The 144,179-nt window shown below is 40.6% G+C and overlaps 1 protein-coding gene across 3 annotated transcripts; it reads left to right on the top strand.

The window, feature by feature from the left end:
• The first annotated feature begins 36,670 nt into the window (after positions 1-36,670).
• Positions 36,671-142,249, top strand: ppp1r12a (protein phosphatase 1, regulatory subunit 12A). Of its 3 annotated transcripts, XM_069904370.1 has the most exons (26): positions 36,671-36,744; positions 37,190-37,320; positions 48,093-48,211; positions 59,233-59,392; positions 60,141-60,285; positions 61,636-61,710; positions 63,437-63,522; positions 64,257-64,417; positions 65,670-65,797; positions 73,232-73,468; positions 75,003-75,100; positions 75,208-75,363; positions 77,917-78,063; positions 81,221-81,358; positions 82,848-82,964; positions 95,920-96,010; positions 100,343-100,519; positions 102,268-102,430; positions 111,288-111,424; positions 115,612-115,674; positions 120,918-120,934; positions 121,662-121,797; positions 124,211-124,315; positions 127,919-127,966; positions 130,070-130,120; positions 140,687-142,249. In XM_069904370.1, the coding sequence occupies exons 2-26, from the start codon at positions 37,214-37,216 to the stop codon at positions 140,771-140,773; spliced, it is 2,949 nt and encodes a 982-aa protein (XP_069760471.1). In that variant the 5' UTR covers positions 36,671-36,744; positions 37,190-37,213; the 3' UTR covers positions 140,774-142,249. The 3 variants fall into 3 exon arrangements, with proteins under 3 accessions (XP_069760471.1, XP_069760473.1, XP_069760472.1); XM_069904372.1 differs by lacking the exon at positions 77,917-78,063; XM_069904371.1 differs by lacking the exon at positions 82,848-82,964.
• The last annotated feature ends 1,930 nt before the right edge of the window (positions 142,250-144,179 follow it).

Genomic DNA, 144,179 nt, shown 5'->3' with positions numbered 1-144,179 from the left:
TTAAAAGGCACAATGTGCTTAAGGGCTAAATGGGCCTCTAATCCAAAATGCATCTGGTTAATTTTATGAAGGAGAGGAAATCTGTTGGCCTTATCTGATCTGGCCTGTGTGCAACTCCAGGACCATTGGAGTGTTATTTCCTACCAACAGTTCTCTGTAGTGGCCTAGTAAACAACTGTATGAAATTACAACTACAAAGTACAGTATGGATAAGAGGATAAGGAACTGGCTTCTACCTCAGAATTTCAAATTGAATTTCTGGACAACATCATTGCCAGCCAGGGAATCGGTATGATACCAGTGCATTGAGAACTGCTTTTTTTTCCCCCACCCCTTCCCTAATGATTAACTTTGTACCCAAACTAATTTAAGAGGCAGTTTGGTAAAGCTTTACCATCTGAAGACTTTGGGTGTTTTTGAGATAACTTTCTGTTTTTAGACAACTTCAAATAACTGAATAGTAACGTAATGAAAATCCAGTTCATTGTTAATGGGAATTCTAATCTAATGAGTGGAGAAGAGATACAGGAGGATCAGAGCCAGCGGCCCCCAGGCTGAGGAATAGCTTCTTCCCACAGGCAGTGAGAATGCTGAATGACCAAAGGAACTGCTCACACTAGCAATCTAAGAGACTCATTTGTACAAAAACAATATTTATAGATTTAATACTTGTCCTGCATATGTATTATTTATCTCTGTGTGTTTGATTGTATGTCTGCATGTTTTTGTACCGAGGACTGGAGAATGCTGTTTCATTGGGTTGTACTTGTACCATCAGATGATAATAAACTTGACTAAAGCAATCAGGAATAACACTTTTATTTTAAGATTTCCCATGTTTCTAATGTGAGATAATATTTGAAGGGCAAAAAAAGAATTATGGCTGACCTACGCAGGATTTCATTTTCTCTGATTGCAGAGTATAGGTATTTGGATTTTGTTGAGCTCATTTTTAATCTGATACTTGGATCATTTTATAACTTTGTACCTCAACTAAGTGATTCCATTCTCTCAAAATTTCACCTGGAATTAGGTTTTGCTTTCATATAACAGTACTATAACATTTTTGAATGTTACTACTTTTACACAGCCTGTAAAACTGCAAACCAAGTACAGGTTACAGTAGAGCCTTTCCAAAAGAGCACGAACATGGATGGATACAGGTTGTACCTTTTTAATCTGGCCATGTTGGGAGCTGGCCATTGCTGGACCATAGAAAATACTGCAAAACAGAAATTGACCCTGAAGGGAACCCCCTATGTAGACATATACAAAGGTAGAACAAAGCTTAAAACAGGAAATAATACTGTGGGGTGGCATGGTTAGAGTAGCAGTTAGCGCAATGCCTTTACAGCGCTGGGGTTTGAGTCTGCGCTATCTGTAAGGAGTTTTGTAATAATGGCGGCAGATTCAAACATGTTGGAGAAGAGGTACAATCTGTACTATAATTTGGTGATGGGCAAGAACTTCCTGTTTGTTGCAAGTGTATTTTGCAGTTTCAAAAAGTAATTGTGTGATTTCCTGTGTCAGTCTCAGTGCAACAATTAACTCAAATTTGCTGCTGGATCAATGCTTTGTCCTTTTTGGACAAATAAATTTTATGAAGTGGGTGAATTTCTTTTGGTGCAACGTGTTCCTCTGCAAGCAGATGTAATGTTGGAATAAATTATAATGAAGGATTTTCTTAAAAGCTCCAAGAAAATTGCAATCTCCAAATTTCTTATTTTCAAAGGAACACAAAAAAACTTTAGAGACAACACAAAACATTGAGGACAACCCAAAGGCATTTGCAGAAAATACTTTGTTGCACTTTGTACGCAGTATAGTGAGCAGGGTTCTTCTGCAAACGGTCTAAGGCTCGCTCTAACATTCAAACAACAAAATAAATATATGGAATATCAAGTTACAATGAAAATAAAGATGAATTAGAATGTTGCGTCTCTTCTGGTTCGCTGCTCCTGTTTACAAGCCTTCCATCCACTCAGTTCTTTATTCTACAACTAAAGTGCTCCATATTATTTGCCTGCCTTTCTTCTACTTATGCTCACCTTGAAATAGCTACAAGAAGTAAATTTGGGAAGGAGTCATGTGATGGAGTAGTGGCCGGTTGGGAAAACCAGCCCTCTCCAGAAAAATAGGAAAAAAGTTAGGGAAAAGCAAAGCATAACAAAAATAGAATATAAGAAATAGAAGATAAAGATACAGAGAAGAGAAAGAAGATGGCTTCCAAGAAGGAGAAAGTAAGAACAACTGGGAAAAAAGTCCTGCACGAAGGAACAGGACACTGTGGTGACGAGGAGCGTGATATAAGATGCGTAGGTCAGTGCCTGCTCTGTGGAGTCACGACCCACCAGCCGGTGCACTACAAAAATGCGCAATCAAAGGAGAAAGAGGACACCGGCGGGAAGGGGCTCAGCAGAGGAGTGGGCTGTCACAGAGCGAGCAGCTGAGGGATGCCCGACACCAAGGCTCTCAGCTGGAGGGCAAGGAACAACAGACGAGCGGCACAGGAGGAGAGGCCCGACAAAGAGATACAAGTAGCTCATCAGGAAAAACAGAAGGAGCACAGACACAAAGAGAAGAAGATGACACAAACACAGATACAGACACAAGAAGAGGAAGAAGACCAAGATCTTCACAGAGAAATAGAAGGTAAAACTGATGAACAGAATATAAAGTCTGTTTTGAAGAACAAATGAGATCACTAAAAGAATGGTGATCATTAGAATTTAATGCAATTAAAAGGAAAATGAAAAGAACAGAAGATAAAATGCAAAGGTTAGAACTGGTAATGACAGAAATAGGGAAAAGATTGGAGAATGTGGAAGAGCAGGAAACAGCTGTAGAAATGGAAGTGAATGTCTTGAGAAAAATTGGAAGAAAGTGATAAAAAAATTAGAGACTCAAGAGTTGTTATCTCAGAAAATTGATGTGTTGGAAAATTATAGTAGGTGAAACAACAAAAATAGTGGACCTGAAGGAGGGTGAAGAAATATGAAGGAATTTATAAAAGGATTTATAAAAGGATGGATCCCGAAGGTCCTGGGAATGACAGAAATGCAAGAAGAAAAGGAAATAGAAAGGGAACACAGAGCATTAGCTCCGAAGCCACAGACACATCAAAAACCAAGATCTATTTTAGTAAATTTTTTGAGATATATGACAAGAGAAAATATACTGGAGCGGGCAAGGAATAAAATTAGAGAAGATAAGAAACCATTGGAATACAAGGGTCAAAAAATATTTTTTTTACCCAGACATAAGTTTTGAACTCTTAAAGAGGAGGAAGGAATCTAATACAGCGAAATCAACTTTATGGAAAAAAAGGTTACAAATTCATATTAAGACATCCAGCAGTGCTTAAAATATTTATACCTGGGGAGCAAAACAGATCGTTCTCGGATCCAGAGAAAGCGCAAGAATTCACAGAACGTTTGCAGGACAGGAGAAGAGACGAAGAAATGTAACAAGAATGAAGAATGGCAATAAAGTATATATAAAGATGTAAAAACAACGTATATGTAAAGAACTAAAGAGGGAAAAGAGTAAGGGGGGGGAGAAAAAGAGAACTTTGTTATCTGTGTTTATTTTAAAAAAAAGTGTTTTCTGGAGAGGGCTGGGTAGAGGGCGAATAACCATCACTGCAAAATCAGTTGACGCTGCGAACAAGATCGCAATCCAAATGAAAAGGGGAGTTGTGGTTGCCCAGCAAGGGATATGGGGCGACTTAGAGAGGGGCAGAACTTTTGGGGTTAAGGAATCAGTGGATGTGGGAACTGCGGGGGTACTTTATGTCTTAAAGTGTTGTCGTACATTAAGTGAAATGAAAATGGGGTAAAGGTGGATAGAGGTGGCGAAGAGGTGGAAAAGAGGTGTATGCAAGATATGAGATGGCCATGTTGAACTATATGACTATAAACATTAATGGAATACATAACCAAATTAAAAGGAAGAGGCTACTAAATTTATCGAAGAGAGGAAAAATAGATAAACATTTGTGCAGGAAACGCATCTAACTGAAGTGGAACATAACAAACTAAAGAGAGACTGGATAGGACACGTAACGGCAGCATCATATAATTCAAAAGCTCGAGGTGTAGCCATACTAGTTAACAAAAATGTACCAAACAAAATAGAGGAGGAAATAATAGATCCAGCAGGGAGGTATGCAATGATAAGGTGTCAAATATACTCAGAATTTTGGAATTTGCTCAATATGCCTAATGAGGAGGATCAAAAGTTTATGCAGGATATTTTTATTTTGAAGATTGCAGACACACAAGGAAATATTTTGATAGGTGCGGATTTAAACCTTAATTTTGACCCAATGTTGGATAAAACTGGACAAAAGACAAGTAAAAAGAATAAAGTAGCCAAATTTATGGTTAAATCAATGGAGGAAATGAAAATGAATAAATGTATTCTATTGAAAAAAATAACATGTAATTTAAAAAATAAAGTCACATTATTTGAGCAAGTTTGGGAACCGTACATGGAACATATCAGAGAGGGCTTGCCTACGACCTCCATCCCCTAAAATGAGAATGAAAATGATAAGACAAAGCTACTAGATTCAGTGTGTAATAAAAAGATGATGCGGGTAGGAGCAGACAGCAGAATTTGCGTATCCTGGGATTGGCTGAATCTTTAGAAAGTGGGCATCTTACAAAATTCCTCATAGAGTTGCTTTACGAAGTCTTTGGGAAGGAGCTTCTTTCATCTCGTCCAGTGATTAATAGAGCTCATCACTCTATTACCTCAGCTGGCTCCCGAGCAGAGACTGTGTTCTGTCATTCTTCGACTACATAATTATCAAATAAAGAAGTCTTTGATTTACGAAGCCCATTGAAGAGAGACACTGGACTATTGTAATTAGCGTATCAGAATTACTGTCCTGAAATCATGAAGCAATGCAGTGAAAACCAAGAAGTTATGTCGGAGCTCTATAAACGTGGTTTAAAACCTTCTCTGCTATATCCTGTACATCTCTGCACTACACTTTCTAATGGTCAGAAGATGTTCTGTTCTGCTGAAGAGGTTCAGAGCTACCTAGAAAATCTTACGACTACATCATGCCCAGCAGGAACTTCCACTTAAGGATTGAAGATGATGGTCTATTATTAATTTTCTAACATTTATTACATAATATTTGTTAATTGAGTATTGGTTTTTTCTTTTTGCCTGGGCAATTTTTCTCTTTCAATTTTTTGTGGGGAAGAGATATTAAACTTATTTGGGTTGTATTTATGCATGTATTTCTTTTTCTTTTATTAAAGTAATTGAAGTATTACGAGAAGAATACGACAAAATACATTAATTTCTCTTTCAGTAATATTTAATCTTTATGCGTAAAAATACATGAGACATTTTAAAATCTTTTTGATGGTAGTCATAGTAGAATTAATAATTGGTTGGAGGAGCTGCTTGCATTTACATTTGCAGCAATGGAGCTAATATCAACAGATCCAGCAGGGAGAGTTAATTGGATGTTAAATGTTTTGCTTTGCTAAGGTTTTTGCTGAATATTTAGCAGCTGTCCATCACAAAGTTTTATCAGATATAAAAGGTCGATATATTATTGTTTCATGAAAATTAAATGGTAGTTTTTGCTAATATTTAGGCCCCATATGCAGATGATGTGGGTTTTTTTTGGACAGTTTTTTTCTTTACTGGATTTGAGTTTATACTCTCTACTTGGTGGAGATTTTAATTGTTGATTTTATCCTGCTTTGGATCGTTTGTCTCTTAAAATCTACCATAATGAGTAAATCAGCCTCATTAATTCATTTTTTGATTATGGAATTTCTGATGTTTGGCATTTTATTTATCCAAATAGTAGAGAGTGTTCTTTCTTTTCACATGTTCATTGAACTTGATCGCAAGTTGATTTTTTCTTATTGATAATCAACTTGTGCCACTGACTTGTTCCTGTGTATCAAACTACAGTAATATCATATCATGCCCTATTGAGTTATCTATGACTTTTCCTGGCTTTCCTCAAATTAAAAGATATTGGCGCTTCAAGTTTGCTTCAGATAATGACTTTGTGAAATTTATGGAGAAGCAGATACAAACAATTCATCAGAAACCTCTAGTCTGATTGTTTGGGATGCTATGAAAGCTTTTATGAGGGGGAAAAATTATTTCTTAAACCATGAATATAAAAAGGAAGACCAATAAAGATTATAATTAGTTAATCAAATTTATCAACAATATGTTCAAACTAAAAATCTTGAGTTATTAAAAAAACTTTAAACTAAATTTGATCTTCTTTCAACATATTTGATTGAAAACTAATTGATAGAGTAGGAGTCAGTTTTGTATTCATGGTGATAAATCAAGCAAGCTTTTAGCTAGCCAACTGAGAGGTTTTGCAGCTAAGAGGCAAGTTACAAAGATTTGAAAGAATGATGGGAACATTACTATAGACTAATGAACAGAATAAAATCCCCCACCCCCCCCTACCCCCCCTCCCCCCCCCTCCCCCCCCCCCCCCCCCCTCCCCCCCCCCCCTCCACTCCCCCCCTCCCCCCTCCCTACCTTCTCCCCCCCCCCCCTCCCCCCCCCCCCCCACACCCCCACACCACCCCCCCACACGCCATCCACCTCACCCCACACCTGCCCCAACCAACTCCTCCCCTCCCCCCCCCTCCCCACCACCTCCCCCCTCCCCCCCCCTCCTCCACCCCCCTCCCCCCCCCCTCCCTCCACCCCCCCCTCCCCCTCCTCCTCACCCTATTCTGGAATACACATTCAGAAAAATTTTCTGGCTTTAACCCCTGAATTGACAAATGATAGTAATTTGATGGAAAAATTCCTGGATTGTTTAAATATTCCCACGCTTTTTTTGGTTGAACAAGTGAAACTAGATGAGTGTATATCGTATGAGGAAATGGTTGCTGCTGTTTCTTCACTACCTTCAGAAAGAGCTCTGGGACACGATGGGTTTCCTGTGGAGTTTTTCAAATCTTTCTCTCAACTACTTTCACCTCAGTTAAGTTTAGTGTTATGAAACTCGTTTAGGCAAGGTAATCTCCTGGCAACATTTAACGAAGCATGTATATCTCTTATTGCAAAGAAAGGTAAAGATCTGAGTGTGCCTCTTGCAGGCCAATTTCTTTATTAAATGTTGATGTAAACTTTTGGCTAAAGTTTGGGCCCATGGATCAGAGAATATCTCAACATCTATCATCTCTGACGACCAGACTGGTTTTATTATTTTAACAAAGATTGCTTATTGGATATTTTGTATTTGCCTTCTAGTGCAGTTCCTGAATGTATTCTCTCCCTTGATGCAGAGAAAGTGCTGGATTGAGTTGAATGGAAATATTTATTGACAATTTTAGAAAAATTCAAGTTATTGTATTCCTATCCAATGGCTTAATTTCTCAGTAATTTCCAGTAATCACAACCTTTCAATCTCCAACAGGGAACCTGTCAAGGGTGTCCTCTAGTCCATTCTTGTTTGATTTGGTCGTAAAGTCATTAGCCAATTGCAGTTCGAGAGTGTGGGGACATTTCAGGGATTTGTAAAAAAGGAATTGAACATCGTTTCTTTTTATGCAGATGATCTTCTGCTCTACTTATCAGACCTTGACAGTTCTTTACCGTCCACCCTGTCAATACTTTCCCAATTTAGTACATTTTCAGGGTATAGATTATATCTGCATAAAAGTGATCTTTCCCCTTTGTAGACCAATTTCCTTTTTAAGAATGTGAATAACCAATTTAAATATCTCGGTATTACAGTTACAAAGAATCCCAAGTACCTTTTAAAGAAAACATTCTTAAATTATTAAAGTAATGTGAAACAGTCTTTAACACAATGGTCACCCCTCTCTTTATCCCTGGTTGTTTGTGAAAATCAATAAATGGCTGTTGGGAAGAAACTATTGTGTGTTGGTCTGCAATTTCCCACTCTTGAGCCTTCTCTAGAGAGAATGATGGATTCTGATCTTCAGGATATTTCCCAGGCTGTAGATGGAGTCCATAGAGAAGATGGAAGTTGTGATCAGTACATTCTGCAGCTTCCAGTCTTGAACAGATCAGCTTCTTTACCATGATTTGATGCACCATACAAGTATGCTTTCAATGTAGAAGTTAAGGGCCAAAAAGGACATGCTGAGCTTTCCTCCTCTTCCAAGTCGAGGCTACTGGACAAAAGTGACTATTTATTACTTCTCTTTTTGTATTTATTATCGTTTTGTTTTTGTGTTGTCTTGTGCTTTATATGACGGGGAAGATGAAGCAAGTTTGAGTTTGTCATGTACATTTAGTTGAAGTGTAGTCACTGTTGTATACCGTCATTAGCTTTTGCAGGAATTTTTTTTCACTTTTATTAAGCTTTATTGTTGTAATAGAAGAACTGACGCTCCTGAGTTCACTGCTTTCTGTTGATTATTTAAAAATGTACAATTTAAACTAAGTTTATTGAACAAGTAGGATCTATTTTTCACACTATAAACCATATTGACCAAAATACACACAAACATTTCCCTCTTGAATGTACACAGTGTCATTTTCTCCCCTTTTCCCCCCTCCCTTCCCTCCCTCCTTCCTACGTTCAAAATATACAATACATTAAACGCATTAAACAATGTCTTCACACAATGAAAATAAACAAGAAAATTGTGTTCATTTCGTTGTCTTCTCAGCTTTTGCAGGATTGATGAAAAGTATTAGTGAACACTTGGAGACAACTCATTCTCTCTCCACATGCCCTCCCCCCCCCCCCCCACAAGATCCAAATCTAAACTTAATGTCACTTCTTTTACCCATTGAAGTAAGTATGAAGTAAGTATGTTCCTCCATCGAAGATCTCATAGGCTGGATTTTCTTCACATAATCCACCCCATCTTTTACCTTTCAAAAATGTTATTAAAACGTGCCCTGACAGTTGGTGCCAACTCTTAATTCCTCTTTCTTTACTGCATTTGAGTTCTCTTGAAATTAAGTAGCTTGAAATGTTACAACTAATGCATAAAATGATGCCCATGGTGTTTGGTTGTCAGCAGACTTGACTGGAATGAGAACTTCAATGTACCGAGGATTGCATCTTTAAATGAACTTTATTTCTGGTTTCATCTGCAACTTCGTGGTGGAACCAAGATGTACTACTAAAAGCCACATTGCCTTGTTTCTCATGCCCTTCCTTTTCCTGTTATGTTAATTGTATAATAAATAGGAAAAAACATTAAGAATTTTTAATATTTCTTTTGTTCTAGTACTAGTTAATGGAATGAAATGATGTGAGGTATTCTGCACTTCATGTGAGTAGATGGAGATGAACTGATGAGCATGCAGAATTAGCAAAAGTGGACTCTCCATTTGGATTTTTAGCCAACTGGAATGATGCCCACATATTTCCACTTAAACTGTTCAATACCCTCAGCAGGAGAAGAGATTTTGCTTGGCTTGTCTGGCTGCAGTACCTTTTGAATGGGGCAGTGAGAGAGTAATTTATTGGTGATGGAATAATTTGAGGTTGTCAATTAAAAATGTTGTTCAGGAAGTGCATTGTTGGTGAAAAGCTAATCAAATTCAAAATAGTAATTTTTTTTATTTTTAACTTTTTTTATTTTTCACACCATAAACCACATTGACCATGATACATACATTTTCCTTTTCAAATATATTGATGTCCCTTAAAATAGTCTGCAAAATGCAAAATGCTGGGCATCCCTCACTTTTATTCGTGGAATTCTGGGTCAGGCAGCATCCATGAGGAGAAACAGTCAGTCACTGTTGCAGTTCAGGACCCTTCAGAAGTCATTACCTCTTTAACAAAATTCACCCCTGATTGTGCTTGCATTTGACAAAACAGCAGTGGATTATTTCAAGGAGTAAATTTGGTAGAAACAAAATCCCACTATAAAGAACTGTAGTTACACTAATTCATTGAGGGGAAAGGTTCTGGGACCAAGCTTGTGCCTGCATTTAGCTTCCACGGAGGTCAAAAGATTCATTTGGGATTTTAAAATGAAATTTCTAACAACCATGTAATTGAAACAAGACAAACCAACATGCACAAAAAAGCACCTCTTGATATGTCTAGACATAAAGCTTATTTTCCATGACACGACACTGAACATGACCTTTGCTTGAGATCTTGTGATGTAGCAAAACTGCTTTGCAGAAGTTCAAATGACAACTAGCAGACAGACTTCAGTGAGCAAAGGGTCACGAAGAATTTTCAAAGTTGTGCATGTTTTCTTGGCAGGAATCGTATGACAGCAGCTAATTTTCGTTTATTCATTTTATTATTGATCTACAGATTTCATTCTGCTAATTCACAAATTGGGAAAACCTTTGATAGTGGAAAATCTTTTCCTCTGCATCAAAATGAGAGTGAGTTCAGATTGAAAGAACATGCAGTGTTCCCCCTGAATCTTGCACTCTTTTATTCTCCCTACAAATGATAAATATCTCTGTAAAACCTGGTACTGTTGGAAGGTGATCTTACGGTGGAAGGAGTCACAGGGTAGTTGTAGAGGAATGGAGAACAGAGAATAGCATTGGAGGGTTGCTTTTCTGATTGGAGTCCTGAGGACAGGAATGGGTCTGCTGTTGTTTGTCATTCAAAATTATTAATACAGACAGCATTGTCGTTAACATAGCCAGTAAATTTGCACATGACTCAAATTGCTGTGGAATTGGGCAGTGAGGAAGGTTACCAAAATTATTAATACAGACAGCATTGTCGTTAACATATCCAGTAAATTTGCACATGACTCAAATTGCTGTGGAATTGGGCAGTGAAGAAGGTTACCAAAATTATTAATACAGACAGCATTGTCGTTAACATATCCAGTAAATTTGCACATGACTCAAATGGCTGTGGAATTGGGCAGTGAGGAAGGTTATTGCTGTGGAATTGGGCAGTGAGGAAGGTTATTGCTGTTAAATTGGGCAGTGAGGAAGGTTATTGCCGTGGAATTGGGCAGTGAGGAAGGTTATTGCCGTGGAATTGGGCAGTGAGGAAGGTTATTGCCGTGGAATTGGGCAGTGAGGAAGGTTATTGCCGTGGAATTGGGCAGTGAGGAAGGTTATTGCCGTGGAATTGGGCAGTGAGGAAGGTTATTGCCGTGGAATTGGGCAGTGAGGAAGGTTATTGCTGTGGAATTGGGCAGTGAGGAAGGTTATTGCTGTGGAATTGGGCAGTGAGGAAGGTTATTGCTGTGGAATTGGGCAGTGAGGAAGGTTATTGCTGTGGAATTGGGCAGTGAGGAAGGTTATTGCTGTGGAATTGGGCAGTGAGGAAGGTTATTGCTGTGGAATTGGGCAGTGAGGAAGGTTCTTGCCGTGGAATTGGGCAGTGAGGAAGGTTCTTGCCGTGGAATTGGGCAGTGAGGAAGGTTCTTGCCGTGGAATTGGGCAGTGAGGAAGGTTATTGCCGTGGAATTGGGCAGTGAGGAAGGTTATTGCCGTGGAATTGGGCAGTGAGGAAGGTTATTGCCGTGGAATTGGGCAGTGAGGAAGGTTATTGCCGTGGAATTGGGCAGTGAGGAAGGTTATTGCCGTGGAATTGGGCAGTAGGAAGGTTATTGCCGTGGAATTGGGCAGTGAGGAAGGTTATTGCCGTGGAATTGGGCAGTGAGGAAGGTTATTGCCGTGGAATTGGGCAGTGAGGAAGGTTATTGCCGTGGAATTGGGCAGTGAGGAAGGTTATTGCCGTGGAATTGGGCAGCGGAGGATATGGGTCATTTGGGAATGTGGGCCAAGGAGAGGCAAATTAATTTTAACTTGGATAAGAGGGGTGTTGACTTGGACAGTGGAGTGTTGGAGAAGAAGGACCCGAGTCCATAGTTCAAGGTAACAAAACTACAGTGGTATGCATTGAGAAAATAAAAACAAATTATAGATATTACTCTAAAGTGAAGAAAAAATGTCCTGACAAGAGTGCAGACAGTAATTTTTGTAGTATTGGAGTATTTTGTGATGAGTGTAAACAAGGGGAGTATCAAGAAACTTGTGGCTCTTGAAAAGTGTTCTCGTACACAGAGGTTTTGGTCTTCAGGCATCTGTACCTTATCCTGAAGGTAGTAGTGAGAAGAGGTTGTGTCCATGGTGATGGGGATCCTTTGTAATGATGGCTGCCTTCTTGAGGGCAGACGTCTTCAATGGACGGGAGGTGACAGCCCATGATGGACTTGGCTTCTGTTTGCTATCTTTGCAGTCTTCTGCATTCCTCAATCTCAGAACCCTGTCCCTCCAACAGAACTGATGGGTTTTGGCATTTCTTTTTTAAAAATTTCTGATTTCAGTTGTTTTTAGGTTATCAATATTTTATGCACCTTCTCTTGGAGCAATTGTATCTTCCTGAAATGCTGCGACAGGACATATGCAATCAATACTATGATTGTACAATAAGGTTGGAAGGTAATCTCTTTGTTCTTTAATTTTGTGACTCAGGAAATGATGGATGGCATTCCATGTGTGTTTTATTTTTGGCCACTATAACCTATCCTGCTTCCATCAAGGATCTAGGAATGAAGGAGGGCACGAAGAATTCAATGCTGACCACCTGGTTCTGTGTCTATTGAAGTTGCACGTTTTCCCTGTGACTGCGTGGTTTTGCTCCCAGGTTCTTAATGTTTGGCACAAATAATGTGGGCCACAGGGCCTGTTGTCGAGTTCTACATTCTATTGTTTGTTGATCAGTGTTCTTCCTTTTGTTATTTCTTATGGCTCCTCTCTAAATAGGTTACTTGCTCAGGATTGCCCCTCCATTGCAACAGCAAAAATCTCCCAGTGGCCAGTTCCACATTCCATTCCCACACTGACGTGACTGTCCACAACCCAATGAACTGGCAGGGTTGAGGGCACCATGTAAATTGGAGGAACAGTACCTTTTATTCTGTCTTAGCAGTCTCCATCCAGATGACATCAATATTGTCCTCTCCAATTTCTGGTTGTCCCCTCCCACATCTCTCTCTCCCCCTCCTTGTTTTCTGTCCCCATTCCTACTTTTTTCTTTCCATCCCATACTAATCTACTCACCTCCAGCCCCCAACTCCTTCCTTCCTTTCATCCTTACATAGTGAACCTTTCTCAGCCCTCTGCCCTTCACCCTGAAGGTAGCAGTGAGAGTGCTCTTTACCCCTCTCATCTGCATTCACATATAACCTGCCAGTCTGAACTCTTTTCTCTCCCCCCCCCCCCCCCCCCCCATCCCAAACACACATTTTACTTGAGTGTCCATTTGGTTCTTGCTTTTCCTCATGAAGTGTTTTAGCCAGATTGACTGTGGCTCTCCACGAATGCTTTCTGACCTGCTGAGTTCTCTCACTTTGTATGTTCTTTCAATTTTCTTGCAGCTACAGACTTCTTGGTTACCATTGAGTTCTACGTAACTTCCAGCAAAATCATCTATCATTCTACAAATCAAAGCTTTCCTTCTCACTTTCACTTGTGCTATCATTTGCAAACTTCATCAATCTATATATTAAAGTCTGAATGATATCACAAAACAAGTTATTAGGAACTGCATTGGTAAAAGCCTTTCAGATATAAACCCTTCCCATCAGCTATTACCTTTTGCATACTATCACTTAGTTTGGTGCATTTTCTCTTGGGTCTTGCGGATATTTTTGGTCAAGCTTTCACATGGAACTTTACCAAAAACCTTGCCAAAATTCACACAGAATATATCATGCAATGACATAATCAAATCTCTCCATTACCACATTGAAGAATTGAATCAAAGTTGTTGGGTCTGAACAAATCCATTCTAACTGTCCTTGATTACTCTGAAGCTTTCTGAATCAAGGTTTAGATTGAATCTTAAAATGGTTTCTAGTAATTTCCCAGATGCCAGCAGTCCTCTTACCTACTGACACCTGTTCTGTGGCCAGAAAAGATTTAAAGAATTGTAGTTTCCTCCCTTGCTTATTTAAACATACTTGGATATATTTAATCTTGGCCAACAGTTCATCCTTTATCAAAGTGCCAAGTTGAAGTTTTCCCAGGACCATATCAGCACCCTCTTTCCAACCTAAAATATTAAATGCACAAGTCTTACTGCTTCCTTGTTTCTCTTCATGCTCTTTGTTTGGAAAACCGATGGCAAGTAAAATTGAAGAAAATCCATTAAAAAAAATCCTTTTGTTGTTTTTCTGACTTCCCTTTTAATCTCAGTCCCACACATCCTGTACTTTCTATGAATACAAGAGCGGACCAGAAGCTTAGTATCCTGTTGAGAGTGACTCAGCTGTTCACATCAATATATCAGGTGTATGATTAACTATTTAATATTTTCTTAGTTGAAGTATAGCTCCAATAGCACCTGTGAAACATGATGGTGCACATCGTATCGCAATCTGCTTCAGTGGAATTCCTTCCAGTTGAAAATATTCACCCTTCACTGGGACCCTAACCTGTGACCTGTCACCTTGAAGGATCTGGGCTGCACATGAACTGCCTTTTACAAGTTCAAGTGTAATGTGGTTCTGAGTTGGTTCTGTTCTACTGCATAAAAACATTGTAATAGCGATGGGGGATTTTCGAGAAGGCTCACTCCCATCTCCTTGAGTAGAAGTAGGGGCAGGCTGGTCTTGACAAATGACAAACCTAAACATCTTTCCAAATTCACGCATGCAGCTGGGATTTTGATGTCTGAGGAGCTTTAAATTGAATTGATTGTCAGTAAACATCCTTTGAAGAGAAAATTATTGATCCCATGTCTGAATTGAAAGAGAACATTACTTCACTAAAACATTAAAAAGATGCATCTTGTTCTTATTTCTACTCATCCCATTTTGCCCTGGTAGCCTTCTGAGCTTTGATTACTGATCATCGTGGTGAGCTTGCCATGAATTTGTTTAATCAGCTACTCCTCCACTCCAAACAAAACAAACCCAGGCTATCCACTTTCTCCTCAGAAGTGACAATTTTCTGATGAATCTCTTCTGCACCATCTCCATCACAGTCTGTGTCCATTCTGCAGCATGGTGCCCAGAATGCTCAATGTGCTCCAGCATTAATGCTGTTATATTTTGGACCTCCATTAATGGAGGCAAGTATCTTTTCTACTGATACATTCAGGGCCCTTTTTCCTTGATGTTTTCTTGGTGATTTATGGAGTATGGCCTCAGTCTTATTAATCCTTCTGAAATACTTGCACATCTCAATCAATTTTTAAAACATTTAGACCTACAGCTTGGTAACAGGCTATTTCAGCCCTTGAGTCTGTTCCACCCAATTTACACCAAATTAACTGACACCCCTGGTACATTTTGAAAGGTGGGAAGAAACCAGGGCCGCCCCAGGGAAAACCATGCAGTCAAGGTGAGAAAGTACAAACTCCTTACAGACAGTGTAGGATTCAAATCTTGATTCCTGGTGGTGCTGTGAAGGCATTGTGCTAAACGCTTCACCAACTGTGCTGCTCCTTTTATTCGAACATTGAAGGGCATGGACAGAGTAGATGTAGAAAGGTTGTTTCCCACGGTGGGAGAATCTTGGACAAAAGGGCACAACTTCAAGATTGAAGGGCGTCCGCTTAAAACAGAGATGTGAAGGAATTTCAGGTGACTAGTTGTTAGTTTTAATTTTTTTTCCGTTCTATATGTGTATTGTATTGTAACTTTTTGTTCTCTAATCTATATTTTTCTTGTTCCTCATATCCAATATTCCTTGTATCCTTCTCTAGATTTTCTAAATCTCTTCATATTCTCTCAAGATTTTTAGTATAAGAAATCATTTGTCACCTCAAATATGCTTTCAGTGTATCCCACATTCGAAAACTTGTCAGTGGAAGGAAGAATATTTTCACAAAATTTTTTTGTCTCTTAATAAATTGACAAAAATTGATTCTCTAATAATGTAGCATTAAGGCGCCATCTCTACATACTTTCTTGCTTTTCCATGATCATAATAATTAACTGCGAGTGGTCTGATAAAAGGCTTGCCAAATACTCTTGTTTTTACCACTCTACTTTGTAACTGGGCAGACATTAAAAATAGATAATTCCTTGTTTGTGAATCATGTATCCTTGAGTAGAATGAGTAGTCTCTTTTTAAGGGGTTGAGCTGCCTCCATATATCAATTAAATTTAAATCCTTCATAAATGATGATGTTTTTGCTGCTTTTGCCCTTGTTATTGTTCTTGCAGATTTGTCCAGTATTGGATCTAAACAAAAATTGAAATCTCCAATCAATATATTTTGTCTTCCCCCTGCATTTTGGTAATATATATCCTTCATAAAGACTTTGTCATAATTTGGGACATATATGTTGATAAATGTCCATGATTCTACATAAATATTTCAGTATGCCATTACAAATCTTCAAGCTTGATCAATTAATGTCTCTTCTATTATTATTGATATATTTTTATTAATTAAAATTGCTACACCTCTTGCTTTTGTTCCAAATTTTAATTTTGCATGTTCCAATTTGGTAAGATGTGTTTCTTTTAAAAAGACTATATCTGCCTTTGATTTTTTTTTAAGTTAAGCCAAGACCTGTTTTCTCTTCACCGTCCCGTTAATTATATTAACATTAAAACTAATAAATTTTAATGTTCTATCCATATTCTTCTTTAACAGTAACATTTCTGACTCTTTGAATAATAAAATGACCTTCCCCTTGAAGAAAAAGACTGTGCCCCTATACGTTGAGGCCTGAAACACTGCAAAACATATCCACGGAATCTCTTGAGGAAGACGAACACCTCCCTTTAGTGCCATCATTTTTTTACTCCTTTCTAGGTGCCATTCTCCCTCTTAGACTAGAGTTTCTATGCTGCTACCACTTTTTTCTTTTTACTGAGCTCTCTGAGCATTTCTATACACTTTTAAACAAAAAGTACAAGATGGTTTAACAAAAATTAAAAAAATATAACTTTTACTTAGTTCCATTATAAACATTTTCACAATCTTTTCTCTCAGCATGCTTAATCTCTTTCTTACAAACTTTTCAGAAAGTCTTTCACCTCATTCTTGGTCTTGAAAAATTGCCAGTTCTCTTCCACTACTTCAATCCACAAAGTCGTGGGATATATCATTGAGTATTTCAAGTTTTTAACACATCGTTGTCTTTTCAAATCTTCAAATTCTTCTTTGTTTGATCAAGGTCAGGCTAAATTCTTTAAAAAAAAAACTTTTCACCATCAACCTCGAGTGGACCATTATTCTGCTTAGCGCAACCATATGCTGCTCCCAGAATTACCTCCTGTTCTCGGTAGCGTAAAAGTTTCACCAGAACTGGTCTTGGTCTGATTGCCAGCTCTTCTGGGTCCAAGTGTTCAGTGAGCTCTCTCAATATGCAGTTTTTCTTCAAATCTGTCTTCTCCCAACCCTTGTGGGATCCATTTTTGAAAAGGTTCACTGGGTCACTTTCTTCGATTCCTTCCTTTAGTCCAATAATTCAGACATTATTTGTCAAGCAGTCCTTGTTTGTCCAACTCCCATTCTTTTAGCTTTTTTCAAAGCCTTGAGTTTTTCATGAGTTTTCGTCAGTTCAATCTCTGCTTGATTCATTCTCTCCATCAGGTCTTCAACAATCTTTTATTTCAATCATTTTCTCTGTCATATCTCATCACTGTTTCAACACTTATGAATTGTTTACTCAAATTTTCCATTTTTTTCCCAAGATGGTGCTCAATTCTTGACCTGGCTTCCCAGTTTTACCTGGTTCTGCCAGTCCCATCGGTATTTTTCCACCACTCCCTTTTGGACTTTCACCCAATGTTCCCGGTTGAATAGGAGTTTCATCAATCTTTGTTCTTGGCTTCTTCGTGCTAGCTTTATCTATTTTTGATGAAGAAATTCTTGATTTTCAAGTTTTGACCCCCTATTTAGTACTCTTCACAGAGAACTCCACCAAAACATGTCCGTCTTTTGCATGGTCACACCTCCTAAAACATTTCTTCTCACCCACCAATTTAAAGGTGTAATTTATAGCATTGGGTGCATCTAGTGCAACCTCCTCTGCATCGGAAAGATCAGGCATGGTGTGGAATCGTGGGTACCTTTGCTTCATCCATTGTAACCTTCCTATTGCTAGCCATTTCAATTCCATTTCTCATTCCCATTCTGACATGTCTGCATATTTGCATCCCAAATGTTTGTTTGCAATAACAGCTAGGGTCCCTGCACTAATCCCTGAGGTGCTAATTGTTGGAGGTGAATCCACAGACATTTAGATATTCTGAAGGGACTCTCTTGTTTCTTTGATTGTTCAGAGCACCAGACAATGCTGATGGCTGCTCTTTGTTTGCCTTCCAGCAGACAAACATTACAGTGCATCATGTATGTTATAATAAAAAGAACATTGAACCTTGACATTGCTGGCAATGGGCTTCCAACTACTAAAATGCACTTCACTCCCATCCTCTGCCTCCCATTGTCAAGACAGTATTGGATCCAATTTGCCCTGGATCATATTGTGATGGAATATTTGGGAGATAAAGTGGTAAAATTAGAGTAGGTTACATACACACACTTTAAAACAGATCTTATTTGAAATACTGAAGAATTCATATTCAGTGACTTTACAGAAGTTATGGAGAATGCTATGGAGGTTTCACAAGTGGCTGTTAATTGAAGGAGAGAGAGAGAGTGGAGAGAGAGAGAGACTGATAGAAAAAGATTATCATCTGGACAATCGTGATGGGGCAAGTTTCATCAGCAAGACATTGAGGAGACTAGTGGTGGTAGCTCAGTTGTAGAAATCCTGGAACAAAACATCTCTCTCTGTAAACCTACAAGAACCTTCCTGAGCAGTTGCCATTTACCTTTGGAGCACCAAAGCCTGGTGAACTTTATTTGTGTTAAATTCTGTCCACAGTATAAGAATTGCCTGCAACCTGTGAACTTGGAAGAGTGAGAAGTGAGACTGAACTGTGAACCAAAGAACTTTTCTTAAATTTACACACACATTACATACACTTGCCCTTAGAATTAGAAGGGGGTTAAGTTGGGTTAGTTAAGTTGATCGTGATAAGTTAAAGTTTGATTCTGCTTTTATGTTTAAAGATAAATTAAAAAGCAACTTTTGTTTAAATAACTATTTGTCGTGTTGAATATCTATTGCTGCTGAGTTTTGGGGTCCTTTGGGCTTGTAACAATATACGTTCTTTTAACCTTAAGGATCAGACTCCTGAGTGACCTGATTAGAAGCCATCCTGAAGTCCATGTTGATAACAGAAACCTTACTGTCTCATCAATCCAGTTGTTTATCTCTGAAAAATTAATTCAAATTGAACAGACAGGATCTCCCCCTAACAAAGCCCCGCTATCTTTGATTAATTCTTGCCATGTCAAGCATAAATTAATCCTGACCATAGCAATGTTTTTCCAATAAGTTCTCTAACACTGACACTAGACTCAATGACCTCTAAACCTTTTTTTCCCCATTTGCACTTGATTTATAAAATACTTTTCATGTTTTTCTTCATTTTTGTCTGCCAGTTGTATCGGGCCCTATCTTGGGCATGTTTTTAAATGTTCCCCCCACCCTTGCAACTCCTTAAACTTTATGCGTAGTGGTGAGTTTCCTAGATTCCCATTGGATTCAGTGCTATTTGAACTGCATTTTTTGGGGCACTAAATACTTATGGGTTTGATTGTGACTTCATGTATTATCATTAATGTACAAAATGGTAATAAATATATTGTATTTGGTTCTTTAGGAGCCTATTACATAAATATTTTTGATTAAACAATAAAAAAAATTCTTGAATAAGAACTGCTTGAAGACTTCACACTTTAATGAAGGGCTCCAGCCTGAAACATTGGTTATGTATCTTTATCTTTGCTATATGAAGAATAGTGACTGGCTGTGTTTTTACAGTTTGTTAAATGATGCCTTAATGTAAGAGTTACTCAAATTTCACCATAACTTGGCATACACATATTTGGACCAAGTCTTCATGAACTCTGGAGTTGTGTGGTTTTGCAGGTTGAATAGGCCTCCAATTGCAATAATATTGGCAGAGTTTAGTGCTAAAATGATGCCAGAGTTTTCATCTCTGGCTGCTTATTCCATTTCTTGATAGCTGTCCTAAATATGTCATCTTTCGATGAGTCCAACACAAGAGCTATTTTTTTGGATGCCAACCAGTCTCTTGAACTAACTATGTGAGGTAATCAGTCTTGCATGGTAGATTTATTTCATTGGTAACACGGAGGAAGCATATATTGTATTTGTCCTTGGACATTGCTGGTTTTCACATTGGATTCATTTATAATTAACCCTTAGTAAGAACTGATCTGCTGATGTATTAAATTATGAAGAGGCAAGGTGAGTTTTGAAAGTGCAATATTTTATTTAGCTCATGGCACTGATTTGAATGAATCTGAGTGGGTGAAGGGGCAAATTACTCGTTCACGTGGACTGCATTTTTGGGATGCACTGAATTCTCTATATATAATCTTCCAGCAGCTTTCCATTTCAAAACTGAAATTACATTGTGAGGATAATGCATTGACTGGCCTAGTTAATTGATTACAGTCTTGTTGAAATAGGTGAGAATGTGAAGATAAGAAGTGGAACTGAATTTTCTTATATAAATATGAAGCTTGCTATTTATTTAAATTTCTTGTAACATATTAATATGCTACATGGGGGGAAAAGATCAGTCACAATCTTTTAGAATGGAAGGGCATGCATGGCATATAATTAAGGGGAGGTTTTGGGCACCTATTAGTTTTTCCTTTGAGTTGGTCAAAATTAAAATTCAATGAGCATTTGTTCCAGGTTGATCTCTGCATGTCTCAAAAGAAAATCGTGCCTCTGGAACAATATATTGCACTGTTTTAACTGTTTCTAGTTCTCTGCAAATATTGTACCAGCTGAGCTGGTATCTTTCTTCCCCCCCCCCCACCGCCCCACAAATTCTAGGTGGGGAGTTAATTTTTTTGAATCGCTGAATCCTTCAACCCATGCAGAACAGAAATACTTAATTCTGTTAGTAGTTGATTGTATTTTATTGAAATGCCTTGATTTTTATGATCACTTTCAAAGTTTTGTGTAATACAGATGAAATCAAAACTAGATCTCTTCTGATAGTGGATCCTGTATCTGTAGATTGTACGTAACCGTTGGAGGAAAGTGACTATCTTGTTTCTTGCCTGTCAAGATCTACCTTGAATTTTTACCTTGGCATATAGTTTCCCTGATCCAAGTTCTTGCTTGATACCAGATAAAAATTTTGTTCTTTGCCTGCGACGACAGCCTTTTTCTGATTCTAACCTTTTGAATCCAAATGAACTGGTTTAAGAAAACATTGGCTACTTCATGGAGCCATCAGTGGTTTGGTTGATTGCCTAATCCTGCTTTTTTAAAATCCCAGCTGCAATATTTTGGGGCAACAATGGTGCAGTTGTATTTTTAAGAGCATCCTTAGATGGATTTGTACTGTTTTTTTTTAAGCATACCTTTTCTTTTGAAGTGGGGTTTCAGATAATGATACTTTTATTGCAATCCACAGTTCATAGAGAGTTTGCTCTCTCAGCAACATCAAATGGATGGTGCAGACATAGAAGCAGGAATAGTGGAAGGGTATGTGGACTATTATAGCCATAAATGGCATTTAGGAATAGGAATGTTAATGGAGTCTATCAGGAGGAAGGACACAGGCCCAAAACATCGGTAATACATCTTTACCTCCTATGGACACTGTGAAACCTGAGTTCCTCCAACAATTCTGTGTTTTTATGTAAATTTGAGCCAGTCATGATTTTTTTTAAAAAAAAGGCCACTACTTTCCTGTTTTAGGAAGTGTAAATTAAGTGTTTGGTATTTTTCTTTGAGGTGTAATTGAGGCTATACCTCCTCTTCAGTTGTAGTATCTGTGAATGGTGGTATTTCTGTGCAGCACTGTTGGATCCTTTTTTTTTTGGAGTGTTTCGTTTTCTTCCTCGACATTGGCTTCTGTACTGATTTCTGACCAAAATTCCCCTTTTAATGTCCTTGGCCTTTTTGCAGGTCCTGTGGCATCTGAAGAGGAAAACAATAAACAGTTTGTGCATGAATTTTGCACCTCCTGAGTCTTTGAGGCTATTTCTGTTTCTCTCTACAGAAAGATGTAGCCTGACTTGATATTACCTTGCTTTATTTCTGATCTGCCGCTGCAGCTTTTGCCTGTTGTACCTTCGCCTCTCCCTTAAGATGCTGCTTAAACTCTATTTCTTTGACCAGCCTCTGTGATCATTTACTTCAAAGAAAAGCAAGTGGATCTTGCAAAACCAGTTTTCATTTTCCTGCTCCACTTCATCTGGTATTCAGGTCAGACCTGGAGTCTGAATATCAAACAACTCATTCAAGAATATGCAATTTTTCAACATCACCAAAGTACAAGTAAACCCAAGATGTTGGAAGATGTTTATTTGCTAATGTATTTTGTTGCATGGGAGGCTGTCGTCGCTGAAAATGACAAGTTTCGATGTAGGCCCTTCTAGTACAATGAGGGTCGAGATCATTTAGAGCAAGAAGGGTTAACTGCTTTTACAGATCTCTCATTGTGTTTGATTATAACTCCATTATGCATTTTCAGACTTGTTGGCCATGAGAAGCTCTATTTTTATTAATCATGATTAATAAATGAATGATACTTATCATTCAAATTGCAGATTTGAGGTTAATTTTCTATGAAAAGCAGATAAACTACAGTATTTTGTAATTGTGATGTTTGCCCATAGTGTTGTTTATACTTTCTGCCTTAAGTTTCTTTGGTTCATTGCACTTTATAATTGTATCAATACAGGTACACGATCCTATATCCAGACATCTAAAATCCGGAAAGCTCCAAAATCTGGCAAGTGGGGACCGGCGGTCGGGGGAGACGGCCGAGGGACCGCATATGGGGGGAGGCGGCCGAGGAACCGGTGGTCAGGGGAGGCGGCCGAGGAACCGGTGGTCAGGGGAGACGGCCGAGGGACTGCGGTCGGGGGAGATGGCCAATATGGCAGCACAATTTGGGTAGGCTTTCCGAAGTCCGTAAAAATCTGAAATTCGGAACACATTGTCCCCCAAGAGTTCCGGATAAAGGATTGTGTACCTGTATGGCAAAAAGATATCAAGCACATTTAACAATCTTGAATTGCTGATTATGCTCCAAAATTTATTTTCAATCCATTGGATCAATAATTGCCTGTCATTTTTGAGCTAGAAATAAAAATTTCCATGATTTCACTTTGTTTATGTTTGAAATTGATTTGCCACATCAATTCTTTTCCCACCTATACGATTTAATTTTGTCACCATCTTATTCCACGTGTCCATCATGGTTTATGAAACATTCTTGTATCATTTTCATTTTCAGAGGCCTGAAATGAAATTAGCTTGAAAAATGTCTGTGACCTCGTTGACCCACCCAAAATGTAAAGTGTATGTACATTATTGAGTTGTCAGCCAGTTCACTTTTGTAATTGAAGCTGTGATGAACCTCCTCAAAGCTATGACTCAATTTTAGGTTGTCATTTAGGTTGTCGTTGTCTTAAGCTAGTATTTTTTATCCACTGAGATGTCATCATTTCCAATTCCTTAAAATTTTGTTTTAACTAGCACTCAGCTGGGTACACCGATGTTGTAAAAACTGATTAAAAGAAAATTGTAGTCAAAATTGAAATTTGTATTTGGTTACATGTATGAATGTAATGAGCTATTGTTTTCATTTGAGACAGTTACTGGAATCCAGAATGTATTCAGAATCAGAATTTATTGTCGTGAACATGTCACAAAATTCGTTGTTTTGCTGCAGCATCAGAGGTGCAAATATCGCTGTAAATTATATTTTTAAATTGGTGTAAAAAGAAGAGAAAGTGAGGTGGTGCCTGTGGTTTATTGTGTATTCGGAAATCTGATGGCAGAGGGGAAGAAGCTGTCGTACTGTTGGATGTTCATCATCAGGCTCCTGTGCCTCCTTCCTGATGGTAGCAGAGAGAAGAGGGCCTGGCCTATATGTGAGGGTCCTTGATGGTATAACCTGCTGTCTTGTGGTACCGCCCTTGTAAATGTCCATGATGGAGTGAAGAGTGATGCCCATGTCAGTGCTGGCAGAGTTCACAACACTGAAGCCTTTTCCTGTCCTGTGCATTGGCACCTCCATATCAGACAGTGATGCAACAAGTCAAAATGCTCTCCAAGGTCCACTTTAGAAATTTGCAAGGCTTTGGTGACATACCAAATCTCCTTCAACTCCTCGTGACATAGAACCTCTAGCGAGCTGCCTTCAATCACTCAAATCCAGAATCTGTTGGTCACTGTTTCACTAGTTCTGAAGATGTTTTTTATTTTAACCCACTGGGTTAGTGTTTGAGACTGCTCCTGCAGTGATGAGGTAAAGAATGTGGAATTCACCCAAAGAATAGTGTGGCTTTTGATTATTCATTGATAAGGTATGGGTGTAGCTGACAAGGTCAGCATTTGTCACCCATAATTATTTAGATTCTTGAAATGCAGTGTAGGTGCAGGAGAATTATTATTTTGTTGCAACAGTAAGACTTGTTTATGCAATGCAAGGCCTTTAAGAGCCAAAAACGTTGGTCTGGGCTACACCCAGGTTTGAATGATGAATTTCCTTCCTCAATGGTTAATCGTGCATCAAGGGGCTGCTGGTTTCTCAGTTTAGTACTGATGTTGACTATTTCTTTGTATTTAATTAATTTTGAGTTCCCAGAGGTTTCACTCAATGTGGACATTGTATTCAGCACACACCGTGGGCCGAAGGGCTTCCTGTTCTCTTTTTGTTCCCAGCTGCATTTGTTGGATGCTCTGGGCTTGTGTCTGGGTATTCGTAGGCTGGTCTGTGGATTATTGATCCATTTATATGAACACATTGTATATTTGATTCTATTTTTTGAGGATCTTGAATTTGTATCCATGAATAGTTGTACAGCATCACCAGTAACTGAGCTGACCAAGTCCTGAAGATGATAGCTGCCATAGAGGATTTTTAACATAAATGAACCAATGGAAAGAACATATTGATCTGATCATTGCCAATTTAGAACCATAGAACATTACAACATAGAAACAGGCTGCTTGGCCCTTCTAGCCTTTCCTAAAGTATTATTCTGTAATCCCACTGTCCTACACCCAGCCCATACCCCTACCATCTATGTACCTGTCCAAATTTTTCTTAAATGTTAAAATTGAGCCCGTATTCACCCCTTCAGCTGGCAGCTCGTTCCACACTCCCACCACTCTGTGAAGTAATTCCTCCTAACTCTCTTTTCACCTTTAACCCATGTCCTCTGGCATATATCTCACCTGCCCTCAGTGGGAAAAAAAACAATCTACATTTAGTCTGTCAATCCCTCTCATAATTTTAAATACCTCTGTCCCCTCATCTACGCTTGAGGGAATAAAGTCCTAACCTGTTTAACCTTTCCCTGTAACGGAGTTCCTGAAGTCTGGGCAACATCCTCGTAAATCTTCTCTGCACCCTTTCTATCTTATTGATCTATTTCCTGTAGTTCTGTGTCCAAAACTGCACACAATACTCCATATTTGGCCTCACCAATGTCTCATACAACTTTATTATAACATCCCAATTCCTACACTCAATACTTTGATTTATGAAGGCCAAGACGGCAAAAGCTCTTTATGCAAGTTATTTATCCAGCACTATTGGTAGGCATTACTGCTTCCTGGAGGAGTTGGAGTCCTTGATTTAATGGAATATACTTCCCCTTGTGTTGTTGCACTGCCAGTATGCTAGTCTCTGAATCCTTTGGAAGCTGAACTGGAGAGCCATGAGGTACTGAGACCCATTAGCACAATCCATGATTCCATAGCTGGTGAATCCAAGTTGGCTCCATGTGTGTGCAGTTGCATGCGACAGAGGAGCAGAGCTATCTCTATATTTGACAGGCATGATTAAGGCTGTACAGTCCTGCTCTTATATCTCATCATCTCTGCTTGCTTCTGAAATCTTGGACATTGCAAGCCATTTGTCAGCCCAATTCTGTTTGTGGTGACGAGAAATAACTGAGACAAAGTCTTTGGGATCCAACCACTTACGTGCAGTACTTGAGATGTGCTCTAGAACTGGGCGAACGTGGGAGCAGGTACCCACAAATTATTTTCGATATACAGCATGGTAAAAGGTTATTTCAGCCCAGAGCCCAATTACACCCAGTTAACCTACATTTTGAAGGGTGGGATGAAACCGAAGCTTCCAGAGGAAATAACGCGACATGTGGAGAACATACCAACTCCTTACAGACAGTGTGGGATTCGAAGCAAGGTCCCGATTGCTGCTGCCATCATGGTATTGTGGTAACCGCTATACCAACTATGCTGCCCAAGCATGGGAAATTCTAGTGTATGTTCTGCTCCGAAAGCAGACACGCCCAGTCTTGTAAATTATGACGCAATTCGTCTCTGCGCAATTATTATCAGTGATAACTCTTATTAAGAATTTTGCTGTCATGCAGGGTTTACTCATAAATAACTAATGTGTGATTCTCAGTTTGGGTTTCACCCTGATGACTTGCTTCTGGAGCTCACCATGGCCTTGGTTCAAAGGTGATTGAAGAACTGAATTCCGGAGCTTAGGGTGGGTGTGACAGCCCTTGACATTAAACCAGCATTTAACTGAAGTACAAAGGAACCTTGGTAAACTTGTTAGTGGGGAACAAAATGCTGAAGTAGTCAGTGATACCCATCACAAAGGCCAATGTATTTAGCAGTTGAAAGCAGGCATTAAAATTGATTTTTCCAATTTCTCCTTTTCCCCCTCCCTTCCCTTTCCCTCAGCTCTCCACCCCCTTCCCTCTCTTTTCATCCTCCCCATAACTTTTGACTCGGATGCCTGCTGCCATTTTATTTTTCCATAACTTGATGAAGTGCTCAAGCCCGAAATGTTGGTTATGGATCTTTATCTTCGTGATTTTAAAAAAAGACACTGTTTGACCTGCTGAGTTTCTCCGGTTTCTTGGTTGTGTTTTTACTTTAACGATAATGTCTGCAGACTTGCATGTTTCACTTCTTTCTTAGCCTTGGCACCACTAAAGGAATTCCTCCGGGCAGTGCACAGGCCTAATTATCATCTACCCTGAATCACCTTCCGTCGATCACAAGGTCAAAAGTGGAATGCTTGCTGATGGAACAATGTGCTACTCAATTTTCAACCCCATGGCGAATGAAGCAGCTGTTGCTTCATCGAACAAGGGGACCGAATCAAAATGCAGTACAGGTTCAGAAATGACAAACAACATACCAGGCAACAATCATGTCCAACTGGACAGAATCCATTCACTTACTGGTTATACATTCACATTGCAGTCACCGTCTCCTAACCCTTGACTAGAAACAACAGGGCTAGTCATATAAATATTATTACTCCAAGAGCTGATGAGAAACCAGGTTTTGTGGAGGTTCCAACATCTTACTTCACCTGCAAGGCATAGGTCAGCAAAATCTGCTCCTTTTGCCGATGTGAGTGCTGCATGAACGAAACAAGAAGCTTGACACAGACCAGCACAAAGTAGCATGATTGGCACTCAATCTTTCTCTGTAAATGTTCGCCACCTTCAGTACAGATGCATTGTGACTACATGAATAAAATAAACTTCAAATACTTGTTGAGGCACTGCTGGTAACGCTTCCCAAAGCCTGGAACCTCTCACCATGAAGGGCAAGCAGAGCGGATGCTTGTCTTGGAAATATATATTAATGAAGTTTCAGGATCTAAATTCTGGAATTGTAGAACTTTTGTCAGGGCTGCAGAGGTTTAAGAAAGCAACTATATACTTCTCACAGAGCCACATTTGCTGACTTTGCAAAAGCACTCTTCCTATAAAATGGATTAAATGGAAATTATGTTAAAATATTTGATCAAATTTGCTTGATAATTAGATCCCAATGTATGTTTTTTTGCATTTTGTGGAGCTGAGATTATTTAAGCCCAAGAGCCACAGCTGTCTTCTGTGTGAGGTTTTGACTGTTGCTCGTTGAGAAGTTACCCCTGAATTCCATTTCATTTCAGTTTTTCTGTGCTCTTTGTTACATTGAGCCAAATATTTAATTGATATTAAAGGCAGGCATTTGCCCTTTTTGTCTGTTGATGAATTAACAAGAAAAAGACTTTAGTGCAATGAGACAATTTTTGAAAATAAGATTTTGTGAATTGAAATGTACTTCATGAAAGACTGCTGGAATAAAATGTAATAGTAATTTTCAAATGGAATTTATGCAAAAGAAATGTATTGGGGTATGAGAAAGAACATGGTTGGTGTGTATGTTGGATTAAATGAATTGCCATTCCAACTAAAATTATTTAAAATTCCTTACAGTGATATGGCTTCCTGTCTTTGTCACCTTTGGGTGAATAAGCACAAAGGACGTGTCGAGAAAGGGTATAAAAGATCAGCGTAAAACTTAAATAGGCAAATTCCTCCCTGCAAGTGTCAGAAGTTTTATTTTGTGTGCAGTGAGCATGTTAGAGCAGCTCCAGAGTTGGTCAGCAACTCTATTTAGCAACTTTGGCAGAGTATTCAATGCGAGAATGCATGCATCATTTTGCTTTCGAAATGAGTGAACTCAGAAAACTGGTGGACTTGGAATGGCTTATGGCTCTAAATCATGACTGTGGACTTATTCTTTTGAATAGCAAGAACATTGATTTACTGAAATGATGAGTAGTTTATTTTTTAACAATGGAGCAGTCATTTTTTGTAGGAATACCAATAATGTCTGAAACACTTGGTTCATTCAAAAATGTCATCATCTTGGGGAGTAAATTGAGCAAAGAAGAAAGAATTAAGCCTACATTTTAATGTTTGATAAATGTCATTGTAGACTGGTCAAATATCTGATGGAAGAGAAAGAAAATGGAAGCTTATTTTTCTTTCATGCCCAACCATTTAAAATGGACTACCAAGTTGTGATCTTGTGCACAATATAGTTACTCAATTTAGATAAAGTTTTCATTATTTCTATCAGAGGTTTAAAATACTCCATCCACCTCCCTGAGCATTGATTTTTCTGCCACCCACCACAATATGGACTATTTGCTAAATGGACTGTAATTATACACCCAATCTACTAAGACTGCGCCTTGCAACTACTAAATTTTTACCACCATTTAGGACCAAATACATTTTCACATCCTGGTTTTAAGATTCCTTTCATTATTACGTAATCTAACATATATATTTGTGCATGTATGTCCATCTGTTCTCCATGCAAATCAATATGGAGCACTTCTAATGTCCAACGAGGTTCAGTCAGGGTAATGTCATGACCACATTGAATTTCATGACCTTTAAGCTCTTATGAAGTTCAAAAGTGTTTTTTGACCAGCTTGCACTGACTTGCATTACTGTTTACTATAATTGTGGTAACATTTGATGCTGAATCACCTTGAATTTATCCTTTAAGGTCATATGAAGTTCAAAAAAAATTGAACTTGTACCAGGGACACCTCAATTAGATAGAGTACTGTGCCTCAGTATACATTCAGAATAAAGACAAGTGGCCAAACTCAGTTCAATATGGGCCCAAATTGGCAGAAGCTCTTCACAAGCCCAGAGAGTTAGATGAAGGAGAAAATGAGACAGTAAAGGAACATCATTCTTGCCTCACTGCTGCTGCTTCCAGACATGAAAGCAGCAGGAAACAGACAGCAGCGATTCACCTGTCTCAGTGGTCAGGCCTCCAGACTGGCAAGGGGCAAGCAGTGAGAAACAGTACAGCAATACCAGGCATGCCTCAGTGGTCAAGCCTCCAGTCAAACAAGGAGCAGGCAGCAGGAAACTGCGGAACAACGCCAAGCCCGCCTCTGTGTTGATGCCGCCAGGCATTACAAGAACAGACAACAAGTTTACTGAGGAAGAACAAGCAAGACTCCAAGCAATGCAAACAAAATCCACCAGCCGAAGGGCAGCACCATTTTTTATAACAAAGAATATAATTGTTGTTTGGGGAAAAAAATATATTTATGCAGAATTATCATGAAGTTTTTTGGCATCTTGTTTTCAACCATGTAGTCAACAACTGAGTGTTTCATTTCCCGGGCAATGCCAGGTATCCTGCTAGTAATACATTAAAAAATAATGTGAATAATGTACTTTAACTTTTGCTTGTCACAAGGCAAATAAAAAGGCACTATGAGTGTTGCCAGGTGCCCCAATAATAAGAGCTCCTGCAGCTGCACAGACCCTTGTTCAAACCATTAGCAGCCCGAGCTCCAGGCCCAAACCTCTGATATGATCAGGATGCCTCAAAAACCCTTCTTGCCATCAGCACCTTCTTGAATCCTGGATTCATATAGTCAATGTCACCATTCCTTTTTATCCTGGAACTTACTCCTAATGATTCCCCACTGTTTAAAGTGCAATTCCGGATGGGGAATTGCCAATCTTGAAAAGTTAACAAACCTTCATTATAGCACTAACACCAACTAACATACTTAGTGGACATTTTGAGTCTCAATTCAAACACTGACTTTTTTTATTCTTGTTAAATTTCTTGCAGTTAAATATTAGTATCTAGTTGGCCAAGTTTACATTGTGATTACAAACAAGCCCAATTTATCACTTCTGCCGTTAGTGAGATTGAAGTTTCTCCATCTATGGATGAATACTTCTGTACTTGTCAGGATGGCAACTCAAAACAAATCAGCCATATTTCAAATCCCTCGGCAACCCTTAAGTTTTGTTTCCTTTATTTGCTGTTGAGCCATGAGAAATAATTGAAACGTGAAGAAGTCAAATATGTGGTTGTGGTGTTGCATTAAAAAATGTAATGACCCTTTCGTTTGGTATTCTGGTTAAACCTCATTCCCACATGCACTCATACAGGCAATGAGGCTTTAAGTTGCCTCAGAAGTTTCAATCATCTTAAAGTATATATTCTGGAACAAAGCTCAGAAAAATCTTGTTGCTTCTTTGGTGTGAAATTAAAATTAATTCAAGAATCTTGGTAGCAAAATTAAGTATAAAATTATGGGGAGAACGTACAAACTCCTGGCAGACAGTGCCAGATTCGAACCTAGATTGCTGGCGCTGTAACAGCATGGTGCTAACGTCTACACTAACTGTGGCATGTATTCCCTCTTTCATCCAATTCTGTTATGATGAATATTTGTTGTTGCAGCATGTAGTTTATTCTTTTTTAGTCATCAGTTTATTTTTCAATTTTACATGACTAAAGGTTCAAATGTTCCTGTTCAAAAGTCACATTTTGTTAACCTGAACATTATTTGTGTGGGAGGTTTTGAATCAGTGCCAGGCATTTATGCAATAGTATTGAGAGAATTTTGACAATTGAGTTTACATTTTAAAGTTAATGTTTGTATATGATACCATCTCTCTGCACAAGCAAATCCTGCATCAGGTGTGTATTTCTGGTACTCAGGGAGTCATGTCTTGAAATAGCTGAATTGCTTATGAGCTGTCATTCCATTAAAAAAATAAAAGGTAGCCAGTTAAAAATGACATAGGAATGCACAAAAACTTTCCAGAAAGTCTCTTTCAGGAAAGGAGTTTGATTAAATGCAATATTTTCACAGGAGTATTAATTTTAACTCTATTGATAAAAATTGCACTTTAGTGTATTTTCACAGTGCACTTTATCTAATGGAAGACACATGTCACCCAGCTCCTTATCACTAACCCGTGGTGCCCACTTGACCCTTGTGTGTGGATATATTCCATCATGATAAAACTATCATCTAGAAGATGCTTTGCTTGTGTTTTAAGCATTGGATTTTACCACATTTGACACTTTTCACAGTGCATGATCCATTTATGACCCGGAGAATTTTGTCTCACCACATTAAAACTTGCAGATACTTCTGGAGAGATTTATTTTTGCTTTGGATGGGTTCATGAGGGGAAGCAGCTGATTATGCTGAGAATCTGTCGAACAAATTCCATCAGGTGCAGGAACTAGATTTCAGAAGTATTTTTTACACTGCGCATCTTTTCAAAGCTTGTTAATTTTCTGATTCCACACGTTGTAAGGAGTGCACCAAGATGAAACAGAATTGTTTCAATTAATTGGTTTGCATTCATCCCAAGTCCTACTTCAAAACCTTAATGTGGCCAGACTACAGCTCAACCTCTACAACCTCAGTTTATCCAGGAAAACCTTTTTGTTCCATTATCTCTGGGCTTAAATATTCTTGCACACTGCTGACTGGCCTTGTGAGTTAAACATTAGGTAAATTTGAGATAATCTTTTTAAGTACAGTAAATGGATCCCTGAAATGGATAGAGTGAAACATGAAAGGCTGCAGACTCTGTGATTGTAGTAAACACACCAAAATGCTGGAGGAACACAGCCAGTCTTTTCAGCGTCTATTTGACAGATATATTGCCGGTTTCAAGCCTGAGATGGGTAGGTACATAGTAACACGAGTTGTGGTTGACTCATCAAGTTTTAAATCTCTGGAGTTTGGAGAATGAGAGGGGATAAGAAGATAAAAGATCCTGAAGTAAAACATGAAAGTGGTTGAAGTAAAAACAAATGCTGGAGAAACTCAATGTACTTTATAGAGCAAAGATAAAGATGCATAGCCCGCGTTTCAGGCTTGAGCCCTTCATCAAGGTATGAACAAAATGTCAGTGGGAGCCCAAACAAAATGGGGAGCGGCAGGGGGAGGAACACATTCCCACTGACAGGAGGAAATGGGTGGGTAAGGGAGGGAGGTAACACCAGTAATCAAGGAGGGGGGGGGGGTAGAATGCCTGAATGGAAAAGGTTGGATAGCTGGAGGAAAGAGAGGAGGGAGTATAACACCTCATTTTCTGTATCACCACTCCAGTCAGATGGCATTAACATTGTCTTCTCCTCCATGTCTCTTTTATTTCTTCAGCTCTCCACTCCCTTCACTGACCCCCACCTCCTCCTATTTGCTGGTGTGCCCTCCCTTATCCACCAATTATTTCTTGCCTGTGAGACAGTGCCTTTCCTCCTGCCCCTTCCCAACACCATTTTGTTCAGGCATATGCCCACATTTTGCTCATACCTTGATGAAGGGCGCAAGCGTGAAACATTTGTGTCTTTATCTTTGCTATATGAAGTGCACTGACTGCTGGGTTTCACCAGCATTGTGTTTTTAATAAAAGAGCCTGAATGTTCTTTACAAGATGGATGTTAAGATCTTGGAGAATCTCATAGCTTTGTGTGATTGCTTTAAAAAAAAAGGTTTACAACAAGATGAAAATGGAAAATGATTGAAGCAGGCAGCAGATGAGACAGCTTCTGAGGAAAGAGAAACAGTAAATTTTTTTGTTGTTGAAGATTCTTGATCAGAACTTGTTGCAAGGAAAGAATGGAATGGAGAAGGTAAAGGAATAATCTTTGGTAGGATGTCACAGTTTCCCCAGGTGGAAGATGAGGTGCTGTTCATTGAATTAACTTTTTGGCAACATTGCAACAAATGTACAATTTTTGCACATGAAATGCACAATAAAGTTGTTGCAGAGCCATGAATTTTGTGATGCATGTTCACGACAAGAAATTCTATTTCTTTGGATTTTGTTGAAATAGTGCAGGGAAGCACCAGTTTTGAGTGGGGTGGAGAATTGAAGTAATTGAGTTGCCTTCATCGAGTCAAAGGGTAATTTGCAGCATGGAAAAGCTCCTTCAGCCCAACTCGTCCAGGCCCAACCAAGGTGTCTTGCTGAGCTCATTTTATTTGCCTGCATTTGGCCTTCGTTAAACCTCCCACCTACGTCCCTGTCCAAATGTCATCTAAACCTCGTGATTTTGCCCATTTTTTTGGCAGGTTGTTCCATAAAGTCACCACCCTCTGTTTATAAGCAAGGTGCTGCTCAGGATGTTTTAAATCTTTCACCACTCATCTAAATTGAATGCCCTCTAACTTTTGAAACTCCTTTTCTGTGAATTGACTGTAACCATTCAGATTGTCCATGCTGCTCATTATAACACTGTATTTCAGCCAAGGAAAATTGCCTAAGCCTATCCAATTTCCTTGTAATTCAGTTTGTTCAGTTCCAGCAACATCCTTGTGAATCTTTTCTGCATCTTTTTGAGCTTGAGAACCTCCTTCCTATGGAAGTGAAGCACGAAATCTGCAGATACTACAGTCAAAACACAAAAATGCTGGAGGAACTCAGCAAGTATTGTAGCGTCTATGGGAGGCAAAGCTATATAACTGACATTTTGGGCCCGAAAAGTTGGAAATATATATTTATTTCCCACGGGACTGGCTAACATCCTTCCTATTGTCAAGTTCACTTGGGTCTTGTGCAGCTGTAACACCAAGTCCCAGCTCTTGTACTGTGCTGACTGATAAAGGGAAGCATGCCAAATGCTGCCTTCACTGGAATATGAAGCCAAATGCAATCTGTTGGAGGAACTCAGCTGGTCATCAGCATTACTGGGATAAAATAAATGGTCATCGTTTTGGGCCAGAGCCTTTCAGTCTTGATGAATTTGCCCATTATCACTCTGTTAATTTGCAATGGCTCCTGATTTTTAAATATAAAATTTTGTTTCCAAATTTCTTTTGTGATCACATGTGCAATCTTTGGCTGTGGCATCTTCAGAGTAATGTCTCCCCAACTCTTCTCTACCTTTCAACTCTGCATCTTCCGGAGGTTCCTTAAAATCCACTTTGACTAATATTTTGGGCCAATTTCCCTTTTATTGAAGGTAATTTTGTGGCTAATTGTGAAATGCATTGTAGATTCGAGGTAACTAACCTCAAGACTCATCCAATGCCAGGTTCAATCGACAATGTCTTCTTAAAGGTATAATGCTTAAAACTAATTACTTCCAATTGTATCTGCAAGGTTGATTACAGATAAATGACTTGGATTTACTGCCCAATATTTGGGTAGTGCTGTTGACAGCCAGTCATTCCAAAGAGGTTTGTTGCTTATGTTTCATACTTCGTTGGATACTTCTGCAAAGCACCTATTTCAACCATCTAATTTCAATACACATTTCCTTGTAAAGCATCGAGTCCACACTGCTGAAGATCCAGCTGCGCTGGATGGGTCACGTCTCCAGAATGGAGGACCATCGCCTTCCCAAGATCGTGTTATATGGCGAGCTCTCCACTGGCCACCGTGACAGAGGTGCACCAAAGAAAAGGTACAAGGACTGCCTAAAGAAATCTCTTGGTGCCTGCCACATTGACCACCGCCAGTGGGCTGATATCGCCTCAAACCGTGCATCTTGGCGCCTCACAGTTTGGCGGGCAGCAACCTCCTTTGAAGAAGACCGCAGAGCCCACCTCACTGACAAAAGGCAAAGGAGGAAAAACCCAACCCCAACCAACCAACTTTCCCCTGCAGCCGCTGCAACCGTGTCTGCCTGTCCCGCATCGGACTTGTCAGCCACAAATGAGCCTGCAGCTGACGTGGACTTTTACCCCCTCCATAAATCTTCGTCCGCGAAGCCAAGCCAAAGAAGAAGAGACTATGTATTCTGGCTCTCTTGGTTGTAATCAATCTCTTCAGACTTTTCATATTTTTAGCTTCAGAATCATTTTGAGGGTTTTTCTGCATTTTCTTCACTGAGCAAATGAGAGCGATAAAAGCACAGAAATGCTGGAGGAACCCAGCACGTCTCGCAGTCTCCATAAGAGGTAAAGAGATATAACCGACGATTCCGGCCTGAGCCTTGCTTGGAGGTATGAGTAAAAATTAGGCAGGCTCATCCAACAAATCCATGCAAATTATTTGGGAAGTGATTTAAATTTAGATGTTTATCTTTAAAGACTTTTGCAGTTTGACAAAGCCAAGTAGTTTGGTACATTTCCTTCAATTCAGATTTATTGTTAAAGTACATGCATGCCCACAAGAAAAAGGATCTCAGCATTGTGTGTGAGGCAGAATGACCACTTATTGATAGTGCAAAAAAATAAAGAAATGTAAACAAACTGTGCAAAAGAGAGAGAGAGAGAAAAAGTGCCAAAGTAAGAATCCTTAAACAAATCTGAGTTTGTTGTTGAGGAGTCTGATGGTGGAGGGGGAGCAGCTGTTCCTGAACCTGGGGGTGGGTGCAAGTCTCATTGTACTGATACCTCTTTCCTGATGTTAGCAATGAGAACAGAGTGTGTGCTGCTGCTCTCTGATGGCAGCGTTCCTGTAGATGTTCTCGATAGTGGGGAAAGTTTTTCCTGAGCTGTGTCCACTACCTTTTTCAGGACTTTACAATCAGGGATATTGGTGTCCCCATAACAGATTCTAATTCAACCAGTCAGCACAGTTTTCACTGCACATCTGTAGAAATTTGCTAGGGTTTCCGATGCCATAACCAAACTCCTGAGGAGGTAGAGACGCTGACATGCTTTCTTCACGATGCCATTAGTGTGTTGGGTCCACTTTTTGCGCTTGCACCCTTTTATGTGTTGGGTTTCATGCCCCAAATAAGAGGTTTACAAAACCTCCAATAAATCTCATGAAAAAGTATTGTTTTTGTGTTTTCTGGCCTGCCACTGCTTTTGGCAAGTGATTTTCTGTGAAGAATTTGTGCAAATTTGATGATCATGAACATTTCAAAATCCTGACTGAACTGTTTCATGAGGAATGTTTGTATTGCGTGACTGCATGAAATCAAATGGAATGTGAATTGACGAATTTAACAAATCCTTTAGTTAATCCACCAAATTTAATATTTGTGCTTCATTAGGTTTGAAAATGCTCAGTTTCAAATATCAGTTGTCATTATAGCAGTTATTTTATGCCATTTATAACAGGGAATCTATAAATATTTTCTTTTGTTTTGAATGAATTGTATAGTTCCAGTAATGAACACGAAGGATAAAGCAAAAATAATGACCTATAAGGAATTCTGAAGACGGAATTTAAAATGTGAGCCCGTTTTCCTTCCATAGTTGAGAAGTCACTTGCGAATTTGAAATATTTTATCCTACTTTTTCAGCATGTAAAAAAAAGTCCACTAGTTTTTGATCATTTGTTCGTTTCGGTTCCGACTTCACTCGTGAATTAGGGCTTGTGGAAATCTGAGGGCAAACAATTAGAGCTGCAAATCTGGGATTATCTTGATTATTTAAGTTAACGTGTATGATCTGACTCCTAGATTTGAAATATTGGTGACTCAATTAAAAACATGGCAAGGGAATGGGAGAGAAACTGATCTAGTTTTGGAATGCAGTTTCTGTAATCAGGTCACAGTAATCCAACAATTATCGTGCTTACTTTGTTAACATTTAATGGTGCTTCTATAAGGTGGTGAATGTTTTGATTCTGGCATTTGTAGTTAATATTGAGACAGTATTTTTCATATCTTTTGTAGGCATGTATAGATGATAATTTGGATATGGTGAAATTCCTAGTGGAACATTCTGCAAATATTAACCAGCCAGATAACGAGGGTTGGATACCACTACACGCAGCTGCCTCTTGTGGATATGCAGATATAGCAATGTAAGTACTGGCCATTCCTGTTTTTAAAAACACTTTGCATTTTCTTGAGTTAACAATTGGTCATAAAGTCTGACGAAGAGGCAAGCCTAGAATCGGATGTGGAATTGGCTGTAAGTTCACATCTCCATTTGATTATAGAAAATTGGCTTTGGTTTTGGGAACCAAGTTTCAATCTATTTAGTAGGTTCAAAGTTTTATTTAAATGAATTATATTTGATCTATCATATGTTAATTAACTTTTTCTATTGCATGGGATGTAATGTTATAGGTGGGACTGAGAGGAAAACATAAATTCACTCTCCTAATCAAAACAACCTGAAGCATACAACACATTTGCCACAGCATTGTATGCAGTGGCCTGTTTCTGGAAATCAAAGCATAAAAAGCCAGTGCCGGTGCCGCATTTGATTTGTGATTGTCATGGTCCAAGCTTTTTGACAAGATGCCGCCCCAACAACTAGAAAAGGCAGTCCTTTCTAGCTGTTGAGAAATTTCTGTTCTTTGTCTAGTGCAACATTAAATATTTATTTCAGGCAAAAAATGGCATTTGTCTAGTTTATACCTTTGTATCTTGACATTTAACAAGTTAGGTGATCTTTTTGTGTTCTACCTCAATTTTGACTGAACATTTAATTTCCTTTGCTTTAACTTGGGAAATAAAGCTGATCTTGGTTTTGTATTTAGCGTGTAGGAGTATCACTACTCTAAAGTAGACAGTGTTTATTGGACAACATCTGTTATAAGTGTTGGAATTGTAATACTGGACAACCCCTTTCAATAGTACTGAGATATTAATATTAGCTTCTGAGATATTGTTGACCCAATTACAATATTTAATTGGAACAATCTTGTGCTTGAATAGTTTTTTTTTAATCTGATTTCAGTACTTTTGTTTTCTCATTCATGTACAGTGGTTTCATTTGGTTTGGTTATTTGGTTGAAGGGTATGCAGATATGTTGTAGAACAGGAAATATCTGCAGGGGACATTTGACCCTTGAACCTGCTTTTCTGTTTATTAAGACCATGGCTACTCTGACTTCACTGTGGCATTTGTATTTCTGGTAACCTTCTCCCCACCCCTCCAATTACATATCAAATGTCTAATTCTGTCTTGGTCTTCAAAGACTCTGGTGTCATCATCCTTGGAAAAAGAGTTTTTCCCAATGTCTGCCCCCAAGAGAAATCTCAATTTGCTGTTTCTTCAATGGGAGACATTTTTAAACTGTGATCCCACAAGCCCCCTCTTTACCTTCTTACCTCCAGCAGATAAAAATCTATCCAATTAACCATTGTTCATGACCATCTTTACACAAGCAACCAGCATTAGACCAAAATCAGCAAATGAATTTATTTCCAGCACAAATTGGATAATTCTTCAAATAAAGAATCAACTGCACTGTTCACTTGATGAATTGATAAAGGTACCCACGAGTAGGTGGGGGGGGGGGGGGGTGAAATTCAGATATTTTTGAGGGATTTGTAACTTGAGCCATGTTAGTTACTTGGTTTATTTCCCCAATTGCAGAAAGGATGTAGCTCCAAGTAGTACTAATTTTTTTGTTCAGCAGCTGTTGCATTTATAAAATAGGTGGCCAGATGCATTAGCCACTGAGGGGGTTTTACAATTCTGATCCAGTAGCAATGAAGGAACAGTGATGCATATCCAGACCGGCATGACTTAGAACTTTAATGGGATCTGCAAGCATTGGTCTTACCATGTGGTTGAAATTCTTTTATTCGGTGATTGTAGGTTTTTTTAAGGGGGTAGACAAAGTGAGTAACAACGGTGGATTTTTTTTAGATGATAGACTCTGAAGCAACAATGCTCTGGTGGTGAAGGGAATGGATGTTTTAGAGCAGTGGATGGCGCACTGGGTGGTGTTCAGCTGCTTGAGTTGTTGGGGTAGCACTCATCCAGGGAAAGTGGAGGGTTCAGTGACATTGCTGACCTGTGGCTTGGAAGATGGTGATGAAGGAGAGGAGTCACTCACTGCAGGTTACACAGCCTTCATTTTTCCCTCAAAGTCACAGGATTGGTGGGGCTAGTCTAGTTGTGTTTCTAGTTAATGGTCAACCCAAGGCATTGGGTCCTTCATGGTGAAATTTGTGCAGATTATCATAATTCTTTCCAAGCAGTGAGAGAATATCACTGATATATTTGGATTTTACTGGCACTGTTTGAAGAAGTTCAACTTTATTACTGAAACTGACTGTGGGTGAAATTATTGAAAGGCGACTATTGTATTTCCCCTTGGATACCTCAAAATCAAGCCTTTAGTTAGGATTTCAATGATGTTTGATTTGAGAAGTGCCTTGGAAGCAAAATCCTGTCAACTTAAATATTGATTGCATTTTGCAACTCCTGTAGGATTCATGTGACTTCATTTCTTTTTATTTTTTGGCTGGTAAGTGTGGTTACACAGGGGCTTAATGCTTGCACTTCAGGGAAATTGTTTTAAATATCCTTTTCTTAAATTTGATGGGAGTTCCTTGTAGCTGAAAAATGTTGTAATTGTTACTGTGTTGCCTCAATTTTTTTTGAGTCGTGGAACAAATTCTTTCCAATTTAAGTTGTTTGTGATGCATTTAATTTATCCGTCACCTTAAGATTATGGTAATTTGAAGTTGGATGGAAATCTTATTTCAAGGACTGAATGCGCAATTTGGACTGATTTTTAAAAAAAAAAAAAAATCAGTCTTCACTTGCATCCGAACCAATGATTCACATTGAGGTAGCTGAGGGAAATATCGACTCTGCATGTTGTTTCCAAAGATAAACAACTTAATTTTGGTCGATGATCAATACTTTAGCATGCGCAAGCCAAGAGAATAAGATACCAGTTCTGCAAGATTTTTAAGAAGAAGAGGTAACCAAAGTGGTGAAGTAAGTGGATAACCCTAAATACACTTTACCTGAGGCATTGGACTGAGAAAGACCAGCGAATATATGGGTGTGGTGTGTAGGACTTGTTTAGGGTAATGGCTACTAGAACATTCAGTAGAGCAGAATGGAATGCAAAGGTATTCTGAGCAGCACGCAAGATATTTGAGTGCTGTGCATTGAAGGAAGAATGTTGCGTAGGATGGACAAAAGTTTGCCCTCCCTTTACGGCTATCTTCACAGCTGCTGTCCGACCTGATTATTTTCAGCATTTTCTATTTTTATTTTAGGTTTACACTGTCTGCAGTTCCTTTTTGAATAACACTTCAATATCCTGTAATTTTTCTTGGCTCTGTTTTGAAAGAGAACGCTTTAAATGAGGTTATATTTGAATGGCCATATGAGTGGTCAGGATGGGTCCCACAAATCAGATGCATAGTGTGTTTTGGTTATGATTGAATAGTGCCATGGAATCATTTATATCTTCATCTATGAGATGCAAGTTGATGTGAAGGATTGCACCCTAGATAACAATATTTCCTTTGCACTGCATGAGAATATGTAAGTCGTGAATGTTATTGCTGGTTTTGAGCATTAAACCGTTTGACCAATTTGGACAAGTAACGTCATTATTGTGTGAAGCCTCATCAGGCTACTTAAAAAATACATTGGTATCGACAGTTTTCTAGTTGCTCTGTAAACAAAATGAACTTGAGATTCATTTTATTGCATTTTACAGAACAGAACCTGTAATATTACACATAAGGCAGACAAAGAGTTACCAATAATGTTGTCTGGCGACCCTTACAGTATGAGAGAAAGAGAACTAAAAGCAAGTCCCTTCAGAGTCACTGAGTGTCCGTGGATTCACCTCCAGCATTCCCGCAGTCCTTGGAGCCACACAGACTGCTGCTCAATTCATTGACAAATGGAGTTTCAGATCCAAACCACCGACATGATCAAGAAGTCTTCAGCACCTGAGATCCTTCGGGACCTCTTCTTGCCCTCAGCACCCTCTTTAATCCCGGCTCTGATTCCTGATTGTCATGAGCCAGTGGCCAGCAGCCTGCAGCCCATACTAGGAAGAGTGTTAGTCATTAAGGCAGAAAATCTGTAGCCAGACTATTATTGGAGAAATACTGTATGTTACAATTGTACAGGATACAGGTGGGGCAATGCCTGGAGTATTATGCACAGATTTGATCCCCTATTTAAGAAAGTGTATTACTGGGATTTGAAGTAGTCCAAATGAGATTGAGGGTTAATTTTTGGGATGAAAGGGTTGTTGAAAGAAGTTGGTTCTACTGCAAAATTTTGAGCAATGAGTGGTGATTTTATTGAAACATGAAAGATTCCTATTGTGCATGACATAGTTGATATCAAGATGTTTCTTCAAGTGGAAGAATTTCAAGCAAGATAGTCAAGTTATAAGATCAACTTTGGGTGGCACGGTTAACATAGCAGTTAGCACAATGTCATTACAGCGCTGGCAAACCTGGTTCTAAACTAGAGCTGTCTGTAAGGAGTTTGCATGTTCTCCCCGTGTGTGCATGGGTTTCCTCTGGGTACTCCGGTTTCCTCCCACGCTGCAAAGCGTATGGGGATTGTTGGTTACCTGGAATATTTCGGCTGCACTGTTACCATGCTGTATGTCTAAATTAATAACTATTTAAAACTGAAGTGTTTAAGAACTTAGCAGAAGTTGATGAATCTCGATTTCTCCCTACCAGAGGTTACAAAAGCAGGATCATTGGGCGTATTTAAAGAGAAAGTGGATTAATGTGTGAAAGTTTGGGTAACTGGCAGAGAAGAGGAATCAAGGGTTGGGGCAGATCAGCCATATTAAATGGTAGGGCCGGCTTGAGAGGCTCAGTGGCTATTCCTGAATTTTCACCTAACTCATCTGGTACTGCATAATTTGAATACCTGTACAGTAAAATCACCGGTATCCAGCACCTCTGGGGATCGTGTCTGCATGGGTTTCCCCAGGGGCTCCGGTTTCCTCCCATTGTTGGAAACTTACCAGGGTGTAGGCTAATTGGGTGGAAATTGGGCAACATGGACTCATGGGGTGTGAGAGGGCCTGTAACCATGCCGTATGTCTAAATTTAATTTATATTTATATTTATTCCAATGTATTTCTGTTTATTTCCTCAATTTTTTTTGCTGGTTGATTGGGTTGCCGGTTGCTTGAATTTTGAATACCTGTACCAGGCATTTGACTGTATATTGAAAATATTAAACAACTGTATTTCAGATTGAAACCTTTTGGAGCAAAAATAAACTTTTGGAGGAACTCACAAGCCAAGGAGCATCCATGTTTCTAATTTTACCAAATGAACCATGCATTTATTAAAAACACGCCTTGTGCGTAAAGGAGATCTATTGACATTTGATTCCCAAAATCTCATTAAATACAGCACCAGGTTACAAACTTGATGTTTTTTCACTTTGCATTTTGAGCATGCAAACTATGACTTTATATTGAAAAGGGGGACGCGGTTTAACAACCTGTCATTAGCAAGGAAAACTTGAATTTGCATTCTACTCAAAGAAATCCTTTGCTGGTATGTGCGTTGTGTAGCTATGTTCAGAGTCATGATTGACAGGTATTTGAAGGACAAGGAAGTTGAGTGGTAAGAGGAGAGAACTGGAAAGTAGTATTGAGACTGGATAAGCCATGATTTTATTGAACTGCAGAGCAGGGGTCAGGGGGCTAACAGGTCAACAGCTTTTTCCTCATGAACCATTTGTATATACTGGTACAGGGACTCGCCAGGTTCCAGATGACCTGACATAGAAATCTGAGTTTGTGCTAATTTACCCATGCATTTCTTGAAATGTTTCATGGTATTTATCAATGACTTGATGCAGTACATACATATTCCATTAATTATAGGGTGACTATTCAGTAAAATGAAAGAATTTTATTGAACTGCAGAGCGGGGGTCAAGCAACTTACAATGGGGCTATGTTCCGACAAACCCATTGTAAGTTGGAAAAAAAATTAAGTCAAAAAGAATACCGCACTTACATTTTTTTATAATTAATTTTTGAATACCTTTATTCCACACTGGGGAAAAAAACATTGACGTACACAGCTGAAAACACATTGGGCATGAAGAATGCTTGAAGCATTGAACTAAAATGAATTGCCTGAGGGTGGGGATGCGAGAGAGTAGCGTACCGCATATCGCAAACACGGGAACGGAATTTGAAATTGAAGGTATGGATTTGACCCATCATAACTTTGAAAAATCGCAAGTAGGGGAGCACCTGTAATTACTTCAGGATTACCATTTGCAGTTGTGGTTTCTTCCCAAATTGTTTCTGAATGCTGTATTTCAAAACACAGTGATTCATATTTATGACTGGGTTCCTCAGAGTTAACAACATAAACCCTACTGTGATCGGCATTTGGGATAAACTAGATTTCTCATTGTGGCTGTCATGTGCCCTATATTCATTCTGCCTGTGAAATCTTGATGAAGAATGGACTCTACTCTGAAAATGACGACCATAATTGGTCGTTTGGCTGTTGTAACTTGGAATGAAGCCAGCTGAAAGCCTTTGCGCATTAACAGAAGTTTTTATCCAGGAAATTTGATTCAGGGCAGGTGTTTACAGCACCCACAGTAATTTGGCCCACAAAAGGACATTACTTCTGTTAACATCTTTCAAATTTCACTTGTTAAGCAAATGACGTTTAGTGGTATTGAGATTGTGAGATCATTGAGCAGCATTGATTTGGGTGAATGCATACATGAAAGGCAGTGCCAGAAACTGGCTTTATTTGTATACACTGGTACAAGGACTTCCCAGGTTGACAGATGACCTGACATAGAAATCTGAGTTTGTGCTAATTTTCCCATGCATTTCTTGTGCTGGTAATGTTTCAAACAAAATGTTTCATGGTATTTATCAATGACTGGATGCAGTACATATTTCATTAATTATAGGGTGGTTATTCAGTAAAATGAAAGATTTTAGCAAGTCTCTATGGAGCAATACAATAGAAAGGACTATAGAAAATGGATGTTCCTGGCTTGTGGAGATATCAGCTGGCAGTTCTCAGGAGTGGAACTTGTGTAACGTGAGGACTGTCTGTAGTGATAGTCCTGTCCTTGTATTACATTTACAGAATTTTCCTGAAATTACTCAGAGTGGATGAAATCTGCAATCAAATATTTAGCAGCAGCAAATTTTCATGTGCACAGTGGATTCAACCAGTACCTTCCTTCGACTTTGCCTCACTGGCACCCAAACAGGTTACAGGCCAACCGAGTTGTGTCATTGATTCAAAGGTCCCCGAATGGATAGAAATTGTCCAGGATGCAACTTGAAGGGCTGATTTCTGGCTCTCACTGTTTTGCTAGAAGTTTGTCGCTTTGAGTGTTCACTGGCTTTTTAAAAATAATTGTCTCTCTAATTTTTCTTAGTTGGGAAATTAAGGGGAAGGTACCATTTAGGGACAAATTTTGGATGTGTGAATCGGAGCAGCTGATAAATAGTGAATCATTTGGTGGTTGATCTTGTCATTATTAGCTGTTAACCTCTGTTGTACAAGCTGAAACAGAAAAATGACCAAAACAGGTTAGACACTAATTTCGTTCACTCTCATCTGTTTGTTGAATCAATCTAGGGTAAGATGGAAATGAAGATGATGACTTTCAGTAGCTTCTGTTCTTCTCCCAGAACTGAGTGGTTCTTGAGGATGTGTGTTTTCTGCAGGGGCTATTACCATGGTGCTTCCTTCAATTCAAATAGTGAGATCAAGTGACAGCACAAAGACCTTTGCTCTTCAGAGTTCTGTTTGTCTTTGCAGAATGTAGTCAGGATCCCGCTGCAATTGTGATATTTTAAAAATGGTGTAAATGACTGAAGCCCCACATTATAGCAAAATTTTAACATACTTTGAACATACTTTAAATCCATTGAGTAGGGCAATTAATGCCAGAATTTCATTCTTCACAAAGTGGAAGTACAGATGTGGTTCCTGTAGTTCAGATTTTCTCCTTAAACCTTATTGCAAAGTCAAGTGTTGTCTGTCTGGTTCTGTAACTGAGCTTTGGGTAGTATAGGTCCAAAGATGGAACGTCTCGATTCAAGAAGATGGAACACGCACTTTGGCCCAACTGTGCATTCCAAGCAAGTTGGCATTCTGGGCTTTTGTCTGCATTTGGTCCTTCGAAACTCTCCTATTCTTCTCATCCAATTTGGAGCTTTAGAATAATTTGGAATGTTGTGCCAGATTCTGTTATATTGAAAATATGTTTCAATAGGAACTGCTGGAGGAACTCGAATTGGTTCGGCAGCATCCATGGGGTAGAAATAGCCAGTTAACACTTTGGGTTTAACCTTTTATCGAGATAAAAGTGCAAAGGCGAGATGACCACTATTTCATAGATGGAACAAGCAGGGGTGTATTCTTATAATGTTATCTGATGTTGTGGTAATGTTTTAGTTTCACATCAAGGCACTTGTTATTGACAATTCCACTCTTGCAATTCTAAGATTATTGCTGAATATTAGTTGCTAAGAATGAATTTAATAACCTTCTATCAATTTTGTTTGCCATTTATTTAAACAATGTGTACTATTGTGTAGTTGCAAACTGTTAGTTGAGTGGAGTGTGACCTAGTGCAGTGAGTCTAGCTACGTGATTAAAAAGAATGGATATTCCAAACCATTAGTAAAATTACTTTGGAAAGTAGTCGTTGTGGACGGTAGGAAATATGGGCAGTTGGAGTGCAATAATTTTCCACAGTTGTATGACTGATAAGATAATTTGTTGATCATAATGTTGTTAGAAGTATAAAAAATTAGCTAAATGATAACTTCTGCTATTTATTAAATAGTGTTTAGAGGATTTTTCACATCCCACCGTGAAGAGAGGTCCTTAATTTAAAGTCTCATTCCAAGGTGGCAGACCTAATGGTGTAGCAAGAACATGGTATGTTCTTCTCGATTAGCCATTCTCAAAAGGAGCAGTATGCACCCCCCCCCCCCCAACCCGGGGCCACAGCACATTTAAGGGGGTACCTCAGCACATTTAAGGGGGTACCTCAGCACATTTAGGGGGGTACCACAGCACATTTAGGGGGGTACCGCAGCACATTTAGGGGGGTACCGCAGCACATTTAGGGGGGTACCACAGCACATTTAGGGGGGTACCGCAGCACATTTAGGGGGGTACCGCAGCACATTTAGGGGGGTACCGCAGCACATTTAGGGGGGTACCGCAGCACATTTAGGGGGGTACCGCAGCACATTTAGGGGGGTACCGCAGCACATTTAGGGGGGTACCGCAGCACATTTAGGGGGGTACCGCAGCACATTTAGGGGGGGACCGCAGCACATTTAGGGGGGGACCGCAGCACATTTAGGGGGGGACCGCAGCACATTTAGGGGGGGACCGCAGCACATTTAGGGGGGGACCGCAGCACATTTAGGGGGGTACCGCAGCACATTTAGGGGGGTACCGCAGCACATTTAGGGGGCTACCACAGCACATTTAGGGGGGTACCACAGCACATTTAGGGGGGTACCACAGCACATTTAGGGGGGTACCACAGCACATTTAGGGGGGTACCACAGCACATTCAGGGGGGTACCACAGCACATTCAGGGGGGTACCACAGCACATTCAGGGGGGTACCACAGCACATTCAGGGGGGTACCACAGCACATTCAGGGGGGTACCACAGCACATTCAGGGGGGTACCACAGCACATTCAGGGGGGTACCACAGCACATTTAGGGGGGTACCATGGACTGAAATCATAATTTTTAAAAACGTGGTCAGTAGGAGAGAAGTATGGAAAAAACTAACAAAACTTTGCTACTTCACAGGGAAGGGGCCCATAAACTCTGAGCAGAGTCCTAAGGAGGCCATGGACAAAAAAAGGTTAAAAATGACCTTTCCATATTTTAGTGTCCATCATTTGGAGACCGTGCTGGCACCTGAGCCACACCTGCAACAGAATCATGATGCCAGGTTATAAACTTTGAAAGCCTTTATTTTTCCCAAAATGTGATCAGCGTTGGGTATAATTTGCGAGAGGCTCAAGCTCCTCTTCATGTGAAGAATGTTGAAAGATACGAAACAGGAGAGAATTTGAGATGAATATATCCATGAAGAAAACCAAGGTGTGCAGATCACCTGCACAGTTTAGATTTCTCAGAAATGGTCTGAGGAGGTTTGGGCCAAGTGCTGACAATACAACTTTGGTAGTTTAATGTATATTATGAATGGATGCAGGGGCCAGCCTGAAAAATATGGAGCAAATACCAATATTTTCTTGTGTGAAAGTCATCTGAATAACCTAAAACTCCATTCATACCTGTGTGTGTTCAAAAGATTGTGCAGCAAATAAGGACCAAGGGATTAATAAGTAAGAGTGATTGAGAAAGATTTTCAAACAAATTGTTTCAAATTGTCAAAGCGAAGATTGGGTCGGTGTGCACTCTACCTTCCCTGCAATACATTTTCTTCCTTATTTTTCTTATCCTGGCTGAACAGGCAAAAAAAACCTGGGAACAGGTGTATAAGTGGGAAAGAAGCCATTATTGTGTGACTTGAGATAATGTTGGCTCAAGTGCCAGAGGATCGAAAATTTGTCGCGGAATCTTGAATATGAAATGATTAGGTATTGAATGTATTCAAGCAAATTGATTCATAATTTCATTTTTAGTCTCCATTATAATGAAACTTGGATTACATTTGTGTGCGAATGATGCATCTCTTCTATACTTTTCATTAATTAAGGTAATTTTCAGCGATCTCACTTTAAGATAAACTTGGAATTGGATTAAAGCTTTAAAAACACAGGTTTGACTTTAATGGAATTGGATGAAATTTACTAAAGACTTTTAAACATTATTTTTCAGATATTTAATTGGTCGTGGAGCAAATGTAGCTGCAGTCAATAGTGAAGGAGAAACTCCTTTGGATATAGCTGAAGAAGAAGCCATGGAAGAACTCTTGCAGGAAGAGATTAGTAGGCAAGGTGAGAAAATGCACTACATTAAGAAGCGCCTTAGTATTTCTGTGTGTTGTCGACTGTAGAATTCAATCAGTGATGACTCACTTGCCTATGCTCCAATAACCAATCTACGACTGAGTTTCAAGATTTTTTCCCCACTGGAGATCTTTCCTGTTGAGGAATCTTCATCAGATTGGTCCATCAAACATATTCTCCAATTTATATTAAAACTCTAGTGCCAAGTTCATGGGGCCTGAGGATATGTATTGGCACTTGTCTTCCACCTGAACAGTACCCTTCAGTGCTGTTACCCTGATACTATTATCTCCTTAAACCATCCACCTAATTTGACTGTGTACCCCTTGACTCAGGAACTCTCCCAAATGAGCTTTGTATCTCTACAAAAAATGTTTCTGCCAGAACACAAAACAAAATTTCTCGTTGTTGACTTAGTCAACAGCTTTTCTTCTCAATCCCCGCACTGCCCAATCCTGTTCACAGTATATTTCTATCAGTCTGTAATAATTCATTCAACTTTCTTCTTTACCAATGTTCTAATGAGAACAATCCTAGTTACCGGGGCCTTTCTTGTATTTCTGCACCAAACAACATTAAGGTGACTCTTTAATCTTTTTCCTTCTATTACCACAAAATTTTACCTTGGCAAAATTCAATCCAGATTTTACCATTCAATTTTGAATTTTCCTTCATTAATTCTTGTCATAAAATACACAATTACCCCATGTGTTGTTTGTGTCTTTACCCATTTAACATCACACTTCTCAGATCTTGTGAGCCTGAGCTTCAAGTCCCTCTGCCCTTTCACACTGTCAGACTTCTGACGAGGAAATCATTTTTATTTCATTTCTCGCTGGGGTGGTGCCTAGTATTTTCTCGGATTGGGTAACACTTCTACTATCTGTAATATTTCTGTCTTGTATCAAATGGTATGAGTGACACTTCCTAATATCTACACACAGATCCTATTGGTCACATCATTATCTAGCTCTTGTCATCTTCCACCTGCTATGCTCTCTTGTTTCACTCTGATTGCTGAAAAATGCATTTCTGCAGCATGTTTGGTTTTGTTGCACTAGGAACCTGCTTACAGTAAGAAGGAGGACCTATTAATCTTGAAAAAACAAAAACTACATATGTTGGAATCTCCAGCAAAATAAAATGCAGGAGGAACTCAGCAGATCAGGCAACATCTCTGTGTAGAAATGGCCAGTGAATCATTTGGAAGTACACAGGAAGGTCTGAAAGACACTGTGGTTGAAGTTGCAACATGATGCTGAGGAAACTCAGCAGGTCAAACAGTGTACTTGATATAATAAAGATAAAGATACAAAACCAGCATTTAGGGCTAGAGCCCTTTGAGATATGGACAAAATGTAGGCAGGTGCTTGAACAAATTGGTGGGGGGAAGGGGCAGGAGGTAATAGATAGATGAGGGAGGGCATACCAGCAAACAAGTGGAGGACTTTCTAACAATGGATGAGGCAGAGACAGATGTGTCCATGTGGGCTTATTAAACTTTGTGACTGGGGCACTTGGAAAAGTTACATCTTGATTTGTTGCATGCTAACAGCTGAACAGTTGTTCACATTATTATGCTTCTATGAGGGCTAAACAGCATATTTATCATGCACAAGGTTGCCTATTTAACATCGAATCTAAAGAACAGGATTCCATGGGACACTACAAATTTATGATGTGTATCCCTGGAGTGGAGCTGGGATCCTTGATTGATTGGGTCGTGGAAGTGCATCAGCTGAGATAAGCTGGTCTGTCTCTTTTCCCAGAGCCAAAATCAATTCTCACCTTTTCTCTTGTATCTAATTAACACTGTTTGTCTGTCCTCCCCCTCCCATTCTTTTCCCTCTCTCTCCAGTTGTTGTAGATAGACTGCAACTTACGATGGGATCCGGTTCTGGGACCTGCATCATAAGTTGAAATTATTGTAAGTCAGGTTTATGTGTACAGATTTTAAAAAAATACTATGACAGTCTTATCATGCATTCTTGGATTAAGCCACAAAAAAAAATTGAAAACAAAGTTCAGTCACAGGTAGGCCAGGGTTTCAGGAGTTCGGATGTGCGAGTGGCCAGGGTGAGGCCCCATAGTCGGGAACTTGGATGAGCAGTCGGTCGGGGAGAGGATGTTGCAGTTTGATCCCCGTGCCCATGGTATCACGGCAAGCAAGAACTCCACAGCACCTAGAAGGCTGTGAGCAACTTGCTGGAGGGAGACACGCTCAACATCCCTCTCCCTCCTGCCACCTGATCTGCCCTCCATTTTTTGGCAGGACGGTGAGCAAGATGACCCTGCTCTCGGCATCCCTTCTCCCTCACTCACCATCTTCTTTTCATGGCGTTGGGTAACTAGGGGCAGCGGTGTCACCTCGCAACCTATGTTCTGATTTGGAACACATGCACAAATTGCCACTGCTCTATCTCCCTCTTCAATCTCTCCCTCCCCAATGACGGCAACCTGTGCATGTGTTCCAAATCACCTTTTTTTTAAAAAAAAAAGTTTTGAGTCCACAAAGCATGTCACGACGAGAGGAGCACTGAAATGATGACTTGGGGCAGGGGGGTGGGGTTGGTGGCGGGGAAGCAATCTGTCTGGCTGGATTGGATGGAAGCATTTCCTACAGAGATGTAGGTAGATCCCGGTTTGCCTTTATTCAAAATGGATTCTGATCCATTGTAACTTCAAAATATTATCAATCAGAATATCGTAAGTCAGGGTTTATCAGTAATTAAGATGCATCCTTGAATTTTGCTTATACCTTGAAGAACAACTCAGAACTGATACCTTAGTAGGTATCTTTACCTCTTGTAGATGGAGTGATATTGGCTGAGTTCCTCCCACGTTTGTGTTTTTACTGGTATGAATTGCCTCGGAAGGCAGTATTCTTTGCGGTATTATTTAAATCACGGATGAAAAGCTGAGTGGTTTTCAGAAGAATAGATGATGCTTGTGTTTTTCTGTCTTCGAGGTTGTGACGGGTACAATAATTACGAAAAAGAATTTTTCCAAATAGTCACGTCATGTTTCATTGAGGGTCTATGAACAAATGAAATGGGGATTTGTGGAATGATCCATCCCAGGGCTGGCCCTTATGGCTCACCTCATCCATTCCAAATGTGATGCCAATCGACATTAAACCAATTAAACTGCATTAGGCCTGTATCCATCTCTAACCATTCCTATCCAAGTACAGTGAAACCTCGTTAGAATGCGATTCGTTAATCCACAGAATTGCTTATTGTGAGGGTGTCTGTGGACCCCAAACATTGATTTTAGGAGGCCAGGCTAACAGTGGTGAACAGCCACAAACTCTAAAATGGGCTCTTATAACTCATTTACAAGAAGTATGTTAATATGTGGAGTTTAAAGATCTTAAAGGTCTTGTTCTAGGGTTTGAGTCACAGTATTCTGTTTTCCTGCTTCCTGAATCATGACGTATATACATCTGTTCTGCGACTCGGCTGTTACGTGGTATGAAATCTTGGACCCCCAACTACCACGTTCTAACGAGGTTTTACTGTATTTAGTTTAAATGTAAATTTGGATATGCAGCACGGTTACGGGCTCTTTCCGCCCATGAGCCAGTGCTGCCCAATTGACCTCCAACCTCCAGATTATTTACACTTGCATCCCACTAAATCGGTGTTCATTGTCCTGGGATAGGAATGGCGTTTTTGCTGTTGACATTTCACCACACCTAACTGGGATATCTGTAAGGAGCCATCCCCGGGGTTAGAACTGTTCTACTTTCTACCAGTGACGTCATGACACATCGAGTGATGGTGGACCTGCCTTAAATTATTTTGATCTTGTATTTGAACAAGATTAATCATGCCTAAATTATAACATAATTAAGCTTTATGTACAGCACAGTATGAGCCCTTCAGCCCCAGTTGTTTTGCTGACCAAAATAAATCTTTATAAGGAACCGTGGGAAAGTGCACACAATAAATAGCAATAGCAGACAATTTTTAAACAGCGTGGGAAAGTTGGTAGTGCTATGGCACAAATTTATAAGTACTATGGGAAAAAGCAATGGTGGACCTGCCCTTCCACAATTCCTTGCGGCAGCGGAAGGGCTGTATGAAAGGAGCAGTTCATGGAGTTCTAGGAAGTTGGGTCCACCATCATTTTTCCCCCCCATGTTCTTTATAAATTGTGTGCTATAGCACCTCTCTTCTGCTGCAATTTTTTTTACCCCACAGCAAAGTTTATACCTTCATTTTAATCTTTTCTTCCTTCACGTTCCTGTAGTCACGCAGGGGATTGTACTAGGGGTCGAGGCAGTCTATCCCGGCTTGAGATGATTTTCATTCTACATTTGACCATTTTTAGGCCGATTGCCCATTAATTCCTGGGGCCACTTGCAACTGTGAAAGAGGCGAGTGAATATTACCTTTTTGGAGTCAGGATGTCACATATTCCCAAATCTCTCACTGGGACCTCAGCCTGTAATTTAGCTAAATGCTTTTCTGCAGAACTGGTTTCAGTGCTGCATAAAGTTGCAATGATTTGGGAGATAATGAGCATTGAAGGTGATGCAAAAGTCTACAGAGGCTGTGATTGTAATGAAAACACAGAGCTGGAGGGACTCAGTCGGTCTCGTCCTGGTGTCCCTCGGAGATAACGATCTATTACTGACTGGTTTTGGGCTGGTGTCGGCCTTCAAGGTATCAGCGAAAAACAGATAGGCTGAAAAGTGAAGAATGTCAGGATGAGGAGTACAAACCAACAGACAAAAGGTGTTCATTGGATATGATAAAAAGGACAGGAGAGAAGAAAGCTGAGAATTGATTGGGGAAGGGGAATAGCTTTGACTCTGAAAGGAAAAAGGAAGAGAATAGCGACAGAGTTCAAATCCCACACTGCCTGTAAGGAGTGTATCTTCTTCCCAAATCGTATTGGGGGGCAGTTGTAGGCCACTTGGGTGCATTTGGGCAGCATGGGGACAAACACACATGTTCTCGATGTGAACCGTGAATGTTGCTGCTCTATTCTATGGTCAGTGGTCAAGGAGTTCCATAACTTACTGGACAGTTTGTTCACAGGTTTTGCGAACATAGTATGACAGAGCTCAAAATCACTACTCTGATTTAGGTTTCAGGTATGTGAACAGAATTCTCTCTCCATCAGAAATCAACGAGTAGTTGGAGAGTTGATGATGGTTATGTGGCCTAACTTTGATCATGTATTATCTCTGCTATATAATGTTTGGCCTGGAAGTCAGCCTGAAGAAAACTGAGGTCCTCCATCAGCCAGCTCCCCACCATGACTACCAGCCCCCCCACATCTCCATCGGGCACACAAAACTCAAAACGGTCAACCAGTTTACCTATCTCGGCTGCACCATTTCATCAGATGCAAGGATCGACAATGAGATAGACAACAGACTCGCCAAGGCAAATAGCGCCTTTGGAAGACTACACAAAAGAGTCTGGAAAAGCAACCAACTGAAAAACCTCACAAAGATAAGCGTATACAGAGCCGTTGTCATACCCACACTCCTGTTCGGCTCCGAATCATGGGTCCTCTACCGGCATCACCTACGGCTCCTAGAACGCTTCCACCAGCGTTGTCTCCGCTCCATCCTCAACATCCATTGGAGCGCTTTCATCCCTAACGTCGAAGTACTCGAGATGGCAGAGGTCGACAGCATCGAGTCCACGCTGCTGAAGATCCAGCTGCGCTGGGTGGGTCACGTCTCCAGAATGGAGGACCATCGCCTTCCCAAGATCGTGTTATATGGCGAGCTCTCCACTGGCCACCTTGACAGAGGTGCACCAAAGAAAAGGTACAAGGACTGCCTAAAGAAATCTCTTGGTGCCTGCCACATTGACCACCGCCAGTGGGCTGATCTCGCCTCAAACCGTGCATCTTGGCGCCTCACAGTTTGGCGGGCAGCAACCTCCTTTGAAGAAGACCTCAGAGCCCACCTCACTGACAAAAGGCAAAGGAGGAAAAACCCAACACCCAACCCCAACCAACCAATTTTCCCCTGCAACCTCTGCAACCGTGTCTGCCTGTCCCGCATCGGACTTGTCAGCCACAAACGAGCCTGCAGCTGACGTGGACTTTTATCCCCTCCATAAATCTTCGTCTGCGAAGCCAAGCCAAAGATAGTCCATTGTTTGAACTCCTGAGCTTATCCAAGTGTCTTTACCTCTGATCATGTACATTGTTTGTTTTGGAGAATTTGCAGAAGAAGCATTTGCCATATCTCTTGCACTGTGAGGTGCCTGCGCTGCGAGGTGCCTGCGCTGCGAGGTGCCTGCGCTGCGAGGTGCCTGCGCTGCGAGGTGCCTGCGCTGCGAGGTGCCTGCGCTGCGAGGTGCCTGCGCTGCGAGGTGCCTGCGCTGCGAGGTGCCTGCGCTGCGAGGTGCCTGCGCTGCGAGGTGCCTGCGCTGCGAGGTGCCTGCGCTGCGAGGTGCCTGCGCTGCGAGGTGCCTGCGCTGCGAGGTGCCTGCGCTGCGAGGTGCCTGCGCTGCGAGGTGCCTGCGCTGCGAGGTGCCTGCGCTGCGAGGTGCCTGCGCTGCGAGGTGCCTGCGCTGCGAGGTGCCTGCGCTGCGAGGTGCCTGCGCTGCGAGGTGCCTGCGCTGCGAGGTGCCTGCGCTGCGAGGTGCCTGCGCTGCGAGGTGCCTGCGCTGCGAGGTGCCTGCGCTGCGAGGTGCCTGCGCTGCGAGGTGCCTGCGCTGCGAGGTAGATGACAAATCAGAAACATGAATGATTCTGGCCAGCTCTGCTGTTTCAGATAATTTTTGAAATGAGTGTAAGTAAAGTAAGTGTGTGTGTGTGTACACGCTGGTATTTAAAAAAAAAATAGATATACAGCATGGTAACAGGCCAATTCGGCCCACAAGTCTGTGCTGCCCAATATATACCTAATTAATCTTAACCCCTGATATGTTCCATCAACTGACATCTTTAGAGCAGTAGGCATAGAACACTGTAGCATAGTACAGGCCCTTCAGCTCGTGATGTTGTGCCAACCCATATATTCCTTGCTTTGTTGGATTTATATTTATGATTTTTTTTAGGTTATTAAGCAGTATAACTCCTGAACCTGAAGCTACTGTTTTGTGTCAAGAATCAGGAAATGTGCTTTGAAACTCTGGCTTTTCAGCACTGATGGAAAATTGTGTCTGCAACTTGCACAGAGGCATGAAATTATTGAGACCCTAATAGTGTACAATATTGCCCTCTGCTGGCAATTCTTCCTTTTTAAAACTCCTGGTTAGCATGGCTTTTAAAATAAAAATAAACTCAACATAATAAATTCTGCATAATTGTCAGGAATGATGCACTTAACTGTATCCTAAGGATACTGTTGTTTCTGATAATCTCTTGCCTTACTCCAAACTTATTCAGGCAAATTTGCACTAAATACTGCATGCAGTTAATTACTATTTGCAATCTAGATTTGGAGGAGGAGGTAGAAGGAATAGAAGAAATAGGGGAAATTGAGGTTGACCCCTTACACTATTGTAATTTGTTATAGACATTGTATTAATCAATATTGCAAAAATGTGCAAAAACAAGTAGAATTGTCGTTTTAGAATTGGAAGCATAGAACTAAAAAGTAATCCTTTGTACCGCATTGTTTTGCAGTTTAATTTTTCAATTTTTGGAATTTGATTAGACAGAGAGTAGTAATGGTGCAGAAAACAAAATGGATGGAATGGTTCACCCAGTTAGTATGAACCATAACCTGGAATATCCAGGATGAATTTCACAGCCCAAATGGAGATTTAATTGAGCTTTAGGATGTGTGTTTTTCAAGTCTCTTTCCCCTCATTGTATACATGAAAGAAAGAAAACATGTAAAGTCTGCAGGCCCCATGGTTGAAGTCAAAACAATGCTGGAGAATCTCAGCAGGTCAAACAGAGCCTTTATAAAGCAACGATTTGGGCTAGAGCCCTTCCTCAAGGTCCGTGCAAAATGTTGGTAGGTGCCTGGTCGCCTGCCTACATTTTGCTTGTACCTTGACGAAGGGCTCAAATCTGAATCGTTGGTTTTGTATCTTTATTCTATATTATCTTCTCATTCTATATTGTGGGTTACAACTGGTTGGGTGTGGATTCTTTGCCACAAGATATGGTTGAAGTTAAGATTTTTTTAAAATTTAAATTTAAGTATACAGCATGGTAACAGGCTATTTTGGCCCACAAGCCTGTGCCACCCATTTACATCCACCCCCGGTACGTTTAGAATGGTGGGAGGAAACTGCCCCTGTAGAAAACCCACACAGACACAGGGAGGACATACAAACTCCTTACAGACAGCACAGGATTTGATCCCTGGTGCTGTAAAGACGTAGCACTAACCGCTAACTGTTCTGTCCATTGGCGCATTGTTGATGGCACCGTCTCTTGAATATTTTCAATGTTATTGCATAATTTTTAAAGTTAATATTTTTGTAATAGGGTACATGCAGGTTTAAGTGATCTGCTTCCTGCATGATGCTGTTTCTTTGTGAAATTACCCTCTTTGATGACACTGTTTAAATCTATTGTGTGCTTAAGGTATGTGAATTTCTCCTCGTCCCCCCCCATTTTTTTTAGTTTGTTCCCAAAGTTAAGATGACTGATCAGAACTATGTTTCTTAAATAACTAGTGAGCTGTAGCCTTTGAGTGGAGGACTCCCTGCAGTTTTCACAGTGAGTCATGATGCCTTTCTTGCAGAAGATTAAACAAAAAGATTTGTCTTTTCTGAGTGTGGTTCCAGCTGGAGAACTTGAAAGGCAATGTAATCGGAGTTACAACAGGGGTGGGTTTGGGGTGAGAATTAGTAACTGCAGCCGGAAAATAACTGTTAAGCATTGTTAGTGATATTGCTGGATAGCGTCTAGCCTGCTTGGAAAATTCCATTGAGTAGGGATCCTTAACATTCACTGTAGCAAGTAACAGCTTCTGTGGTGTACTTTTAAGTCCCTCGTGTGACCATGGATTTACAACTTTCAGTTGTTGCCGAAAGTCATCTCACCCACCCAAGGGTGATACAAGGAGAATGGCTTTGTGACAAATAATGGTGGTATCTCTGCATGAGCTGCTACCCATGGCAGATTTTCTCTGAATCATAGTTTTGGATGTATTGATACCTTTTACTCTATGAATGAAAAAGCTCAATGACTGTAAAATCATTCTAATTTTGCCCATTCAAAATGGAGTTCTGCATTTCTGTAACAAATGGGGTCAGGCCTGGTCACTTCTTAGAATTCTGTTTCATTAGACTTGCAGAAGAATTACAGGAGAATTTCTGACTTACTTTCGTCAATTTCATTATTGTCCAAATTAGATGGACAGCTTTTCAAATTAGGCATACAACACTGTAACAGGCCTTTCTGGCTCATGAGCCCAGACCGCACAAAAATACCAATCAACTTTCAACCCCTGCAGGTTTTGAAGGGAGGGAGGAAACTGGAGCCCGGGGAAACCCATGCAGACATGGGGAGAACGAACAAACTCCTTACAGACAACACATTGCCTGGAGAGGGATGGAGGTGGGGAAGGCTGCAGGGATAGGGAAACGTGAAGCCATGGTGTGGATTTAGCAAGAAGATATTAGACAGTGTAATTCATTTCAGTAGTCATGGGTTCAGAATTGTATTGATCAGTTGGTGTAGCGGGAAGAGCAATGACGGATTGTATTTAATCCTGCCCAAGTGTGAGTAACATATTTTAGGGAAGATTGATTAACTATGACAAGGGCACTGGTGGGCATTGAGTGAGCATTGAGGAATAAAATACTTTGGTGAACAGGCCCAAAATCCATGAAGGTGGCAGTGTGGATAGATGAGGTACCAAAGGCAGCATTTGGAATATTTGCTTTCATTAGCCAAGGTATATGAAAAAGACCAGGAGAGTAGGTCATCCGTGCAAGTTAATTTAAAAAAAATATTTGTAGACCACAGCTAGAATATTTGGTACAGCATTGGTCACCAAACTCTAAGGAGAGTGTGACAGAACTGTGGAGAAGGTGCAGAGATGATTCATCTGGATGTTGTCTGGAACAAAGTGTTTTGATTGTGATAAGACATTGGATAGGCTTGGAGCAGAGGAGGCTATAGGGGTATCTGATGAAGGTATACAACATTCTGAGCAGTATAGAATGGGTAAAGTGGTTTGGGGAACTGGAGAATATTTATTACCCAGAGGATGGTTGGAATTGCCTGAGTAGATGGTTGAGGCACAGATATTTTCACAATCTGCAATACTTGAATTGTCTCTGTTGTGAACTTGAGTTTGCTAGTTTGCTTGGACACAGTGGGCCAAGGGGTCTGCGTTATTAAAGTGTGAGAGAACTTCACAGAACTCCCTGAGATGGATGAGTAAAGAATTTACAGTGGAGCAATCAACTAAAGAAACATGAGAATTGTAGATGCTGCAATTTTGTGTAAACAATGAGGGAGGGGCTGGAGGTACTTGGAGGGTCAGGCAGCACCCATGGAGAAAAAGAGTCAGTCTTTCAGGTCTATGACAACATTCTCACCAAGACCTGCCAACTCTCTCACTTACATTTGTCCAATATCTTCCCACTCCCTCCCCTGCCCTTCTCACAATCCCTTTGTATCCTTCCAAGTGTACCCTTGAAAATGGTTTCTTACTTCAAACATTGATTATTTCTACCTGTTGGTGCAGCCTGTAAAATAAATACAGTAAAACCCTTAGTATTTGTCACCTATGGGGATTGGCAGGTGAATTTTCCAGTTGCTTGTAATTGAAATTGCCTAATTAGTGAACTAACAGTGAGGTGCGCCAATTTTAAATGTCCCTATTTTTTACCTATTTATTTTCCACGGTTTTTTTTGATGGTTACTTGAATTCTGGATTCAGGATGTACTGCTTATTTTGAAATCAAGGTTCTTTTTCTTTCCACAGATGCGGTTTGACTAGCTAAGTTTTTTCCAGCATTTATGTTATTGCTAAAAATGTACTAATGTTTCTGATGGGATTGAAATATGTGGAAAGCGCGACCTGTCTTTTTTTAAATCTTTGAACCACTTTTGTTTAGGTGTGGATATAGAGGCAGCTCGGAAAGAGGAAGAACGAATTATGCTTCGGGATGCTAGACAGTGGTTGAATAGTGGGGAAATTAATGACACCAGGCATCCAAAATCTGGAGGCACAGCTCTTCACGTGGCTGCAGCTAAAGGTTACTCCGAAGTCTTAAAGTATGTATATAAAACTGATTGTTTTATTTAATTGATTGGAATGGTAAAAGGTGTCTTTAATGCCTGTTGCAGTTTTTAAGAGGGTAACTTGATTGTATCAATATTCAATTATTTTACAATAACTTTCATTCAACTTCTGATGGTTGTTTTTTAAATTTGATTTTCTGTACATTATTTGGTGGTGTTGGGGATATTTTGTAATCTGTGTAACTACAAACAGGAACCTAATAATTCAGCTGTGCATTACAATCTCCCCAAAAATGTCAGAATCTGGTTTATTGTCATGAACATGGTTGTTTTGTGGCAGCAGTATTGCACAGAACAAGTTGCAAAATTGCTATAAATTTCAATTCTGTGAATACAAGATGTTAAAAAAAATAATTAGTGCAAACAGGAGAAAAAAGTGAGGTAGTGTCCATGGGTTCATTGTCCGTTCAGAAATTTGATGGCAGAGGTGAAGATGATGCTTTTGTAACGTTGGGTGTGTGACTTCAGGCTCCTGTACCTTCTCCCTGATGGTAGCATCAAGAAAAGGGTATGGTCTGGATGGTGGGGGTCCTTGAGGATAGAGGGTGCTTATAGAAATGTTTTCCTATCTTGTTCCTTGACCCATGTAAAGATGATATGCCTTTGTGTTGCAGAAAATACCAATGTTGACTTTTCTCAGAATGCAACAAATGTTGTACTAAATTTCCAAGTGATAGTCGTTATTTGCACCTTGAGTTTTTTTATTTTTCCCTATCCATAGGCTTCTAATCCAAGCAGGATATGATGTAAACATCAAGGACTATGATGGTTGGACCCCTCTTCATGCTGCAGCACATTGGGGTAAAGCGGAAACCTGCAGAATCCTCGTGGAAAACTTCTGTGACATGGAAACGATGAACAAAGTGGTTTGTTACCTGTTAAATCTTTGTTTTGGTTAGCTTTTTAATCATAAAAATGAAGAGAATGGAATGATTTCAATGTTTTAAGTTAAATAGTTGAATTTTTTAAAAAACCTCTATCCAGATAACTCAACGTTAGCAGAGGGGGACACATTTGACAGGGACGGGACCGATGAATGGGTTATTTTAAACCAAGTTTGAGCTTTGCTGTCTTGGTTCGATAGTTATGCTTCTGAACCTTTACATTAACATACAAAGCCCAGAGATTGCACAGAATCTTCTTTGGGTTCAGCCAACTGCAGATTGGGCTAAAAGAAATAATGGCCATATCAAGTTTTGTGTCCTCCACATTTCTGAAGGATGTGGCGCATTCAGTTACAAGACTACTTTTGCCTCCACATTATCTTGATGCGAGACAGTGTTGTGGAAGACAAGACTTGTTCTTCTCTGGTAGCTCAGCCGATGAAGAAATGAAGTAACTGTTCATACAAACTCACGGTGCATTAACTCCAGTAATCATTCCATTGGGATTGGTTTCTTTCATGTTTAATATTTCAAATGGTCAGGATCTGAAGAAAATTTTTAAAAACTGGTTGTTAAGTCCATTGTAATCTCATTGATTTTGATCTTTCCTTAATGTTTACAAATTGTAATGCAATTCAAAGCAAGAAAAGCATTTTGCTTAATTACTACATGGATAACCTTGGTTTTGAGTGTTGTCTGATACAATTTATAGGGTGCTAAAAAAGGCTTCTTGGAGTTTAGATGTGGGATGCAACAGCATGGGATTTAATGTTTTTTTCCAGAACTATGCATTTTTGGAAATCTGAAAACTCCTAGTTTTGTAATAAATGCACTTTAGCCAATCAGCCCTACCATGTTCATTAATGTGGGCCTCCCTATCTTAGCCTCAACCCATCCACTTGCTAACCTGAGGTTCTAGTTTTGTCCCTCTGCCACGCTAGTTGAAACCCTGCTGAGCATCACCAGCCAACTTCTGAGGATATTGGTGCCCCTCCAGTTTAGGTGCAACCTGTGCAGGTCCCACCTGATGGAGAAGAGAACCCATTGATTGATTCATGTAATTGAAGCTTTTACCAACTGCACCAGATTCTCAGCCACACATCTCCTGTAATATCTTCCTTATTTTTTGACTGCTTAGCGGGAGCAATTCTGAGATTAAAACTATCCAAAACATTTGGTTTATCCCCTGTGCAGTTTAAAAGTTGCTCAGCAAGTGTCCTTGGGAAAACAGAAAGTCATAATGATGCAATTTCTCACTGTTTACTTGTTTTGTTAGCCTAACTGCTACTTAATATTTGAAGCTTGTTCTGAGATGTGCAAGTTTATCCACAGGGTCAGACTGCATTTGATGTTGCAGATGAAGATATTCTTGGATATTTAGAAGAGTTGCAAAAAAAACAGAATGTGGTAAGTTTCTGTAATTTGAGAGATCTTTACCTTGCTGATTTCCAGAAATGAGTGAAATTCTGGATTATTATCAGTAGGATACCTTTTTCAAGCTGAATAGCAAGAGGTGAGGAGGAAACCTCTTCACATTAAAATTAGTTTCCATATCTATACAAACACATACTGTTGGAACTAGCAAGTAATATAAATTAGAGGACCATCAGTGTATTTAAGTGGTTGAGTCACTGTCCTGTTGGATTTATTACTTTGTTCTGTGTTTGGAACCTTTTAAGGAAAAGTTTTCTTTTAAAATACTGTTGAGGTGCAACTGAACAATGCATTTTAAAAAATCCTATTCAGGTAAAGAGAAAAATAAACCACTGACATCAAATTGTTAGGAATGTGGGTGACCACTGCCAAAAGTAAACCATTCTTACTGATATTGGCACAGACTCAGCATTTGTGTGTTTACCCGAGACTTCTCTTTTGTAATAAAATTGCTTCGGAGAAAGAAATCATTTCTTCCATCAAATATCGCAAAACAAAATCCTCTTTTCATCCTTGAAAAGTTCCTTTCCCATCCTTCCAACTTGATCAAATTCTGCCCTTTGTATTAAAATATAAACACAATGCTGGAGAAACTCAGCACGTCAATAATTCCTTGATAAAGGTCTCAAGCCCAAAACGTTGGTTACGTATCTTTATCTTTGCTATATAAAGTACACTGTCTGACGTGCTGAGTTTCTCCAGTATTAGTGTTTTTATATCATATCACGGTGTCTGCAGACTTGCTTGCTTGACTCAGGCTGTGAGGATTACATTGTACATTACATTTCAGCATTACCTCCCTGCTTTTACTTTCTGCTCCTTGGCTAAAGGACAAAAGTATCCTACATGCCATTTTAACTGACATTGACCTGTCCTCTTGCCTTTTAAGTATTTGTTGGCATTAACCCCCAACGTCCCGAAGCTCCTCTTTACCAACTTGACACTCTCCCTTTGCCTTGCTTCAGCTCTCCCGTGCATAATGTCTGATTTCTGGATTAAGTAACAATTGCTCTTCTGCCAAATGGACCAGTCCTCCTTTACCTCTGGCAGACGAGAATTTTTCCTTCAACCACGTAAATCAAAAATCAACTACCTGTATCTAAGTCTCTGTCATTCATAACTGAATAAAAGCAAAGGATCAAATTTGTTTAATTCAAATTTTATTTTGTACAGTGTAAATGTAGGAAAGTTGAGAATGATGGGGGGTGGGGGGTGTATCATTGAAACCTATCAAATATTGAAAGGGCTAGAGAGAATGGACGTGGAGAAGATGTTTCCTGTACTAGGAAAGTCTCGGACCAGAGGGCACAGCCTCAAGACAGAGATGAAGAGAAATTGCTTAAGCCAGCAGGTGATGAATCTATGGAATTTGTTGCCACAGATGTCTGTGGAGTCTGTCATTGGGTGGATTTAAAGCAGAGGTTGATAGGTTCTGGATTAATATGGGTGTTAAAGGTTATGAGGTGAAGGCAGGGGAATCGGAATAGCAGGAAAAATACATCAGCCATGATTTGAATGGCAGAGCAAACTCAATGGACTGAATGGCCTAATTCTGCTCCTTTTTGTTTTGTCCTCCCCAGCCATCTGTTGCTCAGAACTATTTGTGTGTTTACTCATTCTCAACACAGTTGGGTTTCAGTAATTTAAATTTGTTTGTCGAACTGATCAAATATTAAAAATCTATTTTTTTCCCCCAAAGCTTGTTAGTGAAAACCAGGCGAACAAATCTCCACTAATCGAGTCCCCCACGACAATGGAAAACGATCAATTAAAACCCATAAAAACGTAAGTAGACGGGAGATTCATTTGTCGAACTTGCCATATACTTTGGCTTATAAGTTGAGTCTTGAAACCCAAAAAAATTTCTCAAAAAGGAGGGTCGACTTGTTTGCCGGATAGACTTTTGAGACCTTAAATTCATCGAAAAACCAGATTGACATCAATTCAACATGTAACTTTATGCAAGAGGTACCTCACTACCACTGGCACTGCCGCTTCCCAACCTTCCCTCTGCTGGGGTCTGGCATAACTGGTCCTACCCGGGACCCTGGGGTGGCCATTGCCACTCCTGCCTAGTAGGCTGAGGTTCCTGCTCCCACCGGGAGCACAATGTTGCTGCTCCAGCTCTGTGGGCCATCAACCGCTGCTGTCTGGTAGACTGAGGTTTCTGTTCCTGTCTGGAGCATGATGTCGCCTCTCCAGCTCCATGGGCCATTGCTGTCAGGTAGGCAGAGGTGATTTTTTAAAACTTATTTTACAGATTTGTTACTTGCAAATGGGGTGTTTAAAAATAAATAAATAAAATAGATTAATAAATAAATAAATAGATAGATAAATTTTGGTTTGTTCCTGGGAGGTCCGAACAGCCCGAAAAATTGCGGTCAACTGGTACGCCAAAATATACAGTAACAATGAAGTTGCGTCAGTTGGGAAATCTTAGTAATTTGATTTTGCTCATGAGCAAGGTTGTACAGATGTTAAAATTTCCGTTTTCTTGGTCGAAACATTGAATTTAACAGTAAAGAAACGATTTTGAATGAACAGAAGATTCCAGTTCAGATGGAATCCCTGGAACAGGAGAAAGCAGGCGAGGAAGAGGAGGGAAAGAAAGATGACTCTAGTTGTTCCAGTGAAGAGGAGGAAGAGGAGGAGGATGACTCTGAGTCAGAGCCAGAGCCAGGTAACCACTCCCAGCAGCCTTTAGATTGTTTAGACTCATCTGAAAGAGTGCAACATTGTCTAAGTTCATTTCCTGAAAGTGGAGGGATTTAAACAAAAAATGAATTTGCAAAGTTTGATGCAAGATGAAGAGGAGATATTTTGTTTATCAGGCCTTGTCTCAACATTCATTCTTGGATCAGGAAAAACACTTATAGAAGTAGAGTCTTTGTTGTTGTGTGCCTACCCTTACATTGTTAATCTCATTAAATTGTGTTAAATAATGGTATTAAGGAGTAGTTAGGTGCAAAATAGTCATGTCTATGTGGGAAATTCTGTCATTCAAGCCAGACTGTTTTAGACACCAGCTAGAATTACAAGTTTAAGCTGTGTTTTGAGTCCAGTCCCTTAGCACTAAGACCAGTGGCTTACTGCTTTGCTCCTTTCAGTTAGAGCCCTTTGTATTTGTCAAAAAGAAGCAATGATATTAGTGAAATTTTCTCTTTCAAAAAGATTGAAAAGTTTCCAGATTCCTTTATTGTCCATATAATAGTGCAGTACGTACTATTGCTTGAAATTGCCTTCTACTTGCCACAAGGGAGAGTTGCCATTGGTTTTGCCTGGCTCTTCTTACAGTCAGAGAGAAAGAGAAGCAAAAGAGTTCCTTCAGAGTCACTTGAGTGTCTGAGGATTTGCCTCCAGCCCTCTCTCAGACTTTGCAGCCATATTGTCTCCTGTTTAATCCATCGGCAACCCTAGCTCCAGGTCCATACTTCTGACATGTTCAGGAAGCCTTCAGAAACTGAGGCCCTTTGGGAGCCCTTTCTGCTCCCTTTTGAATCCTATTTCCAATACCTGGTTCCCAAGAGGCAGTCTCCAGTAGCTCACAACCTGTGTGGGCCCTTCCACCACTAAGCCCCTTGCTAGTCTGCTGTCACTGTCCTGTTGGGTCATCTCCTCTGTTTCTCCTTCTCAATGGGAGGTGCTCTCCCATTTCTGGTGTCCTGTGCCAGTGAAATCTGCAACCGCTCGTGGCTTCAGGATTTTGATTACAAACTGGCTCCTTTAACAGCCCATTTAAAGCTAGTACTTAGCCACTGGCATTAGGACCAGGCAGTTGTAACCCTTGGAACACCACTGTGACTCTGCTCTCCTAGGTCCACGGTAGTGATGCCATTACTGCAGCTCCACCATTTATTTTAACTCCCCTAAAACATACAAATTATTCCCGTGGGTTTGTTTAGTAACCTCTCATTTAATGACTTCTCTTCCAGAAAAAGGCAAACCCACAGCAAATGTAAATATTGTAAACCGTGTGAATAATGGAGGCATACAATCTGCAGCAGTGGCCCCGTCAACTGTACCCACAAGCCAAATTACACCAACGTCACCTGTGAAAAAGGTATGGGAAAGCAGATTTGAGTTTAAATATTTGATTGTGGGCACCAAGGCACTTTTTGATTGGTTCCTGTTCAACTCACTAATATTTTCAATCATTCAACTATAGTTGCTCTCTATCTTATTGAGCCAGATGAATTAATTAAGAGTTGAATAATTGCAAAGTGGAGCAAATGACACCTCAAAGACAAATTGTATCCCATGACTTGTCACCAAGAATTTGGAGTGCCAATAATCATGATTAAGTCGGATGTGCCTACACACTCTCTGGCAAAGAAAGTAAATTTAACAAATCTGAATCTTCCAATGATCTGAACGAATTTATTACAGCTAATACATGCACAGTAAAGCTCTGGTATCTGGAATTCGAGCACCGGCAAAAAAAAAAACCAAGGAAAGTAAATTGAAAAATTAAAATAACAGGTTAAAAAAATACACAAGTTTAAAATTGTAAAAGTAAATGTTCCCTGAAGTACACGTGAACCTATGGTGAAGATGGGAGCAAATATTCAGCCAGCAGAGGGCCCCTGTTGTGGTTTACTTATGGCAGCTATTTGTATTAAGTTGTGTGAAACATCAGTGGTGTCGCCCAGGATGCTGATTGATGCCATTGGGGTGACTCAGCAGGGTATCCTTTTCCCTGCAGAACGTAATATTGCTTGAAATTGCCTTCTGCTTGCCACAAGGGAGAGTTGCCATTGGTTTTGCCTGGCTCTTCTTACAGTCAGAGAGAAAGAGAAGCAAAAGAGTTCCTTCAGAGTCACTTGAGTGTCTGAGGATTTGCCTCCAGCCCTCCCTCAGACTTTGCAACCATATGGATTCCTGTTTAATCCATCAGCAACCCTAGCTCCAGGTCCATACTTCTGACATGTTCAGGAAGCCTTCAGAAACTGAGGCCCTTTGGGAGCCCTTTCTGCTCCCTTTTGAATCCTATTTCCAATACCTGGTTCCCAAGAGGCAGTCTCCAGTAGCTCACAACCTTGGGGAGGGGGATTTAATTATCAATAATTGTCCATCTTTTGGCAGCTCTGTGGAGGGGGAGTAACCTGCAGATTCAGTGATGGTTAAATCTTTTCAAAGAATGTGACTGAAAATAAAATGAAATGCTTTTGCTTATATATTCATGCAAGTGAAGTTTGTTCAGTGTAAATTCAGTCTAGTATTTCTGTCTTTTAAACTGTTTATTCTTAATACAGGTGTATTTAGTTGAACATTGTAAGAGGAAGTCTCAAGCAGCCAGAAAATACATTTATCCAGCATCTAGGTGCCGAATACCAGGGGCTTGACTGTATTTAGAATTAGATGGTGTAATAAATAGATTATTAACCAAAGGGAGATTGGGGGTTTAAAAAAAAGTCGACTTCCCTACTGGCCCGGAATGTTTCATTAATGCTTCAGTTTGAATTTGTTCAATGTTTAGTAACATTGCTCTTTATCTGTGGATCTTGATGAGCTGAAGACCTGCTGGAAAATGCATTTAGTTTGGATCATGGATTCCTTCAAGCATTTTGCTGCCAAATCAGTTAACTCAAACTGGAAAGTGGCCTTAAAAACACAAAGCTGGAGAAACTCAGCAAGTCATCAGTGTACTTTTGATGGCAAAGATAAAGAAAACCAATATTTCGGGCTTGAGCCATTTATCAAGCTATGAGCAAATTCGGGCACCTGCCTACATTTTGCTCATACCTTGATGAAGGGCCCAAGCCTGAAACATTGGTCATTATTATTTTTGCTATATAAACTGCATTGTTTGACCTACTGAATTTCTCCAGCTTTGTGTTTTTGCTTCAACCGTGTGTCTGCAGACTTTCATGTTTTCATTTTGGAAAGTGGCCTTGCCTTGCTTCTGTAAGCTGATAAAGCCACGGGTGTCATCAGAAAAAATATTTTGGAGCAGGTAGTAGATAAAATGAGGGCAGGCTCGATAGTTGAGCAACAAACTGCACATTCAAGCTGGCAATTTCTTTGAAGGATGCATTGATCCAGGGTAAATCTGTGCAGAAAGTTGACGTCTTGCAAAATTCAGGCAAAATAACCAAAAAAATTGAGTTTTCCAAGTGGAGACTGATATTTAAAAAAACACTATTGAGAGAGAATTTAGTTTATAGATATCTTTGGAATAATATTGTATCGCAATGTGGACAGTGAGCTGAATGTGACACTTGAGTTTACTTGTATGAAACAAGATTCCACATTGTGTTACAGATGTGGTGGTGGTGGGGGGGGTGAGACCCTGTTGAAAGAAAAAGATTTAACTATTCTGTGCTGATGTTTTGCTTTGAGAAATTTGCTCATTACTTCCAGCAATTCTTTGCCTGTTTCCTTCGGGCAGAGTTGTGGAACTGCTTCATTTGATTATTGTGGAAAGCCATCTGGTTAACATCAAGAAGGATAATACAGCAGTAATTTTGTGTCAGGTGACTGTGAACTATTCATTCAGACACAGAGCAAATGTAAGCTATGTAGAATATCAGTGAAGTTGATTATTTTAAAGGTGTACCTATTCCCTGTAGCAATGTTTTATTTTTTTTAAAAATTGAGACATACAGTATGGTAACAGGCCATTTTGGCTCACAAATCCATGCCGCTCATTTTACACCCAATTAAACTACACCCCCTGTACACCCCTGGAGAAGACCCCTGCAGACACAGGGAGAACGTACAAACTCCTTACAGACAGCATGGAATTCAAACCCCAGTCCCGATCACTGGCACTGTAAAGGCATTGCACAAACTTCTATGTCAACTGCACCTCAAAGGTTCGAGGTGAACTCTTGTGAATCCCCACATCCCACCAATTAAGTTTTTAAAAAAAAGGTGAGGTTTCACTGGAGGTCCACAGTCGGTTTTAATTCACTGAGGAGGAGGGAGACGTCGTCAAGATGGCCATCAGACCCAAGCTGACCTCTGCACATGGACATTAATTTAATTTTCCTGGACTAGGTTCATATCCTTCTTCATTGCCTATCCAAATGTCTCTTAAATGTAGTAATGGTTCCAGATTCCTCCTTCTCCATCATGAGTTCCAGATACCAACCACTGTCTTTGTTCAAAACAAAAATTACCATGAACTATCCTTTCAAACTTGTGCCTTTTACATTATGCAGCCATTTTCTGTGGACAGTGAGCTGAATGTGACACTTGAGTTTACTTGTATGAATAGGTCTGCTGAATTTCAATGCCTCCAGAACAATTTGCAACTGAGCAAATTGGTGTTAAAAATGGCAGTTGTGCAAAAATCTTTGGATTTGGATAGTGCTATTTCATTGTACCTTCACTTAATGATCTCGGACACTGTCACCATTGCAACTCAACGTTTTCTAGTGGTGAAATACAAAAGCTCTGATTTTTTTCATTGATTGAAATTAGGGAGTTGAACTGTCAGCTTTCTTGCTCTTTGAATCAGCTATGGAAGGACTTGGGGGAGGGATACCCACTGCCTGAATCAATCAAGGCTGCATGGCAGAAATTTTGAAAGAAAATGATTTCATTTTCATTTGTGAAATGGCCATGGGTTTCAACTTCTGATGAAAGAGATAAAGCTTGAGTTTTCAACTGAAGTTGAGAAAGTTGTTTTGTCCGTCAGTCACTACTTGGATATTACATTCAGAGGGAGTCAAAACACGATGATGGAGAAACTCATTGGTCAAACAGTGTTCATATAGCAAAGATAAAGATACATAACTAATGTTTTGGGCTCGAGCCCTTGGGTAAAGTATGAATAAAATGTAGGCTTGGGCGCCTGCCTACATTTTGCTCATACCTCGATGAAGGGCTCGAGTCCGAAGCGTTGATTATGTATCTTTATCTTTGCCACATAAAGTACACTGTTTGACCAATGAGTTTCTCCAGCGTTGTGTTTTGACTTCAACCAAGGTGTCTGCAGACTTTCTTGTTTTACTTGCATTCGTAGGGAGTTGGGTAGCAGAGGAATTTTCCTGTTCCATTATATAGAGGATGAACATTCAAGGTGGTGAGAAATTCTAAATTAGTGTCTTTCTTTGGAGAGTGGAGAAATAAAGCAAGAAGCTTTTGGTGTTGGAGCAATGTACAAAATGCTGGAAGAACTCAGCATGCATGCAAGGCAATAGATGACCATTGTTCCAGGCTGAAACCCTTCATCAGGAATAGCAGGAAACGGGCAGACACCAGTTTAGCACAGTTATTTTCCCACCTGCATGCAAAACGACATCTTTGAAAGTGTAGTTAAAGGTGGATGCTGAATTCCAATCTGGTTGATCAACCACAGCATGAACCCTTCACATAGCTTGTAGCATTTTTAGTCAGTGGTTTCATGTACTGAAAGCTCAGTGATGCAGTCGTGGCATTGTCTTTTTGGTCCTGGGATTTGGATTAAATCCTAACCTTGGGTGCTCTCGGTGTGAGGTTTGACCGCTCCATTGACTCTGGTTTCCTCTCTTGCCCCAAAGATTTGTTGGTAGGCTAATTGGCCACTAAGTTGCTCTTGAAAATAGGTCAATCGCAAAAACAATCAATGGCATGTTGATGGGTATCTGTGGGAGATGATAAATTGCAAAATGCAAGGGAATAACAGGATTCCTCCCTGGGAGTTGGCATGGAACTGATGGAGAAGATAATCGCTTCCTATGCCTTTATACGTCTGAATATACTCTCAATAATCTCATGATTCCTTTGGTGTTCATTTAGTTTAACACGATTCTCTTCCTCTCGCCACCCCCCACATGGACAAGACAGTGCTTTGGTTTGGGACAGTTTTCACCAAGCAGTCAGAAGAGGCCAATTGTTGCACAGTAAACCAGAGAGTAATAATCTTGCTGTCTTTCACTCTTAACAAACAATCCAACTGTTATTGACTCTTTTGGAAATGTTTGATGGATCGAAAATTCCTAAGCACAAGATTGACCTTTTTTGGGGCCAACCAGTTGAGCAATAATTATTGGTAAGACATCATGCAGTAAACTTGTGGTCTTCAGATTTTTATGAAGAACAAAGGTCAGATTTTGTAAGGTTCTGCGACAGGGCACCGTATGTAATTGCAGGGAACCAATGGCGGCAGCTTGTGAATTTCCTTGTTAATCCCTGTCTGCCCAGCCTCGAGTTGTCAGACTTGATTGCCTCCTGCTGCTTGGGCTGCAAACTCCGGCCCAGCTTGAATAAAGTTGATGACCCCAACTGTGCTTCAGTAGCCATCAAGTTCATTGCTGAGAGTCCAGTCCCATGCCCACATGAATGTTCTGACGCTGACCCTCTTGGCTGCAAGTTAGCAGTTTGTACCCCAGGCACGCCGGCTGATTCTGCATCTCCTCGCGGATGGTTAACCTCTGCTCTTCCATTGCAACATGACTTCAGCACCATATATTACATTGACTGTCATTAAAATTAGAAACCATGAAAATGCACACTCATCGAGGAACATATCTTGAGAGTTGGAGTCTAATTAAATACTGTATTGTTCCTTTTTATTGTGATTTGGATTGGTTATCTGCATCATTTTATTCATATAGAGTATAAAAGTTCTTGACCTTGTCTTTCCTGATGGTCATTGATCTCGCTCTCACTGCGTGTGACTGACAACACACTGAAGCATTTCTCCTTGCAGTTTTCTCATTGGACTTTCTGTTTTAATTGGCTTCAGTATGAATCCATTTCTCCCGTCTTGCCTGTGGCGGAACCATTAGATCCAGCATCTTGGCGTCAGGGCTTGCGTAAAACTGGCATTGTTCTTGTGCCTCAAATGGGTGACAAAGTTATGGTGAGCTGCCTCTTGTGTGCACAGAGGTTTGTGTTTCGTGTTAAGTTCTTGTTTACATGAAATATCTGGTTTCACTCTGCATGTTGTGGTACTTTTTCCCATGTACTTTTACAAAAAAATGATTGGTTCTGGGATCTGAACACAAGAATAAAATCTGAGAATTTGTGTGGTTTGTGTGCACCTATGTTCCTCATGTCTGCTGTTTAGTTGCATTGTCTTAATCTGCCTCAAGTGCATGAACTACTATTTGATAAATGTAGTGATTAGAGAAACACACGACACTAGCTTAACCGTAGTGCTTTTCAAACTTTCTTCAATATTGCACACAGACCAAGCTGCTTCCTGTGATTTACCCGCAGCCCCCTTGGGTGGGATGGTGGGGGGGGGGGGGCGGGGGTGGGCGGTACCAGTCCAGTACAGGTCAAAAAGGCGGGACTGGTCTTAGACATTTTTGGACTTGAAAGTGGAAATTAAGTAGAATCAAACTGATCTATTGCATGATAAATTATTGAACGATAGGAAGAATTAAAGGAAGGTTGGTAGTTAAATGTTTGTAAATGAGCCTGCAGCAAAAGGAGGGACAAATGTTTCTGGGTAGGTAGAGTTGGAGTCGTGATGTGCTTTTCAGCTGTTGATCTCCAGCTGTCAAACAGAATTAAGTTAGCACTCACGGCAGCTGGGCTCTCTTCCACAGTGGCTCAATTGCTGGGTGTTTGGATACATTGAATGATTGGGGAACTGGTGTGGACAAGGAGCTGAGGCCTAGGGGAGATCAGCCAGAATGAATGGCAAGGAAGGCACGAGGGGCAAGTTAATCATATGCTACAAACAATATGCTGGAGGGCCACGTTAGTGAAGGGTTCCAACCGCAGCGTTGCCCATTCTTTTTCTCCAATGGATGCTTCTTGACCCACTGAGTTCACCTAGCAGCTGTTTGGTTTATCTAGATTCCAGAGTCTGCAGTCTCCTGTGTACCTCCAGTCGACATCTGATCTTGTTTGGTGTTCTGAGTTTCAGGTGTATAAATAGAATTAAGAACAATCTTCATGTTTGGAAGGGCTATCAAAATATCGGCGTCTCCTGGAGTCTGAACATTGGGAATCCCACATTTTTTTTTTACTATGCCAAAGGGGAAAAAAATAAATAGGAGATTTCAGTTCAGAAAAATTTGCAGAATTGGATCAGTAAGAATTTTTCTCATCTGGCTTTGGTGTCTGTTAATTTTTAGTTTCTTTTTTAACCAAGTGCTTAAAAAGTTTGGTTTCTTTGGTGAAAGAAACTGATTATTTTCTAATGTTTGATTGTTTGGTTCTCAAACAAATCACAGGAAATCTTTTGATCAACATCCAGAGGAAAGGTGTGCCAAAAGCCAAAATGTAAAGTAGTTCAATTTTCCTGCCATCTTATTCCAAAGCTGAGTTGGAAAAGCTGTTTAATATCTGAATCCAATTACTTTGCAGATAAATTCACGAGGTTTGGACCTTGCATGATTTCCTCAGTGTGAAAAGGGAATGTTCTAGAAGAATGTCTACTAATATGCCACGGTTTGAACACAGACTTTAAGGGAAAAAATGCATTGTAACATGAAAATTTAAGTCCTTGTCGGGTTTGCTGTTTGTCAAACCCTTGACCTTTAGATGTAGTCTTGACTGAAAATCAATCCTGAAGTATTCAACATCATGCTATTTCGCTCTCGATTTGCAGTTTGCTACTCCGTTTATCAAGTATTCAAAAGAGGATGAAAAGAAAAGGAAAGATGAGGAAGAGAAGAAAGATGCATCTCCGGCTTCTTGGAGGTCAGGGCTTCGGAAGACTGGAAGCTATGGTGCGCTGGCTGAAATTAGTGCTTCCAAAGAGACACAAAAGGAGAGAGAGATCATAGGTGTGATGCGCTCTGCCTCAAGTCCTCGACTCTCATCCACTCTAGATAATAAAGAGAAGGTAAGTACGAGATGCACACACAACCCACTGTGTTGACATATAAATTTATCACAAAATTAATTGCCATCAGTTGACCCCAAAATGATCCTGAGACCTTTCCCACATTTTTCCCTCCAAACCCCTCCCCAAAGATGGTTAAAAATACAAAAATGCTGGAGGAACTCAGCAGGTCTCACAACTTTCATGGGAGGTAAAGATATACAACTTTTCAGGCCTGGGCCCTTCCTTCTTCAAGACAGCACAGGATTTGAGCCCTGGTCACAATCGCTGGTGCTGTAACAGTCTTGTGCTAACCTCATTAACCAAATTTCACAGTGTTGTTTTCTTTCATTCACTGGATCCTGCACAACCATCAATCCCCTTTTTGCATCAGTCCTCCATTAATCCTATTTCTTGTTCTCTCTGCATTCAAATGGACCCCCACACCCATATTCTAACACTCACACTAGGATTAAATTATAGTGGTCAAGCTACCCCTCTGGCCTGCACATTTTGGGGCGATGTGAGGAAACCTGCGTGGTTATCGGGAGAGCGAGGAAACTGCATGTTGACAGCACTGGAAGTCAGGATTGACTAGGATCTCCAGGGCATTGGGCCGTGTCAGCCGAAAGTGCAGTTCTTGTCACATTTGCTGCGATGTGTTCTCCGTTATTGCAGATTAGCAGCCTTTACCATATTTTGCATTTGCTTTAACAACGTGAAAAAATTTAAAACATTGTGTTCAGGGGGGAAAAAAGTGGCACTGCCAGAGCTGCTGTTAGGGCAACGCTGCCGCTGGTGCAGATCCCGAAGAGTGGAGACAACGCTGCTCCAAAGGGTTCAACCACTCAGTCAGAATCCCAGTGGCTCCATACAGGCTTTAAACAGTTTGTTAAATGAGGCAGTGGTGTTTAATAAAATCCTGCAACTGCCATTTTGTGCCCAAGATAGTGGCACCTGTGCTATGCAGCGGGGGAGTCGAGGACCGGTGCAGGGCACCAGTAACTGGGCGAACACCCCATCCCCTCTCCCCTATTGAGAAGGAGAAGCAGAAGAGACAACCCTACAGGTGAGTGACCACAGCAGTTGACCAGTGAATGGCTCAGTGTCTTAGGGGCCCATACTAGCATCAGGCAATGTGGTTGGGGGACCTGTGTGGGCTGCTTGAGATTGGATCATGAGAACCAGGTATTGGAGCCAGGATTCATGGTGGTACTAGGGCAAGAAGGACTCCCAAAGGGCCTTTGGGTGCTGAAGGCTTCTGATCATCCTGGAGGTTTGGATCTGGAGCTTGAGTTGGCTGATTAAATCAAACAGGAGTCTGCAGTTGCAGAGGCTGCGGCAATTCTGGAGGCGAATCCACAGACACTGTCTCTGAAAGGACCCTCTTGCATCTCTTTATTGTTAGGGGTGCCGTGCTCATGGTGACACTTGGTTTGCCTCATGGCAGACGCTATAGTTTTAATTTGCATGACAAGAAAAGGACCGTTGAAGTTGTAAAAAGTTCTAGGACTTAGTGAAGTAGAATAAATTGAAAACACTTTCTTTCCATCAGGAGAAGGATCAGAAAGGAACGAGGCTTGCATATGTTGCACCTACAATTCCATCCAGAAGATTAGCTAGCGCATCAGATATCGATGATCGAGAAATCAGGTAATATCCACTATTATCCATTTACTGACCTCCCTCCCTGCCACCCCATCTCCCTCACCCCAACTCCCTACCCTTGTGCATACTCAATTGAGATGATTACTTCACAGAGATTCTGCAAGTAACTTTGTGCGCAGTGGTTCATACTCAAGGCGGCGTTGGGAAGAAGACCCGAAGAGGAAGGAAATGAACCACGTTCCCACCTCAGAAGGGCCTACATCACAAAACGCTGCTGTCACCAATGTAGTGCCTAGTTATCAAAGAAGGTAATAATTGGACACTCTCAAGACGTTTGGCGCTTTGGTTCTGGAAACAAGTTTGATAGTGGGTGCAAACGAATGGCTCCCCTTCAGTTCATTGCCTTAAAAGTCTTAAGTAGGTGAAGCATCACAACGTATTGGATGGCAAAGGAGTTAAGGGTTATGGGGATAAGGCTGGAAAGGGGTACTGATGGTAGTGATCAGCCATGATCTGTAAAATGGCGGTGCTGGCTCGACGGGCCGAAGGGCCTACTTCAGCTCCTATTGTCTATTGTCTATTGACCTCATTAGTGCTGTCAGTTCAAATGTGTCTGGTCTACAACAAAGGAATGTAGCTGTACCACTTAAACTCAGGAGGAGAAAAAGTTCACCCTTCCTAGAAGTAATGAGGAGGAAATCGTCATTTAGCACAGAATGCCATCTTGTTTCAATCTTGCAGCCAGCCAAATGTTTCAGAGTTGGTCGCCTGAAAATGAGTTAAAGTTAATCTCATAAACAGATCAAATACTGTATGTACTGCTATGCTGGAAATATGATGACTGAGACGTGATTTTAGAGCATTAAGGATACAATTGGGGAGGGTGGGTGGGATGGGAATAAACCTTTCATAGTACCTCAAGTTAAATAGTGAGAACGGTGTGTGTTTTGAGATACCCTGTCGTATCCATCAGAAATTCACCGACCAGGAATAATTTTGTTAGTAAGTGATTTAATTTGTGGAATAGACTTCCTGGCATTGAAATATAATAACCCTATAACACAAAAAAGTAGTGTAATGTTGATGTGGAAGTTTAAAAAATATTTTTAGATGGATGAACGAAGGTGAACTGAATATCTGCGCATCTGTTTACTGCCATGTGACATTTAAAATGTATGCAGTTGTAAAATGGACAGACTTTTTTGGGTCTTGAAGGGATTTGTGACAAAAAGTTTCTAATGGGCATAGATGTATGAATTAACTCAATTTTTTTCCATTGCAGAGCTTGAGTTCTGCATAGGAATCTGAACATTTGTAAAAATGGAGAAAGTTTGTGGTAAACACGACTCAGTCGACATATTGCCAAACTTTTCTCTTGTTTTACAGATTTAATTACCTGCTGAGTCATTTAAAAGCTATCCATTTGGTCTTCCCCGCCCCCAAGAAATCCATTATCTTTTTTCTAAAAACAGATTTTGTGAGTGACAATGTATAATGCACTCTGTTTTACCATACAGGTGATTTTGGAGTTTCTTAGATGAAAATAGAATATTTTTATACTTTGAAATAATCTCTTGAAAGGTTGTCTATTTTATATATATATACACACACACACACACACACACACACACACACACACACACTAAAAAAAAAAGAATTTGTGCAAAATCTACCATTTGTTTAATGCAGTACTTTGTGACCTGTTGTATCCTGGCCTCAATCTAATTGGATGTTTTCTACTTCTGTCAGATAACTGCATGCGTTTGCTCAAATATTCTGTGAACAAGTATAAAAATGGAGAGAAAAGGCACATTTGCTAATATTATTTGCACACCCTTGCACATGCATATATTTGTAACATTCTTATGACTTCTGAGAAGTTTGAGTCAAAATCTATAAAAAGTGATACTGGATTAAAAAACTTTTTCATTGAGTGAATGCCTTTTGCTTTGTTTCTATGGCATTTAAAGGCAAGTTCTGCAATATGATTCACTCAAAAGTAAGCTTCATGAATTTGCTGCTGTTAATCAAATTGCCAAAAAATTCACAGTCTGCATTTATTAACTGAAAATTTTCACTGAAAGGATTTGATGCAATGATTGCCCTTTTAAAAGTCAGTTTTTGTTGAGAGTAGAGAGCATAGGAGCAGAAATGAGCTAATCAGCTCATCAAATCTGCTCCACCATTTAATCATGAGCTGATCCATTTTTTTCAATCAGCCCCACTGCCCGGCCTTCTCTCCATAACCTTTGATGCCCTGACTAATCAAAAACCTATCAATCTTTGTCTGAAATACAAAGATGATGCCCTCCACAACTGCCTGTGGCAACAAATTCCACAGATGTACTGGCTAATGAAATTCCTATGAATTTCTGTTCTAAGTAGATGCCCTTCAATCCTGAAGTTCTGGGAAACAATCTTTCCGCATCTGCTCTGTCCATGCTTTTCAACATTCTCTTAAATTCCAAAGAATACAGGCCAAGACCTATAAAATGCCCCTCATGATAACCCTTTCATTCCTGGAATCATCCTTGTGAACCTCCTCTGAACCCTCTCCAACATCAGCCCGTCCTTTCTTAGATGAGGAGCCAAAAACTGTTCACTATGCTCCAACTTGCATGCAGTTGTCAAACAATAGATGTTCTCCATTGTAGATTTTATTTCTGAACCCAGTCGCATTGAGTCTTACGGTCAACTTAACGTTGTTTCATTGTTTAACATAGTGCTTGCACATTTAAGACATTTTACTTTACATTTATGCATGGTAGCATGTGTCTGTAGCTTTTGTTTTGAAGAGGAATATTTTCTAATTTTTATTTTCTAATTATTTTGATGTGCTTTCTCGCTTGGTATGCATGCAGTAATTCGTATCTGCTAGCAATAGGCAGAAGTAGCAGTGCCAGACATCTCCCAACCAACTCTTCCTCAAGCACCAGCTTGGATCCTACTAATTCTAAGTCTAGGCAACCAACTTCAAGTCAGTACTCATCCTACAGCATCTTCAGAAGGTATAACATTGTGTTTGAAAAGGCAATCACCTTAATTTGGCAAAAATGCTTCAAGCTCAAACTTCAATGTGAATGCATGTGTATGTACGTGTACAGAGGTTTTCACTGGTAGTTCTCATGTATTTTAATGTAAGTACAGAGTTTAACTACAAGAAGCAAGATCTTTGGTAACTTTATCTGTTTAAAAAAAAAAGCCTCAAATTTGTGAGAGATGCAGAGGATTTGCGGCAAGGTTAGCGCAATGCTGTTACAGCACTGGTGACGTGGGTTTGCATCTGCCCCTGATTGTAACGAGTTCTCCCCATGTCCACGTAGGTTTCCTCTGAGGGCTTCACTTTCTTCTTACCCATCAAAATGTAGGTTAAATGGGTGTGATTGGGCAGCATGGATTAGTGGGCCGGAAGGGCCTTTTACGGTGTTGTATGCTAAATTTAAATGAAAGCAGGTGCTAAAAATCATATGCAAACAGTAAAATAAATCTAGTTCATGTTTGGGTATGAATCGACCAATTTTGCTGAAGATGGCTGTACTGGTAACAGTACTTTTGCATCCCAGAATATCTCGTATTTCCAGTATTTTTGATCCTTTTTTATTTTTTAAAAACATCTTGGGTAATTGTGGAGCATGGGAAAAGGGGAATTTGTTGTTGATCTTTTTGTTCAGATATCTGCAAAGACTCAGGAAGCTGTTAACCTGCCAGTAGTTTGTTTGAATCACAATGTTTCTCCTTTTCAATTCACAAAAGATAATTACAGGTCAGATTGTGAATGATTGGATTCCTTCATTTTAAAGCTTGTAACAGCTTCCCGTTTGCAATGATGAATCGTTGTCATCTATTCCTCATCAAAACAGCAAGGATAAATGCTTGAAATACATAGTGGAGTTGGTGGGGTGGGGGGAGAAGAAACTAACACATCCATAATTTGGTTGCATTTTGTTTGGAGATTTCATGAGTGAAGTGTTCCGATTTGCACTGTGCGCAATGTATTTATCCTTGGTTCCATGGTGAAGAGAAATCCCTTTTGGAATTGAGGGAATTTGTGGAATTGCAAGTTGGGAAAAATCATTTTGGGAGTTGGGATTTTCTTTTTTTTCTTTTTGAAAGGTGCCAGATTTCCCATCTATTTGTATTCATGATGGACCATTGGCAGGCTGTATAGGGATGGAGAACCCACACCCACTTCCCCATCAGAAGAATCTCTGATCTTGGAATATGCCCTTGAAAATCTGTCTTAGTGCCATTTCCTTGACCTGAACTTGGTTGTTCAGCCCTTGTACCACACAACCATGGAAACTGAGGATCAAATGAGTATTGTATTTGTTTAAAATACAAACTATGCTGGAGATCAAATGGACCTAAGTGGTGAAGGTTGTCAATCTTCTGAGAATCTTAAATTATTGGGCTTCGTTTCAGCTCAACTGATGTGTTGATAATTTATCAAAGGTTCAATGAATACTAACTAGGTAAATCTTCAGCAAATTATCACAGCTGGAATATCTCATTCCATCTTTGGAAATGAAAACATTTGTTTTCAAGTATCTTACGAGACCAAAACAGTACAAAATACTCAAGGTGTGGCCTTACCAAAGCCCACTACAGCTGCAGTCAGGCCTCCCTATTTCTATATTCAGAACCTTTCACAGCAAAGACCAACCAACCATTTGCTTTCTTCCTCAGTAACTGCTGGACGTGAACCCTAGGACTCGTGATAATAAATTTGTTTATTTTGTTGTTGATGTGTTTTATTGTCATTGTGCTGGTTGATCAGCCAAAGAAACACAATCAGCATCAACTGGAAATTAAAATAGTTACATACATTACGATAAAATCATATAATAATCCTTATGTAATAAAAACCACACTATTGTTAAAAACGGTTGATTATAAAATCCAAGTGCAGCGCCAAGAATTGGTGTTGAACATTGTCATGACTTCATTAAAAAAAGCTCTTTTTAAGCCTAGTGGTGCGCGAGTGAAGGATCCTATATCATCTGTCCAATGGTAGGTCATGGTAGTGTTTCCGTCTTTGATCATATTTCTCACCCTTCCAACCATCGTTCCCTATAGCTAGATTCAATGAGAAGCAATTGCATTCCAACAATTCATTGGGCAGTTTTCACTACCTGCTGATCTTGTACAGTACAGTCCCTGTCCCACACCAAAATACTGTATGTTAGCACACTCTCAGTGGTGCATCTATAGAAATCCAACACTGTTCTTGGGCAGAGGTGAATCTTCCTCATGCATCTCAGAAAATAAAGACATTGTTGTGCCTTTTTGGTCAAAATTGATGAATTCAAGGACCAAGTGGAATCAGCAGAGATGTTGGATCCCCAGGAATTTAAAGCTCTGTAAATGCTCCACCACCACTCCATTCATGTAAATAGGGATGTAATTGTGGCTTCCTGCCTGTCTAAAATCTGCAATGAAATTTTGTGGATTGTTTGTGCAAACTGTTCGTGCTCCAAAACAATTAGGCTAAAAGCTTTTCCATTTGAAACTGACCAAAGAGTAATAAAATGTTCTGAGAAATCAACAAAAACAAGATTGGGCAAGGTTTCTTGTAAAAGTTTAATAGGCCAGGTTCTTGATAGCATTTGATTTAAATCTGTGCAGGATTATTTTTGTTCTTGTTGAACATTTGGAATCCATTAAATATAAAAATAAATGCCGCTGTGTATAAGTAGGTACATAAACTTGGACTTGAATGTCACCGCATACTAATATATGATCAGGACCTCCCACAATGTTACTGAGTTGAGGTGGAATGTTCTAGATTTAATGTGTGTATGTCTGTTGCCTGTTAATTTACAAATGTTTGAATTCCTGTGCTTCACTTCCAAGAAAATTGACACCTAAGCCATATAAATTCTATGCAGAATAATATCTTGTAATAAAGTTTTTTTAAATATTTTTCGAGTAAACTGCCACTAAGTTTCTCACTTGTATAGAAGTAATTGATTTAAGTTGAAATGATAAAGTCTAAAACATTGAATTTGGGAAACATTCACTAAGTTCCTTTGTTAGATAAAACCAAATACTGTGAAGAAATTTGTCCTAAATTACCTTGTAAACAAAATTGCTGTTTACAACTTGGATTTTAATGCAGGACCACTGACCAGATTTTCTCCCTGTTTTTTTTTGTTTTGCCATTAGTAGTTCTTTTGGTAGAAGAAAAGAAGATCAAATCAGTAATGTTCCAAGTGCCATTTCAACCAACACAATAGCAACTGTTACCTCATCAAACAGCCTGCAACCTGTATCCAGGATAGCTGCATCTACTTCATCTGGGAGGTAATCTGAATGGATGGCAGAATTTTGTCTTTCAAAGCTTGTAACATGCTTTGTCTTTGTTCTGTGTTTCTTTGTATGTATTAAGGACTTTCAATTTACATTTGCAAGAATTGTTTGCAAAAATAATTGAAATTTCATAAAATGCAGTTTTTCCAACCTGCTGCATATCTGGAGAGTTACCTCAAAACTACTTGCTCCTTTCCACATCTGTTTACTCATTATATTTCTTTCAATCTACCTTTTATTAACTCCAAAAATAAAGTCTCAGTTTTCAATCATTTTCAAGGGTAAACAAATCTTGACTTCAGCAGTTATGGTTTTAGTTTTCCAGATTTTCTCCCCAAAACTGTCCTTTTAAAATCTGGAGATGCAGCACAGAATTATGCAACTTTCCAAAGATTAGAATAGATCCATCAGGAAAGGAAAAGCGTGAAGACTGCCATGTTGAGAATAATTTAATGTCTCTGAGAGGCCGTAATTTATATTTCAAAAAAATTCATGATTTGCGTTGCATTTCAATCCATTACCGTACCACATTCCAAATTCACTCTTGCAAATACAGTTGAGAAAATCCTTCAATTAAATGCTGGCAATAAATGCAACAGGTTCAATGATGTACAAAAAGAAATTGTTCGGTCTGTACCATGAATGCGGACATCAGTTAGTTCCACCAACATAGAATTTAATGCATTTCCAACACTGATTGATATTTCTCTTTAGTTTTAGTAAATTTCCTTTCAAATCTTTTTCTTTTCCTGCAGAAAATAGTAAATGTAGGATGATCCAAAATTTAAATTTTTGCCTTAAAATCAGGGCTGTCCTAAACAAAGGGCCTAAAATTCTTCTCTTGCCAGCAAAGTCTGAACACTACCACTATCTTCCTTCCAGCTCTGATGCAGTCTCACGCACGTCCCGCTAGTTATTTGCAAAGTCTCAGCGCTCTTCTGCAGGATCCATCCATCCAGTTTGAATGCTGTCGGCTCCATGTAGGCTTTAAACAGCCTGTTACAGGAGCCTACAGTCGTTTATTTTAAAATATCCAAATAAAATTTAAATCTTTAGATTATTTTGTTATTGAATTATTCTGATTTCCTTTTAATAGCATCCACTGGTCAGCGGTAAGTGCCAGATTTTGGTTGGGTTGGGGGGGGGGGGTGTCCCTTATTCAAAACCAATATTTCAGATGGAAATTCCAGGCCGTCCTATAATGTTGTCCTATACAATGGCATATACTCTATCTAATATACAATGAATTGGATTTACTCCAGTAAATTAAGAACCTTATTAGCTGGTTTTTAAACCCCCCTCTCAGGTGAAAAAGGGGAATAATAATAATTCACGCAAAAATCATTAAATATCATTGTGGAAATTAAAACCAATCCTTAAACCCCCCACAAAGTTTAATTTCCAATGTTTTTGTTGATTTGATTTTCATGTTTGTTGAGCTTGGCTTATTTTCTTGTTTGTCTTGCTGCTTGATGGGCTGTAGTACCTCAAATCGCTTCTCGTCGGGGGACAATACTGAGAAAGACAAAGAAAATGTTCCTTCAGCGATAGCGACAACCGGCACTGTCTCCTCAACAACGGAGGTCAGAGAGAGACGCAGGTGTGTAGTCTTCCAGCTTACATTGATAGAGCTGTGGGGAGCTTGCTGGAAAATCAAGTGCATTTTGTTTCATGCGGAGCCCATGAAAACTTTGCTGAACATTCTGAAGATTTTACTCCCATTTCTTTACTGAGCCCCCCTCCTGTACACTATTGATTTACACTATTGATTATTGAGCCCCCTCCTGTACACTATTGATTTACACTATTGATTACTGAGCCCCCTCTTGTACACTATTGATTTACACTATTGATTTACACTATTGATTTACACTATTGATTACTGAGCCCCCTCTTGTACACTATTGTTTTACACTTGATGACTGAGCCCCCTTCCTGTACACTATTGATTTACATTATTGATTACTGAGCCCCCTCCTGTACACTATTGATTTACACTATTGATTACTGAGCCCCTTCCTCTACACTATTGATTTACACTATTGATTACTGAGCCCGTTCCTCTACACTATTGATTACTGAGCCCCTCCTGTATACTATTGATTTACACTATTGATTACTGAGCCCCCTCCTGTACACTATTGATGACTGAGCCACCTCCTGTACACTATTGATTTACACTATTGATGACTGAGCCCCCTCCTGTACACTATTGATTTACACTATTGATTAACAGTAACAGCCATTTAAACATTGCAGGTGATTAGTTTAGCCTTATCATTGTCTTTTAAAAGAGGAAAAATAATTTCTAGATAGAATACAAGCTCGAGAGCAAATGGCTTACATCTGAAAATATCTAAATTAGAATTAGTTTTGTCTGATAAGCATAATTGCCAATGTAATTGTTATTGGTCAAGAAAATGTGAAGGCTAAAGGAAGATATTAGGTTGCTTTGGCAGACAATGAAGGAAAATCCTAAGGGTTTCTACAAGTATATTAAGAGCAAAAGGCTAGTAAGGGACAAAATTGAAGATCAGATTAGTCAGCTTTAGATGGAACCAAAATTGATGGGGAACATATTAAATGTTTTTCATCTTTATTCACTTAGCAAACATGTACAGAGTTGTGATTAATAAGGAAAACAAGCAATGAGGTCATGGAATCTGCACAGATTGAAGAGGAGGAAGTGCTTGCTGTCTTAAAGCAAATAAGGGTGGATAAATCCCTAGGATCTGACAAAATATTCCCTCAGACCTTGAGGGAGACTAGTGTAGAAATTGCAGGGGCTCTGGTAGAAATATTTAACATGTTCTTAGCCACCAGTGAGGTTCTGGAGGATTGGAGAGTAGCTCTATGTTGCTTTTTTTAAAAGACTCCAAAAGTAACCCTGGAAATTATAGGCCGGTGAGCCTGACATCAGTGGTAGGTAAATTTTTGGAAGGTGTTCTAAGAGATCGGATATACAATTATTTGTATAGCCGGGAACTGGTTAGGGATAATCAATGTGGCTTTGTGTGTGGTAGATCATGTTTGACCCATCTAATAGAGTGGAGGAGGTTACCAGGAAAGTTGAAGAAAGAAAGACTGTAGATGTTGTCCACATGGACTTTAGTAAAGCCTTTGACAAGGTCCCACATGGGAAGTTAGTCAGGAAGGTTCATATGCTAGGTACTCGTGGAGAAGTAGTAAACTGGATTCTACAATGGCTGGATGGCAGATGATTGCTTTTCAGACTGGAGGCCTGTGACTAGTGGTGTATCTCAGGGATTGGTGCTATGTCCTTTGTTGTTGATCATCTATATCCATGATTTGAATTATAGTATGGTGAATTAGATCAGCAAGTTTGCAGATGACACTAAGATTGGAGACGCTGTGGACAGCGAAGAAGGTTTTCAAAGTTTGCAGAGGGATCTGGAGCAGTTGGAAAAACGGGCTGAAAAATGGCAGATGGAGTTTAACGCAGACAAGTGTGAGGTATTGCATTTTGGAAGGGCAAACCAAGAAAGGACACACAGTAAATGGTAGGCACTGAGGAGTGTGGTAGATCAGAGGGATCTGGGAATCGGATGCACAATTCCCTGAAAGTGGTGTCACAGGTGGATTGGGTTATAAAGAGAGCTTTTGGAACATTGGCCTTCATAAATCAAATATTGAGTACAGGAGTTGGAATGTTATAGTAAAGTTGTATAAAAAAATAGGTGAGGCCACATTTTGAATATTCTGTGCAGTTTTAGTCACCAAACGACAGGAAATATCTCAATAAGATGAAAGGAGTGCAGAGAAGGAATGATGCCTGCAGTTCAGGAACTGAGTTATAGGGAAAGGTTAGGACTTTATTCCCTGGAGCAGAGAATCATGAGGGGAGATTTGATAGAGGTATTTAAAATTATGAGGGGAATGGACAGAGTAAATGTAGGTCGGCTTTTTTCACTGAGGGTGGGTGAGATACAAACCAGAGGATGTGGATTAAGGGTGAATGGAGAAAAGTTTAGGTGGAACTTGAGGGGGAACTTCTTCCCACAGAGAGAGTGGTGGGAGTGTGGGATGAGCTACCAGCTGAGGTGGTGAATGCGGCCTCCAGTTTAACATTTAAGGATTTGGACAGATGAATGGATGAGTGAGGTATGGAGGGCAATGGAGTGGGTGCAGGTCAGTGGGACTGGGGAAAAAAATGGTTTGGCACAGACTAGAAGGGCCGAAGAGGCCTGTTCCTGCAATGTTCTATTGTTCTAAGTAGAATAGTATAATCATTGAATCATCAATATGCAGCCTGGACTGTTTTTAAAATTATAACATTCAGACAATGAACCACATTGTATCTTGTGATACTTCAGCTGGTGGAATATCTTTCAAAAGTAGCAGGACCAGTGATAAAGTAAAAGCAAAAAAAATTCCTGGAACTCAACAGGTCATTAGAGCCAAAGATACATTACCAATATTTTGGGCCTGAGCTCTTCCTCCTTCAAGATACAAACGCTGCAAGACCTGAGGCCCTCCAGTAATTTTGTGTTTTTACTGCAATCGCAGCGTTGACAGACTTTTGATTTTCACTCAAATGTAATCAGAAAATAGGTACACTCAGGATTTGTCAAGATTAATTCTGGGCTTGATTCTCATGGCATCATGTCGAACAAGGGATCATGAGGTTCTGCTTAGACTTGAGCCCTCCATTACAGCCATGTTCCAAACATGAGCAAAAGAGTTGAACTCCATATTTAAAAAATAATTTTGAGTTACAGCACAGTAACAGGCCCAACCGGTTGATGAGCCTGCGACACCTAAATGTACCTTGTGAACAATTCACCCACTATCCCCATTAGTTTTTGGAATATGGGCAGGAACTGGAGCACCCAGAGAAAACCCACTCGGACAGGAGGGACGTACAAGCTCCTTACAGACAGCTATTGTGGGTGTAAGAGAATCAGCAATAGTCAGATGATTTGAAAAGGCTGAAATCAGAGTGATTTGCAATTTAAATCAGTGGAAAACAGAATATCCACTGCATAGAGTCATGCCTTACTTCAATGAAGAGCAACCAACCTGGTTTGATGATTTTTATTGCTGCAGGCGCTGGTCTCCAAGATCTGACCTACTAATTTGCCAATATTCTTTCCTCCTTTCAACATCAGAAGTGGGCTCCTGTTTACAAAGGGTTTGTGCTTCTTGCCCTGCATGCAACAAGACCGGGACAGGATTCAGTCATGTGCTGATGTGTTGTGCAGACTTTACTTATCCCTTAAGTCCCATACAATGTACCTCACTGGTGGGAGAGTCAAACTCCATCCATTCCCAAGACCCTAACACACAGAAATGGAAATGGGCTATTCAGCCCATTTAGTCATGAGCTGATCCATTTTCCCACTCAGCCCCACTCCCTGGCCTTCTCCCCATAACCTTTGATGCCCTGGCTAATCAAGAACCAATCAATCTCTGCCTTAAATGCATCTCATGACCTGGCCTCCACAACCAGCTGCGGCAACAAATTGCACAGGTTCTCCACCCTCTGGCTGAAGAAATTCCTCCGCATCTGTTCTAAGCGGACACCCTTCAATCTTGAAGTTGTGCCCTCTTGTCCTAGACTGTCCCACCACAGGAAACAACCTTTCTACATCTACTTTGTCCATGCCTTTCAACATTTAAAATGTTTCAATGAGATGTTCCCCACACCCCACCCCCCCCCCCCAAAAAAAACCTCTGACATTCAAGTGGCTTGTCATCACAGATCCCCGCACAACAGTGTGTTGTGATACTGGCATGGATCAAGAACTCCTCTGGGCCAGCCCTAAAGATGTTGTTGCTTTATTATCAGGCTGTACATTCATCTGAGTAAATTGCTTCCTAATCCCACAGTGCTGTCCTGATCACAGACAAGTTGGGAGCATACTAAACCACTCATTGAGAGGCTTGGCATAGTGTGGATAGACTGGAGAATTTGTGGTTGTTTTTGCTGGAGCTTGGTTGAGATGGGATCTGATTCATTCAAATTTTTTGTTTATTTATCATCACATTCTAAAAATAAAATTGGTCCTTTAAAGATATTTAAAACAGAGTCCAGACACATTTTGAAGAGAAATTTCCTCTTTGAAAGAACCACATGATTGTGCCATGAGTGAAACATTTCATGCAGGCAATGTTTAGGTTGTGGAGTGCGTTGTCGGGAATGCAGTGAAGACAGATTCAGTGACAGAGTTAGTAAAACACAGAAATACTGAAGGAACTCAGGTCTCACAATGTCCATAGGGGGCAAAGATATATTACCATCAATTCAGGCCCGAGACCTTCAAGCTATGAATAAAAAGCAGGCAGGTGCCTGAATTAAAAGGCTGGGGAGAAGGGAAGAAAAGGCATTGAGAGGAGCACAGACCAACAGGCAAAAGGTGTTAATTGGATATGGTTGGAAGGAAAGGTGAGAATGGACTGAGTTGTTTGAAGCAAAGCTGAGGGAATGGGAACAGAGGGAAAAGGGAAGGAAATTGAGCACGAGGAAAGGAAATACAGGGAAATATGGGGGTGGGGACAAATGGAAATTGGAGAAGTCGATTTATTGTTATTCATTTGGAGGGTTCACTACTTTGTGATCGTGTTCAAGAGTGAACTGGATCTATTTCCTCAGTGGTTGAGTAGTGGTAGTGAGTGGGAAGAATCGCAGGTAGGTGAGGGTGGGGCATGATGTTCCTGAATGAGGTGCAATAGGTTGGATGGATCTGTGCTTCAGCCTTCTGTGATACTACTTTGTGAACTAGAAAAGATGCTTCATCAGCAACTTCCAAAGCCATGACATTTCCAGAAAGCAGAGGAATACAGCTGCAAGGAAGCTCCGTCATCTACAGGTTCCCCTTAAACTCGTTTGTACAAAATCATCAAACCTCCTTGCATTTGAGGCCACTGTCCTGGAACATTCCAACCTTGATTGATGAGCAATAAATTTTCTCCAGCCTGTGGAACCCGAAAAGGGGATGTGCCGTTGCAAAACGCACATTATTCTAATTGTCAGAAGTTGTCCAGTGTTTCTCCATGCGTGTTAATAGTGACTTTTCAGTTCCCAGGGAATAATTCCTATATTTGGATATTATTTTTGGTACAAAGGATTAGGGGAGAGAGTTGGATGCGAATTTTTAAGGGTAATTATCCATATCTGAGGGCTGTATAGGGAAGGTTTTTTTTCATTTTGTGCTTTTAATTCAGTGATGAAACACTAACAGGCCTTTCCAGCCCACCTATCCAATTATACCCACGGGGTAAATCATCTACCATCCCTGTGAGTCCTTGGAATGTCAAAAAAAAAACTGAACTTTTTTGATGAGTACATGTAAAACGATCAAATTGCTGACTGCATAATTGTGTGAAACTTTTTAAAAAAATACAGGGAGGTGTGTATTGGTGAGCAGAGTTTTCAGTGAAATGACAAAGTAAGATGTACACGGGGAAAATAGAAATCTATCTTAACCAGTAATGGTGTACACCAGAGAGAGGCACAACTGCCAATACCTTGACATGTAATGAGAGTAGTCATTACATTACATTACAATGAGATGGTCGTCAGGTTGCAGACCATGACAAAGTGAGCTTCAACTTTTCACCTATCTTGGAAGGTGCTGTGCTCGGTGAAAATGGACATTTAAGATATCCATAGAATTGTTTTCTAAATGCTGATTATTGTATGAAGAAAGGAGAAATGGGTTGATCAAGTGCTACGCGCTATCCCTTGTTGCAAGATATTTTTCGTCTCTTCAGAAATGGGAAGGTTTCTTTTACTAGTTTTATCTGAGTAATGTACCTCACTCTACCCTTTCTTGTGTGTTCCCCTTTGATCCCTCCTTTTTTTTGTGCATTCTCTCTATTCCTTCATTTTCAAATGCTGTCCTATTAAATTAAATTGTGACTCTGATGTGAACTTTCAACAAAACCAAATTTCTCCCATCAGACTTGTGATTCCTATCAAGATTCGGTGAGCTGAAATTTGCATGCTTTTGTGACTGTGAACACTGTCTTGTACCTTTGCTGAACTGGGTTTTGTTAGAATGTAACTGGAAATTAATATGTTGAATTAATCCTGTAATTATGAAGGAAAGCAACGAGTATGACAAAGGCTTTCAGTTCATTAACCATTTTTTTGGTCATGGCTAACTTTTAAAGTACAATTTAAGTAATGAAAAGTTTTTAAAAAATTGCAAGATCAAAATGAGAAGCTCCTCCAACATGATCATCTGTGTCGATGTAAAATTATTGAATTGGGCATTTAGACATTGAAATCACTTCAAACTGCATGTTTTGTTTTCACGTTAAATGCCTCCAAATTGCAGATGGGTTTTCAAAGACCCAGTATAATATTGCATGAAGATGTTGTAGTAGAAAAAAGAAATGACAACACCTATGTCTTAAATAAGCATCGTTCTCACTGGATCTGCAGTGTAGTCTGCTGCTGTGACCACATGTGGCATAAAGAAGCAGGTTTGACTTCCTGAAGTGCCAAAACACTTCACTGCAGCACTGTTTGGAGAAACCCACAAAATGATGGAGGAACTCAGCAGATCTGGCAGCATCCACAGAAGGCAAAGATAGCTGATGTTTTGGGCTGAAACCCTTCATCAGGATCAGGCCCAAACCCTCAGCTATAAATTGCTTTTTGTGAATGCTTCTTCAGGCACTTCATATTCCAGCATCTGTTGTTTTGAATCAGTTGGATGCTATTTACTGTTCTTGGTTCAAAAAGATGTGCAAGTTATTCAGGATTAATGTTCAGTCTGTGTTTTGGTGAGGATAAAGTAGACTTTTGATGCAAGGGGAACTTTTGCTGCATCTCACTGTCACTGCAAGCTGCAGTTGTGAATATCAAGTTTGTTGTCATCTGATTGTCCAAGTACCACCTGACGAAACTGCGTTCTCCAGTCCTCGGTACAAAACACGCAGCCACACAACCAGGCATAAGACGTACACAGACAAACAATATACATGCAAGTATGCATCTATCCAAATAAATAAATAACTATTGTTTTGTGAATATGAAACAATTCACAATTCACGCTACTTTTCTAGTCCTGGGGATTGACCTCTGATCCATTTCTCTGTAGGAACCGAGCCACACTGTGAGGCAACCAGCCAGGGCACTTTGGATAGATCTCCAGTAGAAGGTTGACATCATGGTGGTTGGTGGCCTTGCTCGCTTCAGTCTTCCCAGGAAGTGCGGTCACGGTTGCGCCTTCCTGACAAGGGAGGAGATGTTGAGTGTCCACGATAGGTCACTAGTTCAGTGAACTCCAAGGAACTTGGTCCTCTCTATTACAGAGTTCTTGTTGTGTTGTGGAGGGTTTTGTTCCCGGTCCTCCTGAAGTCCACGATCATCTCTTTCATCTTGTCTATGTTGAGATTCGAGTTGTTGCCTGCTGCACCATTTCACGAGATTTTCCCCCTCTTCTCTGTAGTGTGACTTATCATTGTTGTGTCATCTGCAAACTGTTAGAGATGGACCTGGCGACGTAGTCATGGGGCAGTAGTAGTAGCTCACAGCCCTGAGGTGCGCCAGTGCTCAGCGTGACGAGGCTGAACCAGTATCTGACAAGGACGTAATGTAGAGGAAGTGGGCACTGGATGTCCAGGTTTCTTTCAAATTAAAATTATTTACAAAAAAAAATACAGGATTATGAGTTTTAACATAAGCATGAAAGCAGAATTGCTAAATGACCATTGAGTCGTCAAGATTTCTAGCACAGAACAAGTCCTTCAGCCCAAGTTGGCATTCTGGGCTATTCCCATTTGCCTCTCTTTGGTCCATATAGTTCACAGGCCTTTCTGGCTCATGAGGCCTTACTGCCCAAATACCCCAATTCACCTAAAACCCCCGTACATTTTAAAGTGTAGGAGAAACCATGTAGACTCTGGGAGAACATGCAAACTCGTTGCCAACAGCACTGGATTCCAACCTGGGTTGCTCACTGCTACACGGACCGTGCCACCCCTTTCCATATATCAGTCAAAATGTCTCTTGAACTTAAAAATATTGAATCATTACAAAAGCCAAGGTGTTTAATTTGGATTAGTGCTTCACCCTCCCATCTTCAGTGATTGTGTTCTCTTAGGTTGTCCAAATGCTTTATCATGGAGTTGTACCTTGCCATTTGCATTAATGCCATTTATTCTAGCATTCCTTTCAAGTCCCTTCAGTTTCCACCACCCACCTTCTTTCTCGGTTCAACTGACTGTAGCAAATTAGACTACCAACCCACGTCTCTGGGAACTTGTGCAGAAGTCTGAAAGATGTGTATGTGCATAAAATTCTGACACAATGATATCTAGTGAATGTATTCCAATGCAAAATTGGAAAGCAATGGTTTCGGTAGTGGGGGGGGGGGGGTGGTAAATGGGATCTATCGTGCAGTATCGTTGATGTTTGGAGTTCAGTGCCAGAAGGGGTGGCAGAAGTCGGAACAGTCAGGATCAGGATTTAATGTGGTAAAATTCAGTGTTTGCAGCAGCGTCCTAGAGCCAGGGTAACATATAATTATCGGATGACTATTATATCTAAAAAAACCCTAATCGTGCACGAAAAGTATGGCTGTGTCTTTGGTTCATTGAATATTCGAGAATCTGATGGCAGTGGTGAAGAAGTTGTCCTTGTGCCTTGTCATGAGCAAGACAAATGAAATTAATCTAGGCAAGTGGGATGAGTATAAAATGGGCATATCTGCTGAAGGGCCGATTTCTATGCTGTACAATTCTCAGTGAATTTTGGAAGCCAATGAATGAACTGAAAATTTCTCATGTGATTCCATTTCCTGCTGTTATTTGTAATAAATAAAATAATAACTGATCAATGTCTTAAGAATGATAAACATTTAATTCGGATCCAGGGGACTCATTGTCAGTTTGATTTTACACCAGTGTATTGACCTAATCCTACTCTGAAGAACTTTCTATTACACTATTGTTTCAAACTGCTCGCCTTGAAGTTTTTTGTCGGCTTATGAACAGCAACATCCTTGGGGAGACCGTTTTGCACAGCTTGCAATTTGCAGTTAGAATACCCAACAATATTCCCTCTTCAAAATGAGTCAATTTAAATATAATAGTTTGACTTGTACAAAGTTTAAACTGGGAATTGCAGGAAATCTTGGGTTCAGATCATGGTTAAGTAACTGGACTAGCAGCCAGGGGTCTGGACCACTAATCTGGAGAAAACCGTTCAACTTCCACTGTGGCTGAATGAAATCTGAAAAAGTAAATCTCATCTAACTACAGGCAACCCCATGTTACAGCAGTAACAGGGATGTGCCATTACAGAATTCACAAATCACTACAAAAAAAAATCACATATTCAGTAAAAATGTGCTCCTTTTGAAATTTGTTAAATTATTTTTTGAATTGTTTCTTGATGCAGACACATACCAATGGTGCAGCTTTGAGGTATGGAAAAATCACAATATAGAGAATTTTGTGACGAAAGCTCTCCCCACTCCCCATAATGTATGTGGGTGATGTGGATGGGAAGTGGGATTGAGATGGGGATGGGGGGGTGGCGGTGGGGGGAGGCGTGTTGCCTGTACCAGATTGTTTAAAAAAAACCTACCTGGTTCATTGGTCCACTGGGGTGCCCACTCTTGAATTTCAGCTTCTTGATTGCTGTTCACTTGTAACTTCCTCCTTGTGTGAGGACAGTTTGGGGTACAAGATAAATGTTGAATTGTAAATCCATTTAATTCCACATACAGGGCAATATTTAAAAAAAAAGATGAGTTTGAGAGACATTGAGTGTAAATAAAATGATTTTTTGTTACTTTACTGTGCAGTTTTAACGAACTTAAATTAGTGTCCATAATACTTCCTGATGGTCATAATTTCATTAATGCTTGGGGGGGGGGTGTGGGGTTTGTGGAGTAAGTTTTTCAGGGATCTAACTAGCGTTTAACCAAAAAATAGCTGACCCACTCTGTACACAAAAAATTGCTACAGAAACTCAATGAGTCAGGTAGCATCCATGGTTAGAAATAATCTGTCAACGATTCGGGACAGGGCCTTAAATCAAACTGCCTTTATAAAGTCTCAATCTGAAATATTGACCGTCCATTTCTACACTTGGATGCTGTCTGACCCACTGAGTTTCTGCAGAAACTTTTTTCCCAATGTTGAAGAGGAGGTGGAGGCCATCTGGCCTGTGGAGCCTGCTCGATTCAATGAGATATGAGCATCTGCAGTCTTTGTTTTCCTCTGTTGACCTATTTGTGTGACTAAGCATAGCATCAGAGGAATTTGGCAAATATAATATTAAGAAGTGCTCAACACACAATTACCCTGTCATTTACATGGCAGAATGTCGATCGCCAGTGTGCAGGGTAGGTAGACGTTGCCTATTGTTTGAAGAATTGTGAATGCAGCCACAAACATCAAACAATTGACAGAAATCCATTCCACTTCTTGACTTGAAGGTGATTTAATCTCGGATACTGCCTTCAGGATCTTCTGTATCGTATCAAGATTGGTTTGATACATCTCCCTCCACAATTTCTCTTTGTTTGAAGTCATTTGAGAATTTCCTCCTGGGTCCCCTTTAACTTGAGTTTTATTCCTGCTTCTTCATGTCGTATTGCATGGAGTACTATCCTTGCATCAAGGTTAGTCATTCTCAACCAAATTTGGCTCTTATCCATTTTGTGCCATGGTTCAAATGAGGGTTCCAGCAGAGTTAATCTGGTTGGTACCCAACTAATTTACTATCTTACTCTATCCTCGTACTTCTAATTGTCAGTACCACGAACATTTTCTCCATCTTTATTCACTCATTTCTGAAAGCAACTATAAAATAAAAACTCTATTCCTTGCACACTTTTGATGTTCTGCCATTAGACATGCCAATTTCTTTACAATTGATGTAGTTTTGTCAAACAGTCACAAATCCAATGATGGAAACACAGCTGACTTGCTGGTTGTACGCTCCCACAAATGGAGTGTTCATGACTGGATATGGTTGGTTCAGATATTAGGGCCTTGGGACCCAAAGCAGAAGCAGGCTTGGTTTAACAAGAAGACTCCTCCAGTCTTCCAGCAGTTTCCCACGAGTGTCCTGGAATGGTGGTAATGCACTCGACCCCAGCATCTAAAGACTTGTTGATATTGAAGTTAAGTTCAAGCAATTTGAAATTTGTTCGCAAAGTTACTGCACATTTTTAAATGACAATATTGGCTTTGTAATGGGAGAATCTTAAGAGAACCAATTTTTAGTTTTATCAGTTATAATTCATTGTTGCATATTTATTTGCTATAATAGATTGATAAAAAGACCAGAATGTGGCCTGACTCCAAATTAGTTGTCTTGTGATTTTGTGCACTGTTCCCCTGATACTGCATGTTGATTAAATCCTGCACATGTCCTGTCTATTTGCACTTGATGCTCAGTGAATGATTTGAAACAAGCTAGCCACATGTGTCATCGAAAAGTCTTCCTTTGAAGACTTCTTACACAATAAATAACCTGGCCTAATAAGTTTGTTTGATTAAATGCAAATGTTATTCCTGACTTAGAAATTTCTCTGATAATTCTGTTTGCATGCAAAGCCAGAATGCTAATTGTCTTTCTCTGCAGCAACAAGACAAAGCTTACACTGGTGACCAATTTGTCAAGCACTTGCACTTGATCTGCAGTGGCCATCCTAAAACTAAGCTCCTGATTACATTCCATTTCCATTCCCTTCCCCATGCAACCTGTCTGTCCTGGGCCTTCTTCACTTGCAGGGTGAAGTGTATCACAAACTAGAAGAATAACCATTGGTATGAACGTTGAACTTTCCAACTTCAGGTAACCCTTAGCTCCTGTGCTCACCTCACCCTCTCTGCTGATTCACGTTTGGTTCTCAGCTGTCCCATACCCCCCCAATCACCCATGTTCATCTCCCTCCCTCCTGGTTCCAGCCACCTAACACCCACCAGATTGACTACCTGTCCCCTCACCAAGTTCCATCTGTCCATTACCCCTCTCTGTGATTCTCATTATCACCTTTTTTTTTTAAACAAAATTTTCCAGCTCTTTTTTTAATACCTGGCTCGATCTGTCCACCATGATCCACCTGCCACTCAATTGGCTCTGGTCTCACCCTCCCCTTTTGAACTTCACAACTGATTATCTTCCCTATCCACTCACAGTCCTGATGCAGGGTGCAGAACCTCAAGGTTGATGATTCATCTTCCCCCACCTGCTGCTTTATCTGCTGGCTGAGATCTTTCAGCGAGTTGGCTTTGCTCCATGTTCCAGGATCTGCAGCCTGTTGTTTTGTGTCTATTGTCTGAATCTTTCCGAATTGTTAAAATCAATGCTTCAAGTCCACACTCTTACAATGTACCAGTTTTTCATTGATCAAGTCTGTGACAGAATCCTCTTAACCTATTTCCTTAAAAGCAATAACAGAAGAAATTATTTTGGAAGATTTAGGATCTGGAAGCAAGTAAGATATATCTTCAGCAGACATCATTATTACAAGATAGTTCAGCAAATTTTTACCCTCTGTTCGGTGTACTTGAATCAAAGGATACTTGAACTTTCCTTGACGCATTAATGTTTGTTGCTTTAGGTCATACTTAACTCCTGTCCGGGATGAAGAATCTGAATCACAGAGGAAAGCCAGGTCAAGGCAAGCAAGGCAGTCAAGAAGGTCCACACAGGCAAGTTTCAGACTTTAACCTTCCATTGAATCCAACTTCAAATTTATTGTCATTTTGGTAAAACATGAGAGTCTGCAGACACTGTGGTTGAAGTAAAAAGAGAAACTCAGCAGGTCAAACAGTGGACTTCATGTTGCAAAGATGCATAACCAATCTTTTGGGCTTGAGACCTTCGAGGTACGAACAAAATACAGGCAAGCGCAATTTTAAATTTAGACACCCAGCACGGTAACAGGCCCTTTCGACCTACGAACCCATGCAGCCCAATTGACCTTCACCCACCAGTACATTTTGAAGGGTGGGAGGAAATCCACACACATGGAGAAAGTGCAAGCTCTTTAGAGACAGAATAGGATTTGAATCCCGATCGTTGGTGCTGTTACAGCATTGGGCTACCCACCATGCTAACTGTGATGAGGTTCGGACGCCTGCGCACATTTTGCTCAGACCTTGATGAAGGGCTCAAGCCTGAAACATTGGTTAGGTATCTTTATCTTTGCTATATAAAGGACACAGTTTGAGCTGAGTTTCTCCAGCATTCATTTTTGTCATTTGACTCTGCATCTACATCTGGATGAAGCAGCGTTTCTCTGGATCATGGAGCACACCTATACAATACATAGGACATAATAATCATGTTACACACATACACATACACACACATATATATGAAAGAGAGAAAGATTTAGATAGATATGTAAAATATAAATATTTTGGAGTTTTCTGTTCAGGATTATTCATCAATCTTAGAGCAATTGTACAATTTCCTACAAGGGAAATGCTGGCAATATTTTCTTAAGGGAGGATTAGCGAACAAAATGGGTTATAGATCATTTCAGGTTAGTGACTTTTCATCATTGACTGGTAGGGAAAATGCTAGATATTGTCAAGGATGTAGCCACAGAAACCTCGTGGGGAATAGTGCAGAGATATTCCAGATCGATGAATGAGAGACTCTGCCACTGGAATCCTTTCAGGCTAAGATATTCAGGTAAATGGGATGTGGTACAGTCAGGTTTTCAGATGCCTTTCAGTTGGCCCCCACGCTAGAGATTTTCAACAAGATCAGGGGAGATGGAACTGGGGATAACATACTAGCTTGCACTGAGAATTAGTTAACAGAAAGCCAAGGGTGGGAATCAATGTCATTGTGAAGTTGGTGAGCTCTGGGGGGTGGAGGTTTGTCGGGATTGGTGCTGAGGCTCCAACATCCCACAATCGAGTTTTGATCTGGCTGAGGGTTAGAAGGTTCCTTTTACTTTCTATGAACGTGCCAACTTTTAAAAATAATATTCTTGTGATGCAAAACCTGGCAAAAGTAATGGGGAAGGTATAAAGAGTTTTGAAAAAGGTAGAGGCATGTTGGATGCATGAATGAGAACATGGCTTTTGCTATTCTATGTCGGCAAATATCAAAACAATTTTGCTGCACAAGACAGTATTAAATGGTTAATACGTTCCAAGCAAGTTCTTTCTTCTTTGGCTTGGCTTCGCGGACGAAGATTTATGGAGGGGTAAAGTCCACGTCAGCTGCAGGCTCGTTGGTGGCTGACAAGTCCGATGCGGGACAGGCAGGCACGGTTGCAGCGGTTGCAAGGGAAAGTTGGTGGGTTGGGGTTGGATGTTGGGTTTTTTCTCCTTTGTCTTTTGTCAGTGAGGTGGGCTCTGCGGTCTTCTTCAAAGGAAGTTGCTGCCCGCTGAACTGAGAGGCGCCAAGATGCACGGTTTGAGGCGAGATCAGCCCACTGGCGGTGGTCAATGGGGCAGGCACCAAGAGCTTTCTTTAGGCAGTCCTTGTACCTCTTCTTTGGTCCACCTCTGTCTCGGTGGCCAGTGGAGAGCTTGCCATATAACACGATCTTGGGAAGCAAGTTCAGTGTTATGGAAAACCACATTGTTCAAAGCATTATTACAATGCACTTTAACAAAATACATTCCAATCCCATAAAAGGGATATATAAAACTGATCTTTATTGGCAATAAGTGAACATCATTTATTTAAGAAAATAATTGTCTGACATTGATTGCATCAAATCACTCACATGAGACCTTCACCAAAGTTAGATCGTACCACCGCAGGGACAGCAATAACTTTCAACGCAGCCACTTAACTCTCTCGATTCCACAGCTCAGTACCAATATTTCAAATATTTTAAACTAGAGTCTTGCAAAGTATTATGAGGTGGTTTAAATAGCAGCCACAATCAAACTTTAAATTTAAAACTGTGGGTCAGAAATTTAAAACTGTGGGTCAGAAATTTCAAACAGCATAATATCCAACCCACGCTTTTCAAAACCATGTAATACGGGGTATGCCTGTATCAGAAGGTGAAATATTGATAATGAGAGACATGGGTGTCCTTCTACTCAAGTTATTGAAAACTACCATTCGTGTCTGCGGGAGGCAGTTAGAAGAAGACCAATGATGTGTTGACTTAATTTGCAAGAGGATTGGAGCAAAGAGGTGTTTTTGCAAGAGTGTGGGTCCCTGGAGAATCTGTTTCCTGGGGTGGTGGAATTGCCAGATGAGAGATTGAGTAAGTTAAGCCTGCATTCTCTCATCCTCAAAAGAACGACAGGTGATCTCAGTGAAACTTAAAATTCTTTGCCGACTTGATGGTGTGAATGGAGGGAGAATGTTTCCTTTGGTTGACAAGTTTCAAACCAGGGGTCTCACACTCAGAATATGGGATGGCTATGAAGGACTGAGATAAGGAAACATTTCTTCAAATTCCATCTTGGTCTTTAACTTCATTCAAACCTAAAATTCACTGGTTTCTAAATCTGAGGGGCTGGAATGACATGAGCTCGGTGGGGGAGAATGGAGCGGAGTTGGAAGATCGCTCAAAATCTTGACTGGCAGAATTGCCCATTCAAGGTCTTGATTATTATCTGCACCCAAATGTTGCGATACTGGCTGAGTGTGCACAGCATTTTCTGTTCAAGTTTCAAGTCAATAGTATGCGTCATCTCTGCATTTCCTTCATCCAATTTAACTGGAGTCTGATCCTGCCAAACTTTCTCTTCACCCTTTGCCTGTGAGTGGCTTTGCTTTGACCTTGGCTCACACCTTCAGGGCCACTCAATCACTAATAGAGGATGGCATGGTTAGTGCAGAGGTGAGCGCAACACTATTACAGCATCAATGACCCAGGTTCGAGTCCTACGCTGTCCGTAAGAAGTTTGTATGTTTTCTCCATGTCGACGAGGGTTTCCTCCCACCCTTCAAAACTTTGCGGGGGTTATTTTATTAGCTCACTTAACATTTTTGACCACACATGCAGTCAATTACAAAATTAAAATGTACAAATACAACGGTAAATCCAGCGTTTACTCCATGATGGTTGTTACCCCAACCCTCACCCACCCAAGAAAAGCTCCAAAGAAAAAGATATGGAAAGAAAGAAAGCAGAATGGATTGCTTCACACTCCACGGATCATAAATTCATGTTCAATTCATTTTCTTTGGAGAAGATCAAAGCAGGTTTTGAGGATTAGGATGAATATAATTAAAGATTTACACTAGAGATTTGTAAATATGGATGCCAAACTTGTAATATTTATGTCATTTCTTAATGTAGGCAGTTTTCTCGAGGGGAATGCAGTGATGTATTTCTGCATTCCAATGTCCCATACTTAAATGTGAATCAAACTTCTGTGCAACTAAAACGTACAGGGTTGTAGATTAATTTGGGTGTAATTGGGGCAGCACAGGTTTCAATGGCCGGAATCCACTTCTACCGTGCTGTAAATAAATATAAAGAAATTAAATGTACGTTTATCAACTCATCAAATTCTCCCAAATTTTCCTAGACTTTTTCACACCAATTAGCACTCCGTTCCTGGATCTTGGATTGTATCTCATCAAGATGCATTGAATTGATTTTGTGAAGCCTCGATAGAGGTGTTCAAAATAATGAGGGGTATAGATAGGGATAATAAATGTAGACTTTTTCCGCTGAGGTTGAGTTAGACAAGAAACTAGAGGACGTGGTTCAAGGGTGAAATGTTCATTGGGAACGAGGGGGAATTTCTTCACTCAGAGGGTGACGAGAGTGTGGAAGAAGCTGCCTGAGGAGGTGGGGGTGGATGCTAATTTGATTTTGACATTTCACAGGAGATTGAATAAGCATTTGGATGAGGAGAGGTATGGCCTGAGTGTAGGTTGAAGGGACCTGACAGGATAGTAGTTTGGTTTCAACTAGATGGGCCGAATGGCCTGGTTCTGTGCACTCAGAATAAGATGCACCGATCCATCTGAGGGCTTCCCAGGAAAGCTCTGGCTCTTGGATGGACCTCTGAGAATGAGTGTTGAACAAAACTCTCTTGCAGGGTGTAACACTAACGGACCTTCAAGAAGCCGAGAAAACAATAGGGAGGAGTCGCGTTGACCGCCGAACTAGAGAACAAGAGGAGAAGGAAAAGCAAGACCGAGAAAAGCAAGAGGACAAGAAAGAGTCGGAAACTCGAGATGATGAGAAACAAAGGTTCAATAGAAACACTGAAGAGGTATTTGGTCATTTTCATAAGAAAATGACTCGATTTCTTTTATTGTCGCACTTTGCCGAATATTACAAAAAAGATATTCTTAATTTTGAATAATTATGCATATCATATGAACAATTAGCTCCTGGACCGTCTCAGGGTAATGAACGCGATCTTTAAGTCGATTTTGTCCATATGGTGAATAGTATGCAAAACTCACTGGTAACATTGCCTCCACAGTGTTGTCATGAATGGTATCAAAATCACCTGAGAACATTTACTGGAGGGGGAAGGGGAAAGTTCTGCTGTTTGTCCGAACAAACCTTTGAATGTAATAATATTATACAGCTCATTCGTGTGCAGGAGATTCCTTGTCAGGTGTTTGTAATCTTGGGATGGCCAATAAGTGACCAATCACAGTTTGTCGAAGTACTCTAGACAAGCCAGAGACTCCACTTTGGGAATACCGGTAACACAGGTCATTTTTATGCACTCCAGAGAGTACTCCATGCAGAATCATCTCCCCTGAAAATACCATGCTCCCAATCGTTGCAAGCGAAAAATTTCTACAGATTGGACATTTTATTAGCTTGAAAGGTTTTTGACTGTTTTGAGGGAATGCTCAGCTGTCTTGCTCTGAACTGCACCTTGAAGATCAGCATCCCTCCAGGCTACACAGCCTTGGTTTCTCCACAAAAGTGACATTATCCTCTGTTCCCAAACATAATGGCTCACCCATGCGCTCGTTATCATGGTTTCATGCACTGTTAGACTGAGACCACCTTGCATATTGAAGAAACAACACCTCACACCTCCTCTTCAGTCTGGGCATCTTCCAAATGGATGACATTAACGTAGACTTCTCAGATTTCCATTAACCCCACCTCCCCCATCCATCTTCATCTCTGTCTTCTTTCCTCTTGTTTCTGTCTCCCTCACTCTTTCCTGATGTTTCCTTTCCCAGAGCTAAAATCAGTTCTCATCCTTTCCTCTTATCATACCCGATTAACACCTTGAGTTTGTTGGTGTGTACTCTATCCCCCTTCCATTCTTCCACCTTTCTCTCGAATTTTGAGATTCCTGCCTGCTTTTCATTTATACCTTGAAGGGATCAGGCCTGAAACTTTGGTAATTGATCTTTACCTCCTCCCGATGCTGCGAGACAGGCTGAGGTCCCCAAGCTTTTTACTACAATCACAGCACCAACAGATTTTTTGTGTTTCATTCCATTATCAGTGTGATCATTCCCAATATTGCTGACCTTTGATGTTTTAATTCTGCATTCTTCTTTTAACACCCACGATAGTCCAATTACTGATCTTCATTACCAACTTGATTAGGTAATGGTAATGATGAGTTGTGAGGTCAATCTCCCTTGATCAGCACTCACCTGCAATGTGTGGTAAGTGTACAGGGTGGGAGGGGGGGGGGGTAAAGAGGGATGGTTACTCTATCTGATAATTACACAAATGAAAAGGGCCCTCTTTAGCTGGGTATTACATTAAAAATATTTGCAGAAGGAATACATTTTAAAGTGAAACATGCAAGTCTGGAGACGCTGCGATGGTAATAAAAGCACAGAAATGCTGGAGGAACTCGGTTGGTCTCGCATTGGAGGTAAAGATATATTACTGACGTTTTGGGCCTGAGCCCTTCAAACAGCGATCTCCGCGTTTTTAATACTTTTAAAATTGGGTTTAACCATATGATACTGAAGTTGAACACTGAGTTTCTTAGTCTTGTTTTTAAATTTCCTATTTTTTTTCCTGAAGCCTTATCAACGCGTCAGACCAACCACCACTATGTCTACAACTGCTTCTGTGTCTGCCCTAAATACTTCGTATATTTCCTCCCAACTAAGTCGACCTAACAGCCTCATTGGCATCACGTCTGCGTATACATCTTCGTCCCGAAATTCTGGGGAGTCAGAAAAAGGTAATTATGCGATACTTCGTGCATCGTCTGTTGGAAAGCATGATGACACTTACTCCACAAATCCTAAAGGTTGGCCTCCAGGTTGAGTTGGGAGTGAAGAAGGTGAATGCAATGTTGGCGTCATATCTGAAGGAGTAGGATGTGATGTTGAGGCTGTTTGGGGTACAGTTTTGGGCTCCTTATTTAAAAAAGAATGTACTGGCATTGAAGAGAGTTCAGTGAAGAGTTACAAGAATGATTACTGGAATGAAGGATTTAGACTATGAGGATTATTTGATAGCTCTTGGACTGTACTCCAAATTCAGAAGAATGAGGGGAAGCCTAATAGAAGCATTTTGAATGTTCAAAGGCCTGGACAGAGTTGATGTGGCAAAGTTGTTTCCCACGGTAGGTGAGTCAAGTACAAGAAGGCACGAAATCAGGAATGAAGGACGTCTGCAGTCACAGAACAGCCATAGCAGTGGCAACTACGCAAACAGGACAATCAGACCAGGCTGGTGGTGGGTTATGGATATAAAGCAGCACTTGCTTAACTTCAAACACCAACCTAACTGAACCAGCTATAAAAATATTGTGGTAATAGGCAGGCCTTAGGGTCTCTGCCCCTTGTTGTAACTTAGCACCTGCCTCATTAAAGCCACTTTGCCATTGTCAGAAATGGAATGCTTTCCTCTTGGCTGGTGGAGTTTAATTCCAAGGCATTGGAAGTCCGATTCAGATTTATTGTCAAACAACGTACACGACGTCTCATACAACCCTGAGATTTTTCCTGTAGACGTAGCAGAATTACTGCTAATTGGTAGTGCAAAATTACGAAACAATGGATACATGTAAACAAACTGCAATGCAGAGAGAATAAAAAAGAAAATCAATAAAGTGCACAAGTAAGAGTCCTTAAATGAGTCCCTGATTGAGATTGTCGTTGAGGAGTCTGATGGTGGAGGGGTAGCAGCTGGGTTTCTGATATCATACCAGTTATCCCAAACCTTCACAAACTCCTGAGGAAGTAAAAACGTTGATATGCTTCATCATGCCATTTGTACGTTGGGTCCAGGAAATATCCTCTGAGATGGTGACTCCCAAGAACAAACATATTCATGACTTGAATGATCGACCATCTTGAACACTTACCTGTCCACCTCTGCAGCTGCACTGTGGCATATTGCCAAGGCTTCTTTGAAGGACTCTCCCCAACCTACAATATCCACCGCAGAGTGGGATAAGGGTGGTAGATGCGAAGGATCACCACCTTCTGCAGTGCTTGCTTCAGGAATGTGCATTGCACACACCCCTGATCAGGAAGTTTTTGTCATGAATGGGTCCCCCTTGGCAAGAAGTACTTGAAGCATCTTTATGCCCAAACTCAGTGGTTCTTGTCCTTTTTTTTCCCCCACTCACAGACCACTTTAAATAATCCCTATGCCATCACTGCTCTGTGATTTGTAAGGGATTGCTTAAGTTGGTCTGTGAGTGGGAATGGAAGTTGGGTCTCTTGACCCAAATGTTACTGAAATATTTTCCTTGAGAAAACTTGTCATTGGCCCATTTCCTTTGGAGTTATGAAACCATGCACATAACGAGTCAATTAGGGACGATTAAAATGTTTTCTTTCCGCTCACAGACCACCTTAAGTTATCCCTTACTAATCACAGAGCACCTATGGCATAGAGATTACTTAAAATGGTCTGTGAGTGGAAAGAAAATGGTTGAGAACCACTGGTCTAACTGCAGCAGCGTTAAGGCGGCAGCTCCAAATTGATCCTTTAGAGCACACATGTCAAACTCTGGCCCGCGATATAATTATATTTGGCTCGCAAGATCATTTCAAAAATGTATTAGAGGTGGCCCGCCCTGCAGCGAGAGCCGATGCTGTTTTTTGATAATGTCACCCCCACCATCCTCCCCCTTCATTGCACATCCTTCCCCATTGTAACACGAGAAATTGTAACACGAGAAGTCTGTCGATGTCATCAGCCGGCAAGCCAGTTGGAAGGCTCCCCGCACAACCAGTTACTTCTCCCACCTGTCGAGCAGTGCGGCGGATTGGCGAGCGCCTGTGATTTCCTGTTGGCGCGATGGGCATGGCAGGCTGCGCACGGCCCCCGGGCAGCGTGAGCCCTGCGCGATTGTCACTGGACGGCCCTTCCACAGCGCGAGCGCACTTCTTCCGGTCGCCACGGCCTTCAGCGCTTGCACCCGCGCGGACCCCACGGACGGCTGGTTCGGCCCTGCACGTGAAGAGAGAGATGGTGGCTGTCCGCAAAGGCTGATCGGCAGCGCGCTGGGCCTGAGTGGCTGGGTAAGCAGGGGTGGGTAAGCAGGGGTGAGGAGTAATGGGCAGGGGAAGTTATGGTGGTGCGAGGGGCAGTTAGAGGGAGGGATGAGTAGAAGGAGGGGTGGATAGGGAAGAGGTAAAAGGGGAGGGGCAGAGCGAGTAGGGGAGGGGTGATTAGAGGGTGAGAGACGGGTAGAGGGAAGAACAGGTTGAGGGGAGAGGCAGTAGAGGGGCGTGTATAGGATGGGGTGGGTAGAGGCAGAGCGAGTGGAGTGAGGGGTGAGTAGAGGTTGGGTAAAGGACTGGTCAGGTAGAGGGATGGTGGGTCGAGGGTGAATAGAGGCCTAGAGCCTGAGGAGTGAGCAGGAAATGCTGAGTCCTGATGCAGGCCAAAATGGACACAGCCTGTGAATGCTGACTACATCTCCACAGGGACCAAATAGGTTTCCCTCAGGTCAAGCAAAGGGTGAACTTGAGCTACCTACTCCTGACCTGTAACATTATCCTCCTAAAGTTATATCCTAAAGTTTAACATCACATATGTTGAAAGAAGAGAAAACATGCAGATGTTGTTGAAAATTTTCAATAAATATTTAGTTCGGCCCTCGACTTAGTCCAAGTTTTTAATTTTGGCCCTCCGTGAATTTGAGTTTGACACCCCTGCCTTAGAGCATCCATTCTCAACAGGGGCATTCAGCATGAACAAGTAAAAGTCTTATTTTCTTTTCACCTCACTTTGTTTTTTTTTAATGTAATCGATAGGAGAGAAGTATGGAAGAAACCAAAAATTGACTGCTCACAGGGAAGGGGATCCATAACCAAAAAAAGGTTCAGAATGGTTGCCTTTGAGCATTTGGGGAGGTGGGGGGGTGGTGCTACTGAAATGCTGAGCTAGCCAGCCATTCCCAAATCAAGCATTTTTTAAAAAGAGTTTGTGGCACTGATGCCATAACCAGTATTTCAGAAATTCTGCTCATTTTTATTCTTGATGACTGATCATTACACCATTGGGATCTCTTCTGGGGAAGACAAGACCTCTACAGGAGGGATGGTTTACACCTGAATGCAATGGGGGTCAATATACTGGCAGTTAGGTTTAAAAATGCTGTCAGATTTGATTTAAACTAATTTGGCAGGGGGAAGGGAACAGGACTGATAGGGAAGCAGATAGGAGAGTGAATATAGGGGTGGTTCTGTTAGACGGTGAAACAATAAGGAAAAAGGGAACTAAAAGTGATAGGAGAGTAGGGGCAAGTGCATCGAGAACAAAGGTGGAGGGAGAAAGGAAATATGGTATCAAGGTATTGTGTATGAATGCACGGAGTGTAAGGAATAAAATGGATGAGCTTGAGGCACAAATGGCAATGGGAGGTTATGATATTGTCGGAGTAACGGAGACATGGCTGCGGGAAGGGAAGGATTGGGAAATAAATGTTCCAGGGTACACGTCCTATAGAAAAGACAGAAAGTTAGGAAGAGGAGGTGGGGTAGCTCTGTTGGTAAGAAATGAAATTCAGGCGTTTGAAATAGGTGGGGTAGAGTCTGTTTGGATAGAATTAAGAAATTGTAAAGGCATGAGGACCATAATGGGGGTCATTTACAGGCCTCTGAAAAGTAGCTTAGATATCGGTAGAAGTATAAATCAGGAATTAAGAGTTGCATGTCAAAGTGGTAGCAATACAGTAGTTATGGGGGACTTTAACATGAAGGTGGACTGGGATAATCAGACGGGGGCAGGAGCACAAGAGACTGAGCTTATTGAATGTCTACGATATACTTTCTTGGAGCAGCTAGTGGAGGAACCTACCAGGGGGAAGTCGATTCTGGACTTGGTTCTGTGCAGTGACGCAGAGTTAATAAGTGACCTTGATGTAGGGGAGCCATTAGGGAATAGTGACCATGGTATGGTTACTTTTGAGCTGCAATTAGAAAGGGAAAAAGAAAGGAAGTCGGAAGCATCTGTATTGCAGTTAAATAAAGGGGATTATGCAGCTATGAGGGAGGAGCTAGCCAAAATAAAATGGAAAGATACACTAGGTGGGAGGACAACTGGGGAAAAATGGCAGGTATTTTTGGACATTTTTCACAGGTTTCAGGACAAATTTATTCCAAAGTGGAGGAAAGGCTCTAGGAGATGCAAATGGCAGCCGTGGCTAACTAATGAAATCAAGTGTAATATCAAATCCAAAGGGAGTAAGTATAAGATAGCGAAGTGGAGTGGGAAGCTAGAGGATTGGGAAACCTTCAAAGAGCATGAGAGGGTAACTAAGAAAGTCATAAGGGAGGGGAAAATGAAGTACGAGAGGAAATTAGCAAATAATATAATGGAGGATAGCAAAAGCTTTTTTAAATATGTGAAGAGGAAGAAATTGGTTCGGTCTAAAATTGGTCCATTAAGAATGGAAAAGGGTGAAATTATTACCGGAAACAAGGAGATGGCTGAGGAATTTAACAAATACTTGGCAACTGTCTTCACCAAGGAGGATATAGGTTATGGTCAGTTAGGGGGTAGTGGTCATGCGGTATCAAGAGACTTGGGGAACTTTCCTGGGGAAGTAGGGGATCTAATGGATATCCGGATCCAGAAACAGGAGGTTGTGAGTGAATTGTTGGGACTGAGGGCTGATAAATCCCCAGGGCCTGATGGGCTGCATCCCAGGGTGCTTAAAGAAGTTGCTATGGAAATTGTGGAGGCACTGGTCGACATTTTCCAAAGTTCCATAGATTCGGGGGAGGTCCCTGAGGATTGGAGAGTGGCTGATGTGGTGCCGATTTTTAAGAAGGGAGGGAGGGAGAAAACGGGAAATTATAGACCGGTCAGCCTGACGTCGGTGGTGGGGAAGATATTGGAGTCTATCATAAAAGGAGTAATAGCAGAACACTTAGGCAGAAATAATAGTATAAGGGCTAGTCAGCATGGATTCCTTAAGGGTAAGTCATGCTTGACTAATCTTCTGGAATTTTTCGAGGATGTGACAAAGAGGGTGGACTTGGGAGAGCCAGTGGATGTGGTGTATTTGGACTTCCAGAAGGCCTTTGATAAGGTACCGCACGGGAGACTAGTGGGCAAGATCAGGGAGCATGGTATTGGAGGTAAGGTGCTGACGTGGATAGGAAATTGGTTAAGAAATGGGAAACAAAGGGTTGGGGTAAGCGGGTCTTTTTCAGGATGGCAGGATGTGACGAGTGGAGTGCCGCAGGGATCGGTATTGGGTCCTCAGTTGTTTGTAATTTATGTAAATGATTTGGATGAGGGGATTATTAATAACTTGAGCAAATTTGCAGATGACACGAAACTGGGTGGCGGTGTGGGGTGTGAGGAGGATGTCAGGAAAATGCAGAGGGACTTGGACAGGTTGGGGGTGTGGGCTGCTGAATGGAAGATAACGTTAAATGTGAGCAAATGTGAGGTTATCCATTTTGGGGGTAATAATAGGAAAGCTGAGTATTATTTAAATGGAGACAAGCTAGGGAGTGGGGAGGAGCAAATGGATCTGGGAGTACTTGTTCACCGGTCACTGAAGACTAGCATGCAGGTTCAGAAAGCTGTGAAGAAGGCTAATGGCATGTTGGCTTTCATAAAGAGGGGATTGGAGTATAGGAACAGAGACGCCCTTCTGCAGTTGTACAGGGCCCTGGTGAGACCCCACCTGGAGTATTGCGTCCAGTTCTGGTCTCCAATTTTGAGGAAGGACATACTAGCTATAGAGGGTGTGCAGCGCAGATTTACAAGGTTAGTTCCAGGGATGGCGGGGTTGACATATGCTGAAAGGCTAGAAAAACTGGACTTGTATCCGATGGAGTTTAGAAGGATGAGGGGGGACATGATTGAGGTATATAAAATCATCAGGGGGATAGACAGGGTGAAGTCAGATTACTTGTTCCCAATGATGGGGGAGACGAGGACTAGAGGGCATAGTTTAAGAATACAGGGTAGACCCTTTAGGACGGAGATGAGAAAACATTTTTTTACCCAGAGAAGTGTGAATCTGTGGAATGCTCTGCCACAGAGGGTGGTAGAGGCAGATTCGCTGATTATGTTCAAAAGAGAGTTAGATAAGACTCTAGTGGGCAAAGGAGTTAAGGGTTATGGGGATAAGGCTGGAAAGGGGTACTGATGGTAGTGATCAGCCATGATCTGTAAAATGGCGGTGCTGGCTCGACGGGCCAAAGGGCCTACTCCAGCTCCTATTGTCTATTGTCTCATTCGATGAGATCTTTGAAGATACTCATACCTATAATTATAGGAAGCATATGTTCAACTGACAGGAGTTGGTTCATTGAAACCAGTTTTTCATCATTGCTATTTCATGGTTATTGAGTATGACGGCATTCACATTTTCTCTCAATGTGAATGACAGTGCATGAGATAAATGAAGAGGACAGGGCTGTTTGGTACATCTTGTAATTATCTTGCGGTTGTATTCATGCCATGTCATGGGGCCGCATGGTTAGCGTAGTGGTTAGTGTAATGCTGTTACAGTGCCAGCGATTGGAACTTGGGTTCGAATCCTGCACTGTCTGTAAGGAGTTTGTACATTCTCCCCATGTCTGGTGGGTTTTCCCCAGATACTTCAGTTTTCTCCCACTGTTCAAAATGTTCTAGGGACTGTAGGTCATTTGGGTGTAATTGGGCGGCACGGGCTCGTGGACTGATAGGGCCTGTTACTGTGCTGTTTAAGTTTATAAATGATATCAGTAGATGTTCAATTTTATACAGTAGTAGCATTAAATTCTGCAATTCAGTAATATTTTGACATTTTGCAGCGTGGGTGGATTTTGTCCCTTGTGTGAGGAACACCACCCATTCAGTCATTGGTTCATCACTGCCTCTGTTCAGTTTATTCAATCAAACATGATAACCTCACCTACAAAAATAAATCTTGTATTTCATTGGACTCCCAGTATGCGCGACCACCTTTTGTGAGAAATGTTTGTTTTCGCTTGTGGGACGATTGTTTCTTGGGTCATCTCAGTATGCGAGATCCTAACCCCTTCCTGGATTATCTCCAGTTGAAATAGCAGTTTTTCAGTTGAAGTTCCACCCTATTTAAAGACCTTAGTGTCAGTCACCTTTCTTGTCTTTCAGCCTGTCACCATTCTGGTGAATCTGTTGCCTCCTTTTGGAGACTCACGATGAAAATATTTGTCCTGAGATCTGGAGTGGATAACTTTGCACAAACTGGAACTACCACATTTTGCCTACTCACTGTGACTTCACTTATTTCCATACTTGGTGACATATCTTAATTTATTCACCCTTTAAATCACCAAGATCTCTTCACTGCTCACTGCTCTTAATTGGGAAGTAATTTTTTTCATGTGAACTTACAAAGCTCACTCAACATTTCAACATCACTGCTGTCTCAATGCACTCCACCATCTTTAAAAAAAAAAATTATTTATTAGTTTAAAACCACAGATTAAAACACATAATTAAAGAGAATTCAAAACAATGCAAATACATGTGGTTCATTTAATAAAAAAAAAGAAAAATATGAACATCACCCCCCCATCCCCCTATAAGAAAGAAAAAAGAGAAAGAACGGGGCAAGTGACCTTCAACAGGGGTGCCTGTTACTTTTAACTCTCTTATAATGTATTGAGACCTTAAGGAGAAGGGAATGTCAGATCTTCATTGAAATATTAACACCCATATTTTGTAAATAAAGGCTCCATATCTTCCAAAATATATATTTTTCTCTTAAATTATATAATTTTCTCAAGTGGTATACAACTTTGAACTTCAGCATGCCATCTTTCTACAACCAAATCTGTATCGGACTTCCAAGTTATGGCCATACATTTTCTTGCTATTGCTAAAGCAATTTGAACAAACTTTTTGATATATATTCAATTTCAACTTTGGTTCAATATTCTTAAAATATCACCCAATAAATATAACATTGGATGCTGTGGGAATTGAACACTCTCCACCATCTTAATTGATAATGATGATTTCCTCATTTTCCCCCCACTCCCCAAGCTGTGGAGAATTTGTCAGCATGTTATGAGCTGGAGCCATTTTTTTATAATAATTTATTGGACATCAAATTTGAAAAGTAGATTTGATAAATATCCATTAATAGCTTTATCCTATTAATTGCTTAGTTTTTCCATTTTAATTTGGATGCTTGCAGTCACACGTAGTTAAGTTTATTGTCATCTGATTGCATAAGTACAACCTGAAGAAACAGTGTTCTCCGGTACTCGATGCACAACATTCAGACACATAATCAGACAACACACATGCAGACAAACAATACATATGCAGGACAAGTATTTCATCTATACAAATAATTATTGTTCTGTACATATGTATGAGCGTCTTGGATGGTTAGTGTGAGCAGTCCTTTTGGTCGTTCAGCATTCTCACTGTCTGTTAGCCTGGTGTGGTACTGGCTCTGGTACTCTGGTAGAAATCGTACAGTGATACTAGCACAGGCAATCCTGACCAAATGGCCTCTTCTGTTATATTCTTTCTGATTTTTTTTTTCTTTTTCTTCAGCAAAAGTCCAATGGATACCTCATATTTCCTAGGTTTTGGACTGGAACAAATATTATTTCTCTTGATTTGATCAGGAACAGACAGAAGGGAAGATGAGAGAGATGGTGAAGAGAAATTAGACGACAAGTCGCAAAATAAACCATCAGTCAGAGACCGTCGGCGACCGAGGGAGAAGCGAAGATCCACGGGGGTTTCTTATTGGACCCAGGATGTAAGTGTGATGCCCCAACAGTTAATTTGTCAGAACCTACTTACTCATCTGTTGGCAGAAACAAGAAACTCTCCTATCCAGGAAATACATTTGGAAGTTTAGGTAGGAAAAGCTTGAAAGGATATGGACTAACCTGCAGGCTTTTGTGTTTTACTCCTGAATTCATTCACAATCCTCCTCTACTTACCACTGAGCAGCATTATTTTTTAAAAATTCCCTTCAATTGGATTGCATTTCAGAGCAAAGCAATGGTCCCTCAGCAATTCAAGACAACATTCCTCATGAAAAGGGAACACATTTCTGTGCAGTATTATGACCAAGATAGAAGTATGAAAGAAGTTTGGTTAGCATGGATGAGTTGGGCCAAAGGGCTTGATACATCCACACTGTATGACTTTTCCTTTTACAACCACCATTTACCTCTGGGACTCTTGGATCCATTTCCATTGGGTGTTGACTGCTTCAAGAATGCCCATTATTAGGTGTATTTTCTAGATAACTATGGTGTCCAGAAAATTGTGTTTTGTTTTGGTAGAAACAAATAATATGAACTTTCCAAATTAAACTTCTGACTGAATTTTCTCAATGGCATACCACAAAGTTGGAATACTTTGGTCTGTTAATCTAGCTCCTTAAAACTCAGTGGTAAAAATTATGTGTTCTATTCATTCGCAAGGTCACAGGCAATGGATGGAAGTTAATACTGTAGAGAAGAGCGAAAGGGAACATATTTTTTCCACCAAATCCTGTTCGGCATCATCCTCTTGGCAAGGGAAACCAATCTTAATGGCGTTCTTGTCTCAAATCCCATGTCACTCACTGTCGTGCTCATTCCCCATAATTACCATACTGTTATGCACACTGGTTCCCTGAATACACATTCTCATGCAGACCCCATTCTCTGGATTTGCCCTCCCACATAGAAAATAGGTGTAGGCCATTTGGCCCTTCAAGCCTACACCACCATTCATTATGATCATGGCTGATTAGTACCCGGTTCTTGCTTTCTCCCCACAAGGGCCAAATCCAACCTACACTTAAATATTGACAGGGAACCGGCCTCAACTATTTCCTGTGGCTAAGAATTCCACACATTTACCACTCTGAGCGAAGAAATTTTTCCTCATCTCAATTCTTAAAAACAAAAAACCCCTTATCCTTAAACTATGGCCCCTGGTTCTGGTTTTTCCCAGCATTTGAAACAACCTTCCTGTATCTCGTCTGTCTAAACCCTTAAGAATTTTATAAGTTTGCTGAGGGACCTTTCCTCTTGCTATTGGTTTTTTTTTTGTCAGCCTTTGTAATCTGCCCAATTATTAGTCTTTTCCCCTACAATTTGAAGTGTTCAGAATATTTTTTTCATGGGTGATGTGATATAAAGCATGGGTATGATATCTGAAATGCCACCTCTCTGTTAACTTCTTTGATACTTCAATCTCGATCATAATACTTCGCAGAAATATGTACCCTTTTCATGAGGAACATTGTTTTGCATTGCTGAGGGCACTGGCGTCAGTAAGGCGGTGAGGACTTCATGAGGTAACATCAAAATGACTGTCTCTTAAAAAAAAATTTTTTTTGTGCAGTGTTTCAGCAGAAATGTATTTTTTATCAAAACATCCCTGTTGTTATTTATAGCAGCAAAAACATTTTTCGTAAGCCCAGCTTGCGTGAATCAATATACCAACAAGGCAAAAACTCGATGCTAATTTACTTTTTGAATCTTCTGGTCAGAGTGGTCATTATTACCCGATCACATTGACCCTTCAAATCACGAGGGTCCGTCTGCACGCGCTACAAGCATGTGCTGTTGTTTTTGTTGCTGCTGGTGTTTTCATCGTCTCCACTTTTGTCAAATTTTCTGGTGTTTTAGCTAAAATATTGTGGTAATTAGTATTTGTGAACCTATATCAATACTTTTGAGAATCAAGTAGTAATAAAAGGAAAAGGAGGAGAAAAATCAAAAAAGGGCTTTTGCTCAGTTGCTAGTTTATGTTGTAACTTGTAATGTCATTTAATGTAGAAAGATTTTACAAAACAATCCTGTTGTTAGCATTCATATACAATTTCCGTTACATTCAGAGATCTACGGGAATTACAGTTTACGAGTAACATCAGAACAAAAATAATTACTAAGGATTCTGTCGGGTCTGGTACGGGAGGAGGTCCGTGGTGGGGGAGGGTGGGGAGAATGGGGTGACGCCATGAGTTTCTGCACTGGGTGATACCAACCCCAGTGATGCCTTTGGCTGAGGGACCTTTCTATTTTGTTCTGAAATACAATCCAATTGAAGGGACTTGTTTAAAAAAAAATCTTGCTTGGTGGCCAGTAGAGGAGCAATGTGGATGAATTCAGGAGTAAAATATGACAGTCTTAGTGGTTGAAGTTTAAAAAAAAAGCAATGCTGGAGAAAATCAGCTGGAAAAAAACTGTACTTTATGTACCAAGATAAAGAGGCTAGAGCCCTTCATCAAGATGTGAGGAAAATGTAGGCAGGTGCCCGAACAAAATAGTGGGGGGGGGGGGGGGAGGGGGAGGAGGTAATAGGTGCATATGGGAAGGAGGGAACACCAGCAAGCAAGGGAAGGAGGGATGCCTCTATGAAGAGAGAGGGAGTGGAGTGGAGACCTGAAGGAAAGACAGAGGGATAGGGAAGAGAGGGAGAATGGGGAATCGGCTAGCAGAAACTGGAGAATTTAATATTAATGCCATCCGGTTGGAGAGTGCTCAGATGGAGGAACAACACTGGAGGAACAACACCAAACTCCTGTCTGTTCCCCATTCTCCCTCCCTTCTGTCTCCTTTCCTCCAGCTATCCACCCTCTTCCCTCTTATTTCACTGAGCCATCCCTCTTCTGCTTGTTTGCTGCTGTGCCCTCCCTTCTCCATCTATTACCTTCTGCCTTTGAGACCATGCAAATCCCCCCCCCCCATCATTTTGTTTGGATGCCTGATGACATTTTGCTCATACATTGATGAAGGGCTCAAGCCCAGAACATTGGTTTTGTATCTTTATCTTTGCTCCCTAAAGTAGATTGAATTTCTCCAGCATTGCTTTTCACTTGTGAACAAGTTCATCAGGCCGAGTCAAACATATACAAGCAGTTCTTTCCACCGCTGGTCATTGGTGACTTGGCTTTTGGAGACGTGTATGGAGGTGAATGGGGGCAGGCAGCAGACTGAATAGAAAGAGCAGATTTCATTCCCATTTATTTTCTTATTCATTCTTTTTATTAATCATATTCTAGGCAAACAATACAGGAGAATAGGAGTATATCATTAAAAATATCATGAGATGACATCATATGATACAACATATTGCATTACACCACAATTAACAAATATGTTCACATCTCTGCAAAATGAAATCCAAAAAAAATTATACAACCCTACCTAATGTAAGAAAAGTAAAAAAAAACAGAAACAAAAAAAAAAGACTGGGCAGCCTGTCCTGAGAATTTGTTAATAAAAATTAATCGTCTGGTCTTCAAGAGAAAAGAAATATCATTATTTTCCTTTCCAGACTATATTTAATTTTATGACCATTTTGTGTTCAGTGTGACAAACACCACCCTTTTGGTGCAGTTTGTCTATTGTCAAGAGAAAGGCACTTATTTTTTGAGCATACAAGAATTTGAAGAAAGAGCAATGGGTAAATAAAGTGAAGTATTGGATTTGCATCGTTTCAATGTGTTATGGACAAGAAAGAGAGCAACCAAGCATTTTGTCTTAACTTTTAAAAATTGTTGGTTATTTTGCATATGGTGGGTGCATGGAATATGCTGCTACTGGATCTTTTCAGAGATTATTATGTAGGTATAGGAAACTGAGAGAAATGGAGGGTAATGCAGTAGGGAAATTCTAGGCTGTTAGAATAGGTTATTGGATCAACACAACACTCTGGGCTGAAGGGCATGAATTATGCTGTATATTTTTTTAAAATCCAGTATCTTTCAGCATCATTTCAAATCCTACACCAGTTTATCGTGGTAATGCCATATGATTTTAAAGTTGTGCAGAGTAGTTGAATCTCTAATAGACCAGTTAATTCTGCATTGGTGTTTCATTGGTTGGTGTGATAAGTTAGTAGCAATGTAGTGCAGGTCTTGGATTGCCACAAAGAAGCTCTCAGAAGCACTCTGAGTTTCAAAACATTTGTCCTAATATTTCAGTCCTTTGTTTATAGAGTGACGAGAATGACCAAGAACATCAGTCAGATACAGAAGACGGAACAAGTAGAAAGAGCCAGGTACCTTTCCTTATCCAAGCAGTAGACATGAAATGTTTATTTTGGAACAGTGAGGGAATATTCATGTGTGTTTACTCCATTCTGTTTGTTTTACTGTGTTTAAAACAGAATTAATTGTAATCTTTTAAGATCACTTGTACCTTCTTTCAGTGAAAGGAATTGTTTGTCTCCTGCATTTTGTGACATAAAGTGAAATCCATATTTGTGGCGCCGTTGTCTACTAAATAATACAGGCAAATTGATTTACTGTATTAGTTCATGTTGCATGTAACAATCTGCTTTTTAAAAAGTACTTATTTGGTCAATATGATGCAAGTTATGAAAATGTTATCATCGTTAAATTCTTCAACACTCAAATTATTTAGAAAGGGTTTTCATCCTTTCAGATATTGACATGAAATGTAAAACATTCAAAGATGCATTGTTTTAACTTTATCCTAACAAATGTTAAATCCAACAGGGTTTTAACTTTATCCTAACAAATGTTAAATTAAACAGGAGGAGAACATTGCAGAAAGAATAATGATTTGCTTATTCAAAAGAAGGTCTCCTTCCTCAGAATAAATGATGATGCTGACTGGTCCTGAAGTATTCGTGGTTACTTGTCTCATTCATTTGAAATATTCTACCATTCAGAGTACCATTGGGCACAGCTTTGTCCTGGAGCATTTCACATCTTTGAGAGTTGGTGGAGCTGAGCTCATCAATCAAGCTCCTGACTAGATTTCAGTTAGTCATTAAACCATTTGCAACAGGTAACCCAGCCGCTCATCTCATGCTGTAGCCATGGCACTTGCATGGCTGGGTCCATCAGAGACGCTGGTGGGTGTGCTTGATTGTAAGGGCCCAGCTATTCACATTGGACAACCTGATCAACTGGCTGTTGAGGCAATGACTTTTGCATAATCTGAAAAAGAATTAGAATCATTTTTGGAAATAGCATGCAGAATCTGGCCAGATTGAAAGGATTGGAAACATTTATTTGTAAGCTGGGCACAGCTTCCAATGTGGATGTATCTTTTGTGAGAGGTCCAGAAACGTGTTTTCTTTTTGTACCATTGGTGTAGCTGAGAATTAGTCACTGGTTCATGGCAGATGATCAAGAATTTGAATTCTAAACTCCAGGGATGGACGTAGGGTTTAAATCATGTGACTTAAAGCGAGGCAAACTGCGACACGCAGGAATGGGTGCAGTTTTCTAACTTTCCAGCCAGAAAGTGAATCCCCTGGTCTCCAAATTCAGCATTGGATAACGGTACTTTTTCCATGATATTGAATGCGCTTGTAAAAGACATTGTCCTTGATGAATGTGAGTTTTCAGCCTCTTGTTGCAAAGATGTAGTAAAAATATAAATTTACAAGCAACCTTTAGCTAGAAAATTGGCTTCCAGAAATGAAATTATAAAACTCATTCTGGCTCAAATAATTTGCATACAAGGTTTGACCTTTGCTTATAACATTTGGAGATACATTTTTATTTGATATTTAAATTAATCCCTGAATTTGGATAGAATTATGCCTCTAAAAGACCATTCAGGTATTCTCATAAACTCGTAACATGGAGATTGTTTTTAAATTGAAACACAGATTACTCACTAAAAATAATTTTACTCAAAAGCTTGATGAGAAAATTCCTTGCCCATAAACTCATTATTATGGTTTAAAATGGTTTCTTGTATTAATAATTTGTGTAAGCACAGATCTTTAGACAATTCGCCATGTACTTGGTTAATTTTGTACTTTAGCAGTCTTTCATACCTTTGAATTGCTACACGATCATAATTACAAGGCAGGTCTGAAATGACGTGTTTGAAATCATTCGTCATCAAAGGGCAGCAAATTGATCTTCAACTTATTTCACCCCGGGGGAGTCACGTGATGGAGTAGTGGCCGGTCGGGGAACTTCAGCCCTCTCCGGAAAAGTTTTAAAAAAACACAAAGGCACAAACATAAAAATTAAAACAAAGTGAAAGTAAAGGTGGGAAGAAAATGGCAGCGAAGAAAGAAAAGTCGAAAGCAACGGGGAGAAGAAGAAAAGACATCGGAAGAAGAAGGTGAAGGCCTTACCTGTCTGAGGAGGCCCGCCGCGGAGAGAGGAGCCCGCTCCCTCAGGTCAGTCGAAGTCCCGAGCTCGGGGCTACAAAAATGGCTCACGGAGCCAAGTAAAAGTGCGCAACCGCGCATGAAAAAAAAAACACTGACGGGAGGGGGGACCAGCTGAGGAGTCGATCTCCACAGCTGAGAATGACAGACACAACACAACAACAGGAAGAGAACATAGAAAATAACGAGAACAAGAAAGAAGAGAGTAAAAAGAAAACAAGGAAACAACAGATGACCAACCCAGAGCAAGAAGAAGAAGAACATAGAGAAATGGAAGAAGAAGGGAAAGGCAAGACAATGGATATTTTTTTTTAAAAGAATATATGGAATCGGTAAAAGAATGGCAATTACAAGAATTTAGTGAAATAAAAAGAATTAAAAGTGCAGAAGAAAAAATGAATAGAATAGAGATGGTCATGTCAGATATAGGAAAAAGAGTGGACAAGGTGGAAGAACGAGAAACAGCCATAGAAATGGAAGTAGAGAACTTAAAAAACTTATTTCAGCCCACATGATTTGTTCATTGGTTGCAGGTCGATCTAGGTCTCTTCATTTTTCTGCTGTTAATCACATTATATTAACAATTTCTCATGGGATTTATGTAATTGGGTCGACTAACCCCTTGCCAATTTTAAAATAAATACAAAACTAAAGATAAACTTTGGTCATTTCTCTTTACTAGCACATAAAACTGACAATTACGCCAATTAATTGGCAAAAGATTAGGTTTCATAAAATCAGGCAGAAGTGACTGGATTGTAGTAAATCATTCCTGATGGCTATTAATATATTAGCAGTGAGATCATAGACTGGAGTTAACATAAACAAAGTTTGTAATTCCTCAGCTAAGAAGTTAGCAGGATTAGATAAATGGTTTATTGAGATAAATTCTTTGGCATGTACTTGGTTTTTAAAACTTAAACAATTGAGCTGAGATGGAGTAAGTGGCTTCCTGCTCTTTGGAGAGTCGGCTGATACCTTCCATCTGGCTTGAAGGGGATGAGTGTCAGAATCCTGGAGAAATTAGACGTTTGCTCGTGAAGGCAAGCCGTGATCCTTTCTCGAAGTCACCAAATGCACAGAGGACATTTTTCCCTCAAGTACTTTTTGTTTATAATCTATCGAGGTTTGAATTCTAATATGCATGTGATTTTTTTTTTTACTTTGTGGGTGAGAGGATGAAGATTGCCACATGGCTCTAGTTTGGAGTCCTTAGTAAATCTGTAGTGTTTAAAGAAAAATGTGCATGATTTTGAATGTGCTCCTTAATTCAAACTTTGCTGGAATAAAGGGAGTTTGATCTTAATTTGAGGCACAAGCAGTTCCCACCCTGTCCTGTTGATCAGGAATGCCCTGAGGTTCAGTGAATGTGGAGTGAAGGCATTTGAACTGGGCTGTCTTTATCCAAAAACAATTTCGATGGCGTTGATTTTCTTTATTCATTAAAATGTTCTGGATTTTATAAGGAACCGGAAAATGACAAAACAGGAGTTGCAGACTTTCCCCACCATTCAATATAGTTATGTCTGCTCTACCCCAGGCTTCATCTCTTGTTCTCTGCCATTCACCCTCAAATTTGGAGCTGTCTGTAAGGAGTTTGTCCATTCTCCCTGTGCCTGCTTGGGTTTTCTGCAGGCATTCTGGTTTCCAGAAATTTGAGTGATTAAATGGCACAGGTTTAAACGGTAGGAGCCGGCTTCTACTGTGCTGTATATAAAATTTGAATTTTCATAAATCTATCCACATTCTCTTTTCATATATCCAATGATCTGGACTCCAAAGCTCTCTAGGGTAGAGAACACTGGAAATTCTCTATCCTCTGTGAGGAATTGTTCATGTGCACCTCAGCTGTCAATGGCTCCCCCCTAATCCTGTACCTTTATTCTCTTACTTGAAACTCTTCCGGTCGTGGAAATAGTTCAACATTTAACCTGTCATGTACTCTTAGCATCTCGTATGCTTCGGTGAGATCACACCTGATTCTGTCCAACTCTAAATAATAGGAATATAATTTATTTATTTGCTTGTAATAGGACAACCCTCTCATTCCACGAATTGGCCTAATAAATGCACTACCATTGCCAGTACACCCTTCTTAAAGGGGCCAAAATTGTGCACATGACTCCAGGTGCAGTCTTGGTGTTACTATGTATAAAATCTATCTTCCTCACAGACAGCCCTCTTGCAATAAAGTCCAAAATGCCATTTTCCTTCCAATCTGCTAGCTGCACTTGCCTACTTGCATTTACTGAGTAGGTCCGTTGCAGCACCTTTATAAATGGTGGTATAATCCCCCACCTCACTGACAAAAGGCAAAGGAGGAAAAACCCAACACCCAACCCCAACCAACCAATTTTCCCCTGCAGCCGCTGCAACCGTGTCTGCCTGTCCCACATCGGACTTGTCAGCCACAAACGAGCCTGCAGCTGACGTGGACTTTTACCCCCTCCATAAATCTTCGTCCGCGAAGCCAAGCCAAAGAAAGATAATCCTAAACATTTTATCTGTTAATGTGATGGCCTACTGTGGATCACACTGTAATCTTCTTGGTGTCAAGTTTATCTGATGTTTGAATTATTTTTAGCCCTCCCAGGCACTTGTATACCACCTGCACACCGGTCGATGAATCCTGATGGTTAAGAATGGAAATAATTTTTTGTTAATCCATTGTAACGGATGACATTTTTTACCAAGAATAATCAAATGCTGTTAATCTGGTTTTAAAGTTTTTACAGTGAGACTTATCTTGCAGCCGAGTAACTGAACAGTTTTTTATAATCAGGAATGTTATTGGTGCAAAAGATTGGTCAATTCAAACAGCTCAATGACTCAAATGAATGAATAATTATCTTCTAAATATTTAGCACAGCAATTTACAATAGTTGCTTAATATTGAATCAGACACTGTTTTTTGTCATGTAATAAAACAGGAATGTAATATTACATTAAAATTGCCTTTAGTCTGCCATAAGGGAGACAAAGAATTGCCATTAGTATTTCATGGTTCCCCTTGCAATCAGATAAAGAAGTAAAACAGAGTCATTTTTGGACCATGGTTGCGCATTTGAATAATGTTTAATAATGAAATTCCAAAAATTCTTCAAAACTTGAAATCTAATTTCCTTCTTTTTTCCTTCCAGAATGATAGACTTTCAAGGTAAGAAGGTCACTTCAGGTTAATTGCTGCTCTGAATATACTTCAGGAATCAAATTGTATATTATGCAAGTAATGTTTGTGTTCAAATTTATTGTCATCTGTACCAAAGATATAATGATAGGCACTTTGCAAGCAGACAAATAGACATCTCATACATAGTACAAAAGTTCAGAGAGGCAGAGAAAAATCGATAATCCTGAGCAAAAGTGGTATAATTTGCTATTTTGGGGTTCATTCAGGATCCTGAGAACAATAGGGAAGAATCTGTCCTTGAATCTGGTGGTGTGGCATGTCACTGGTGAATTTCCTTCCTAACTGGGAGTGGGGGGGGGAATAAAGAAAGTGTGGCTGGGGTGGGATGAGACTTACAGTATATTGGTCGCTTTTCTAAAACCATTTGAGTTGCAGATGGATTGGGTGGCGAAGAGGAGGGCATGGGGGTGTGTGTATGTGTGATGGACATCCTCTGCATCTCCTTGTGATCTTGGGCAAAGCAGTTCCCATACCATGCCATGATGTACCCTGATAGGATGCTTTCAGTGGTGTACCTGCAGAAGTTGTAAGGGGCGTGTGATGTGACTGTTTTTGGGGAAAACAAGCCAAGGTTATGGGATGGGCAATGTTTTGTTGTGCTAGGATTTGTGCATTTGCTTTAGCTGGTGCTCAATGTTATCTGGTCATGATACAGTACTGACAACATGGTAACATAGTTACATTTATCTTGCAGGTTTGATGCAGGAATTTCTAGTGGTGCGCTTAATGAGGCTTCTGACCTATTGGCTAGTCGAACTAGTTCATATAAAGAAAATCGACTCATGCCTCACAGCAGAGTCAAAAAGGAAGATGCACTGGATTATAAAAAGGTGACTGCTGCTGTGGTGTTTGTACACTTGTGCTGTGTAGAAGGGTTTAATTCTTAAAAATCAGGGCCACAGATACTTTTGTAATGAGTTTGCAAAGCAATTTCTTTGTCAGAGGGCCATAGGTTGACAGCGACGTTGCAGGATGTAGTCCTGATTCCATCCCCTTGGGAAATGAAGCATTCCAAGCCTATGTGCAACAGGACAGAGACTAGCTGATAGTTGGTAAGTAGCATTCAGGTCACACAAATTAATCGACATGGCCAGCTTCATCAAGAGTGACTCCATTCACTTCTATTTGATGTTGCCATCCTTGAGTTCCCCATCACCATCATCCTTGACCAGAAACACTGCTGTCTGTGACTGGAAGAACCAGTAGGGAGCTCACTCCTTGAGCTTTGTCACTGATTTGAAGCTACATCCAGGTGAGTGGTGAGTACCTGGATGAGTGCAGCTCCAGCAGTACTGGAAGCTTGAACACTCCCACCCCGCTCAGCTAAACACAGGATAAAGCAGCTCACTTGATTGGCAGCTGAAATACTTGTACCTTTGCTGGCACTTCATTGGTTTCAAAATGCACTGCTAATACCTAGGCAACACCTCCCTAACCTGCCTTCTCAGTGGAGTGAAACATGAAAGTCTGCAGATGCTGTGATTGTAGCTAAAACTCACAGAAATGTTGGAGGATCTCAGCTGGTATCGCAGCATCTAAAAGAGGTAAAGATGTTCTCTTTGGAGTGTAGAAGGATAAGAGGAGTCTTAATAGGGGTCTACAAGATTATGAGAGGCATCGATAGTGTGTACAGCCAGCACCTGTTTCCCAGGGTAAGTTCAGCAAACACCAGAGGACATGTGTTGAAATGAAGGAAGGGAAGTTTAGGGGAGACGTCAGCGGTGTTTTTTTTTAAAGAGTTGTTGGTGCTTGGAATTCCTTGCCAGGGTTGGTGTTGGAGGCTGAAACAATGGGGGCATTTAAGAGACTCTTAGACATATAGGTAAAAGAAAAGGAGGGTTATGGGGTAGGAAGGGTGTATTACTTTTTTTAAGGAAGGAATATATGGGTTGGCATCACTGAGGGCCGAAGGGCCTTTACTCTGCTGTATTGTTCTATGTTCTAAACAGTATATTACTGACATTTCAGACCTGAGCCCTTCTTTAATGAAGAAGCAAAGAACAGGAGGGTGCTTCATTGAGCCATTTAAATTCCCCATCCCATTCCCTTGCTGGGTGACATGTCTGTCCATATTGTCGTGTACTGTCAGACTAAGATCACCCTCAAATTGGAGGAACAATACCTCATCTTCTCTCTGGGCATCCTCCAACCAAATGGCATGAACATTAACTTCATTGGTTTTTGTTTAACCCCCCCCCCCCTCTTTTTTCCCCCAGCTCTCTCTCTCTTCCCTTTGTCTCCTTTCACAAAGCCAAAACCTCTCATCATATCCAATTAACACCTTTTGTTGAGCTGGTCTTTATTCTGACTCCTTTGTGTTCTTTGCTTATTCCTTGAAGAAGGGCTCACCCCCAAAACGTCGTTAAAATATGTCTTTACCTCCTATGGATGCTGTGAGATCAGCTGAGTTCCTCCAGTATTTGTGTGTATGTGTTTTTTTTTTTGCTACCTTCTCAATGGCCAAGTGTTGCAGGGGCAGCAGATGCATGGAGGTTAACCACTTGTTGCCTAACCACTTGTTGCCTACTCTCATGAAGCATTGTGTTTATCTTAATATACACTAATGTCGTTGGCGCACCTGCCTCCCTGTGTGGCTGCAGCAAGAATTTTACTACATCCGATATTGTACTTACGTACAAGTAAACTAGCATCACTCATTCAAATCACACCTGCCCTGGTTTTCACAGACATCATTACTTCTCTGTCGTGGGCCTCGCGTATACAAAAAAAATGACCACCCGGTAATTTGAGAAGGCTGCTCGCCACTAGTGGACTTGCCAACGATTGGGGGTGGGGGGGGAAACGGGGATGAATAAAAAAAACTGTCATCACATGAAACTAACCGATGTCATTGTCAGTGATGCTTTCCTTTGGAAGAGACATCAACCCAACGGGTTAATCATTTGTCTGTTGATGTTCCCAAGATCAGGAGACTTTTTCTGGAATTCATTTGTAATATTATCCTTCAGCTAACACCATCTTTTACCCAATTGCCACTTGTCTGATGTGACTGAAATCTTGGAGTGGGATCCATCAGTGGTGGTGTGGTTCCACAGGATGCCGTTTGTCTCAGAAGCGTGATTATAATGCAAATTCTCAGTACAAATGAGAGACTTCCGCAAGGGGTAGTACGATTGACTGGAGTGAACAATGGTAAAGTCGCTGAAGGTGGATGTTTAACGTGTGCTTCTTATTTGTGGAACCTGGAAGAGACTTTGGTTAAATCTGATGATATTTTTGCAGCTCTATGAACAATTCCTCGCAGAAAACGAGAAGCTGAAGGCAAGTCTACATGACACAAACCTCGAGCTGACAGAGTTGAAAGTGCAGTTGGAAAAAACAACTCAGGTATGTTCAATGGTCACTTTTTGATGGAAGTCCTAAATTTCAGGGAAGCCATTGGGAAATCTATTGTAAAAACACAATGCTGGAGAGAGTCAGCATGCTTTATATAGCAAAGATAAAGATACATAACCAATGTTTTGGGCTGGAGCTTCATCAAGGTCTGAGCAACATTTTGGCAGGTGCCGGAACACAGTCCCCACAGGCAAGAGGTAATAGGTTGATGATGGAGTGCATGGCAGCACACAGGGAGAGGGATGGCTCTGAATGGGGTGGGGCGGGGGGAAGTTGGAGGGAAGGAGCCAGGGATGGGGAAGAGTGGGAGAAGGGTTAGCAGAAACTGAAAAAGAATTGTTTTGTTACTTTGTGCCAAAGTGTCCCACATTTTAAGGAGAGCAGTTGTCTGATCTTAAATGCAGACTGACCTTTGATATGCTTGTACTTCCTAATTTCTGCTGTGTTTATAAACTGAATATTTCTCAGGGCCTGAACAGCAAAGCCTCAAGTTTCATTTGTATCTAAGCTTTTATCAGTTCTCAGTTTGCCATTTTTATGCAATGTCGGGATATTTTTAAGAGGTTCCCCATACCTGTCTGCATGTCCTTTTAATACTTTTTTTGAATATTTTAGTTTTCACAGAGTTACAAAATCTAATAAACAAAGCCATATGTACATATGCATACCCAAAGTCCGTTTTTGTCCCAACACCACCCTCCCCCACTCATCATGGGGCACCCTCCCCCACTCATCATGGGGCACCCTCCCCCACTCATCATGGGGCACCCTCCCCCACTCATCATGGGGCACCCTCCCCCACTCATCATGGGGCACATGACCCCTATCCAAACATGTAATGAAAAAAATCACAATAGCATCACCATTCAAAGAGAATGCTGAAAAGAAAGAAACTTAAAAGAAAAAAGAACCTTAAAGGACCTGAAAGAAAAGGGCAGGTGTGTCATCCTTGCCCAGCCCTATTTCTGTAATCACACCTCTGGCCGTACTAGGATAATTTAATCTTATCCCTATTTAAAAGGGGAATCAATCTATCTGAGAACCAATAAACTGCAGTTAAGGTTGCCACACTCTACTGAATGTCTTTTTAATTCTTCAACGTTCTTGGGATGTGTGCAACTCTGATTTCATTTCCACCTTATCTCAGCAAGAATAACAGATTTCCAGAAATTACTAAATAATGTGGGGTTTAATAACAGTCCAGTACTTGATCATAATTGATTTTCATTCCAGATTTATTAATTAATATTGTGGAAATCAAATTTCACTTGTTTACATTTTTTAAAAAACTTATTCCTCCACCATCTCTCCCTAGCCTACCTACCATGACCAGCCCTGAAATATTTCCATTTCAACCTATTGAAGATAGCAGTGCCTTCAACTCCCGGGGCCTAAACCCTAAAACTTTCTCCGAAACCTCTCCCCCTTCCTCCCCTCCACCCTGCTCCCTTACACCACCCAACTCACCTGGAGGCTTTTGCTGTTATTCCTCAGTACTTGGGCTTGTTCTGCTTGATTACATAAAACGTTATAGCTTGCTACAGGCCTTTTAGTTCATGATGTTGTGCCGACCAATACTTCCACATGTTTATCAAAATTCCACTCACAGCATCAGTTGGGATGGAAGAAAGAGGAAATAAAAGCAGAAAGGATTGGGAATGCTCAGCAGGTTTGGTGGATCCTTATAAAAGAGCATTGACCCAAGAGATTAATCTTTGTTTCACCATATTCTGTTTTGTTTATGCTTCAGATGTTCAGTTTTTTTTGCTTTTCTGTAATGCTGGGCCAGGTGGTGATTCCGGTGTGAGATCACAACTATTCTTTACTCTCATTGATTTTATTACTCAATCACCACATCATATGCCTACAATTTCTAAAGTGTGCAACTAAAAAATGACCTTGATGATGGTTGAAGAGCCATCCCCTCATCTGATGTCTTTTTAATTAACAACTCTCCATCCTCTGTAAATAACATAAAACAAAAAAAGTCTGCTGATGCTGAGGTTGAGTGCAATACCTAAACAAACTGGGGAAACGTGTGACGTGCTGAGTTTCTCCAGCATGTCTGTGTAATAACCTTTTGGCGTTTGTTCTGTTAATCCCTCATAGAATCTTCAGTTTGAATGTGATCAACCCTCGTTCTAAGCTCGTGAATCTTACTGGGGCTCCCCTTTGGGAAGAACCCCTTTATCCAAGGAAGAACTCTTACAAATTGGTGTTACTGCAACTCCCAAGGTTCATACATCTTCTAGTTTGGAGGCCAGAATTGCGCACGGAGTTCCAAGTACAGTCTCTCCCATTCTCCACCATAAAAGCAGCACCTGCCTTAACTTCATGTTCCAATGACTTTATGATCCACTTAAACATCTTGAACCATTTCATTTCAAGTTACTGGCCTAATATTCTGGTGCTGATGCACCTCTCTTCATCTAACTCCATCCCTTTTACTGAATCCAAAATACATTTATACTGTTTGCTTGTGTTGTCCGACATTTCATATTATAATATTTCTCTTGGAAAATAAGTTTTCCCTGGATTGTTTCTCTTTTCAAACAATCACTGACAATCTTGCAGTTCTGGTCTTACCTACAAATGAAAATATCTTCACCTTTTTTCAACTATGTGGTGACTTTAATGAAGATTAACGGTAGTCTTCAGTTTCAAATTCATGCTGTTAATACAGAAGCTTTTATACATTTAACTAGCTCAGTAAATGGTTTTGGTTTGTACCATCAACATTCTTTTTGTCCCCATGATGTTGCTCAACCCATTAAGTTCCTTCAGATTCGAACATCTGCAATCTCCTCTTGATATTAAATTGAAGTCTTGAATATAGCCATACTGATCTTTGAGTTAATAACTGGCAGGCACGGGTCGCTTAATCAAATCTACAGAAATCACCAACACAGTTTCAAAGTGCGGGTATCGGAAAATATCTCTGCTTGCAGTAAAGTTTCTATCATTTCTGTGGTTATGTTAAAACAATGTTCTACCTTCACAGAGCCAAACCACCCACCCCATTCAATTCTTACCTTTCCTCTCTCCAAGCCTCCTCTCCATATCCAATTAAAGCCTTTTGTCTGTTGGTCTGCTCCAGAGTTCCTCCAGTAGTTTGCAGTTTTATAACCGCACATTATAATAGCGAAGTAAGATCTTGGTCTTTGAATTTACTGCTGCTATCAATTCTTTGGAGTTCTCCAGCAACTCATTAAATTGAGTGACGTTTGGTGGATTTTGGTTAATATTCCATTTTATTTCTGTCTGAGTTTTTGAAGCTCTATCGAACCATAGAACACTACAGCACAAAAACTTGCCCTTTCTATTCTATGCCACGCTATTTTTCTGCCCAGTCCTACTGACCTGGACAATATCCCTCCCATCCATGTACCTGTCCAAATATTGTCCTATAAAAATAGCCTCGGTGTTCTGCTTTGTTGGGAAGGATTTATGTGCAAGATTTTTCATTGAGCCTCTTGGGAAAGGGAGATGACAAGCAGCACGAGATAGCCTCTGAATCACTGGAATTCTGGGTGTAAATCATCTGTGGACTGAGAAGCGTTTCCCTAAACAAGCTGCCTAACATTTGTCTTTCAGAGGCAAGAAAAGAAATCCGATCGATCGCTGCTCGAGATGGAGAAAAGGGTACATTTCACATTATGGTTCTCTCGGGGCAGAATACTTCGTAAAGACACATTAGAGTATCAAATTAAATAGAGTTTAACACGTCAGTTCTTAAATTTAAACTCGTCTTTATTATATAAATATTAGACATACAGCATGGTTACAGATCCTTCCAGCCCATGAAGCCATGTCTTCTCCTCCTCCTTCCCCCCCCCACCCCCCAAATCATATTCCAATTAACCCACAAACCCTGTGTGTTTTGATAACCTTTGAATTGGGCAGTAATGGTTTGGCATTCATTTGAGTTTCTGAATTCGTATTCTGTTTGAAAAAGAAACTTTTTGCATGAGATACCTATTACCTTATTCTGGTTTGTGAGTTCAAAAGTCAATCCAGTCGTGCTCATCAGCATTGCAAGTTTCAATGAAGTTGCCATAGGCAACAATGGAAACTAATAGGGGGTAATACTCCACAAAAGATTTCACTCTTTGTGAAATGGGTGTGTTCCGTATCTTAGAGGAAAAGGTTTCCTGTTTTCAGCTGAAAGTCCAAGTCCTTCACAAGAATAATTGGCTGTTTTCGTGTTATTGAAGTAACTCAATGTTCTGAATTTGGGGGCCATTTATAAACTGGAATAGTCAACAATTAAAATTTCCACTTAAAGGAAAATAATCAATTGGCAGCATCTTGAACCAAACTGAAAGTGGAGAATGCTGAAAGTTCTCAGCAGGTCCACGAGCATCAATGGAGAGAGAGTTAGCATTCCAAGGTGATCTTTCTAGCTTTGTTTTGATTGAATTCACATAGATCCTTGAATATAGTACAAATGGACCCAAACCCTTTAACATCATTATCAGGAAAGATTTGACAAAAATTCAATTGGCAGGTGGTGAAAAACTTTGTTCAAAATTTTCTCTTAATTTTAGACCAGCCATTCTTAACCTTTTTTGGCTACGCCCCCTCTTTCCCCCCCCCTCCTCCCTACCTCCCTCAAACACCCCTGGACTCTGCTCAAAGTTATAGCCCCTTCCCTGTTCCTGTGAGGTAGTTTAGGTGTCTTCATTAGTACTTCTCTCCTACTGACGACATAAAACATATAAAAATGTTTTGTGATTTCAGTCTGTGTCCTTCCTCCCCCCCCCCTCCCAAAATGTACTGTGCCCCCCCACCCCCTGGGAGGCCATATGACCCATGTTGAGAATGGCTGGTTTAGAGTATAGAACTGTAAGGCACAGGAACAGTCCCTATGAAATATGCACTGAACATGATGCTGAATTAATTCTCTTCTGCCTGCACAGGATCCATGTTCCTGCAGAGTCATGTGTCTGACCAAAAGCCTCTTGAATGCTGTTATTGTATCTGCTTCTTCCAATGCAGACTGTTTCACGAACCTCCTATTTGGTTATATCTAACAAAAATTCTCTGCAAATCTTACTTTCAATGCATGTCCTGGCATTTTTACCCTGAGGAAGAGGCTGTTTGTCTGCCCTGTCTCTGTCTTCTTTGGGGAGCCAAGTTGGTGCAAAACTAGTACAATGCCAGCAACCTAGGTTTTGATCTGCCGCTATCCATAAGGAGTTTGCTCATTCTCCTGGTGACCATTTGGCTTTCCCCGGGTGCTCTGGATTCCTCTCAGCTTTCAAAATGTCCTGACATTGTAGGTTAAATGGATGGCACAGTCTCGTGGCCCGAAGGAGACTTGTTATCGGGCCATAAATTTCAACTGAATTCAATAATGTTCTAAACTTCTCTCAGGTCTCCCCTGAGCCTCTGATGCTCCAGAGTGAACAGCAAAAGTCTCCCAACTTCCTGCAGCTCAATCCCTTGAATCCAAGCAGCATCCTGGTGAACATTTTCTGTACCATTCCAATGGTTTCACCCTCTTCCTGCAACAGGGCAATCAGACTTTCACAACAAAAAGCAGAGGGCAGCATTCAAGACTTGTCTGTTGTAATTGGTTCAACAAATCCCAGTCCCATCACAGACATCATGCAATCTTCCAAAGAAGAATGATTCTTCCTGTAAAGGAGTGTGCCGATATTGTTTGCCTGATCATGCCTTCAGAAATGAAAGGATGTGCTCTGGCTTCTCAGTCAGTCCTAATGATTTGTCATAATTTGATAGGAAAGAAGAGCTTTGGAGAGGAAGATCGCTGAAATGGAAGAGGAACTTAAGGTAAAGATCACTCCAGTGTGACATTAACAGAGTTGTAAAACTTCAATGAAATTCCAAAAGTATCTTTTAAATATATTAATTTAAGAATACCCAACTGTCTTTTTATTAAAAAAGTACAGTTCACAGTAAATTGGTAAATAACTGCACGCATTAAATTGATAGATTTAGATTAGTGAATGTTTTAGAGAGTGATACATAATGAAGTAACATTGGGAATTATTGCTCATCGGGCCAAGCTGCTTTGATCTAATTTATTATGATGTAGAACAGCTCAAAGGTTTTAATCATCATGTGTGGATAAATCTTTTGAGTGTGTGAAAAGAATATAATTCCTATCTGCAATAATCTGCCATGTATATTTATGTTAATATACCTGAAATGTAAAAAGGAATGATCTCATTGTGTGGATAAAATCAAAGGCCCTGTTCTTGGTTCAATTGCATACTTGGCAGAAATAGTTGTTGCAAACAAATAAACACAGTTGTAAAGTCAATAAAGCTTCCCTTTTAAACTGAAGCAGGCCTTTATTGTACATGAATGATGTCCTGTAAAGTATTAAGTAGAGCATACAATTCTGTTGCCTCTGGTGCACTTAAAGACACAATCCTCTTGCATTGATTTTACCATGCTGTGGTCCAGGTCTTACTTGGATCCCAGTATCTGCCTTGATCATACAGGGGGCCCATTTTTCAAAAAAATGTTTTAGGATTAAATGCTTGTTCAGATTTACTTTTATTCATCATTCATCACTTTGCAAAAACCTTGGTCCCTATTTCAACAATTGGGTCTGAGTTTAGACCTCACCTTGCTGGAGATGAGGAGGTGATTTTACACATGCATTTGATTTGTACCTTCTCACCCTGACTGAGGTTTTGGCTTGAAGAAATATTCACAGACCCTGTTCAGGGATAATGTTGCTCTGCTTCAAGCAGCAGGTCTGCCCTCATTCTCTTATTTCCAGGGCTTGTCTAGGTGAAGCAATGATTTGCTTTTTTCACTGTCTTCGTTGCATGTCATATTAAGATTTTTCAGCAGATGTTTGTCTTTTGAGAGGACGTTACATTTGCATGCTGTGAGATACCTCACTGACATGCAATTTCTTGAGGCCACATTACAAGACGTTGGAAACTTGCTGGGCTGCTCAGATCTTGACCTTGTTTTCTGGTGTCCTATGACGTGTGTCTCCATGGTCTTGTGCACTGCCAGACTGAAACCATCCACAAATTAGAGGATCATATTCCGTCTGGGCACCCTCCAACAGGATGGCATTAATATCAACTTCTATGATTTCCTTCAGCACCCCTCCCCCCCCCATCTATCCCCGTCTCCTTTCCTTTTCCATCTCTCCTTTACCCAAATTCTGCATTCACAGAGCCAAACCCCTCCCTCCACCAATCAGTTCTCACTTTTCTTCTCTCCTAGCCTCCTCTCCATATCCAATTAACATCTTTTGTCTGTTGGTCTGTACTCTTCCCCCTGCCATTTATTTTAATTCAGCCTGCTCCTACCTTGAGGAAGGGCTCAATGTTGGTTGTATATATTTACCTTTTATGGGCACTGTGAGACTTGCTGAGTTCCTCCAGCATTTCTTTGTTTTCACTACATTCACAGTGTCTGCAGACTTTCACGTATCACTTCATTGAAACTCTTGGCCATTTCCATGTTCAATGGGTGTCCGCTCATGCTGAGGCTGTCCGCAAGTTTTACATCTTCCTGCAAGGGGGAAAGAACTTTTCTGCATCTGTCTTAAATTAGATGGTTCCTCATTTGGTCGGTGTATGCAGTACTGCTTCAAGTCCCTCATTTGAGCTCCCTTCATCTCTGGAATTGAGTTCAAGTTTATTGTTGTCCAATTGTACAACTACAATCTGAGGAAACAACATTCTCCGGTTCTCGGTGCAAAACAAGCAGACACACAAGCAGACACACAACCTGTGCAGAACATGTATCAATCACGGCAATGATATCTTCACCTAGGTATGAAGGCCAGAACTGCACAAAACTCCACTTTGGTTCTTACCAAAAGTCTATATCAGTGATTCTCAACTTTTTTTCCATAGGTGCTCTGTGGTTAGTAAGGGATGACTTAAGGTGATATGTGAGCGGTGGTGGGGGGTGTGGGGGGGGCAGGGGGGAAGCTTGAGAACCACTGTTCTATAAATTTCAGCAAGAGCTTTGTGCATCAAAAGTCCTATTACTTGGCGTATCTTTTTACATGTATTTTGTGTTTGATGAGACTATTATTGCCTTCTCAATCTATAGGCAGCAGCTGAATTCTCATGAGTTGTGTATTGATCAGGATTTGTTGCTGCTGACCCCCTCTGCAAGAATGGGAGTTGGTTATTCACTACCTTGGAATGAAGGACAGCACAGAAACAGACCATTCAACCCATTCGGTTTGTCAACCATGAAGCCAATCTGCCTGCCCATGGTCCATAAATGTCCCTTAAACATTGCCTCGTATGCTCTGTAAAAAATTCCCCTGTTCACCTTTAACCCATGTCGTGCTTGATATTTTCACTCTGATGGGAAAAAACTTCTGAATATCTGTGCCTCTTGCAGTTTTATAAATTTCTATCAGATCCTCCCGTATGTCCAGTACTCCAGAGAAAGTAACCCAAATTTATTCAACCTCGCTTTTGTAGCCAATGCACTCCAACTCAGGCAACACCCTCGTGAACCTCTTCTGTGAACTTTCCAAAGCTCCCATATCCTTCTTGTAATGGTTTGACCTGAAATTATCAGAAGACTCAAATGTGGCCTACCAAAGTTTTAGGCAGCTGCCAATTTTTTCCTTCATGTCCCAATTGATCGACGGCAAGTATGCCTTCCATTTTATTTAAAGCCTCTGCAATTGCAGTGCTCAGCTTATTTTCTTCATAGATTCCTGGTTCCCCAGTCTCTAAACGATGGGCTGTGACCACTGATGCACGTTCACTTGAACCCACAGTCTTTTGAAGTACATATCTGAAGTGCTTCCAACTTTCTTATCTTAATTTATTTTTGTACCACGGTGACATTTCAATATAATTCTTGATGTTCTGGAAATATAGTTAAAAGTATGTTTATTATTTTTCCATCTGTGGAGTTTTTTAATTCCTAAATTGTTTAGTTTGAACCAGGAAGATAGGTGGGTTTGTTTCAGGATCTTATTGACTACTTCCATGTCAATATCACTTGCTAGTTTGTCCAGTGAGGGGATAACCTCGTCGATTTTCACATTGATATTGTGATGTGAGGGAAGTCAGTCACCAGTTATTTGGGTTTCCTTTTCACAAGACCAGTAATGCATTTCTATCAGTTCAGTTCCTGTAAACGTGGATTAGAATGGTTGAATTAACATGAATGGTGGGTGTCCACCATGTAATCTTGCAGGAGAGCATGATTCAGCTTGACAATCACTGACGATCACCACCTGAATCAACAGCATCATGTTTGCTCATTCTGTTCTTATCAGCATGTTGCTGCCCTTGCCCTGTAAGGGCGTGGTCATCATTAACCAAAAGCTAAACCACAAATGCCATTAAAAAATTACGGAAGCAAGGCAGACTGTTTTCTGGTCCCTGAAGGCTTCTGTACTCTGAGACTAGAGTGTGATCGATGTCCGGTTCTCTTCATCTGCATTGGATCTGGAGAAACTGCAAGTAATTTTGATTTTACTCTTCAATGGCCTCTCTTCCTGCCATCAGTCACCTCTACCAGTGTCCTGGTGATGACACCTGTAAGACAGGTGATGCAAGCTGGAGTAGCAACAGCATCAGCTTCTTTATTACCCCAAGCCATGCACTGTGCTAATTTGACCAGAGAGCTGAATTTGTTCACTACCTCAGAACCCTGTCATCATATGATCAGCAGTCCCAGAAAGTTTGCCCTTTTTAAGATGTTGACGCATGACCCAGAGAACCACTGGTTCGTTTTTTAAACCAAGTTTGGATTATAAACATCCAAAATTAAAAGCTTCATGTGTTGATCTCTAGTATTGTTGAAGAACTTTGTTCTTGATGCATTTCCCCTGATGCAAAAGATGAGAATTCCATATTTTGGAGATCACCGTTAACAACTGTTTAGCCTCATTGTCTGGGTTGTTCGTGTCTTGATTGGAATGGATGTGCACACTGGGACATTGTCTCCGAAAAGGGCTGCGAAACTAATTTTCAGTCCCCATACAATTTATCCTCCAAGTGTGCACCAACAACTATTGGCACCTTGAGCAAAGTAAATCCTGCCAATGCACATCAAAATGATCTTTCAAGCAAGATGCAATGTGACCAAGGCTGGTTTAAATGGGTGCGTTGGAATGTCTTTTGGGAAACACTTTGAAGGTGAAATGCTGGAGGTGGATGGGCTTTAGCAGCAAGTTTTTGAGCTTCAGGCTAAAGTAGCTGCTGGAATTAGTCTAGTAGCATGAAGGTTAATGGAACATCCCATCTCAAGATCCAAGGATGTTGCAAAGGGGGGGCAAAACTGTGGAGGCACTTGAAAGCAAGGGTGCCAATTTTCAAGCAGGGAGCATTAGATTTTTTTTTTACCATTGTACAATTGGGTGTTTATGCATTTTAATCAAGCAGCTGTTTCAAAATTGCTTATTTCTACCATTTGACCTCTTGCATTCCTTCCCTCACTCCTTCACTTTGACTCCTGATTGTTGACAATATGGCATATGAAGCTTTATCCATTCTCACCAGTGCATCTTTGACAATTAGTGGAGTGGGTAGACACTTCTAATTCAACTGTCCTCTTGATTATTACTTTGATAAAGGGCTCAAGCCCAAAACGTTGATGATGTATCTTTCTTTGCTCTATAAAGTGCACTGTTTGACCAGCTGAGTTTCTCCAGCCTTTTTACATTATATTGTGATTGTGCCCTTTGGGAAATCAAAAATGTCTCTTGCTGCTAAGACCAGATCGGAAATCGTAAGCTCAGATGTTCATGGAGATCTATGTTGGGTATAATCAGTATTCATGTCAAAGTTGATCATTAATTTACTAGAAAGTCAGATGCCCTTGTTGTACAAGCCTTGGTTGCTTTGCCAAATGCTGTTTTGAGACAAGATTTTCAAGGCCTGTGCCATTGTGCCAAGTGAAACAGAGCCACTGAATTATCATTTGATTGACTTTTTTCTTGTGCTTGCTTTTCATTCTGCTTTCCAATTCTGTTTCTTCTTGTGTTTTGATCCCTGCAGAACCCGCAACAAATAAATCAAATTCAGACTCTGAGGCAGTTAAATGAACGGCTACTGGCTGAGAATAGGGCTCTGACCAGAGTGGTTATCAAGCTTTCTAAGTCCGCTAGGCAGCTGCAGGCTGTGGATTTGTAGTTTCTTTTCTTCACTACTTCTACCCTTCACAGCCAGGCAGGTGTAAAACCGGTTAGCTTTCAATTCCCACTTTCGCTCTTGTTTTGGACAAGGGCTGCTTTTTCTTTATTTTTTTGCTGCAGTGCTTCATCTAGAATTGTGGAATGCAAATGTCTTGCTTTTGTTTTGAGAGTTGAGCAGTTCTACGTTACTTGTACATATTTGTGCTGTGACTAATGTGGTTTCCTCTGTGTCCCAGTATTCCCAACGTTTTGTGAGAAAGTTCTGCAGCGTTACAGTAAGTAAGTAGGTGGTGTGTGGTTAAACAGACCTGTCAGCTAGCCAAGAATTGCTATGTTGTGGTGCTGGCCAGCAGAGGTTCGTTGCTAAACAAAGCCAACACAAATCGCATGGCTTTTTAACTGTGCTCGGGATTGATGTGAGTACTGAAACTCAGTTGCTGCCTGGCTTTCTGTGACTGTCACTCGTCTCTGAAACAAACATGGGTGATGAATGAAGCTCCAGTTGTTTGGAGTTCAATACCTGGTTCATGGACCCCCCCCCCCCCCCCCCCGAGTTACTACGCTCCCCTCTGTGATCTCCCCATAACGAGAGAATCCGTGTCACTGCATTCCCTTCAAACTCAGTTCACTGACAATTTTGTCAGAACACTGTAATTTTTTTAAAATGAAATTACGTTGATAACAGTAACATTCTATAGTTTAGAAAAATCAAGTCAAGTTTCGGACACTGGGTTATGTGAGTTTTACTCTACCACTTTGTGACCATGACTTGGTGCTTTTCTGTTGTGCAGGATAACAAAGTCTTTAAATAACTTTGGTGTGCTGTGAATGACCCCTTGGAGCACCGTAAAAATTTACATCCGATCCCAAGAAGGAAGCTTCATCTGCATAGTACATGTTTATATATTTTTTTATAATTTGTAAATTAATTGGGTGGCAAATGGCCACACCATAAATAATTTTTTAAAATGATAATTAACGGTGGGTCACAATCTACCCTCCATCAAAGATTAAAACAGACATTGTATGAATATGTAGCAGGCCAGATCAGTGTGTGGAGGGAGAGCATTAACACTTCAGGTTGACAATGTTTAATCGAATCCAGGGAAACTTGAGAGCTGAAACACATTTTCAATTTTGGGGGAAAGGGCAGGGTGGGAGAGAGAGATATGCGTGAATTGTTCTCTACACTCTGTTACCCTTCACCCTGCAATTTGTTTAATGATTGCAGTACCTGCTGTACATTTCCTGGATAGTTGATAAAACTTTTCACTATCTCAGTACATGTGAAAATAAACAATTCAATTTCTCGAGCCAGGGCATGTACGGATGATGGGTTTGATTCCAATCTAGCTTTGGTCAAATGTCAAAGTTCAATGTTCACATTAATTATCACAGCACATAACATCACATACAACCCTAGGATTTTTTTTCCCCTTGGTCCAGGCGGAATTTCTACACATTGATAGTGTTAAAAAAAAAACTGTACTCAACAAAAGTTACGTGTACAAAAGAGAGACAAGAACAAGAAGGAAGTGAAAACAAACTCTCCAATACAGAAAATAAATCGTCAATAATGTACAAAGTAAGACAAAGGAGGAAAAACCCAACACCCAACCCCAATCCACCAATTTTCCCCTGCAACCGTGTCTGTCTGTCCCGCAACGGACTTGTCAGCCACAAACGAGCCTGCAGCTGACGTGGACATTACCCCTCCATAAATCTTCGTCCGCCAAGCCAAGTCAAAGAGAGAAGAGTCCTTAAATGAGTCTGAATTGGTTGTTTTGGAGTCTGGTGGTGGAGGGGTTGCCTTTGTCCTTGAGCCTGGTGATGCAAGACTTGTGGCATCTATATCTTTTTCCTGAAGGCAGAGCGAGAACAGAGCATATCCTAGGTGTTATAATTACCAAGGATAATGTTCCCAAACTGAAAATGTTAATTGATCTTAAATTCCATAGCTGCCATGATGGGATTTGAACATTGGTTTCTGGATTGATGAGCCAAGCCTGTTGTTTGCTTGTGCAGTAATTTATCTGCTGCAGCCCCTCCATACCCAGTGTAAGAGACTTATCCGATGCAGAGTAAAATGTGACTGGCAGCTGGAAGAGTGGGGTCACCCTTATGGACTGACCAGTGGTTTTGGTGAAGCGGTGACACAAGGCTTCCTCCACTGTAGTGAAGAACACAGTATTGTGAATGAGGTCCAAGTGGGACTGTTCTCTGTCCTGAAGTTGTTTCCCATGGTAGGGCAGTCGAGGACAAGAGGGCACAACTTCAGGATTGAAGGGCACCGATATGAATGAGAAGCCAGTGAGTGGGGAACCTCTGGAATTTGCTACCATGGGCGGCTGTGGGGTCCAGGTCTTTGGGTGTATTTGAGGCAGAGACTGATAGGTATGTGAATAGTCAGGGTCTCAAAGGTTATGGGGAGAAGGCAGGGGACTGGGGCTGAGTGGGAGAATGCATCAGCTCAGGAAGAAATGGCGGGGCAGACACGACAGGCTGAAAGACTGCCTTCTGCTTCTATATCTTAATGGACTTATCTGAATGCCATTCTCTCCTCTGACCTGTCTCAGTTATGTACAGTGAGACCGAGTATAAACTTGAGGAACTGTGTTTCATGTTCTAACTCTGCTCATTTCATCTCTCAGACTCTGTGGAATTCAATCATTTTTAAATCAACGACTTCTTATTGGTGAAAGGACCTTGGCCTATGATATTAACTCCTCCTCCCTTCACAGATGCTGCCTGATCTGAGTTTTTCCAACATTCCCCTTTCAGATTTCAGCAACTTCATTGTTTCATACTACACACTTCCAATATTTTCTTACCATTCACTCCCATTTTTTTCAATCTCTTCCAGATGGATCTTCTGTGGTTCAGCAGGTTTCAGCAGACCCCAGTCAACCACAAAATGGATTATTCACTCTCTTAATCTCCACTGCATGACAGACAGTTCCTTTGTTTTCTCCACCAAAACTAATGTTTACTAGTTCAGATAAAAGATCCAAAGCCTAAACGTTAACTGTTTCTTTCTCTGAATGGTGCCCAACCATTATTTCTGTCAACTGAAATCTTTGGCCTTTTTAATTCTTGATGACTTTGATTGAGGAACAAATATTTAATTCAGCACAGACATTATGGGCCAAAAGGGCTGTTCTCTGGTCTCAATACCGTCCAGGATGTCAGGTGGAACTCCTCGTGTCCTCCAGGCAAGGCCGTGGGATCTTTTATAGTCAACTGACAAGTGTGTTCATTTTTAATTATGATCGTGGAAATCTGACTGTGGTCGTGCGCGGAGTACAAGGAGCTGCACTAATCACCGATGATGTGGTTTAGATGTCTGTACTGGGGTGATCTGCAAAAATAAAACACAAATGCTGCAGATGCAGGAAGCTTGTGTAAACAATGAGAAGCTGGAGGGACTCAGCGGGTCAAGCAGCGTCTGTGGAGAGAAATGGTCAGTTAACGTTTCGGATTGGAACCTCTTATGGAGATTAAATGTGATCTCACTCACCACATCACACGCAGTTTACCCTTAAGTCAACCTATGCTTGCCAAATTGTATATCCTGGAGGGTATAGTTTTTTTTTGTTCTGTTAGGGGAGAGATTGAGGGTGTAATTCATGGAGAAGTGAACGTTATTGTCATATGGCAGAAGAAATAAGCAGGGAAGTTAACTACCTCATTGCTCGGTTGATGTAATCAACCTATTTTGCCTTGGAAATCGATTTCTGTAGTGATGCTTCAATATGTGGTGTTGCATGACACACTTTAAACATTTTAACTACATTTCCCTCGAGTTGAATATGAAATCAAGCCATTTATTTGATCAGTTCATGTTATTTATTCTGCCATCTACAATTCCCAATCCTTTTTGCTGACCCTGTTTCTATGTTGCTCTTCATACTCTTGGCTTACTCCTCACTGTCATCGTCCCAGGCTCATCATGTTGAATGCTGTCTCTGCTTCCAAAGCCCTTCTCGCCTTCCTCCCGACAGCTCCATAAATGAGCCCCACTGTCCTTTTCCCAGCCTCTGCACTCTTTCACTGGAGCAACACCTCCCATTCAGGGGCAGTTGATGGCAGCTGCCAGTCGAGTCTTTGAGCGGTAGAGACAGTTCACTGCTCCATTAGTAGTCAAGGGCAAGAGCAGTTGGATAATTGGTTGGAGTTTAATTGTGCTGAGATATTTGTAATAAATCATAATAACAAGATGCTCCAATTGAATTCCTGTAGCATTGAAGACCAACATCCTATTTGCCTTCTCGATGACCTGCAAGCCAACCTTTTGCGATTCATGCACAATCACTCCCAAGACTTTCTGCACAATGGCGTATTGCACACTTTCACTATATAAATCATCATCTATTTTTCCCCCAAAATGGATGATTTGTTCTCCATCTGCTGGACCCTTTCCCACTCACCTAATTTATCTCTATCTCTCTGCAGGCTCTTTGTGTTGTCAATGCAGTTTGCTTTTTCACTTTCTACTTTCTGTTCATTGATGAAGCTGTCTTTTTTCTTGTGAACATTAACTAGGTGTGTCTTTTGTATTCCTAAAGTGTGGATATCGTCAACAAGGCCACCATTTATTGTTATCATTAATTTCCCCCTCACTTGCTGGACCAGTTTAGAATGAGCCCTTTGGGTCTCAAGTTAAAAGGAGTCCAGCAAGCAGTCTCGAACTTAAAAACACAATTTCTAAATTGAATGGACTAAAATGAACCTGCAGTTTCAGGCAATTGGGACCATATAATTGAAAATTATTATTTACTTCCCACAAGCTTCCCAAAGCACTTCACAGCCAAGGAAATGCTTTGGAAATGCAGTCTTAGTTTTATGGTGTGCAGAGTGGGATGCAGTTTGCCCTGAGCCAATTGGCTGCAGAATGTTTGGGGCCTTGACACTAAGGAAAACATCTGTGCTCTTGGACTCATGACAAGGTATATATTATCCACCTGATAGGATTGATTGAACCACAGTTTGATTTCCAGTCCTTGAGTAACTTGATTTTATGTAAAACATTGTTAGGAGGTACTTTGACATCCAAAAGACTAAAATCCCTAAGGCATACAGTAAACCTTGGCAATCACAAATATGAAGTTGTAACGCTCCAACTCTCAAAATCTATCCACGATCCCACAGTTCATTTTCCATGTTTTCGGCAGTTTGTCTGCAACTCATATGTGTGGACCCTTGTTTCGCATGAACCTTTCTGATGTGTTTCTTTGTGTCCAACCCAGATGTTACCGGACCTGAAGGCGGACAACCAAAGGCTGAAAGACGAGAATGGAGCTCTGATCCGGGTCATCAGCAAGCTTTCCAAATGAACGGGATTCGAGTCGCTGCTCTTGCCACCTGCTGTAATGATTTAGGACTCGTGCAGTCGTTCAGCCACATGAACCAAAAGACGCACTCGCCAAGGCTGCATCCCGAAGAAAATCTTCTGATGAGCCCATTTCATGTCTGTATATGGAAATCTGTATTTATACACATAAATGTCTGGCCATTTTGAACAGAAACCAATTGAAGAAATGAAATGCCCGAAACTCGTGTTTACAGTAAAATGAGGAAAAGTTGAAGGGCAGAAAGCGCCTCAGATACTAAACCAGAAAGCCTTACTTGTACATAAAACACGCCAACTGCTTTTGTTGCAGCAGCGACTGTTAAGAGTGCAACGCGATTTAACTGTGCCACAGAGTTGTTGTTTTCCACCTTTGCACGCTTAAGAGAATTTAATATGTGCTTCACCACCCACGTGCCAGTTCAAGTTGGGACAGTATTCACAGAACCATCCGTAGTGGAAGTGGTTTCCCCACCCCCATCCCTCCCCCATTGAGGAGTTAGCTGCAAAGACTGATTTGTCCCTCTTTATGGATCAGATAGATTTGGTGAAACGATTGCTTTCACTGTTTGTGCAATATGCATTTCTTTAAGATGCTTTAACAAGTCAGTTGAAGTAGATATATTTTACAAAAGATCATCTTGGCCTTTATCTGTCACACTTTTTAAATATAGCATAAATTCTCGGGTAATCTGTATGTAGCCTTCACTTTCCATTTTTAGCAGGTACTGCGTGTGTGTGTGCGTGTGTGCGCGTGCGTGCGTGCGTGTATATATATACTGTTTTAAGTTTCTGTGCACCATGTAGGCATGATGGTTGCACCAAACAGATTGCTCCAAGGTGCATCTTTTTTAATGAAAATGAAGTTTTAAGGCTTAAAAAGTGCATGTTTTTTCAATGATTTCTTGGACAAGTGTGGCGTCGTGAACGGTAAACGGCACATCTAATGTGGGATTTCAATATTCAAGTGCAGAAGAAATACGCCTCAAAGATTCATGAGTTTCTCACTCTGATTTGCATCCTGCGCACCACACCAGGCCAACCGAGCCTTTGCCAAAGCAATGTCATTTATAAACGAGTGTTTGTTTGAGGAAACTTAAATAATGGCGTTCACAAACTTTTTTAGTTTTGTATCCCTGATGGCTGGTGAAAGAGTTACTGATAGTCGGAACACCATCGTGACAAAGCCAAGAAATCAAAACGCACTTCCTATATTTTGGTGGCCTTTTGAAGATGATTTCAGTGAACTCTCCTACCACTAGACAATATGTGCATCACCCCTAGTTTATTTTGAATATCTATTTAAATACCAGAGCAACTACATATGGCGCATTATATGTCAAACAAAACCACTGAAGAGTTCGGACTTGCTGAGTCATTGTACATTGTAAAGCTTGCAGTATCTATTGTATTACCATTAAATATATTGTATTAAATGTGAATTTATACCCCTTCATAAAAACACCGTGGCTGTTGTGTTGCATTGCTTGTTGTGGTCTGGTGGAATGAGCACTTTGCATTTGGTATCCTTGGGTCATGATAGTTTCTGCCACTGGGTTTCGTGTAGGGGTTGGATTGGACACACTCCACCAATCTCAGGAGTTGGATTTCATGAAGGCATCAACAGAACGTACGAACAGTGTCTGAGAATGTGCTTGAGATTATTTATCACTGATGCGTGACATCTTGCAGAGATTTGACGGCACTCACGACAGCAGGAGGCTTGAATGCTGGTCCGTCAGTGTTCTAGGATTGGCTGGGCAAATAATGGAGCATGGTCTTAAAATGTGGGCGCATGTTCAAAATTGCAAAAAGCGTTTCTAGAAACATTTTGTTTTTTATTTAGGTTATTTATTCTTTATATTGAAGTGGCCGGTGTGCTGTGTCAGGTTTACTGGTAGTATCAAACAGACAGTGCATTTTCATGAAGTTGATTGTCAAAGCTACTGACAACTTTTGGATATTTGTATTTTGACATATACAAATAAAAATTAAAATGTTAACTTAGTACTATTTATTTAGTCATGAACTGAATAATAAACCAAAATGTTGTTTTGGCTTTCACATTGTTCTGGGAATGTCCGTGGGTACTTCCCTGAAGTGGAGGAAGGCAGGATTAGATTCTATATTTCTGGAGTGTGGGATTTAAGTAATGGTGAAAATAATGTGGTTAAGTTTGTGAAAGGCTTCCTGTGGGATACAGAATCTCTTACTGTAGCCCTTGAACCTCAATGCTACACAGATCTGTTGTCTTCCTGCCGGTCAGTGCATGATCTGATGAGAGCTTAACTTAAGGTGTGAGGGTGCTCCAGCAGTGAGTGAATAGTCTTCAGCATGTTTGGTTGTCATCACCACTGGATTTCCTTCAACTGTGCAAGCTGGTACATCAGTGTGTGCGTTTTACCTTTGTTTTATCCCTGGTTTCTGTCACTGTTCCCCTCCGTTTTCTTTCTATTGCCTTCCCGCACATCCTTTCTCTCCTTCCCACTTCTCCTACCTCATCTCCTCCCACCTCAACTGATCTTGCTTCAATGTCTTCCTGCTCTTTCACCTTCCTGTGCCTGCTCCTTTTTGCGGATGACCACCCCCCCGCCCATGTTTAAATTTTCTTACATTTTAAATTTAGACAAATAGGCCATTTCAACCCACAAGCCCAATACACCCAATGGAAGTATAACCCCGATATGCTTTGAATGGTGGGAGGAAATCAGAGCACCTGGAGAAAACCCACACAGACACAGGGAGAATGTAAAAATTCCTTGCAGACATCACAGGATTCGAACCCCAGTCCCAATCACTGGTGCTGGGTCAACTATGTCAACTTAAAAATGATCCTGATAACTCCTACTCTCTTTTACTCCCATACAGAAGAGAGGGGCCATTCGGCCTGTCTTTTCCATGTTGATCTTTGGGCACCCAACCACAATCCCAACTTCCAGCAGATGGCCTGTAACCTGTGGCTAGTCTTGCTCACCCACGTCCTGTGTAACTGATCTGCAACACATCTCTTTGACAACTCCTCTTGAATGGACCACAGACCCATTTATGCTTCAGTTTCCCATTCACCTGCCCTGTGTTGCAACTCCTGTTATCAGCTTATACTCCCACCACAGGCCAGTGCGGTTAGCATAATGGTTAGCCAACGCTGTAACAGTGCCGGTGATTGTGGGGGGGGTACAGGACCATTGGGTGTAATTGGGCACCTGTTACTATGCTTCATGTCTAAATTTAAATTTGAAACCCCCTCCACAGTGAGGCACATTCCCACATTCCCTCATTCTCTTTGCTCACGGATAGATGAAATTTCTTTGACCTATTCTCGGTGATTTGTTAGATGTGTCAACAATTGTGTTTCAGGAACATGACAAATGGACTTGAATGGAGTATCTGAA

The sequence above is a fragment of the Narcine bancroftii genome, chromosome 11 (assembly GCF_036971445.1).
Source record: "Narcine bancroftii isolate sNarBan1 chromosome 11, sNarBan1.hap1, whole genome shotgun sequence".
Classification (NCBI taxonomy): Eukaryota; Metazoa; Chordata; class Chondrichthyes; order Torpediniformes; family Narcinidae; genus Narcine; species Narcine bancroftii.
The sequence above is the reverse complement of the archived record's forward strand: the minus strand, read 5'-3'. Positions and strand labels throughout refer to the sequence as shown.

Coding starts and splice junctions, on each gene's coding strand:
- ppp1r12a (XM_069904370.1), top strand. CDS start 37,214: ATGGTGAAATTCCTAGTGGAACATTCTGCAAATATTAACCAGCCAGAT. Junction 60,286..61,635: donor TGGAAACGATGAACAAAGTG/GTTTGTTACCTG, acceptor GTTTATCCACAG/GGTCAGACTGCATTTGATGT. Junction 65,798..73,231: donor CAACGTCACCTGTGAAAAAG/GTATGGGAAAGC, acceptor CTCGATTTGCAG/TTTGCTACTCCGTTTATCAA.